Raw genomic sequence first — 131,632 nt, 5'->3', positions numbered from 1 at the left:
TTTTGTCAGCATTCAGGAGAAAATCAATAGACAGCTGACATAGCTCATAAGAATAACATCAAGTTAGCCTCATTCCTGTTTTGTTTTGTTTTGTTTGTTTTTTTAGATACAAATGGAGAACTCTACAGATATATAATTGTCTTGGTTTCATCATGATTTCAGTGTTTGACAAGATTTCTGATTCAATTTTGTGATTAAGATGGTGACAGCATTGCTGTAGAAATGGGAGCTTGCTGTGAGCTGATTTGGTAAACTCAGAATGTTAATCCTGAGAACTTTACTATGGGAGAAAAAGAATATGCGTGTATATATATTATAGAACCATAATAAAGTAAACAAATTTATCACACAACTAAAGAAAGAGAAAATTACTAAGCCCCTCTTCTTCAAGGGTATCCTGAATTTTATCTTTACTTATTTTTCTTAATTTTTTCAGATGGGCATTTTCTTCAACCTGATTAACTTTCCATGTTTTTGAGCCTTGTAAAGATTGTGTCATATTCTGTATTAGCAGGGCTGGTATTCAGCCACTGCACACTGATATAGCCATAGTTAATGCTAAATACTGAAATATTTCCATTGGGTTGGTAAATAGTAATTCCAAAAAGTAGTAAAACTGGTTACTCATATAAGTTCTGGTACATATTGTTTACCTCAAACGACACATGACACCCTGTGATGCGTTTATTGTTTAAGCTCTGAGGACAAAAGCTGGAGGGCTTAACTATAGATTTACTATTATTTCAGGTTTGAGAAATCTTTGGTTTTGTAAGCTCCGGTCCTGCTCAAGGGGATACTGGGAGAGACTGGTAGACATAGGTGTTTGGGGACATGGTCTCTTCTGTAGTGAAGTTCTGTTTTCTCTGGCATCTTGTTCTGTGGTGGAGGGTGGCCTGCCTTGTGCATTGAGGAGGTGAGAGGAGAAGGACTCCACCAGGACTCTGTTTAATACCCAGTAGAGCGTGCTCTCTAGCAAGTGACAGCACAACCCCCGCTGTGTTCTCCTCCCTCTGCCTCTGGCGCTTCTCCGGATGGGAGTATCACATTTGTGTGTCCTCTCTGCCTCCACCTCCACCTCCAACTCCAAGTCTACCTTTCCCCTCACTTGCCTGGGCAGACCAGGCTGCTTGGGACTCGAGAATAATTTGAGAAGTGAAGTCATTGTTTGACAACTTGATGCAAAAGGAAGGTGATGGATCTAAGGCTGTAGGGTTTAACAATGGTGTGGTCATGTTAGAGGTTTGGATTTGAAATATGTCAGGGTAACTGAAGAAGTAGCTTCTGCAGATGAATAGGCAGCGAAGTTCCCAGATCCCTTTAAGAAAGTAACTAAGGAGAAATACTATCTGCCTCAACAGATGTAAGTGCCCTGTTCTAGAAAAAAAAAAAAAAAATGCCACAAAGGTACTTTGTTAGTAAATAGGGGGAGCAAGAACCGGGATTTAAGGCAGGAGGTGTGGGAGTGGTGGTGGTAGGTTAACGCTACTGTTTTGTGCAAGTGCAGTCCGGCTTATGACAGGACAGCCCTTCTCTATAAAGCTGGTAACATCTGAGCCTTGAAAAGATAAACACCAGTTGCCAGTCTTTTGATGTTGTACATCAAGAAGGCCTGGACAAGGAGAACCCTTTTCTGGAGTGGTTCTATCAATGCTTTGTCCCTGAAATCAGGAAGTACCTTCCCAGCAAGGGACTGCCCTTTAAAGTTCTTTCGATATTGCTCTAAGTCCGTGTTCTTAGTCACCTAGAATTCCGTGAGTTCAACACTGAAGGTGTCAGAGTGGTCTGCTTGCCCCCAAGTCTCTTCAGCCTCCAAGTCAGGGAGTCCTCTAAGGCTCATTACACATGGTCCTCGAAAAAGGGTTGTCAACACTGTGGACGAGAACCTGGCAGAACGTGAACGTCTGGAAGGATCACGCTATTGAAGATGCCGCCGTTGCAGGAAAGCGTGAAAGCCGTCAAGCCCGAAACAAGTCCCAGATAAAGAAAACTGTCCAGATGTTGCACTGGGCTTCACAGGACTTTTGACAGAGCCCATTAAGGAAATCTTGCAAGATTGTGGATATGACAAAATACTAATTAAAAGGGTGAGTGTGGCCTGGCCCGGTGTGGCTCAGTGGTTGAGAATTGACTTATGGACTGTGAGGTCATTGTTTGATTCCTGGTCAAGGCACATGCCCGGTTGCCGGCTCAATCCCCAGTAGGGGGTGTGTGAAGGGAGTGATTCTCATCACTGATGCTTCTGTCTTTCCCTTCTCTTTCTGAAATCAATTAAAAATATACATATATTTTAAAAGTGAGTGGGTGAGTGTGTGTGTGTGTGTGTGTGTGTGTGTGTGTGTGGTATGTGAAGGCTTTCAAGATGAGATTCTTGTAGAAATTGAAGAGCTGATAGACACCACTCCAGAGGAATCAACAGGAGATGACAGTGGAGATGAGTGCCTCCAGTCCAGGTCATAAGGAAGAAGGCAGAAGGAGCAGTGCCAGAAAACAAATTGACATTAGACTATTTGGCAGAAGGGTTCTAATTATTCAAGACTACTTGGACTTCTCTTATGACATGCACCCTTCTATGATACAGACTCAGAAATTAAAGCAAACAGAAAAAGGATTGGTACCGTATAGAAACATTTTTAGAGAAATGGAAAAGCAAAAAAAAGGCAAATTATGACATATGTCTGTAAAGGTATACTGAGTGCGCCTGCCTCTCCTGCCTTCCCTTCACCTCCTACACCCCTTCCCCCTCTGCAGCCCTGAGACGGCAAGACCAAGCTCCTCGGCCTACTCAGTGTGAAGACCAGGAGGATGAAGACCTGTTGTGATCCACTTCCACTGAACGAATAGTAAATGACCATCATGCTGTCCAGTCCATAAACTTACAGTTTTGTGTGTGTGTGTGTCTTTGTGTGACAATCTAATAACTGTGGTAAGAACTATATGAGATATTTTTATGACATCATTGTGTAGAACACCATGTACAGTGTGTTTATGGAAGTGGATAGACTATCCTTATATCAGCGTAAGTGACATTCAATATAAAATTGATAATGCATTAGTTTTCTGTTTTATAAGTTGCTTTTAAAGAATTACATTACTGTACAGTATGCCTCTCTTCTAATTGGAGATAGTGCGTATCAGCCTACCATCACAGGTAAGTGGTTTTTTAAAAAGTAACTGTTTTCAATACCATATTATGGATATGACTATTACTGTATACCATAAAAATTTCATAACCATTCATTAGTGTATACGCTAGGCTACTGTGAAGTAGTCCTGTTGATTACAGTAGGCTACCATAAAGCATCATATTGCTGTTGCTTCATTATCAGTGCATGAATTATTACATGCTTGTAATAAATATTAATTTGTTTTTTACATTATCTTTTCATTTTTAATGTCTAGTGTTAGTAATAAGTGTAACATGTACAATGTTTCATATCTTACAAGACTATTGATGTAGGCACTGACAATCTTGTAAACAGATGATGTAAACACAGTACAGTAAATATAGTACAGTATAAGTGTATTTTCTCCTATGACTTTCATAATTCTTTTTGTAGCTTATTTTATTGTAAGGATACAGTATATAATGCATATAACATACAAAATATATCTTATTCAACTGTTTATGTATTGTTAAGGCTTCCAGTCAACAACAGGTTAAGTAAGTCTATGCGGAATCAAAAGTTAGATGTAAATTTGGGACTGTGGAGGGGTTAGGCGCCTCTAACCTCCATGTTGTTCAGGGTCAATTGGATAAACAATGCTGCTCTCTACCTCCAAGTGCATGTTTATGGATACAAGAGTTTCTCTACAATCTACCTAGGAGCAGAATGGCTAGACTGTGGATTATATTTATATTCCATTTTAAAAGATAATGCCACATTTTCCACTCGGAGCGATTATAATATAATATTTTTACATAACTACAAGTTGTATAAAAGGGTTACCTGTGCTCCATATCATGGCCAACACTTAGGAGTAAGACTTTTTATTTCTGTCAGTTCTTCGGATGTAAAATAGCATTTCATTGTGGTCTTAATTTGCTTTTCCCTGATTATTAATGAAGTTGAACATCTGTTTATGTTAACCATTTGTGTTTCCTCCTCTGTAAAAAAACCTGTTTATAACTTGGCTATTTTTTTTTTCTGTTTGGTTATCTTTCCATATTCATTCATGGGGCATTCTTTATGTATTAAGGATGCTAATTGTATTAGTTATCTCTTGCTTGTAACATAGCTGGTGACTCTGGCTGTTTCTCAGGATGTTGTAGTTAGGATGTTGGTCAAGATCACAACCATATCAAGGCTCTGACTGTGGCTCTAGAGTTCCAAGATCATTTTCGTGATTGTGGGCAGGCCTCAGTTTCTTCCAAGTGAAGATCTTCATATGAATGCCCACAGCATGGCCTCTCACTCCCCCCAGTGAATGATCCAAGAGAAGAAACTCAAGACAGAAGCTGCCGCCTTTTCATAAGAGGAGACACACCATGACCTGCTCTATGCCATTGGTGGTGCAGACCAACCCCGGGTAATGTGGGACAGCACAAGGCTGTGAGCACCATCTTGGAGGTTGTCTGCCATACTAATGTTTTGTCACTTTTATGTGTTGTTAATATCATCTCTGTTCTTTTAATTTATGATAATTGTTTAATGATTAGTTCATTTTAATGTAGATTGATCAATTTTTTGTATTTAATGTTTTTTGGGGTCTAATTTAAGAAATTCTTGATTTAAAGTAAAAAAATCTTTATTATTTTTAAAAATATATCTTTATTGATTTCAGAGAGGAAGGGAGAGGGGGAGAGAGAAACATCAGTGATGAGAGAGAATTATTGATAGGCAGGCTCCTGCATGCCCCCTCCTGGGGATGGAGCCCACAACCCCAGCATATGCCCTTGACCAGAATTGAAACTGGGACCTATTCACTGAGCCAAACCGACTAGTGCCTCTATTGTTTTAATGTGAAGGTCATTCTTTGTATAGAGAACAGAGCAGACTAGAAGACAACCAAGGTATATAAAGAGAGAGTGTACAGTAATGTTCCCAAAGTGTGCTTTGGTGGAACATAAGCATCCTTAAATATGTCACTAGATGATGCTCCAAGAAAGGGCTCCAAACCGGAATCCTTGCTCCTAACCGGAAAAATTCCTTCCCAAGTGAATTTGGGAGACCTTACATTCTTAACTCTGTTCCCCTTTTGCAGAGTTGTGGTATATATTAATAATTAAAATTGGGAAATTCTGCAACAGAAAAAAGCAAACCAGCAATAAGAGCAAACAATTAAACTTACAATTTTCAAACAAGTTTCAAACAATTTTCAAACAACTTTTAATAGAACATCTATTGACATCTAATAGATACAGTTTGAGAAATGCTGATGTACAATAGGGAGACATTTTACAACAAAATCACAAAATCTTAGTTCTAGAAGGATCTTAGGTGGTCATCTTATTTTTTGGACAGAAGCACAACTTAGCCATAATGAAAGAAGGGAACATGCTTTTTTCAAGCATGACCTCTTCCTAATTTCACAGATTTGTTTTTTATTTATGTACTAGAGGCCCAGCATGCAATATTGCATGGCCCCACCCACCTGCCTACTGCCCCACCACGCTCACAGCGCATGCCCACCTGCCTGCCTGCCAGTCTTGCTGCGATCGGAGCCTGTGGCCGCGGGAGAGGGCCCGAGAGGTGCTTCATGCACCTCATGGTGACCAGTCGTTTGGTTGTGACGCCTCTTAGCCTTTTATTATTATTATTTGTTTGGTAAAACATTCCATATTTAACATTTTTCCTTTTAGAGTCACCCTAAGTGCTTCTTCCAGTAGTGTGTTACTTCTTTCTTTTCATTATGACACTTTGTTTTCTCAGGAAGGAACCTGGAGTCAATGCAGTAATTAAATGACTTAGAATGTTTTTTTCTTTGTCTTAGGTGTACAGTGTAGTGATTATATGGTTATGTAATTTACAGAGTGATTCCCCTGATAAATTTAGTACCCACCTGACACCATACATAGTTAGTACAATATTATTGACTATATTCCCTATGCTGTATTTACACCCCATGACCATTTTGTGATTTCTTACTCCCTTCACCTTTTTTACCCATCCTCCCAGCCTATCCTAACTGACAATCCTCAGTTTATTCACTGTGCCTGAGTCTGTTTCTGTTTTGTACACTTATTTTGTTTTTTAGATTCCACATATAAGTGAAATTATGGGGTATTTAACTTTGACTCATTTTCAGTTCTCATAAATCCATCCATGTTGTTTCAAATTATAGAATTCCATTTTTTTTTAAATATATAGCTGAGTAATATTCCATTTTATATATGTACCACATCTTTATCTGTTTGTCTAGGCTCTTGGGTTGTTTCCATGTCTTGGCTGTTGTAAATAATGTTGCAGTGAACGTAGGCATGCATATATCTCTTCAAATTAGTGTTTTGGATTTCTTCAGATATATTCCCAGAAGGGGAATTGCTGGGTCATATGACAATTCTATTTTTTTTTTTTTTAATCAATCTTTATTGTTCATATTATTACACAGGTTCCTCATTTCTTCCCCCCTCCACCAGGTTCCCACCCTACCCTCTGCCCCCTCATCCTCATCCATTGGTGCACAGTTTATGTTCAGTCTCTTCCTCCCTCCCTTTCCCCGATAGTAAATCCCTTTTCAGATAGCAAATCTGTTACTTAGCATTTTCTCATATCAATAATACCTCCACATGCCCAATGATACACTTCACACAAAAGACATTTCCTAATAGGACAACCAGCCTCATCCAGGCCCCACCCAAGGCACTCACAGATCAACACCCCAGGACTATACTAACTCAACACATCCAGATATAAGCCTTCATCACTTGATTCAGCAGACCCTCAAGTTCCCGCAAAAGTTTCCAGCCATGTCTGAGAGACAGCCGTGGGGCAGGGGCAGGTGAGGAGCGAGCTGTTTTGGGCCAGGCTGCTCCGGGCCTGGCCTCTGTTGCTCTGGTTTGTTCCACAACCAGCTGCTCCGTGTCTGGTCACTGCCGCTCCTGACCCAGTTGCTCTGGACTTGGCTGTTGCTGCTACAGGCCTGGCCACACCCGACTCGGCTGCTCTGGGCCCAATTGCTCCGGGCCCGGCCGCTCCGGGCCTGGCTGCTCCCAGCCTGACAGCCGCTTCTCCAGGCCTGGCCGCACCAGACCCGGCTGATTCGGGCCTGGCCGCTCCCAGCCTGGCAGCTGCTGCTCTGGGCCTGGCCGCTCCCAGCCTGGCAGCCGCTGCTCCAAGCCTGGCTGCACCTAGCCTGGCAGCCGCTGCTCCGGGCCTGGCTGCACCAGACCCGGCTGCTCCGGGCCTGGCCGCTCCCAGCCTGGCAGCCGCTGCTCCAAGCCTGGCCGCTCCCAGCCTGGCAGCCACTGCTCCGGACCTGGCCACACCAGACCCGGCTGTTCCGGGCCTGGCCGCTCCCAGCCTGGCAGTTGCTGCTCCGGGTCTGGTCACTGCCATTCCCGACCTAGTTGCTCTGGACTTGGCTGTTGCTGCTACAGACCTGGCCACACCCGACCCGGCTGCTCTGGGCCCGGTTGCTCCGGGCCCGGCCGCTCCGGGCCTGGCTGCTCCCAGCCTGTCAGCCGCTGCTCCGGGCCTGGCCGCACCAGACCCGGCTGTTCCGGGCCTGGCCGCTCCCAGCCTGGCAGTCGCTGCTCCGGGTCTGTTCACTGCCGCTCCTGACCTAGTTGCTCTGGACCTGACTGTTGTTGCTACAGGCCTGGCCACACCTGACCCAGCTGCTCTGGGCCCGGTTGCTCCGGGCCCGGCCGCTCCGGGCCTGGCTGCTCCCAGCCTGTCAGCCGCTGCTCCGGGCCTGGCTGCTCCCAGCCTGGCAGCCGCTGCTCCGAGCCTGGCCACTCCCAGCCTGGCAGCCACTGTTCCGGGCCTGGCCGCACCAGACCCGGCTGCTCCAGGCCTGGCCGCTCCCAGCCTGGCAGTTGCTGCTCCGGGTCTGGTCACTGCCACTCCCGACCTAGTTGCTCTGGACTTGGCTGTTGCTGCTACAGACCTGGCCACACCCGACCCGGCTGCTCTGGGCCCAGTTGCTCCGGGCCCGGCCGCTCCAGGCCTGGCTGTTCCCAGCCTGTCAGCCGCTTCTCCTGGCCTGGCCGCACCAGACCCGGCTGCTCCGGGCCTGGCCGCTCCCAGCCTGGCAGCCGCTGCTCCGAGCCTGGCCAATCCCAGCCTGGCAGCCAATGCTCTGGGCCTGGCCGCACCAGACCCGGCTGCTCCGGGCCTGGCCGCTCCCAGCCTGGCAGTCGCTGCTCCGGGTCTGGTCACTGCCACTCCCGACCTAGTTGCTCTGGACTTGGCTGTTGCTGCTACAGGCCTGGCCACACCCGACCCGGCTGCTCTGGGCCCGGTTGCTCCGGGCCCGGCCGCTCCGGGCCTGGCTGCTCCCAGCCTGTCAGCCGCTGCTCCTGGCCTGGCCGCACCAGCCCCGGCTGCTCCGGGCCTGGCCGCTCCCAGCCTGGCAGCCGCTGCTCCTAGCCTGGCTGCTCCCAGCCTGGCAGCCACTGCTCCGGGCCTGGCCGCACCAGACTCGGCTGCTCCGGGCCTGGCCGCTCCCAGCCTGGCCGTCGCTGCTCCGGGCCTGGCCGCACCAGACCCGGCTGCTCTGGGCCCAGTTGCCCCAGGCCCGGCTGCTCCGAGCCTGGCCGCACCTGGGCTGGATGCTTTGGGCTTGGCTTCTGCTGTTCTGGGCCTGGCTGCTCCCAACCTGGCTGCTCTGGGCCCGGCTTCTTCGGGCCCGGCCACTCCGGGTCTGGGTGTTCCTGGACTGGCCACCCTGGGCTTGGCCGCCTCTGCCTCAAGCCTGGCTGCCCCTGCCCCAGGTCTGGCTGCTCCAGTGCTGGCCGTTGATGCTCTGGTTCTGGCCGTTGATGCTCTGGTTCTGGCCGCTGCTGCTCCGGGTCCGGCTGCCACTGCCTTGTGCCTGGCCACTCTAGGTCTGGTCGCCGCTGTTCCAACATTCTGTCCCTTTTTCTTTCTTTCTTACTTTCTTTTTTTTTTTTTTTTTAAACGCATTTATGTTGCAATGTTGGCTGGTGAGTTGAGTTCTGACTTAGTCTTTGATTTTTCAAGATATTCTTTGCATTCTTTCTTAAGTAATTTTACTATCATTTGCTCTCACTTGATTTCTTCACATTGAGAACTTCTATGGTTTCTTCCTCCCCGTCCTGGAATCTCAGCAGGTTGGCCTGTGGCACCCCTTTGTTCTCCGCGGGCTCCTGCGCTGCTTCAGCCTGTCGCCGGGGTTGGCGCCGCCCAGGAAGCATCCCCCGGCCTTGGCTCTGTTGCCTGCGCTCAGCGGTGGAGGGCTCAGAGGCACGCCCCCCCCTGGGGGCCCCGTCGCCCGGCTCCTTGCTGGCACCCGGCTGGCCTGTGTCCAGCGGGGGCTCCTGCTCCTCCTCACGATCCTCCAGTCTGGAGCTTTGTTTCTCTCTCCCGCTAGGGGAGTCCAGGATCAGAGTCAACAGACTGTCCTCTGCGCTCATTGTGCTCGACTCCGGGGGCTCGGCCTTTCGCCGCGCTCCCAGGACTCCACCTCACAGCCCCGTCTCCCACTGCCCAGCCTGGGTCCCCAGGGACTGGCCCAGACTGGGAGTTCGGGGCGGTCTGGTCTGAGGCTCAGCGCCGCCGGAGGCTTTGTTTCTTCCGGCTAGGGTAATCCAGCATCAGAGTCTACATTCAGTCCTCTGCGCACAAAGCGCAACTCCGGGGGACCCCGCCTTTCGCGCCGTCCCCGGGATTTCGCCTCACAGCCCCATCTCCCCGTGCCCGGGCCTGGGTCCCCAGGGACTGGCCCAGACCGGGAGTTCGGGGCGGTCCGGTCTGAGGCTCAGCGCTGCTGGAGGCTTTGTTCCTTCCGGCTAGGGTAATCCAGCATCAGAGTCTACATTCAGTCCTCTGCGCACAAAGCGCGCGACTCCGGGGGGGCCCCCGCCTTTCGTTTTTCCCCTGGGATTCAGCCTCCCAGCCCCGTCTCCCCCTGCCGGAGCCTGGGTCCCCAGAATCTGGCCCATAATGGGGCTCAGCGCTGCCGGTTCGGGGGTTCATCCCAGGCTGGGGGTTTCATTTCCTTCCTGCTAGGGAACGCCAGGCAGCATCCAGCCCTCTCCTCCTCTCCGGCTGCGACCTCTCGGTGCGCGCGTACGTGCGAGCGTGCAGCATGTCTCCGTACCTTAGGCTCTTTTTTCAGCTCCTCTGACTTTCCCTCTGGCTTTCTCCCACCTTCCTATTGTAGAGTTTTCAGTCAGTCGACCACCTGTAGGTCTGGGCAATGTCCACTCTACATTTTAGTTGTATTCCATTGAAATTGTTGTGAGCTACTGCGGTTAGGTGTCTACCCGAGCAGCCATCTTGGATCCTCCGACAATTCTATTTTTAATTTTGAGGGGAACATCCACACTTTTTCATAGTGGGAACGGCTGTACTAACAGTGCATGAGGGTTCCCTTTTCTCCATATCCTCGCCAACACTTCCTTTGTTGTTTTATTGACCATTGCCATTTTGACAGGTGTGAGGCAATGATATATCATTGTGGTTTTAATTTATATTTTTCTGATTAGTGACATTGAGCATGTTTTTATATGTCTGTTGGCCATCTATATGTCTTCTTTGGAGAAATGTCTATTCAAGTCTTCTGCCCATTGTTTAAATTGGATTGTTTGCATTTTGGTATTGAGTTATATGAGTCCTTTAAAAAATTTGGATATTAATCCCTTATGGGATGTATCATTTATAAATGTGTTCTCCCATTCTGTAGGTTGTCTTTTCATTTTGTTGATGGCTCCCTTTGCTGTGCAAAAACTTTTTAGTTTGACATAGTCCCATTTGTTTATTTTTTCTTTTGTTTCCTTGCCTGATGAGATATATCAGAGAAAAATATTACTAAGAGCAATGTCAGAGAGTTTGTCGCCTGTTTTCTTCTAGAAGTTTTATGGTTTCAGGTCTTACATTTAATTTTTCAATTCATTTTGGGTTTATTCTTATATATGGTAGAAGGTGCTCTAGTTTCATTTTTCTGCATGTATCTGTTTAATTTTTACAGCACCTTTTTTGAATAGACTGTCTTTACCCCATTGTACAATAAATTCTTGCCTCCTTAGTCATAGACTAATCGACCTTATAGGTGTAGCTTTATTTTTGACCATATTCTATTCCATTGGTCTGTGTCTGTTTTAATGCCAATGCCATGCTATTTTGATTATGACCTTATGATATAGTTTAATATCACGTACATGATTTCTCCAGCTTTGATATTTTTTCTCAAGATTGCTGTGGCTATTTTTTTTTTTTTTTTTGTAGTTCTATTTTAAATTTATTTGTTCTATTTCTATGAAAAATGCCATTGGTATTTTGATAGTGATTGCAGTAGTCTTAAAATACTAACTTTTTCTATCATGAGCATAGTATATGCTTTCATTTATTTGTAATTTCTTCAGTGTATTGTACTAAGCTTTAATCTCCTTGATTAAATTTATTCCTAGATGTTTTTTAAAATGCAATTGTAAATGGGATTTTTCTCTTAATTTTTCTCGTTCTGACTATTTTTGTGTATAAAAATGAAAACAATTTTAGGATATTAATTTTGATCCTACTTCGCTGAATTCATTTATCAGTTCTAATAATTTTCTGATTTAACCTTTAGAGTAGTCTATAATATTATGTCAGCTACAAATAATAACAGTTTTCTTCCTTCCAATTTAGATGCCTTTTATTCTTTTTGTCTGATTGCTGTGTCTAGGACCTTTAGTACTATGTTGAATAAGCGTGTTAAAAGTGAGCATATCTGTCGTGCTTCAACTCACACTTTTAGTCTGAGTTGAGTATGATATTAGCTGTGGGTTTGTTATTTATGTGGTTCATTATGTTGAGGTATGTCCCCTCTATTCCCACTGAGCTGAGAGTTTTTATCATAAATGGGTGCTGGATTTTGTCAGATGCCTTTTTCCCTTTATTAATATGATATAATTTTTACCCTTTGATTTGTTTATTTGGTATATCACATTAATTGCTTTGTGGATATTGTACCAAGCATGCATCACATGGTGTTATGATCTTTTTAATGTATTTCTGGATCCAGTTTGCTAATATTTTATTGAGAATTTTTGCATCTATGTTCATTAGGGTTATTGACCTATAATTCTTTGTCTTTGTAATGTTTTTGCCTGGTTTTGGAATCAGGGTAATGCTGGCCTTGTAAAATAAGCTCGGGAGCCTTCCCTCCTCTTGAATTTTTTGTGATAGTTTGAGGATAGATGTTAATTCTTCTTCAAGTGTTTGGTAAAATTCACCCGTGAAGTCATCCAGTGCAGGACTTTTGTTTGTTGGGAGTTTTTTTTGTTTTTGTTTTAATTACTGATTTGGTTTGGTTGGTAGTGATTGGTCTGTTCAGATTTTTGTTTCTTCTTGATTCATTCTTGGAAGATTGTATGTTTCATCCAGATTGCCCAATTGGTTGGCATATAGTTCATAGTATTTTTTTTAAATAATCCTTTGTACTTCTTTGGTGTCAGTTGTCACTTCTCTTTCATGTCTTATTTATTTGTCTCCCCTTGCCAAAGTTCAGCTTTTTATTTCATGTGTTACAAGAGAGGTTTAGTCAAAAAGACCAAAGCATTTGTCATCACCAGACTCCCCAGATTCTTTCTTTGCTTCCGCTTTCTTCTCCTCAGCTGGGGCGGCAGTGGTAGAGGGGCAGGATCTCTAGCCCACACACCTGCTGGGGCAGGCCCGCCAGGCCTTACATTGCAGATGAAGCTCCCGATGTTGACATTGGCCAGAGCCTCTGTAAACAAGCCTGGCCAGAAAGGTTCAAATTTACACCAGCTGCTTTTAAGGAGGCCATTGATCATATCCTCTGTGACTGTTATCTCATCGTCATGCAGGATGAGGGCTGAGTAGATGCAGGCGAGCTCAGACAGAAGACACAGTTTGGGCGAGGGCTGGGCAAGTGCTTCCAGGCATGGTGCTCATTGCGGGACGAGGTGAGGGTCTCACATGGGCTTAACCTCCACCGGAGGACTGAACATCTTATTGGCAGCTGGGGAAAGCTCTCTCTTTTTTTGCTTGGTGAGTCTAGTCAAAAGTTTACCAATTTCAAGTTTATGTTTTCAAAGAACCAGCTCTCGGTTTCATTAATCTTTTGTGTTGTTGTTTTTTTAGACTCTATTTTGTTTATTTTCACTCTGATTTTTATTATTTCCTTTCTTCTACTCACTTTGGGCTTTGTTATTCTTTTTCTAGTTCCTGTAGGTGTAGCATTAGATTATTTGAGATTGTTTTTGTTTCTAGAGGTAGGCTATAATGCCATGAATTTCTTTCTTAGGACTGCTTTTGCTGTGTCCCATAGATTTTGGGTCATTGTATTTTCATTTTTAAAAATATATATATTTTATTGATTTTTTACAGAGAGGAAGGGAGAGAGATAGAGAGCTAGAAACGTCGATGAGAGAGAAACATCAACCAGCTGCCTCCTGCACAACCCCCACCGGAGATGTGCCCACAACCAACGCACATGCCCCTGACCGGAATCAAACCTGGGACCTTTCAGTCTGCAGACCGACGCTCTACCGCTGAGCCAAACCGGTTTTGGCTGTATTTTCATTTTTATCTGTCTCAAGATATCTTTTGATTTCTTCCTTGGTCTCATTGTTAACACATTCATTGTTTAATAGCATGTTATTTAGACTCCATGTGTTTGTGTGTTTTTTCAGTTTTCTTAATTTCTAGTTTCATACCATTGTGATTGGAGAAGATGCTTGATATGATTTCAATTTTCTTAAACTTATTGAGACTTGTTTGGTGGCCTAACATGTGGTCTATCTCAGAAAATATTCCATGTGCACTTGAAAAGAATGTATATTTTGCTGCTTTATTGTGAAATGCTCTAAAATATCATCGGTTCTGTGTCATTTAAGGGTGCTATTTCCTTGTTGATTTTCTGTCTGGAAGACCATCCGTTGATATCAATGGTATATTAAAGTCCCTACTATGAATATATTACTGTTGATCTCTCCCTTTATGTCCACTGATGCTTTTAAGAAATATATCTTATTGATTTTCTTTATATAGAGGAAGGGAGAGGATAGAGAGTTAGAAACATTGATCAGCTGCCTCCTGCACACTCCCTACTGGGGATGTGCCTGCAACCAAGGTACATGCCCTTGATCAGAATTGAACCTGGGACCCTTCAGTCCACAGGCTGACACTCTATCCACTGAGCCAAACCAGTTAGGGCTGCACCTTGTTTTCTTAATCATTCAGATACTCTGTGTCTTTTGATTGGAGCATTTAGTCTATTTACATTTAAAGTGATACATATATAGTTATTGCCATTTTTATTGTTTATGTTTATATCCCTTTTCTCCTTTTTTCTTAAGTCCCTTTAACATTTCTTGTAATACTGGTTTGGTGGTGATGAAATCCTTTAGCTTTTTCTTGTCTTGGATGCTCTTTAGCACTCATTCATTTTTAAATAAGAGCCTTACTCTGTAGAATAGTCTTGATTATAGGTTCTTTTTATCACTTGGAATATTTCATGCCAATCCCTCTGGCCTACAAAGTTAATGTTGAAAAATCAGCTGACAGTCTTATGGGAGTTCCCTTGTAAGCAACTGGCTTTCATTTACTGCTTTTAAGGTTTTCTCTTTATCTTTAACCTTTGGCATTTTAATTATGACGTGTCTTGGTGTGGGCCTCTTTGAGTTCATCTTGTTTGGAACTCTCAACAGTTCCTGAACTTTTGTCTGCTTCCTTTGCCAGGTTAGGGCAGTTTTCAGTTATTGTTTCTTCAAATACTGTTTCTTCTCAGACCCTTGCTTTGTCTCTTCTCCAACATTGTTACACTGAATGTTGTATCATCGGTCTCTTAAACTATCCTCATTTCTAAAGTTCTTTTAGCTGTTTTTAATGGGTGTTTTCTGCTACATTGCCTTCTATTTAGATGCTATTTGATGCTCAGCTTCATCTAATGTGCTGTTGATGCCTTCTTGTGTATTCATGTTATTGTATTCTTTGTTTCTGAGCATTTTTGTAATTACGGTAGTGTTTGCACTCTGTATCTGATAGACTTCTTGACTCCATTTAATTTAGTCCTTTTTTCTGGAGATTTCTTCTATTTCATTTGGGAAACGTTTGTCTCTCCACTTTGGTTTTATCTCTGTGTTTGTTTCTCTGTATTAGGTAGATCTGCTACGTTTCCCAGGCTTGGCAGGATGGCCTTATGTAGAAGGTGCCCTGTGGGGACCCAGTGCACAGTCTCACCGATCACCTGATCCAGATGCTCCAGGCATGCCCTTCCTGTGGGTTGTGTGTGCCCTCCTGTTGTAGTTGAGCCTTGATTGCTATTAGCACTTTAGTATATGGGATTAACCCTCAGGCTGACTGACTGTGAGGATTGACCACAGAATATGAGATGCTGTCTAGAATCTGACCCCAATGAGTGGGATTTACCCCAGTGGGGTCTTGTGCCTGCCAACACCTCTCTTTGGGTGTGCCACTTATGGAGCTAATCAGGTGGTGGCCTGTTTTGCTCTGAAGCTGGCCACTGGGTGTGTTGGTTCTGGGGCCTCTTGGGAGGGGCTGGTGCAGGTCAATGTCAGATGCTGCCTTTGACCAGCTACCTGTTGGGAGCTACAAGGTGATCTGCAGTTGGTAGCTGCCTGTCCTGGGCCTGGATGTTCATGGGAGGGGCCACACTGCACTGAGCCTGGTGTCACCTGGGCAGGTCAGCAAAAGGCCCAAGGCGCCCTGATACCCACCTCTGCCTGCCAGCTGCCCATAAGGCTCAGCTGCTGACAGACCCTTGGGCAGAATGTGAGTTGGGCGAGGCAGAGTCTCAGGGAGTTGTCAGGGTGGAGCTAATGGAGTTCACTAGGCTAATACAGAATCAGTTTTAGTTGTGTGGGAGGGGGGGCGGGGTGGGGGGGGACGCGCGCATGCATGGGGGGAGGATAGTTGGGCTCAGAGGGTTCAGCACAGAGACAATGGTGGCTGTCCCTCCAGCTCTCTCACTCTGGAGCAGGCGTCTTCAAACTTTTTAAAGTGGGGGCCAGATCACGGTCCCTCAGAGAGCTGGAGGGCCGGACTATATGAACTACTAATTCCTACTGTAACACCTCGGCTGCGCTCACTGCCCAAAAAACCTGGCGGGCCGGATCAGACTCCTCTGTGGGCCGCATGTGGCCTGCGGGCCGTAGTTTGAAGACGCCTGCTCTGGAGCCACAGTTTAATTTCTCCCTCTAAGTATCTGGCATTCCAGGCTCCCACCCCAAGCTTGATCAGAGGCTTGTTTTTTAAAGATAGACTGCAACTGGTGGAGGAGGGCATAGAGGCAAAAATGAGGGACATCTGGAATACTCTCAACAACAACAACAAAGATAACTTGGAGAAAAGTTGGATATAAAACTCTTGTGTATGGTCTCAAAATTATTTAGGAGATCAGAAGAAAAACCAAATTGGCGTCTGACAGTTGGTGGCAGAGTGATTACTTTTATTTTGTAATCTTGTGTTTTATTTTGTAATCTTGTATTCCAAATTTTCTACAATAGAAAAACTTCAGAGGGATACTGATCAACTATAATAGAAAGTATACCCTTTGGGAAGTAAAGAATCTAGAAAACTTATACTAATCAGAGGAAAAATAACAGTCAACTGTTTTTGAAACACTTGTGATGGCATGAAATACACTAGCTTCTGGGTGCTCACTCTGTGCCCGGCGCTGTGCGGCACACGGGGGTGGTGAGGCGAGCTTGCAAGCACCACAGCTTGATTTTCAATCCGTGTCTTCTGCTCTGTATCACTGGTCACTGTCTCCCAAGCCAGAAACCTCCCATTGTCCACGTCAGACCATTGTTTTTGTTTTGTTTACTGTCAGAACCTAGTGGCTCCGGAGGAGGGTGACCCAGCAAGGTGAGGAGATAAAGTTATTGTACTATGATGGTGGCTTAATAGTAAAGATTCTGGAGACAGTTTCACAAAAAAGATATATTTTCATAGGGCTATTTACATTTTTTCATAGTTAATGAATATCATACAACTGATACTGTCTGCAATGTTTCATGCTTTTAAATTCTTTTCTATTTACACTTTCCTGACATGGAATTAAAACTAAAGTGGTTAAATACCTCAGTAATAGAATGCAACCAGTCAACGTAGCTAGTGTCTTCTCTCAAATTTGCTGATCAACATTAGCAATAGTTACCTTAATAATAAATTATCTTTCATTTAAAAATCAGTAGTAATTTTAAACAACTCATAAATAAGTGTGCTCTGTGCAATTTACATGTTTAATATCCTGTGGATACTAAAAGCCTGTATGTTGTCAGATTTGCACGTTATTACTTCTTCAAATGATGTTTTTCCAAAGAAGAAACTGGAGAAGCCTGAAGCAGTATCTGAACGTTCTCTGGAAAGTCATCAAAGCTCTGCTTGCTTTACAGGAGGAGGCTCCAGTTTACGTGAGAGGGCAGTTAAAATCTGGTTGAATTTCTCATATCTCTCTGCCTGGTTGACTTGCGCACCTTTGCTGCCCCAGAGCAATCGCATTTGAAATTCAGTCGTGATTATTTCACTCATTTCTTCATCTGGTTGAAAACCTAATATAAACAAAACAAAACAAAACAATTTTTTTTTCCAGTTCTGCCTAAACCAGTGTAGAAAACAGATGGAAAACTCGCTCATTTAAAGTAGGATCAAAATGAACTTCATCTCTCAGAACTTTTAAACAATCCCCCCAGGTAAAGCACAGGATCTGCTGTCTGTAAGGGGGACCTGAGCACCGGTAGAGAAAGGGTAACAGTGAGCTCACTCAGCTACGGCAGAGGAACATTCACGTGCACAAGCCACGGTGGGTTGTGCTGTGAGAGGGAGTGGTCCGAGTACCTGGTGGGCTTTTACAACTTCATCGATGTATCATGTACATGTCATGATTCACCCATTTTACCCGCACCACCATCACCACTAGTTATAGAACACTTCCGTCACCCTAGAAAGTTTCCCTGTGTTCCAGTGCAGTCAGTCCCCATTCCTACCTCAGACACACACCCCGCCCCCCCAAATCAGCATTTTGTTGCTATTGTTTTGCCTTTTCTAGAAATTTAATACAGACTTATATAACATGGACTTTTGTGTCTGGCTTCTTTCGCTGGCATGGTGTTTCTGAGATTATTCTATGTTGTTGTGTTATCACTAACGCATTCCTTTTTATCGTCGTATTCAGTTACATGGACATGTGACATTTTGTTTATCCGTCCACCAGCGGGTGGGCATTTGGGTTGTCTCCTGTTCTGAGTATTATGAATAATGTTATGAACATTTATGTATATGTTTTTGTGTGGATATGTGCTTTTCATTTCTCTGAGAGTGGAAACACTAGGGCATATGGTAAATATATGTTTACTTTTAAGAAACTCAAACTCTTTTCCAAAATGGCTCCACCATTTTATATTCTCATCAGTAATACGAAGATTCTATTTTCTCCACAGGCTGCCAACCTTTAGTATTGTCATTCTTGCCATTCATTATCATCTCTGGTGTGTCTATTCAAATCTTGTTTGTCTTCTCATTGAGTTCTAAGAATTCCTAATATATTCTAGATATAAGTCCTTTATAGATATAGAGAGGAGCAAAAATGAGTTTACAGTTGTGAGTATACAAAACAGTTTATTCTTGTATTTATTATTATTTTTCACATACACAACTATAAACCTCCTTTGGTCCCGTCCTGTATGTTTGTCAAATATTCTTTTCTAATCTGTGCAGTGCTGTTTCACTTTGTTACTAGTGTCTTTAAAGAGCAAAATTTAAAATTTTGATTTATCAGTGTTTTCTGTTATGGTTCATGCTTTTTGTATCCTAAAAAAATCTTTGCCTAACCTAAGGTCACAATGAATTTCTCCTGTGTTTTTTTTGTTTTTTTTAAATATATACTTTAAAAAATATTTTTAAATTGAGTTTAGAGAGGAAGGGAGAAGGAGAAAGAGATAGAAACATTAATGATGAGAGAAAATCATTGACTGGCTGCCTCCTGCACATCCCTAGTGGTGACAGCCTGCAATCTGGGCATGTGCCCTGACAGAGAACCGAATCATCATCCCCTTGGTTCGTAAGTCCACACTCAACCACTGAGACACACTGCCAAGACTCCCGTGGTTTCTTATAGGAGCTTTCCAGTTACTTTTACTTTACTCATATTTTGGTTCTATGATCATTTTTTAATTAATTATTATGTATGGGATGAGGTAAAGATTTTTTTTTTGCATATAATAATCAATAGTTCCAGCACCATTTGCGGAAAGACTATATTTTATCCAATGAATTACTCGACACTTTTGTCAAAAATCAAATGGCAGGCTGGCTGGGTGGCTCGGTGGGTTGGAGCATCACTTGGTGCACCAGGAAAGGGTGTGGGTTCGTTCTCCAGTCAGGGCACACGCCAGGCTAGATTCCCAGTCAGGCATGTGCGGGAAGCAACTGATAGTTGTTTCACTCTCACAGCCGTGTTTCTTTCTCTAAAAAGTCAATAAACACAACCCTAGCTGGTTTGGCTCAGGACTAAAGAGCGTTTGCCTGAGGACTAAAGGGTCCTGGGTTCGATTCCAGACAAGGGCACATGCCTGGGTTGTGGGTTTGACCCCCAGTGGGGGTGTGCAGGAGGCAGTTGATCAATGATTCTCATCATTGATGTATCATCTCTCTCTCTTCTCCCTTCCTCTCTGAAATTAATAAAAATATATATTTTTAAAAATCAATAAAGACATCCTTGGGCAAGGATAAATTTTAAAAAAATCAATTGACTAAAAAAAGATTGAAAAAAAGACAGTTGACAACTATGTGTGTAAGCCTATTTTTCAACTCTCCTCTTCTCTAAAAGAGAACTATCTGGTCTACTTAAGGCCACGGACGCTCAGTCAACTCTTAGAAAGGGGAAATCTCTAGCCAAAGAGTCACACAAGCATGTGGTTCTCATCCTTATTTTTCTTTTGAGAGAGAGAAACTTTGATGCAAGCAAAATATTGATTGGCTACTTCCTGCATGTCCCGACCTGGGATCAAGCCCGAAACCTGGGCATGTGCCCTGACAAGAATCAAACCAGGGACGTTTTGGTGGACGGGAGGACACCAAATCAACAGCCACACTGGCCAGGGCCCTCATCCTCCATTATTGCTGGAGTGCTGTGCTCTGTCGTTCAACATATTCCCACCATCTAGGTCAGAGGATCTTGGTGGGTGAGAGGATAATAGATAAATTTCAGTCCATCTTTCCCTGTGATGCCAGAATATCTTTGACAGATAACCAACCAGAGGCCAGATGACAACTTCATTCATTCAGTTAATATGCTTTGAGCCCCTACCCTGGGCTGGGTGCCAGGGATATGACGGTGAGCAAATATCTACCCTTAGGGAGTTCACAGTCAGGCCCAGCAATGGGAACTTGCTCTGTAAACCTGTAGCAGGATCAACCGAGAAATACTATCTGATACCTTTGAAGTAATTTGCTATAGAACAACTTAAAGCACACTTTTGGCTTAGGCACCATCCAATGTAATACATTTATTGGCTTTATATAAGCAGGCACTGTACTATCTGGTGAATTATGTGCTTTTATTATTTAAGTTCTACACTGCTAACCTTGGAGAACATTCTGAGGAAAAAAATGAAACAGGTATATAATGCTTACACCTCTATCAGGCACAATGCAAACTATTTAGCCCTAATCTCTGATTCTGCGGCAACAGCATTGTTTTACTGTTAAATAATAAGCCTCTGTCACCCCACTAAGTTCTTAACCTTGTGGATCAAACTGTTGGCTCTTGAAGAAATTAAAAAATTAGGGAGGATGAGAAAAGAGTCGACCCTGATAACTGCCTCAATCAAGTCCTTGTTTTTGCATTTGCTTCCTAAATGGTCTTTTTGCCTAAAAGCCTTCAGCCCTTCCCCCCTCTCTCCCCCTCCCCCCCCTAGAGGCCAGATCTGAGGCACCAATGTGACCACGTGATGGCACCTCCCACCTTTCCCTCCCACTTCCTTCTTCAGCCTGGTTGGCCATTCCTGAAGACACACTTTACACTAACCCACACCCACGTCCTTGTGTTTTGTACTTTCCCCCAAGCTCTCCTAGGGCCTGTGCTTGTGTTGGACCCTTCCATGCTAAGAGCAGGGAGCTCCGTTCCCAGCGTGACTGGGAAGAAATAGGCACGCAGATAAGTGAAGTCAAATAAAACTCTGACTCCTTAGGTTGGCCCGTCATGTGTTCTAATGGTAATTATTAGAGGTAGGAGAGCTGCCCAATGCTTTCTTGACCTTTTCTCTCTCTATTCTATGCCAATGACTCAACAGAATACATACAAAGAAGAGAGACGCAGGGCCCTTAAGTCAGGAATTCAGAGGAAGTAATGACCAGTCATGGAGGAAACAGAATTCCCATGTCTCAATCTTTCCTACTTGGCCTTTTCTAATTGAGAACATCCGTGCTCTTTTATTCCTTCATTCCAATGACTATTCCGAGTGGACAGCAGCTTATGAAGAGCAGCCAGCTTTTACCTTCCAGGATCCTCTCGGCATTCACTCGGTAACTATGTGCAGCCTCTGCCATGCAGCGGGCTGTTGTCAAATGGTTCATCATAATCTCACAGCCTTCGTCAGTCTTTTCCCACGTGTCAGTTCCTTCAAAAATGACAGCCTGTCGTTCCATTAAAGTCACAAGAGGCATCAGCAGGGGGACTGATATATTGTTTGGGAGGACACACGTGGACTCTGAAAAACAAGGGGAACATTTTTGTCCAGATCATTTCTTTCTCCCAAAGTTAAGATGGTGAGGTAGGAGAATCCTAGTCCCACCTCCCCCCTGGACACATTAAATCTGCAGCTAAATATGGAACAACTGCCTCTGGAAAAAGGAACTCCTACAAATCAGGCCAATGAGAGAGGCCCACGTGGAAGCATGGAGGAGAGGCTGGGACACAGTCTCATCATAAACCCCAGGCCCCGTACAGCGACCCGCAGTCGGGAGGGAACTCACAACCCAGAGCTGCTCCCTGAGGAGCCAGGGGCTTGAACCCCACATTGGGCTCCCCGACTTCTGAGACCTGTGCTGAGAGTCAAGTCTTCAAAAGTTCTAGCTTTAAAAACCAATGGAGCTCAAGTTCATGAGACCTACAAGACTATAATCTGAGAAATAGCTCTTAGAGAGCTCACATGCTCTGAGTCACCTGCCCTGTGCTCAGCGAGAGGGCTGTCATGTAATTTAGCGGACAGGCACCATCTTCATACTCTGCCTCATTCTAGCCAGTGGGTGCCTCTATTTTTAAAATACTAGGCTCCTCCTGTTTTTTCTCTTTCTTTTAATCTTCACCCAAGGATTTTTTTTATTGATTTGAGAAGACAGCTATTGATTGTCTCCCTTACATACCCCGACACCCTGGGTATGTACCCTGTCCAGGAATTGAACCCACCACCTCTTGGTGTATGAGATGATGCTCCGACCAACTGAGCCACATTGGCCAGGGCTTTTCTTCTCTTTTTTCTGTGGGAGCCATCTATAAGCTCCTCCGCAGTTTGCTCGGCTCACTGGTCTCTTTCAGAAAGGAGCCCACATCCTTGTCTGGCACCCGATGTTCACGGCTGCTGCCAGGGGCCACCTCCACAGTGCCAGGCGCTGGTGGCCAGTGGGACTTGTGCCCAGGGTGTCACAGGACTAACCAATGGAGAAAGAGTTCTTAAACAGCCACTGCCCCAGAGCACAGCAAGAGGCACAGCTCTGTGGCCTCAGAGCTTAGATCATAACTGAGAGGCAGGTTTCTAATTAAAGACACGTCCGAGGGTTGATTGTAATCCTTTGCAGAGACCTCAAGGGGGAGTGGGGGGGCACTACTTGGTGCTCTCCCAGAGGAGAGCTTTTACATGGAGCTGGTGCCCTGGTTTTTGCAGCCGCACCCAAGGGCTTCGCCCTGGTCACGTGACTCAGAGAAAGTTGTTTTCTTGGGTCCCATTGGATCATAATAATTGGAGAGGGAGTGCTGGGCAGGCTCCCCCTTCCCTGCCCAGAGAAGACTAGAAAACAGGCCCGTCTTTCTGTGAAAGAGGCCAGTTTGCTTGTCCTGGAGCTTCCCTCTGAGGGGTAGGTTCCGGGGATGGCACATGTCTAGGAGGTGTTCTCCGGGAACACAGGCTGGTGAGTAATACCTTTGCACTCTTTGGTATGTCCATACGACCCAAAGCAAACCACAGATTCAATGCAATCATTATAAAATTCCTATTTTTCACAGCAATAGAACAACCAATCCTAAATTTTGTATAGAACCAGAAAAGGCACCAAAAAGCCAAAGCAATCTTCAGAAAGAACAAAGGGGGAAGCATCATGCTCCCTGATTTTAAACTACATTACAAAACGACAGTAAGGAAAACAGTATGGTACTGGCATAAAAAAAGAAAAAACCCCACCACAGACACAGAGAGAATGGAATAGAAAGAGAAAGCAGAAATAAACTCACACACAGATGCTCAAGGAGCCAATATTCATACAATGGGGAAAGGACAGTCTTCAATAAATGGTTCTGGGAAAACTGGACAGCCACATGCCAAAGAATGAAACTCGACCACTATCTCACTCCATACAGAAATTAATTCAAAATGGGCTAAAGACTACAGGTAAGACCTAAGACCATAAAACTCTTAGAAGAATACACAGGTGGTAAGCTCCTTGACATTGGGCTTGGTGATGTGTTTTTGAACCTGACACCAAAAGCAAAGGCAACAAAAGCAAAACTAAACAAGTGAGACGACATCAAACTAAAAATTCTGCTCAGCAAAGGAGACCAACAAAGAGAAAAGTCAGCCTACAGAATGAGAGGAAATATCTGCAAATCCTATATCTGATAAGGGATAAATATCCAAAATACTATATAAAGGACTTTCAGAACTCAATAGCAAAAAAGACAAAAAACAAAAACACCAATCTGATTTAAAAAGTAGGCAGAGGACCTGACTGAATTTTTTTTTTTTTTTTTAAGATACAGCTGATCAAGGGATACACACTGGGAACGAATGCTCTCCTCCATTCAGGACAACATGGATCCTGCAGGCCACTCCGAGCTCAGAGCATGCCCTGCTCAGTGCTTTGACCAAACCAGAGCAGACACAACCTGTGGTCCTATCGGAGCCACTGGGGCAGCTCAGCCGACCCTGCGCTCACCTCGGCCCTCGTGCAGAGCTTTGCTGAACGGCTTCAGCTGCTTCTCGTAGAGGATGGCGGTTTGGGTGTGCTGGCGCCGTAGGGCCGTCCACGTTTCTTCCAGCCTCGTAATCTGAAAAGAAGACAGATGTTGCTATTTTGTAAAAGGTCCTTCTTTAAAATGACTTTAAAAGTTTTTTAAATATGTTTTTATTGATTTTAGAGAGGCGGGGAGGGGGAGAGAAACATCGATCCGCTGCCTCCTGCACACCCCCTATGGGGATTGTGCCCGTAACCCGGGCATGTGCCCTGACTGGGAAGCAAACCAGCAACCCTCTGGTGCACAGGATTATACTCAACCAACTGAGCTACACCGGCCAGGGCTAACGTGACCTTCTTGCTTAAATTTTTAGAATAGATGATAGATGCACATGTTAAAAAAGTCAAAGCAGTTGGAAGGAGTGTACAGAGAAAAGTCAATCCCCCACCCTTGTCTTTGTCTGCATTGCTCTGAAGGCAGGGACTAGTCCTCTCATCAGTTTCTTGTATGTGTATGTATGTCTGTGTGAACACACACACTCCACTTGCAAATAAATAAATGCACGTCATACGACACGTTTTTTGTTCCTTATTTGGAAACCTCTCCTATAAGTACATAAAAAACAGCATAGAACCGCCTTATTTTTTCTTCAGCTTCTGTATTATGTCCCACTTGCAGGATACACTACATTTTAACCAGCCTCCAGTTTTCAATGACAAAATTCCCTCGTGAAGATTTTGCAAACGTGCACACGTGTGGCAACAGGTGGAGGAGAAACATCCAGAAGCGGAACCCCCGGGCCAAGGAGCGCCTGCACTGTAAAGGCGGGTAGAGCTGCCAGCGGGCTCCCCCGGAGGCCGCACCGCAGGGACGCTGTCGGGATGCGGGGCCGGCAGTCCCACGGGACTCTTTTTTTAAAAAAAAATATATTTTATTGATTTTGTACAGAGAGGAAGGGAGAGAGATAGAGAGTTAGAAACATCGATGAGAGAGTCATCGATCAGCTGCCTCTTGCACACCCCCTACTGGGGATGTGCCCGCAACCAAGGTACATGCCCTTGACCGGAATCGAACCCGGGTCCCTTCAGTCCCCAAGCCGACGCTCTATCCATTGAGCCAAACTGGTTTTGGCTCCACGGGACTCTTAAGTTGTCACGTCTGAGACACGGGGGACTGCCCAGGCCGCGTGCTGCCACGTCTCATTCCTTCACACCAACATGGGCTCCTGACCCTGGCTCCCCTCAGACAGACGGTCCCCCACGCACGGTGACACCGCAGGCCTCAGTGTCTGCAGTTTCTACATGAAGCCAAGCGGGGAGGAAGCGCGCTAAGATCTAGGGAACCAGCGCCAGCTCAGGCAGCTGAGGAATTCCATCTAGTCCTCGCAATAATACCCTGTGAAGCAGGTATTTAGGCCTCAGGTTACAGATAGAAACCAGCAGCGATGAGGGCGTGCTTGCTTGAGGTAGCACAGCTGGTCAGGGACAGAGCGGAGCTGCATTTCACGCGCCTGTGTGTTCCAAGGGCGAGGGGAGCAGGGACCACACCGGCGGACTTTCTGGGAAGGAAAGGATGTGGGCCGGTCTTCCTCCGGCCACCCACCACGCTGCCCTCTCCCCCACGTCCCTGCGCTTCCTCAGCCTCCAGCTTCTCCTTTCTGAAAGAGCCCTCTGCCCGAGGCTCTCCGGGGATGAGACGCCGGAGAGGAAGCGGCCGGGGGGCTCTAGTGCGGCAGCGGGTTTGGCTGGCGAGACACAGACGTGATGTGATTCCTCTGGGGTTTCCGCTGGGTCTGCCACTTCCCTCCCCAAACAGGCTGCCTCACGGGGCCCTGAGCTCCTGGGGAGAAGTCCCTGACCGCAGAGTTTGATGCCAGGGGCGGCAGCCAGGGAATGCCACAACGCACCCTTTTTACCCCTCTCCGGGGGAGCTCTGGGCTGGGGGGCTACTCACACAGCCCAGCTCGTGGGCCAGGCTCTCCAAGTTGTATACAGGTTCGGATAAAGAGGAAATAAATCTCATGCCAACCGAATGAAAAATCAGAACTCCCGATGCTGCGGAGGCCAGTGTATCATGAAAATACGGCCGGGCCTGCCTAGTCCCAGCATCAGCCCTACCCAGTCCCAGGGCATCTAAAGTAAGGTGACCAGACGTCCCGCTTTTGGCGGGACAGTCCCGCCAAAAGCAGGATGTCTGGTCACCTTAACCTAAAGATGTCTGTATACTTTTTGTTACATTCTAACTGGGGCTGACACCCCCTCCCCGATGTTCCTGACGAAAGAACCAAGTTGTTAGACTTCTTGTTTCTAAGGTGACCTTGCTTTCAAGTGGGAAATCGTGTTCCTAACAAGCCCCCACAGGGCACGTGTCCGTAGCTGCCCTCCCAGGGGTGACACTGGGTGTGAGGGCCCGGGGGGTCCAGGGCAATCGGGCTCTGAACAGCCACGCTGGAGGGCGAGTGGTTTGGGGTTCCTGTTTGCAGACGGGGCTCACAGGGCTGAGGGCCGGGAGCACAGCCGGGAGGCGGGACCACAGGACCGTGCTCCTCTGTGTGGGCCGCCCGATTTCAAACACACGTTTTCCGTTTGGACACTCATCCTAAAAACAGCCCGTCAAAGCAGATACATTCAAAGCGCCCGATTTCAGAGCCTCTAACTAGGGGGCTATCTGGCAGATGATCCAGAAATCTGGAGTTTTTAGTAAGAGAGGCGAGGCTGTTTTAGGCAACCTGAGGAACATTCTAGGACAGTGGTCGGCAAACTGCGGCTCAAGAGCCACATGCGGCTCTTTGGCCCCTTGAGTGTGGCTCTTCCACAAAACACCATGGGTCTACTTTGAAGAGGTGGTGTTAGAAGAAGTTTACATTTAAAAAAATTTGGCTCTCAAAAGAAATTTCAATCGTTGTACTCTTGATACTTGGCTCTGTTGACTAATGAGTTTGCTGACCACTGTTCTGGAAGACAAAGCACTCTAGGGATTCTCGGATGTAAGCTCCCCACAGGGCTGTTTTCCGTCGTTGTCCCAAATGGCCCGCACGCGTGGTGACTCAGGGGGACGCAGTCCTTCCCCGGCACACCTGCGCCCGACACCGCATCCAGGCTGGTTCTTCAGGGACCTGATCTTGAGGGTGACTCTTCTTATTGTGCATCAAAGAGAAAGGATGGGCTCTCGGCCATTACCCATTGTTTTTAAAAACAGCCAAAATGCTTAGGACCCTATTCTTGGTTGGCCCCCGATCAAAGCAGCTTTCATTGCGAAGCCACTTACCTCTTGAGACTGGCTGACGCCCTGTGGGATGTGCTGAGTGTGGGCTCGCGAACAGAAAGCACACACAGGCCCGGGGCTTCGGAGCGAGGGGAGACGTACCTGCGGCATCTCCAGGGCTTTCATGATGGCCGAGAACGCGTAGAGGTCCCCCATGGAGTCCTTCAGCTCCACCGCCACCTGGATGACCCGATTGAGGGTGGCCGCTCGGTCCTCCAGAGTGCCCGTGCAGCCCAGGACGTCCACGGCGATGCCGATGGCCATGGTGCTGTGTCTGCGGGAAAGGAGGTCGGTGGTGAGCCCCAGGGTCAACAGGACGAGGAGGAAATGAAGCCAAACCAGCTAGGAAACAGATTGACTTCACACCAGGTGCTGTTCATGCTGCTGAGGTGAGCCGGTGGCTCAGAGAGTTTGGCTATGATTTCCCCGGAGGCCACCTCACAGGCTGGCTGCGGTGGGACCGCACAGGCCTCAGAGAGGTCACTATGCAGAGGCCAGAGGCCAGGACCTGGCCTTGTTCAGGCTGGATCTAGGGCGTGAAGAGGGACCTCCTCAGGCGAAATGCACAGGCTCCTTGGATTTACCTTCCACCATGAGAGACCCAAGGAGACACCAGGTCCCCCCAACACATGAGGGACTCCCCACTTAGGGAAGCCCCGGGCCATCTCCACTGAGCCCCCATGTGGGAAATGGAAAGAACAGAAAAAGGAGAGAATATGCTTGATCCAGGACAATGACAAAGGTGTCAGAACAAAGGAAGGAATGAGGAGCTAAGAATAGTGTCTGCAGTTCTGGTCAAGAGGCCAGAATGTGAGTGGGGATGTGGAGGAAGACAGAACAGCGGACTGGCAAGATGTCCCCGTTAGGTCAGGCTCTGAGAAAATGGAAATCTTGTTTGTATCTTCCAACAATGCAACTCTATAGGTTGACCTTACAGACCCAGGACAGGAAGCAGCGTGATTTTTCTCTACATGACAATGGGGCTCACAGAGAGTCTCCATGGGGCTGCTGAGGGGTCACACAGAGTCTCTGTAGGCAGATGAGGGGTCACAGAGTCTCCATGGGCTGCTGAGGGGTCACACAGAGTCTCCTATTGGTGGCAGGCAGCACAGACTGAAGTCCCTTTCCTTCCCTCTGAAAATCAGGGTTGTGGAGTTGACTGCACAAGGCCAGAATGGCCGCCATCACATTTCCTCCAGGCTGATACCAGTGCTGGAGGTGAAGCCCCAATCCATAGCATGGTTACTAAGATACACATGTTTGAAAGTCCGGGGCCACCTTGTCCTGGGAGCTCCCAGCTGAGGATGCCACTCCAAGGTCATGCTGCTGTCTTGTGCCCACAGGTGTGGGGCCCTCTCTCTTTCCTTGGGCATGATTCACCTCGTGCCTAGCATTACTAGTTTCCCTTGCTGGCCAAAGTCCCATCTAGGAAAACATCTTAGAAGATTTATTTGAGCCCAACTGGTGTCAACAGCTGGGAATCGAAATTTCAATGGATTGAGAACATGCTCCAGAGAATGGACAGTTTTGCAGCTTATTGTATACGTTAGACTCAGAGGAGGAGGTGTAAGAGTGTCACATGAAATCCACCGGTGGTAGATTAGGGCGGCAGGAGAACGCAAAGCTGGGCTATCACCGGGATGAGATATTGTAAAAAGCAAGACTGGGAGGCACATGCTTCTCTCCCATGGGTGGGTGTGAGGCAGCTGACATTTACAGCACAGAGAGATGGTATGTGGGCAGCGAGATAGCAATGTGTCTCCTGCTCTGGTGCCTCCGAGGGGTCAGGAAAAGAAAATTACTCTGACATTTCAAAGGTTTGTTATCTTAGATGCACAGTGATAAAGGCTTCCAAGGTAACCGCTGACCTTTGTCAAGGAAGCTACAGGCTTAGGATGTGACTACCCACTCTGACCCGCTTTTAGTTGGGAATGTTTATGGTCAGACCATCCTGTGTGGCTCCTTTAGGTCTCTGGGTGTGTAAGGCCGCCACTGAGCTCATCCTCCTCCCCACTCGTTTTCGTCCACATGCTCATGTTTGTTATATAAGTAACGAGCCCTGCCCTAGCCAGTTTGGCTCGGTGGATAGAGTGCTGGCCAGCGGACTGGAAAGTCCCAGGTTTGATTCCGGTCAAAGGCATGTTCCTCGGTTTGTAGTCTCGGTCCTGGGCACCCCGTGCAGGAGGCCACACAATTGATGTGTCTTTCTCACATCCATGTTTCTCTCTCTCTCTTTCCCCCTCCTTTCCACGCTCTCTAAAAATCAATGGAAAAATATCCCTGAGTGAGGATTAACAAAAAATAAAAATAAATAAAAAGTAAGTAATGAACTCTGCCGTCTCTGTGTTTGTACATACTCAGGGTGGGGCACAAGTAGGCATGCAGTTGTGAGTATGTGAAACCGAGTTTTGGCTGTGTCATATATTAATTATTATATTATTTTCCATAGAACAACTGGAAACCTCCTTTTGCCCACCCTATAGGCACGTGTGCTGCTTGCTCGCAGTGTGGCCTAAGGTGTTATCTAACTGCTCCGTGCCTCGATTTCTTCATCTGTAAAATGGGGACAAGAGCAATTGTGAGAAATAGAGACTATTTGTAGGTATAAAAATAATCCAAGCATGTGGCACTGGTAGGCACCAGGCAAACAGTACTTGTTCCTATGATGATCTCTATGGTACATCTTTCCCTCTGTGTCTTGGTCCATTTTTGCCTGTCTCTTTTGCTTTATTTATCTCCCTCCTGGTTTCTTGTCTTTCTTAATTAATGGATCCTAACATAGAATTAAAGCCTATTTTTATCATCTGTTGTTTATTGAAGAGTGTTGTTACCATTTGCAAAAAGTTAAGGTGGAGCCAAACATCTTAGATGTTTCTTTTAACAAATAGTCAACTAATGTTTCATGTTGCATTTAGTCTATTTTTTATTCAGTGTTCTCCCCCCCCCCCAATGCTTTAATAGCCCTTTAATAAAAGACATATTTTCTACTTCTTTGAGACCTGGCATTACACCAATGGTTAACTGGCTAACTCTATCCCTTTCCATTCATTCAACCAGCATTTGCCTAAAGCCCCCTTTTCCTGCGGGCACCACTCTGGGAAAGACACCCGCCTGGAGCATCTGCTCCGGGGCCACAGGGGCTGGCAGCAGGGGCACTGACTGCTATCGAGTGGTGTGCCCCCGCGGGAGGCCTGGAATGGGCAAGTGGTAAATTAAGAAATAAAGAGTGGATTCGTATTGGATTCTGAAATGCAGGAAGATGATGTAATTTGGCCTTCCAGGGCCACTATACCTTCGACCTTTATTTAAACACATTGTAATGAAGAAACCGGCTCCCCAGACCCACAGGCTAGCCTGGGCAGGAAACAAGCAGGAAGTGAGAGCAGAGGCCACTAGCAACCAGGAGAAAGAGGAAATGGATGCAGACGGGAGTGGAAGTCTGAAAATAGCCAAAGGAGAAGCCCCATGCCTGCCGACCTCGGCCAGGGCCCCACGTCCAACACACCTGATGAGACCGATCAAAGGAGGCCGGGGGCGTGGGGAGTTTTCAGACTGAAAAAATGTGCCATGTGAGAAAGGGGGAAGTTGGTGGCACCGCTCAGTTCTGTTGAAGCCGTGACCACTGAGCCCAGACGACAACAGAGAAGTTAGTGGCCCTGAGACGCCAGGCCCTGGACGTGGGGAGGGAAGAGGACACGGGGAGAGGGAGGCTGGAATCTGGAAAAATCTGATCAGAGAAGCAAAAAAATTCAGAAGCCAGACCTACAATTGTCCAAAGGCAGTGGTTGGCAAACTGCATGCAGCTCTTGAGCCACATGCGGCTCTTTGGCCCCTTGCGTGTGGCTCTTCCACAAAATACCAAGGCCTGGCCGCGTCTATTTTGAAGAAGTGGCATTAGAATAAGTTTAAGTTTAAAAAATGTGGCTCTCCAAAGAAATTTCAACCGTTGTACTGTTGATATTTGGCTCTGTTGACTAATGAGTTTGCCGACCACTGCCCAAAGGCATTCGACAACAAGGATGCCTGAACAAAGTCAGCGTTTCTGGCTCCTGCCTCTCAGAAGCCTCTCATTCGGGTTCTGGCGTCTACGGTGGATGCTTCTGCGGCTGTGAAGCCACAACAGCGGCATGGAGCCTCCTTGTCTGCTGTGCAGCAGGCACCCCTGAAGGCAGTGGTGGGGACCCCCGGCCACCGGAAGGCGGTGCTTCCTTTCTCGGGCTGACATCCTCGGGCCACACTGCCCACTGGCCACGTGTGGCTACGGACACATAGAACACTGAGCAGCGGAATAAAGCGTCCTGTCCCTCCACACGTGGCTGCCACACGGAGACAAGAAGGTCAGCCGTCACAGAAGAGCCTGGGCCGGGGCTGCTGGCCTCAGGGCCTGGCTGACCATGACAACCCACACGTGTGCCGTGCCAATGGGAAATGGGTTGGAAAAACAGAAAGTTTAACAGGGTAGTCTTGCCCAAATCAACTGTCGTTTTGTGTGTCAGGAAGACCAACTTCTACGCGAATACGATAATCAAGGCTAGTGCTTCTTTTCTTAAAAACATGCCTTGCTATTTCTGTCTTTCTAATTTCTAAACATCCGACGTCCATGTGTGTGGGTTTACAGGGACAGCCAGGGCCCTGGCTCTTCATGAGGAGAAGACAGTGATTCTTCAAGGTCCGGAGGGGAGAGGGTCCGTGTGCCCTCGCCCTCTGACCTCTGACCTCTGCTCCCCCATCTGTCCACCCGTCAAAGAAAACGTTCAGACTCTGGTCTTCCCAGCCTTTCCCCAAACTCCCACTGAATTCTGAAAGCAATCTGGAACCGACGGGAGCGTGTTCTTTGCTCCCTGACTTCCTCTTCGTACGTCTCCAGGAATTCTCTGGCTGAGCCTCTGGGGAAAGTTGGCCCGGGCCACCCCTCCCCCTGACAGAAGTGGCTCAGGCATCAGTGCTGGGCCCCTCTCTGCTCTGGAGAGAGACAGGAGGACGGAGAGGGCCAGGAGTGCAGGGGACAGCGCTGCTCACCTCTCGATGATGTCCAGACGCAGCTGGTGGCCGTACGGCAAGGTGATGAGCTCCAGCCCTGAGCTCACGCCCATGTTCTTCCGCATCTCCTCCGAGACTTCGAGAATCCTAGCGACCTGCAGAGAACACAGTTGAAATACACGGCATCAGGAAACGGGCTTGCTGCGAACACACGGAGTTCGTGTGTGAACGGAAATACACTGAGCTGGACAGGGGGGATGTGCTGAACTTGTCGCAGTTCTATTTGAGCAACAGCCTCTGAAAAGTCAGTTTTAAATGTAATATTTGGGGATTTTAAAACACAAACTGGAATATAAAACCTGGGATGAAAGAACCAAAATTGTTCTGCCACTTTGGTGTTTCTGGCCTGCGGGAGCACAGAGCCGCTCCTCCGGCTTTTGTGTGAGGCAGGCTGGTCCTGCTGCGATGCTCAGCTGCAGACAGCACCGCGGGCTGCAGCGGATCCCACGTGGGAAAGCGGAATTGCGTCCCAGCGGCCCTCTCCGCATGCCTGGCCATTCGTGTTCTCACTTAAGGGCAGGCTGGCTGCTATTACCCCTCATTACGCCTCTCCGGGCTCCGTCAATGCATCACACGTCTGGAAACCATTAGACAAGCATGCAGAGATCGGAAACCCGGGGCCTCCCCCAGAGGGCTTTTCCTCCAAGAAAATCTGTGTGTTTGTCCCAGCCAGCAGCCCCCATCTCAGGCCCAGTGTGCAATCACACTCATCAGAACCAGGCATCGGCTGGCCCACTGTAGTTACTACATGTTACCTCGAAAGGTTGTGATGGAGCCAGTGCCTCTCTAAAATGGAGACAGCGATGCAGCGGCACCCTGACGCGAACAGCGGTCTCATCACGCCTGGACGCACGGCCAGCGCGGGGCCATTCCTCCCTCGCTCTGTGGAGCTGTCCTCCAGCGCAATGATCCTGGGCCCATGAACAGCCCAGATGCCTTCGCAATAGGCTCGAAAGCACATCTGGAAGTTTGGCTGTTATGATTAACCCTGACCCTTAACCTCTGTGGTTGAGCAGGGATCCGCGGTCAGCCTTGGGAAACCAGCCTGTGGGAACCGGCTGTCCAGCAGTGGGCCCCAGAATAGGATGCAGGATTCGTACCCTGCTCCCCGAGCCTCAGTTTCCCCTTCTCTAACAGAACCCTAAGGTCACCTTTCTCACGGACTTTTGCAAAGGCTCCACTGAGCTGAAACCCCCAAAGAACTGTTTGAAAATACAGGGTGTGAGTCATCGGCCACGTAGGAGGGGGACAGATTCTGGCTTGGTCTCCGGAAAGAGATTTACACCCTGACCACGGCAAGGCGGCCCAGATGTGCACGCCAGCCACCTGTGGTCACACACACTCCGCTTGCTTATTTAGACAGCTGCCGGTCGGAGGCTCCAAACCCAGCACATCTGTGGAGCGGCCTCCAATCCACGTGCTCTGTGGAGCGAGATTCAGGGGCTGGTCCTGGATCCGGTTTTGTTCTGGAAGCACCAGCATCCGGGGCGATCCCTGCTCTGACAGGGAAGGCTCTGGTCTGTTTTCCTTCCACGTAAACCTTCAAATCCCTGGTCACCTTCCCGGGATTGGATCAGAAAATGCCTCTACTCACTTGCCTGGTGGCTGAGCTATGGGACAAGGGGTCCTGGTGCTCATGGTGCAGAGCCTGGGTCAGAGGCCCTGGGAAACACCAGGGCCACGCAGATACAGGCACAGGCACAGGCACAGGCACAGACACAGACAGGCACAGGCACAGGCACAGACACAGGCACAGGCACAGGCACAGACACAGACACAGACAGGCACAGACACAGGCACAGGCACAGGCACAGGCACAGACAGGCACAGGCACAGGCACAGGCACAGGCACAGACACAGACGAGGGAGCAACAATCTTTACTATGAGCTGGACCCGGCAGGGCGCCATCAGAGCCCCACGATAAGGTGTTCAAGCCCCCTGGTTCTCTGAACGCCGCCTGCTCCTCCTGCTCCCGCTCCTCCTGCTCCGGCTGCGGGAGCTGCTGCAGGACCCAGGGCGCCTGCGGGGCATGCCCGGCCCTCCTCCCAGCCGCCTGGGGCCATCGGAGCTGCAGGGAGAGCACCGGCTCCGCTCGCCGTCAGAGGAATACCGACGGGCACTGTGTCCTCGCAGGCCTGTCGCCCTCACTTCGCTGCAGAGTGCTTGGAAGATAGCAGCCTGGCGAGGAGAGACTTCAAAACACGGAAGACCTGCCAGGACTCCCCCACCCCCACGACCTTCACTGCCCACAGAGTGCGTGTTCCCTGCCACGGTGTCTGACGTCGGAGTTTCTGCACGCGTGTGTCGTCTGCCGCCTGGAAGACGCTATTTGTATTCTTCATCCGGCCAACTCCTATTCAGCCTTCAAAACTCATCTCAGACATCCACCTGGCCCCCTCGCTGCCCCAGGCTCAGGACCCGGCCTCAGGGGCCCCACAGCTCCTGTGCCTTCCCCTGCAGAGCACTTCCCGCCTGCACTGTGGTCTGAATTCCTGTATCCCAGTCCCTCCCGCTCTCCCACCGTGACCTATCAGTTCAAGAGAGGCACTCTATCAGTCTGAACACGGAATACTACTCAGCACTTACTTGGCCTCATCCTGGCCAGGCATGGTATGGAGGGTAGTTGGTTTTATTCTCCTCCTTTTATCGGTGGGGAGAGAAAGATCAGGAGAGGGAAAGAGGCAAGATCACATTCAGACAGCTCATCCCCCCACGCACACACACACACACACACACACACGACAGCTCTTAACCACTGTCCCTCACTTCCAGCCACTGCGAAGACAAGTGGGTGGGAGAATGGCTCTGGGTGAGTGAGGTCAGGGCAGTCAGTTCCCATCTGCAGGTGTGTGTGTGTGTGTGTGTGTGGGGGGGGGGGGGTGTCTCAGTGGACGCCCACCCCAATCCCGGGAGTGGGGTGCAACATTGCTGGGCAGGCCGCCTTGGGGTGCTCAGGACCGCCTACTGTCCCGATGGCCTTTGTGGGTGTCAGCCTGGGCTGTGTGCACTGGCGGGGACCAGCCCTCGGGGCTCAGTGCTGCCCAGCACGCTGAGCTTCGGGGTGGCCTGTCTGGCTGCCGCTGCGCTCGGGCTGGGTGGGAACAGCCCGTGTTTATTTCCCTCGGAGTCACTGAGTGTGCCTGCTTTGTTGGCAGAGCCCTGGCCGGTGGTTCCAGGAAGAGGATAAGGAAATGACGTGGGCTCAGGAGGGAGGAAGGAAGACTAACCGGCTCGCCCTTGGGGAGCGTCGGGCAGGCTCCTGCTCCCGTCTTGGCCATGGCGGCTCGGCCTTCCAGGGGGGACTGAAGGCAGACGGGGGACTGGGGCCTCCCGGGATGAAATGCAGAGAGAAGCGGGACAAGAAAGAGGGTGGCTGCATGCTCCTTCTGCTGCAAACAGACACAAGGTCTAGTTTCATGGCCGCCAACGTGGGAGAAGGTTCTAGACCCTTCTGCACCAATGCTCAGCGTCTCACCTCCCACGTTCCCACCGAGGCCGGCTCGAGGCCACAAGGAAGAGGGTTCACTTCCTCCGGGGAACTAGGCAGTTACGTGAACCCAGACCTGCCTCTTCGAGGAGCCTGCTTTTCCGAGAACCTGGGCCGGTTCACGCCCGGCTCTGTGCGGGTGACGTCCTGCGGCAGGCACTCCAAGCCTCTTACTGTCCAAACAGGTTCAGCTGGCTTTACAGTGAGGACCCGGCCCGGTGATTATCCGGCCATTTGTGAGCACTGCCCAGGGCCACTCGGCCAACCACGTGAGCTGCCCGAGCAGCCCCTCCTGGCTGTCCGCTCAGGCCCCCCCCCCCCCGACATGTGTACACACACACACACACACACACACACACACACACGTACATATGCGCGCGCACACACACCACACACGCACACACACACCACGCACACATACACCCCCCCACGTACACACACACACACACACACACAGGTACATACGTGCGAGCGCACACACACGCGCACGCACACACACACCACACACATACACCCCCCCCACACACACGTACGCACACACACCACACACACCACACACACACACACACACACCACACACATACACCCCCCCACACACACACGTACGCGCACACACACACACACACACACACACACACACACACACCTCTCCCAGGCCTGGCATGAGGTCAGCTGAGTGATCCCTCAGCCCTGTTTTCAGGAAGGCGTTTGTTACCCTGGCATAGCCAGGCGGGAGGCTGCCTGCTGACCACGTGAGCCCTCAATCCATTAGGAGCTCCTTGAGGGAGGGGTGCTCAGAGACCACTTCCTGCCGTGATTTACGGCCTTAATAAAAGGAAATTTATTTTGGGAAGGCCAGTTCCTAAATAAGCCCTGACCTTTGAAGCTCATTGATTTCACGGAGCCTCAAACGAGATTGCAGATGCAAAGACCTGTCCCTTCCCCGAGGAGCAGGCTGGGCCGCCCGGCCGGAGACACCTGCTTTCTAGAAATCTCTCCCCGAGGGAGGAGCCTGCCCTGGGCCAGTTCCGAACAAAGGACGCCCAGAATAAAAGACACGCTCCCTTTAAGAAACGAGGGCGACGTAAACATACAGGTCTGCGGTCACAGGGGAGGGCAGGCACAGGGTGCTGGAGGGAGGGAGACTCGGGGTTTGGAGCCGTGTGTCCGGGCGGTGCCATTTTTGTGGTGAGCGACCAGACCTGCACGCCAGTATCTCCGTGTCTCCGCTTGCAGAGTGAATGTTAGCAAGGAGAGCCCCAGGAAACGGGATTCTGGGTGATTTTCATCTTTCTTCTTACTCTGCATTTTTATCATTTTTTTCCTGAATTTAGCAAGCATTACTTATTTTAAAAAATCAAGGTAACTTTAAAATGTTGATTACCCCAATAACCATTTAGTAACAATAAATATATAATGTGAATAAAAATAACCAAGCTCTGCTCCTGCAGAAACTACACTTTCATCCCCGTCCTCTTTCCTTCGCGCTTGGCTTTCCCAGCTCGGGCAGACGTGAGGCCGGGGAGGATTCTGCGATCAGCCCCAGCTGGGGGGTGCTGCAGGAGCCCAGACACCAGCGGGGCTGGGGGGGGGGGCTGGGGACGAAGGCGGGCGCCGGGCAGCAGCTGCCATCCCTGTGTCCCAGGTGAGGTTTATGAGCTTCCTGCCTGGGCAAAGGTGATCGTGGCCGGTGGCTCCCACCCCTAAAATAAACCCCCACACTGCTGTGATCTTCGGACTTCTCCTATGAACAAAGCCCTTCCACTCTGCAGGGGTGGGGAATGTCTGGCCCTCCAGCCCTATAAAGCCTGAGAAATCATTGGGTCTGGCCCTGCCAGGGCCTTAGGGGTGAGCTCATTAAATATCTGACCCAACAGAGCAGAACTAATATTTAGGTTGATGATTGTGTACGGCCCTCGAATGATGTTATGAATATCCAAATGGCCCTCGGCCGGACAAAGGTTCCCCGCCCCTGAGCCAAAGGGTGAGGCGGAGTGAGGCGCGGACAGATGCTCCTTTCCAGATGCTCGTCCGCCAGAGCAAACCCCGCCCGCCCGGGGCCCTACCTTGCAGTCCACGCTCAGCATGTGCCGGGCGATGACCTTGGGGTCGTTGCTGGTGAACAGCTCCTTGGCTCGCTTCAGCATCGCGGTTTCCAGGGGCTTGTTCTCGGGCGGGAGGAGCTTGGACACGAAGTCGTTGGGCCTGAAGGAGGAGGCGGTCTCCAGGAGGGGCATCGTGAACTCAGCCTCCTGCCCCCGGCCCATCTGCTCCGCTGCTGCTGCTGCCGCCGGGGGCGCCCCCGGCCCGGCCCTGTCACTGTCATCAAGAATCAGGTAGTTGGTGCCAGAATTCCGGGAGCCCGGTGCCCCATTCTGCTTGGCCTTCAGCAGCTCCACGTAGCTGTCCTGGGCGCCGAGGGCCGGCCTGGCTGCCCGGTCACAGCCCGAGGCCACCGTGGCGGGGCTCAGTTCGCAGTAGTTGGCCTCGGCGTGCAGCCAGGGGGACGGAGACGGGGGAGCCTTGAGGAGGGGCGCCTTGTAGGGCTTGGGGGGCGGCTTGGGGCACAGCTGGCTGTCCGAGCCCCGCAGCGCCTCCCCGGGCCTGGCGTCCGAGGGGACCCTCCGCGCCACCGCCGGGCTCAGCGTGGGCTCGCTGCCCGTCCGGAACACCGGGGAGCTGGGGCAGGGGCTCGTGTCCGCGCCCGAGGACCGCGGGGGCGTCTTACAGCCTGTGGAGGGTGAGACGGGGTCAGAAGAAGCTCAGCTCACGTGGGGAGCACACACAACAGAGCAAGCTAGAGTGACGGCGTCCCAGCTCTCCCTTCGTGCCCTACCTAGGCCATGAGTTTTCATCCCCTGAAGGTGACTGTGTGTGACCACCCATGCCCAGCCTGGAGACGGCTGGGACATCCTGAGGGCAAAGCTGGCCGGACCCCACAGTTCCGGGGGAGTTGGAGTCCCAGGGGCTGCCTGCTGGCAGCTGGGCGGTCACAGAAAGTCAGGGCAGTCAGAGCAGGGAAACACACGGGCTCCGCGGGGAGTGATCTGATCGTGCCCTCAGACACCCACGCCTTCAGCCGCCTGGCACACACACACAGGTCTCTGCTCCCTCTCAGCCAGGGCGGGCCCAGCGGGAGAGCTAGAGGCCCACTGGGAAGGAGGAGAAAGACGGTGCAACGCCCCCCATCGAAATGGTTTAAGGAGCATTAGGAAAATCACCGTGTGGTCCCAAGGACGGTCAGGCATAAAAAGAATGAAAGAGCCCTAAGCGGTTTGGCTCAGTGGACAGAGCGTCGGCCTGAGGACTGACGGGTCCCAGTCAGGGGCATGCACCTTGGTTGCAGGCACATCCCCAGTAGGAGGTGTGCAGGAGGCAGCTGAGTTGGTATTTCTCTCATTCATGTTTTTAACTCTCTATCCTTCTCCCTTCCTCTCTGTAAAAAAAAAACAACCCACAATAAAATATATAGTATTTAAAAATAAATAGCCGAAACCGGTTTGGCTCAGTGGCTAGAGCGTCGGCCTGCAGACTGAAAGGTCCCAGGTTGGATTCCGGTCAAGGGCATTGTACTCTGGTTGCGGGCACATCCCCAGTAGGGGGTGTGCAGGAGGCAGCTGGTCGATGATTCTTTCTCATCGATGTTTCTAACTCTCTATCCCTCTGTCTTTCTCTCTGTAAAAAAATCAATAAAATACATTTAAAATAAATAAATAAAAAGAAGGAAAGACGATCCCATGGCTACTGATATAATTGCTGACTCGGTTTCCCCACATCCCACACCTTCACACTCTTCTGGCGGTGAAAGGAGAACCGAGAGGAGGAGGGGTTGCTAGACAGCTGCTCCACCACAAGCCCGGGACCAGCCCCCCACCCGGTCCTGGGAGTGGACCACGCAGGCGCACTAGTCATGAAAACCCATGTTCTCGCGTGGGCTCGGAATCAGAAAACCTGAGTTCAAATGCTGGCTTATCCGCTCACCTGATCCGTGCCTCTGGGCAAGGCACTTAACCTCTGTGCCTCAGTTTCCTCAGCCTCGGAAAGGGAATAACGGTGCTCGCCTTGTTAAGAGGCTCAGAAGCTAGTGCTTAAAGCACCCAGCTCAGTGATTCCCATCCGGATCGAGTCCTACAAACCTCTGCAGGCAGAGCCCCAGGTCTTCCCCAAAGGAGGTGACCAGATGGAGCAGAAAAACAGCCTGAACGAAATCAGGGGAACACTGTCTCCCCCCCCCCCAACCCCCGCTCCCCCCAACATCCCCAGGGACCTACCAATCGGCAGGTAGCTCTCCGACTGGTGGGCTTTGAGGGATAAGGCTCTTCTGTCCTGCATGTGGTCCAGGCAGGCGGGCTGACTGCCGCTCTTCTCTTTATTTCTGGAGCGAAAGACAAGCCGGCAGAAACCTATCATTAAGTCATGAGCCTTTAAGCAACACGGCAGAGCGATTGCTCAGCACACAAGTGCCTCCGCATACCCCAACAGGCCCGGAATGTCTGCGGGTGAGACTGCTGATGGGGCGATTATGACAGGACGGTGCCGGGGGCTCCATCCCGCAGCCCCACCACCTGGTCAGGCCACAGCCCGGCCGGCCGGCCGGGAGGCCTCCTCTGGGCCTTCCCAATCAGCGGATCAGAGCAGGGGAAGCGTTTCAGAAGATTCTCAGGAAAACCTGATAAGCTGAAACGTGCACTTTTTACAGAGTCTAATCCAAGGAGGAACGACTTACTGGCCTGCCACTCTCCCACAAGGTTAACAGTGTCACGGTTTCCACTTCAGTGTAAACCTCAGGTTCCCCCAAACACTCCCCAGGCCCACCTGGGGGCCGGCACAGCCCCCTCCCTCGGGCGGGCGGGGCGGGGGGCGGCAGCTGGGAGGCGCAGGCCCGCAGGGGCGAGGGGGGACCGAACTGCCACACGGCCAGCTAGTGTGCCCCAGGCCTTTGCCAGTTCAGGTGGCAATGTCTCCAGCACCAAGGAACAGAATCTCCTCTCTGCTAGAAGAGAAAGCACTGTACAAGTTGTAATGACCTTTCTTCGGCCCTCCTACAAGCTTATGTTACAGAAATCACAACGTTTTTCCTACCTTTTTCAAGCACCAAAGGAAAAAAAACAAAACAAAAAAAACCCGATTTTTTTTTTTAAAAAAACCACCACCTCCAAATTCCCAGCAACAGAGAAATTCCAGCAACCCCTCAGAGATAAGGCAGGGCAGAGGGCAAATTCCACAAGGCAATGGCTTCTGAAAAGTGATCCTTAAGCAGTGATCACCGGGACAGCCAGGCTCCGCTGGCCACACACCAAGCTGGAATGCAACCTGGCTGGGCACACACCTTCGCCCAGGTGGCGGCCGGCCAGCCAACCCTCGGGCCGGAGTCAGGGACACGCAGGGGGGTGGGGAGGGGGGCGGGACGCCGGTCATTACTGACGTCGAGCCTACCCGCCCCCACGGCTAGACACTCCTGTGCCCGCCGCCTGTGCCCAGCGGGGACCAGGCTTCGGGGCTCTGCTCTCCGAGGGTGAGCAAAGGAGGCGCTCTGCTGGGCCTGCCTCCTTCATGCGGGGACTCTCCCATTCCTTCTTCCATCTCTGGTCTTATTTCAAAGCCCCGTCTCTGAAGGCAGACCAGGGCCTCTCCTCCCTGAGCCAGACTCAGTGGGGCTTCTGTGTGTCCACAGCCACCCTCCGGCCCTGTCATGGCGTTGACTCCCTGCTCTTCAGCTGAAGAATTCCCAGGAGAAACAAGAAAAAAGTACCTACCACTTGAACATCTTAAGGGATCTCGAATCTGGTCTTATTACCGTGGGCAGGAGAATTTCTAAATACCTTAGGGCAGTGGTTGGCAGGCTCATTAGTCAACAGAGCCAAATATCAACAGTACAACGATGGAAATTTCTTTTGAGAGCCACATTTTTTAAAAACTTAAACTTCTTCTAATGCCACTTCTTCAAAATAGACTCGCCCAGGCCATGGTATTTTGTGGAAGAGCCACACTCAAGGGGCCAAAGAGCCGCAGTTTGCCGTCCACGGCCTTAGATAAAAGTTCTTCCTCCCTGCCCTGGCCGGATGGCTGCTCTGTTGGTTGGAGCATCATCCTGTACACCAGAATGGTTGCCGGTTCAATTCCCAGTCAGGGCACATACTTAGGTTGCGGGTTTGATCCCTGTCAGGGTGTATATCGGAGGCAACCGATTGATGTTTCTCTCCCTCTCTCTCTCTCCCTTCCTATCTCTCTAAAATCAATAATAAAAAAAAAGCAACACATAGTATTGGGTGATAATTAAAAAAAAAAAAAATTCTCCCTCCCTTCCTGCAACTGTCTTCAGTCTTGCATTCTACTTCCCTCCAGAAATAATCATTATGGTTAACACACACTTAGCACTTATGTGCTGTTCTAAGCACTCTGCACCCTGAAACCATTTAACCCCCACAAGCCCTATCTTCCCAGAGCAGGCGAGCAGCTTGCCCAGGGCTCGCCAGGTGGGAGGCGGGGCACAGCCAGATGCTGACTGACATCTACGAGAGCTTCCTCGCAGCACAGCTGTACTTTGTGTTTCTCAGAATCCTGTATTTTCCTTCTGAATTCCTGAATTCGGGATATTTCTGTCTATGACATTTCCCCCCCCCCCGGCCCATCTGATGAATATCTTTCCAGGGAGGGTGAGCTCCCCGTCGTCTGCCTCGCTAAGCCCGGACACGGCCCCGCCCCCCGGAGGCCCTGACCCACCTGAGCAGGTTTCCTCTGGGCAGGCCGGGCTCTCGGGCCTGCACGCTGGCCGTGGCGAGGCTCAGCCTCTGGGCCACGTCCGGCCGCCCCTCCAGGAGGCTGCCGTCGCGGGCCGGGCGGGGGGCGGCGCCGTAGCGCTCCTCCAGGCAGCGCAGGGGCACCGTCCGGTTGACGGGCTGGAAGATGACGGCCCCGCTCTGCGGGGAGATGGGCCGGCGGCTGCCCACGTAGCAGCGCACCAGGCCGGGTACGGAGTCGAAGCTCTCCGCCTCGAACCGGTACTGCACGCGGCTGTAGGCCTCGCTGAGCCGGAGGACCGTCCGCTGGATCTTGAAGTGCTGAGCGAGGTTCTTCCACTGGCAGGTCAGGACGAAGTTCCCGGGGCTGGACAGGGAGTCTCGGACCAGGAAGTCGCCATCTCGCTGCACCAGGTTTTCTGACACCTTTGGGGACAAATCCGCGAGTGAGGAGCTTTCAGGAAAGCAAGGCAAGCTTACATTCCCTTTAAGACCTGTATTTCTCCCCGCTTCTCTGGGCCGACAGAAGACAATGCCATGTTGTCTCTACTCCCTCCGTTGGCTCTTGACGTTTCAAACGTCTGATTCTTAGAGGACCCAGTCATTCGTGCTGGCCACCCCCGTAGGTGCCAAGTCCTGCTGAAGGCACCGGGTTCACAGCAGTGAAGTAAGCAGCCTGGAGTCGCCACGGCACGGGCCTTCTATTCTGAGTGGAGAGCTTCTTTTCAGCGAGGAGGGCATGGTGTGTCAGATGTCATAAAGTGGAGGAAAAAGTACACCAGGAGGTAGGTGCCTGGGAGGGGATGGGGGATTGCTGTCACAAAGTGGCGCAGGATCAGTTCCCAGTTGAGTTGGTGCCAAAGGTAAATGGCGTGGCTGCTGAGGAAGGGGGCTTGGCCAGGAGAGGTTTTAAGGAGGAGGGAGGAGGAGCCAGCTGGTCTGAAGGCCAGGGCGCATTTGGTTGGATGCGAAGGCAGTGCTGCAGGCGGGGCTCAGCGGGAGCAGAGGGTGGGCAGGGTGCTCGGAGGAAGAAAGGATGGGGCTAGAGCAAAGGGTCTGCGAAATGGGCAGGCAGGGCTGGGCGTGGACAGGGCCCTGGCCAGACGGAGGCCCTGGAACAAAGTCGGGAGGAATATACGTCTGCATCCACAATAGATGCAAAGCACAAGTACAATGGAACACGGTATCCGATTTAAAAATCGCCGACGTTTATAGAAAAAGGAGAATGTACACTGTGGAGCAGGGTGATCTGATAGGCAGCAGGCCCAGGTTTGCGTTCTGGCTCCACTGTGCGACTCTGGGCAAGTTACCTATCTCTCTGTGGCTCCGTTATGGGACCTGAAGAGCAGGGATCATGTGACTACAGAGCAGCAGACAAAATGGAAAGGAGCGTTAGCCGTAACTCTCATTATTATTGTTACAGGGTTCAGGGATGCAAGCTGGGATGATGTAGAGCTGAAAATTCACACTCATGGCACGTGGAAACCAATTTTATGGTCGAGAGAGGGAGAAGCATGGCAGGGACAGTCATAGGTTTTATAAACTTTGATAATTTTCCCAGGCCATTCCAACACTGGATCAGTTAGCTTAGAACAGTATGCCGCCATGGTTACTTTGAGTCATCTTTGCCTTAAAAATATTTTTGTCACCCCACCCCCCAAAAAAAATTTCCACTTCTTGGAATTGAGCCTGAGGAAATAATTATAGCTGTGAACATAGACGTGATCTTACAGGATGCTGGTCAGCATGCCCAATAGATAATGGTGCGTGTGTACAATGAAAATGCACACAACGTAGGTTGGTATAGGAGAATACTTGACAGTTAGAGGAAATTCTAACTGTACCATTTTAAGTGGAGAAAGTGGGCTTCCAAAATGGATATGGGGTGTGATGTCATCCTTGATTTAGAAAAGTCTGGGAGGATTTTTATCAAACGTTCACAGTGGTTATCTCCAGGAGGGAGAATTAGGGGTGAGGGGGCAATTTCTTCCTTTTTATCTCCCTGCATTTTCTACAATCAAATTTAAACTTTAAAAAAAGAGAGAAAAAGTTAGACTAAGGATTATTTCATTCATAAAGCTGAAAAATATGCTTCATTAAAAAAATAACTATGACATGATGCCCTTCCCCTCACCCCCGCCCACTCCTTTCCTGTCATATTGTCTTGGGTAAATGATTGGTGGGTCAGGTTGTAATAAAAGCCCAAGGAAAATTCTGGACCTTGGTACTGTGCTTATTTTATTTTCCACTTTCTATATTATTAAACAAACAAAGCCTCATTATTTATGGCTACCGCTCAAACAGCCATCGCAAAGTACACTCCAGGCCATGAATCTGTAATCACTGACCTGACCCCCTCCCCCCAATCCCTGGGCCAGGGGGCCGGGCAGTGCATGGGGGGGGAAGGGAGCATTGTTGCTCTGCGCCCGCCGCTGCCTCAGTGATATCCCTCTTTATTGGAACGTAAGCCGCTGCCTCAGAAAGGAAGCAGGCTGCAGAGGGCGTGAGGCTGCAGGCAGCCAGCCAACAGTTCAATCATCAGAACCACAGCCCGGCCTTGCTTCTCAGGTACCACCCTGCGGTGGCCGCCTCCTGCCGGCCCCGTGTTTGCAGACCACAGAGCACCTGCCTTTTCCGCATCCACTTGCTGGGCGTGGGGAAGTGTACTTTGGTTTTCTGACTTTCGCTTTTCCCAAGGTGTCCTTAGTTAAGACACTGCGGGGCATTTTCTGGTATTTGTTTTTGGCTAAACAGGGGCTCCCTCCTACATGGCCTCGGTGCAGGACCCTGTAGGGTCCTGGGTTTGCGTGCTGCGTGAGCACAGCCGGGCTGTGCTGGCAGGGAGGAGGCAGGTACCTGTCGGGGGATGCGGCCGTGGTACCAGGCGTGGCTGCGCAGGTCCTCGCTGCTCAGCAGCAGCTCCTCCTCCAGCTCCTTCTTCAGCCTCTCGGGGGTTCTGTCCATGACGTGCCTCTCCTTGGAGAACTGCAACACAGAGTCCACACTGACCTCCCGCCCTGCCCACGCCCGCCGGGCCAGCTGGCGACGGCTGCCCGCCTTACGGCTGGCTGCTCTGCCGATCAGACCCGTGTATGCCCAGAGCCCTGTCCAGGTAGGGGAGCCTGGATAATGATTACAATTAGCTGCGACCTTTCGTTTCTCTGGCTGTTGAGTGTGCAGTATAACGTCCACCTGCCCATGGGGACTGTGATCGGAAAGACGGCCACGCTGTGCCTTTATCAGTCCACTCAGGTGGCAGTTAAAAACGTGGGCAGCTGGGCAGGGGCACCAGAGGGAGATGCGCGGGCCTGAGGCACGCCGAGGCTGCAGAGCGCTTCCTCAGTGCTGTCCTGGGGACCGAAGCCGGGAGGGACAGCCGAACCCAGCTGGCTGGTGGTGGCAGCTCTGGATTCGCTGCTACCGGCAAATCCGGGCCAGGAATGGAGTCAGCCTTGGAGACTTTCAGAGCAATTTTACATTTCTTGAATCTGATAATAGAAGTCTACGCTTACATTTTGTGTGCCTTTTTAATTTCATTTCCTAATATTTTATTTTTAAGTCAGATTGGAAGCTGAAACGTTAAACCAAAACAGCGACAACTGGTCCTTCACCTCAGATGGTCTGAGTCTCTGCCGGGTGGGCAGCACTGGCTTCCAGTTTAATTTAGAAACCACGCCCACTGACGACCTGTGACCTGCACTTGGACACCTGCCCGGTTCCCAGCAAAACCAGGCTCAGCGACGGCTGGCTGGAGGTCATGGGAGCAGGAAAAGGCTGTGTCCTTGTGTTTTCCCAAGTCCCCCTGCTTGGCCTCAAAAGCCCTAAGGAACTAGCAAGCTATCCTTATCACCCTGCTCTGTCCCCGAGCGGGGACAGGGCCCCACATGCCTCTCCACCAGAGAAAATGAAAACAGACAGGATTTCCCAGCTGGATTCTTATCCTGGTCTTTCTGAGCATGCGAGCCCATGGAGGCACTGGCCTCAGAATGACTCAGGGGCCATTTTCAAGGTGGGGCTCTGGCTTACTAATTGTTTACTTCTCCCTCCTCCTCTTCCCCACCATTGTTCTTCCAGTGCAGGCATGGGAGGGTTTGATAAGCTGAATCCATGTCAGAGAGGCTGCTGTCGGCTGCCCGATGCCCGCAGGAGTCAGCAGTGCTGTGGGACACGGTCTGCTCGGACCACGGCTCACGCACAGGTGCTCCTGAAGACAGCTCGCTGGGAAGACTTGAGGGTAGAATGTAGACTGTCCACTGGGCCACATTCACTGTTAGTTTAGTGTCTGTCTCGCTCCCACTGGATTGTAACACAAGAGCAGGGACCCAAGTGTCTTCTTCCCAGCTCCCCCCAAGCAATGCCTGAATGTATTAGGCACTCTGTCCTCCCTGAATGAATACATATGCCAAGATGAGGCACCTCTATGACTTTGCTTAGTTATGAAGGTCCTCCTCTTCTCTCTCCTATTCTGGCTGGGCATGTTGGCACAGAGCTAACGGATGACGCCTTCAATCTCCCTCTCTCACAGGGAGATGTGATGCCTCAGCTTTGGCCAAGTAAAGGTCCACTGCGGTGCTGGTGGGACATCGTAGCCGAGCCGCCATGGCGGGAGCTACACCACCATCCTAAACGGTAAAGAGGAAGCCACACCCTGGGGGAGCACAACACATAGGCCAGGCGGGCCCTCATCCTGCGGGGTCAATATCCCAGCTCCGGACTGCCGCCTCCGGGTCTTCCTGGTGATCGCTTGTCTTGTTTAAGCCTGTTATTTTGGGTGTTCCTGTCACTGGCAGCTGAACTAAATCCCAAGGCTACTGTGACCCTGGCCCCTATTTAGCCACCCTGACGGTCTGTGTGCCCAGCCTAAATCCCTCGGGCTGCATCCTTGGACAGAGCTCTGAGACATGTAGAGATCAGCAGAGCCTATCCTCCATGTAACGCTCAGGTGAAAGTGTGCTCTCTATATTTCTCCGTCTTCTCCTTCCTCTCTGACAGCCAACAACCAGATTGCTTCTCACTGTCCCACCCACTCTTTCTTTTCCAGCATCTCTCATAAACCTTAAGGGTGTCTTGTTTGTTTGTTTTTGTTGTTGTGAATCCTCACACGGGGATATTTTTCCTCTTTATCTTTAGAGACAGTAGAAGGGAGGGGGAGAGACAGAGAGAAACATCGACGTGAGAGAGACATAATGATTGGTTGCCTCCCACACGTGCCCAACCAGGGCTGCGGATCAGCCTGCAACCAAGGTACAGGCCCTTGACTAGAACCAAACCCAGGATCGTTCAGTCTGCAGGTCAATGCTCTATCCACTGAGCCAAACTGGCTAGGGCCATAAGTTTTTTTTTGTTTGTTTTTTTGTTTTTAGCATTTTATGTGCAGTAATCTTTCACTCCAGTTTTTGAGATAATACTGTTTTATACTTGCTACCAAAAATATAAAGTCAACTATCTTATTACTTCTATCCTAACTCCTCAGAGGAAAATCGACAATTATTGTTCTCTTCCTGTAGACTCTGTAGACGGGCTACTATAGGAAAGTATACAGAGAGGAGAGAAATAGAGACCAGTAAGACTGACCTTCCTAAATAATTCAGGAGGGAAGACCAGACTTCAAAAAACATGCCCTTGCCCAGCCAGCGAAGCTCAGTGGTTGAGTGTTGACCTATGTACCAGGAGGTCACAGCTCCATTCCCAGTGCCTGGGCTGCAGGCTTGAACCCCAGTGGGGGTGTGCAGGAGGCAGTCAATCAATAGTTCTCTCTCATCATTGATGTTTCTATCTTTCTCTCCCTCTCTGAAATCAATAAAAAATATTAATATATATATCCTTAATCTCTTACATAAATTATGAAAACTTAGGAGGTTACACAATTGCTCAAGTTGTATTTGAAAGAGAAGGGAGGGGAAGACACCAGGAGAGGAAGAGGAGGAGTGGGAGAGGAGAGAGTTGGGAGGAGGGAGACACAGGAACAATTGCAAAGAGTTCTTCATTCCCAGCCAGTGGGGCTGGCTTACCGCATTAAACAGCTGGTGGCTGCTGGGTGCTTCTGCCTCAGCGGTGATGTGGGCACTTAAGAAGGCAATTCAAAAGTCACCCACGGGTGGTCATGCTCCTCATTAAACAGTGGTTTAATGCGGTTCCTTTGGGGATGGATGCCTGCTAGAACTTTCACTCACTGTTTTAATCACATATAGGAATGCAACTTTTATTGTTTTCCCAGTGCCTATGTTTTATGAGGCCTTGACCTTGCCAGCTATGGTTTTGCTGCTATAGATAAGTACTTTGATGGGCTGTCAATCCCATGGTTGGTGAAGGGTGACCATCCACCGTATTAGAAAATTGACAAAATGTACCCACTTGTCTCTTTGAGAGCACCGTAATTGGTATTTGTGCTCCCTGGGGACCAGGAATGAGATTCTTGCTTCATGGAACGGGTCATACATTTGATCGAATTCTGTTGGTTTTCCCCAAATACCCAAATTTTTGCTATTAGCGACCCTTCCACTTACTGGCTGCCCTCTGGGAGGAATCTGAGTTTCTCCCAGAGATGCAACCCTTTCAGCCATGGCCTAGACTAGTTTGAGATCTTCTGGACCATGAAGTAAATTCTAGCAATTAGAAGTAACACAATAGCTACTTTGCCTTCGGCAATGGTTTTATTCACCTGTGTGATCATCCGTGTCCTCTGAGATTCTGATTCTACTCATGCCAAAGGCTCCTCCCGCCCCCCTCAGGCTACCTTCTGAGGCGAGGGGAGGAGAGCCGTTTTCACTGATGTAATATTCACATGCATTATTATTTTATGCGTAGCCCAGAATTAAGCAGGAGAAGCGACAGAATAAGAGGCAGGACCCAACACTCCAACAGCTTCCAATCTTGGGAAAACGAAGAGGACACAAGCACATCATGCACACCCGGTCCGGGTCCCAAAGCCTTTCCTCCCAGCTCACACTTCCCCACTCCTTCACGTTGCTTTCTGGATCCAATGGGCCTCAGAGACTGGCTGGACCCAAATAATTCTCCATTCCTCTGTGGGCATGGGATGTCGGCACGGAGCATTGGCACAGGGCAGTGGGCATCTGGGACAGGGGGCACCGTGATACCCAGAGCAAGTTTAATACAGCTGTGCTCCCTCAAAAATTTACACCGTGCCAAAACCGGTTTGGCTCAGTGTGTAGAGCGTAGGCCTGCGGACTGAAGGGTCCCAGGTTTGATTCCCATCAAGGGCATGTACCTTGGTTGCAGGTACATCCCCAGAAGGGGGCATGCAAGAGGCAGCTGATCAATGTTTCTAACTCTCTAACCCTCTCTCTTCCTCTCTGTAAAAAAATCAATAATATATATATATATATATATATATATATATATATATATATATATATATATATATTTTTTTTTTTTTTTTTTTTTAAGCCGAAACCAGTTTGGCTCAGTGGTAGAGCGTCAGTCTGTGGACTGAAAGATCCCAGGTTCAGTTCCGGTCAGGGGCATGTGCATTGGTTGCGGGCACATCCCCGGTAGGGGGTGTGCAAGAGGCAGCTGGTCCATGTTTCTCTCTCATCGACGTTTCTAGCTCTCTATCCCTCTCTCCTCTTCTCTGTAAAAAATCAATAAAATATATTTAAAAAAAATATATATATATACACACACACACACACACACTTAAAATTTACACCGAATGGACACGCAAACTCACTGGCCCTTTGGAGTTGATATTCTTCAACTACCAGACTGAGAGAGACAGCAAGACAATTCATGAAGAATCAAACTTTCACCCACATGCGCTACATGCTACTAATGACCACATTATAGTAACAACTTTTCTCCAAACTCAAATTCTCTATTTGCCCCCAAATGTGACCATCATTCCAAGAAGGTGGGTCTCATCGCTTGTTTCAGAGTTTCTGTGGTGAGGGGAGCAGGTCACAGTGAGGGAGGGTGGGGACAGGGCGTGTGTGCTGCCCCAGCTCGGGCTGCACCCTACACAGCAGCTGAGGCACAGCCTCCGGAGGAAGGGAAGCTGCTGGGCTTTGGATCAAGAACGCTCTGCCCACAGGTCTTGCCAGGTTCATTTGGGGACCAAATCCGCCCACAGCCACCATGAGAGAGAGAGGCAGGCAGGACCCACATCTCCTACTCCAGGGCTTGCCTGCCTTTGAGCCACCAGAAATGTGGGAGTGGCCCTTTTGGGGTGGGTGTAAGAAAAGGTCTATGTTTATTAATTAAGTCGCAAGCATACCTTGAGCAGGAAAGAAAAAAGAAAGGGACGGGGGTTGGGGGTGGGGAAAGAGGGCAAGAGGGAACTGTTCCATGGTTCCCCTCTCGCATGGCTCCCAGTAGCTCTGGGCTGACGAGGAAGGGAAGGTGGTAACTAGGGTAAAGGTGGAGGAGGCCACGCTGTCACATCCAGTTAGAGGTTAGTTAGGAAATTCGTGCGTTGCTATCACTGTTGCTTTTCATGGCAATCGGAGTCTAGCTACACCTTTCCCGTGGCCACATTGCAATGACCCTGTGCTGTCACAGCCATCGCCGTTCATGTTTAAGAGCGTGGGCTGTGCCACGGAGGGCCTGGGGGCCTGCGGACAGATGAGCTCTCCTCTCTGTGAAGCCTCAGGCCGCTGGTCTGCAAAACAGGCAAAATCCTCCCTGCTGAGATGTTACCACAGGTGAAACGGGTCCATACTGAGGACATGAGGGCACACCTGGCATGCAGCCCGCCCTGTTAACTGCTGTTACAGGCTTGTGTCAGATGCTGCTCATCTGGCCACACACACACACACACACACAAACAGCTCATGTTCCGGGCGTTCGGTCCGATGTGTGGAGGCACGGGGGGCCCTGCTGGAGGGGAGCAGTGCAGGAGAGCAGCCTGGCACTTGTCTGGGTGCCCGCTGGCTGGCGTGCAGAGGTCTCCTCCCCCCTCCCCAGGACCTTGCCGCCGCCGGCCCCAGTTCTCTGGTTCAGCGACAAGGCCGGGACGGGTCCTAGCCTGCCAGCGTCCGCCGGCTCCAAAGATCACGCTTATCTCTCTGGATCTGGAACGAACGTCTCTGCAGCCCCGTGTGGCCCCCAGCAAGTCTGGCCTTGACGGGCAGGAAGAGCCTGAGCCCAGGAAATGGTTGGGAAACACATGCTAGGGGCTCGGAGCCAGCTCCGGGAACGTGCTGGGAACTTCGATGCACACAGACAGCCACGTTTCAGCAGTCCTCCTCCTCAGAGGAGCAGGGAGAGCTGCTCTAGCCTGGGAGGAAGGGGCTGCGTGACATTAGCGCCGGCATTTCCCATCAGGCACAACAATGGGACCGGATTCATGGGAGGAGGGAGGGGGGGGGGTGCACGGAGCATCTGTGGGAAAGCCCAGAGGAGGCTGCGCACACTCATTTGCATGTTGGAGACAGTGGAGGGGATTAGAAAAAGATGGCATCTGCATTATAATTAATATTGATTTTATTCTGTCCCTCTAGGAAGAAAAGCTCCCAGTTCCCACAGAATTTTAAATCGAGCACATCACCAGCAAAGACCCAGTCCCCAGCCTGGGAGTTGGGAATGGGGGTAAGAGGCAGGCAGAAAGAGAAAGGCGTGGGGGGGGGGCAATCAGGACGAAGCAATTAGCCAGCCATCGGGCCTCCAGCCGGGATGACAGCTCTGGTCCCTACCCTCATGGCGAGTGAGCGAGTCTGGGAAGACCACACACAGAGGAACGGCTCAGCCATCCCTGAGCTGGGAAGCACACTGCCTGGATCTCATCCCTGCCTCCCGCTCTGCAGCCTGAGCAGCTCACTCACGTCTTTGCCATTTTGCTTTCTCTTGTGTCAGAAGAGAAAAGACACAGCTATACCTCAGCAACCCGAGGGCCCAAATAAAGGCTTGGAAATGTAAATGACCCAAATCTGGGGGAACGGGGGCGCGAGGGGAGAAGAGGATGAGGAATCAGGGTGAGCCCTTGAGGATGACCCTTGAGAACAGGAAGGGCATTTGGCGCAAGTGAGGTCAGAGGAGCTGGGCTGGGCTGGATGGAGGTTCTGGTTGCGGGGAGAGGGTTGTGGCACAGAAGGACGGCAGTGTGTGTGCACACGCGCACATGTGCATGTGGTGTATACATATCACTCCTCCTCCCACAGGAGAGCTCCACACTTTCTCCAAGCCTGTGGTTCAGACGCCATCTTCTTGGTGATTACTGGCTGACCTGGGTGAGGGCCCCTGACCCACGCTGTTCTGGGATCCAGAGTTCTCGCTGGGATTTTTCTCGGTGGAGCAGAGTAACAAAGACACTCCGCCCTCTCTGCTGACAATGTCACGAGACCTGAACTCTGCAGGTTGCTCCACCTCTTGTTCCCTGCCAGAATGTGCTGAGAGCATGAAGTCAGTACGCCGAGAGGAGGAAGAAACCGCACATGGCTGAGCCCCAGGGGATGACATCAGCCGGTACCTTCCCCTCGTGGCCTCAGCTGGTCCGCGCTGGACTCCTGTCACCTGTGACCAAAGACGTCCCGATCCAGGAAGGCAGGGACCAGACAGAGGAGCCTGAACCTGCGGGCTGGGGGGTAGACGTTCACACTCTGGAGAGAGAACCGGAAAGCCCTGCCTGGTTCCTGGGTGATCACTGACGCCGTAAGTTACATAAATGTCTAATCACGACGTGGCACCCCTGCAGCTAGCAGAATATTGCCTGTCAACTGTAACCGACAAGCAATTTTTTTTTTTGAAGAAAAAAAAATCTCTGTGCGGGAAGGCAGCAGGTACAAAAACAGATGCTTTCAGACGGATCAATCTCACCGCAGTGAGCGGGAGGGACCGGCTGGCAGTGGGGCTGCCGACACAAGGCGAGTTCGGAGTCTCCTGCAAGGTGCTGCCGCTGAGGTCTCCATCGCCAGACCTCTGGGTTGGCGTCCAGGTACGAATATTTACCAGAATCCACTTCAGAGCTTGGATGTCAGTGTGGAACTCACCTTCTCTGCCAAGCTCGTTCCTCCCTCGTCTACTTTCCCTGAACCTCTGTCGTAGCCCTCACCCCATTTCTGGTCCTCAACCAGCCACCTGCAATGCTCAGAGTTAGCCTGCTCTCCCCCTCCCCGCCCCCCGGCTCAGACACTCACGGGGTGCCCCAACTATGCTGACAGGAGGCCCAGAGTCCCCTCCAGCACTCCTGCAAACAAGTGAAAGGTCTTTGTATGCCTAGTCCCCACTCCCCCAGGCCTGGTGCATGGGGGACACAAGCCCCCAGCCTGCCATATCCTCCCAGATCCCCGAGCTTTGAACACATTTCTCAGAGCCCAGAGAGCTGAACCCCTGTCCTTGCCATATACTGACATCTCATATGGGAATTCAGGCCTGAATTCGAGAGGAGGACCAGCCAGGAGAGGGCCATGGACCCCCAGAAATAACTGGTAAGGGAGACGAGCAAGGTTCTGTCATTATGCAGTGGTGTCCACGAGTCAGCAGATTTGAGTCACTTACATTTTCAAGCCTTTATTTGGGCCCACGGGTGGCTGAGGTGTAGGGAAATATTGGTTATGTACTGAAGGGCTCGCAGCCACCCACAAATAAAACCCAAAACCTTCATAAGGCTTCTCTCTCTGGCCCTGAGCTCCAGTCCTAATTAATGCACACCGACACGGACCCCGACGGCAGGGGCCTCGCACTGCTCCCTGAGCACACCGTTCCTGTGTCCCTCCTTCACGCCGCCGTCGCCTGGCCCAGCAGACAGAGTGACACACCTGCTGAGGTGTCAACTGTGCAGCCTGGCTGGGGCCCAGGCTGGGGAGCGGCGAGAGAGCAGCGGGGAGGGCGAGGCAGGCAGGGGCCTCAAAGACCACAATAAATTAGTTGGATTTAATCTAAGAGGGCAGGGAACCCACCAACAGACTCTACACAGTGGGCGATGCGTCTGCTGCCACAAGCTCTTTGGGGACAAAGGCCATGTGTTTGGCTCCCAGGGTGAGCTCAGCGCCTAGCACCCAGCAGGTGCCCAGCAAACACTTGCTGACCAGAACCGAGCTTGCCTTCCCCGCCCACGCGGCAGCTTCCTTGTCAGTGGGTGGGAAGGAGGCTGGTCAAGAACAGGTGGCCTTGGTTAACTTTCTAGTCTCCTCTTGTTTCTTTATGCACCGAGGGACAGCAGGACCTGCATCCCGGGACTCCTGACCTAACGCGCAGAAAGCACCTGGCACCCAGTAGGCTCTTGTCTGGAACAAAGTGGAATTTGAACCCCCTTACAAAGATGACGCCCAGCCACAAAACATGCTTCACTATTTTTTTTTTTAATATTATAAAATCTATTCAAAGGTGTTAGAGATCTCTGGCCTTTGATCACTTAGTTTTAATGGAATAAAACTAGAAGTTGGAACAATCAGTTTCTACGTAGGCATAAATCTGTGTATTATGTTCATTTCAGTTCTTCGAGTTTTGAGTAGCACTAAATGGTCCATCTGTCAGGGTGACCCTGACCACCTGTAAGGAGGCACTTTCCCTGGGCGGCAAGCACTTTGCATGCATTTGTCTCATATTAACCAGCACACGTGGTTACAGTTAGCTCCAGCTGACTCCCACGCCCTCAGCACATGGGCGACAGAGTCGCAGTGTGAGAGCGCAAGAAAGTTTCATGTCTTTCACAGGCTCAGAGGCCTAGTATGGGGATTAGGCGTCCTTCAGGGACTTGGAGGCTTAGTCAATAAGTTTTTACTTTTAATTCTTAAAAAAAAATTTTTTTCAATTAAAGTTGGCATTTGATATTATTTTATACTAGAGGCCCAGTGCATGAATTCATGCACAAGTGGGATTCCCTTGGCCTGACTGGCAATTGGGGCCTATCGGGCTGTCTTGCCCAGTCCTGATTGGGGCCAATCAGGGCCAGTTGGCCAGGGGGAGGGACTGTAGGAGGTTGGCTGGCCAGGGAGGTTGGCTAAGGGGGTGCACTAACCACCAGGGGGAAGCTCCTGTGTTGAGCGTCTGCCCCCTGGTGGTCAGTGTGTCATAATAGCGACCGGTCTATCGGTCAAGTGGTCAACCAGTCGTAAGGGTCACTGAGGCTTTTATATAGAGAGATTAGTTTTGTGTGTATAGCATAATGGCTTAACAATCACATACTTTACAAAGTATTGTCGCCAATATTTCTAGTACCCACCTGGCGCCATACATAGTTATTACAATATCACTGACTATATTCCCTATGCTGTACTTTATATCCCCATGACTATTTTATAACTACCAATTTGTGCTTCTTAATCCCTTCACCTTTTTTCATCTAGCCCCCACGGTAACATTTTTTGTTGAATTAAAAAAATTATTTTCTAGTCTTTCACTCTATGATCAAGGTGGGCAACGAACTGCCTTGAAATAAAAAAGGAGGAAGGGACTGTGTGCATGAAAAGAGGAGAAGAGAGAATGTAAAGGGAGGGAGGGAGGGAAGGAGCTTCTGGGCTATGTTATCCTAGTTAGGGGCGCTTGTTCCCAACACCCAGAATGCCATGGGCTCTTGAACAAAGCCTCTTTCTTCTGCCCTGGACCAGCTTATCAACGGAGGGAGAGGTCAGCAGCAGTCCAGACTTCTCATCACATCAAACCAAACAACCCCACAGGCCACGTGTTTCTAGAAATCTCATCCGGCACTTAGGATCACAAACGAAGTCATGTCTGCCCAGCGTTCTGGATCATCATGTAAAACTGCTCTAATGTCAGAGGCAAGCCCCTGCCCCTGAGGAGGTGTGCTGTGAGCAGCCAGCAGGTGGCCCAGAATCCAGAAAAACAGACTCACCTCACCCCACTGCACTCTGGTGGGACCTGCCCTGACAGGAAGCCTACGTCATCGCAGTTCCTAATAAGCGTTGTAAACAGAGGGAAAAAGCACACTTTCGATAACCATTCCACTAAGTGCTCTGATGCTTTGCTACGGTTGCCTCGTCTGGGATCCTCTTGCAAGTAAATCCACCTAAGAATGAGATTCTTTGGAGATTCAGCTTTGAAGCCTTGCTTTGTGTTGAATCCCAAGCAGTGGGCCAGGGTACAGACAAATTCCAAAGTATATCAGGGCTTTGAGAGCACCAATTGGTTTGTTGTTGTTGTTGTTGTTGTTGTTTTGTTTTCCATTGAAAAGTTGCAAAAATTGAACCCCCAGAATGAATAAAACTCGGTGACTTCTGCCACTCTTTACCCTGCCCACAGGCTGAAAAATGAAAGTCCAGTTCTCCCCAAGTTTCAAGTTCAGCAACTTTAGTACAAACCCTCGCGGGTTCTAATTTAAGGTCACATGGAAGGAAAGAGGATGGCACTTATGGCGATCCTAAATCTTGAAAAGAAACTATCATATATTGAGGTCTGTGTCACCTTTTTACTGACACTCTCGGGCTGTATGGCTTACCCAAAATATTTTTTATAATCCAAGGATAAATGAAGAAAGGTTTGACTTTCCTAATCCAACTTACCCCACTGGGGTGCCAGGCTAGATAAATAGCCAAAGTGATGAAAGCCAAAGTCTTCATTTAAATAAACAAGTAACTTTGTAAGTAAAAGTCCAAAGAGAAAAAAAAAAATGGTAAATCCCAATTTCCCCTCTCCTATTTGGTAGACACCAGAGCGGACGGTGGCAAGAGCAGCTGGGCATGTCATCCTGGCTCAGCCTTGCGGTGGTCACCGTGGCCGGCCACTGGTCTAGGCCCTGCACGTGCCACTACATTTAAGGGGGCGCCCTTCATGCACGGCCTTTAAAATTTTGTTTATTGATTAAAATAGTGTCTTAAGGAAAGGGTGCCGTATTCCAATTCGCACAGAGACACTCTGTGCCAGTAGGGAGGGGACCCACGGGTGTCCCCGGGGCCTCTGCCTTTTGGGTGTGGGCTCCTGACAAACGGGACTGCTGGTCCCGCCTGGGTCCCTTGCCTTGAACCTGCTCCTTTCAAGCCTTCCACTAAAGCTCAGCGCAGCGGCCTTTGCAGGCAGTTTCCTAACTCAGACGTACACCACCTTGTTGGCCAAAGTTCTGCCGAAATAATCAGGAGGCCAGTTTTAATCAAGAGCCTTACAGGCGCTGGAACACTGTGCCTCTGATTAAGCTCAAGGCCTTCCCAAGAGCCTGCTGTGGCCCAGCCTCGGGGGCCAGATCGGAGGGGAGGTGCCGCGTGGGAGAGAGGCTCCCGGGCCTGACAGGGTGACCGCCTCTGAGACAAGACATCTGGGAAGAAAGTACAGTAGAGACCGGCAAGCAGCTCCGCCGAAGTCCTCGGTGTTCTCCCCCTTATCTGGGGCAGTGAGGGGGTCTGTTCCCGAGGGAGAGAAATGAAGCAGCAGCAGAGAAATTTCCTAACATCACACTAAGGTTTAGGTTTCTGATGCTAATGTTTAAGGGCCCTGATGATATAAATTTCGATTTTTCCAAATCCTAGAAAGAATCTCATCTTTAGCAAAGATCTGCAGATGGGTCTTGATGCCATTTGCCACATTTTAATTAAATCCGTGCAATTTATAACTTTCACACGAGATTCGCGCTCCAGTGCCATTAAAAACTGATTTGCCATTTGCTGCTAAATCAAGATGTTTTGTTTTCCTGCTATATGTGCTTTTTCTTTTCCTAGACGAGTGATGACACAGGGGCCATCAGACCCTGCACAGATGGGGAAATGCCACTGAAACCCCAAGAGAGCCCCAAAGTGAGAAATTTCATTTTGTTCATCATCAAACCTTATCAAAGGCTTATCCAAAGAGGTTCAGAGGCCACGAATGGGAAAGATGGAGAAGATATCTACGGATCATCTTGCTTATCGAGGTTCTGAGAAATTCCCATTAAAATTCAGCTCTCCATGTGTGTAAATGAAAAAGACTCATTTAATTTTAATTTGTGCAGATTGAAGCCTGAAAGCAGCGCACCCCGCTAGGCAGGCAGCAGGGAGCCGATCCTCCATGCGAACCTAATTATATCAGAACCGCTCTGATGGGGACCCATGGCTGCCTTTGATGTTCAATTCCTGTTGCCTTTTATCCCCAGCCATTCTCCGGGCAAGGTTGCTCCATACCTTCCCATCCTTCAGGATCATAAAGCGATGGCTTTTGAAGCTCGGTTTTATTCTGATGGAACACCAAGGGACTGCAAATTATTTCTCACTGAAGGAGGCAGGTTTCGGTTTGAAAACTGCTGGAGGAATTCTAAGTTTGACACAAGGCAGCGCAACCAACACCTAAATGGCGTCTTCCCTTCAAAAGGTTTCCCGAGAGTGGGAGATCCTGCTCCTTGCACTCCTTACACCCGAGCTCCCCCCTCACCTGCCCCAGGGGGTTTGCCCATCGTGTTCCTTACCCTCCTGACGAGGCATTATTTACCCCTGGGCTCGCTCAGGGCTTGGCTCCAAGGGGGTCTCACCTTTCGCTGGAAACAGATAAAGTGAAACACGATGACATGTCCAATAGGCCATTTGTTAACATCGTGCTGTGCGGAAAGCTGTGGCCGGTACCTTCTCCTCTAGATCAAATTTAGATGATGACTTCCTGGAGCAGCCCCCAGAGGAGCAGACATCCGAATCAGCCCCACGAGGCCAGCCTGTGCTCCAATTCCTCCCAGCGAGATGCCGAATGCACCACACTCCAGATGAAGGCCGAAGACCACTGGTTCCACTTAAAGGTTTATTGGGCGGGTGAAACAAAGAGCTAAGTACAAGTGAAAGCTAAGTACAAGTCCGATCTATGAAAGCCCCTTCTGAACCACTCTGCTCCCTTTAACCATGTCCTCAAGTGACTTCCGATAACACCTCTCTCTTACCAGGTTGGCACACAGGCTTATTGAGACAATGCAAGTGAAATATTAATCACTGGGCCTGTCGGTAAGATTCCATTCGAAATAGTCGTGCTTTGTTAACATCTGTGGAGAGTGGAAAAACAGATTTGAAGATAGGGGGCTAAAGACCAGCTGACCAACACTCAGAATGCAAGGAGATCCAAACTAGAAATCTTTTCCACTGGTAATGCTACCTGGTTAGTTCAACAACTTCATTCAAAGGATGAGTGATTTGATACATTAGCTAGTCACCAAAACAGATGCCCTATGAGCTCTTCAATAAGAATATCAGAAAATCAAAATCAACTTAGTTCACCCTTTTCCTAATTCCCCTCAAATGCCTGAGGCAATACTCAATAAACACAATGCATGCCATTGAAAGACAGGAGATGAAGTAGGAGAATTGGAAGAAATTGGATTTTCTTGGAAGAATTTGGATTTCTTCAAAACACACAGAGGAAAATCCAAAGAATCAGGGAGCCCTCTAGCATGGTGTGTGGGATAAACAACTTTCCAAATTCTTTCTGGCCAAAACAGTACCATGACTAGCAACTGGCTCAGAAATCTGCTTTGGATAGATTGCATCATCTGTCAGGGCTAAGTGCATAGTAGGTTAACAGGAAAAAAAAGAAAAGAAAAAAAAGAAAGAAAAAGAAAAAGATTCATCATAAGATAGGTTTTGGCCAAGCATCAACTCCACCACTTCCAATATATAGCTCACATGTCACCTTAAAGGTATATTTCCTCCAGAGGAGTTCAAAACTTTTGCACCTCATTTAACAAAGCTTTTTTTTTTTTTTTTTTTTTTTTTAAACCACAAACACTGTGCTAGATGTCATGGGCAGAAACTCAGGAATAGCTACTGGACTTGGAGGGACGAGACACCCAACATAATGTAACTCATACCTCATGGATCCGTACATTGCCCCTGAAATTAAATAGGTAGCAAGAATATTTATATCTCACAGGAGAAAATATGACCAAGCCCCTGAATTTTCATACTCTGTTCAAACATATTGAGCAAGGGATAGACTGATACCAGAATCCAAGTCTCCCAAAGTAATTGGGACTGTTTAGGCTGCACAGAAAAGACTTAAGTGGACCGTGAGGTGTTGAAATGTCTGAAGGCTTGGGCTGTTATTGTCCCAAGATGACAGGTCAAATATTCTTGGTTCAAATCCCTAGAGAACGAATCCAGAATTCATCCTGTCTTATTTCAAAATGCCCACTCATACCAACTAATCTGACATACTGGAAATAAACATGGTCACAACAGACAAGGGAACACATGCATCTGAAGGGCTGTTATGTCCTTTTACCTGAAGAATAAGGTGGACATGGCAGGGGCATTGCTTTTGACTCAATACAAGGAGGGACCTTCTAGCAATCAGAGCTGTTCAAATGTGAGAATGTATTGCCATAAGGACATAGTACCTCTCCATCCCTAGAAATGTCAAGTAGAAAAATAATGAAATGACTTCCTATGAAGACTTAGGAGAGGATGGCCAGTTAGGTAGCTACTAAAGAATTCCAAGCAAGAGAAGGTGAGGCCTTAATTAGTACAGCACTAGTGGTAGAGAGAGGAAGGAAGTGGCAGATAAGGGAAATGTTTAGGAATAAAATCATGAAGAGTTAGTGACTGAGTAGAGATGGATGGTGAATAGGCTGAAGAAGAGGCATGCGGCTCCTAGAAGATGACTGAGCCACCAACTCCCAGTACAGAAGCATGAGAGGGAAGCAGGTTTGTGGAAGAAGACATAGAGCCTGGGATTCTTGTGGGCCATCTGGGTGGAGTGGCTATTCCGGCTACGGGATCCAGGTGCCATGGGAAGAGCTGGATAGGAGACACAGCTTGAGAAGTCTCTGTATAGAGGGCGTATCTTCTCTCAACAGTCACCTATGAGATGCGAATAGAGGGTTTAGGAGAAGAGGGCTAGAGGTTGCTGGCTTTAAGAGGTAGTCTAGAAAGAGAAACTAAACAGGCATCTTAGTCTGTTCGGGCTGCTATAACTGACCGGATGGCTTAAGCCACAAACACTTATTTCTCCTAGTTCTGGAGGCTGAGTCATTTAAGATCAATGCTCTGGTGGATTTAGTCTTAGGTGGGAGCCTGCTTCCAGGTTCACAGATCACCCTCCTCATGTTGTGTCCTTACAAAGCAGAAGGAAGGAGAGAGCTCTCTGAGGTTTCTTTAATTAGGGCCTTAATCTCAGTCATATGACTCTACCCTCAGGACCCAATCACTTACCTCCCAAAGAGCTCGCCTCCTAGTACCATCACCTTGGAGGCTATTCACATGCATTTGGGGGGAACACAACATATGAATTTGGGGGAAAGCAAACATTCAGTCCATACAGCAGGGTAGGACTGATCAGGAGAGATTCAGGAGAACAAGTGGAATGTGGTGTCTTAGAGGTTGAGAGCAGACTTTCAGGAAGGAATGGCCAATAACTGTGAAGTGCAAGAGAGACTTCCAATAAAATCAGCATTGAACAGCATCCGCTGGACTTGGCAAGGTTGCTGGTGGGGTAAAAGGGGCTGAGGGGCCAATGGGAAATGAGTAAGCAGAGGCTGTGTTAACCAGCTTTGAGAGGAGGCAGGCAGGGACCAGGAAGGCAGACATAGAACGAGGATTATTTTTAGAAAGGGAAAGACTGGCACATGTTTATAAGCTAAGAGGACAGTGTTGGTCGAGAAGGACAGACTGATGATCGCTGAGGAGAGGGTGGTCACGGGCACAGACGGCAGGCCCTGCCTTGGTGAGGGAGAGGGACTCTTCACCCTCGGAGGCTGGAGGAAGGAAGCGGAGGGCATGGATATGAACACAGCTGTAGCTTGTGGGGGCGGGAGTGGGGATGGAAAAAAATAGCATGCCTGATGGTCTTCGCTGGTGCTGTGAAGTAAGGAAGAATCTTATGAGGTTGAAGAAGATAGGGCTTAAAGAGAAGATGAAGGGAGGGAGGGAGGAGTGGGCAGAGCAAGAACAAACAGAGCTGGTGGGAGGTTTCATGAACATGGGCACGAGTGAGGGAGATGCTGTTTATTCATTTGACACAACGGGACCCATCCCCAAATCCTCGCCCCACGTCCCATCCGAACTGTTCTCTGCCCCACACACCGCCTGCACCATCTGCTCCTGCACCGCCTCTCTGGGCCCATCTCCTTCCCCTCCTCAACTTCAGCCAATTTCTCTCTTCCTCATGTCTCCTCTACCTCCTGTTCTTTCCGTTGCTGTTCAGAGTTACCTCCTCCAGGATCTTCCCTGGCCCAGGACCGCGTTAAGCACCTCTGCCCGGGGTCTCACCATAGGCCGTGTGTTCTTTGCTTTGCACCTACCGCGTACCTGGGAGATAGCTGCCTGCATGGCCGCCTCCACCAAACCCAGAACCTCCTCAGGGCAGGGCCTCTCACTCTGTCTCCCCAGCACTCAGCAGGCCCTCAATACACACGCTGGGCGAGGGGCGACGGCGGGAAATGAGCAGGTGAATTCTGGGTGGGAGGCTGGCTGCCTGGTCCCTCCGGCCCCCTCTTACTAAGAATCTAGGATTCTAGCTTGTTGGCTCTTGATGCATCACTGCTTTTGTAAAAACACACACAGCCCTGGCTGGTTTAGCTCAGTGGATAAAGCGTCGGCCTGCAGACTGATGGGTCCCAGGTTGGATTTCGGCCAAGGGCAAGTGCCTGGGTTGTGGGCTTAATCCCCAGTGAGAGGCGTGCAGGAGGCAGCCGATCAATAGTTCTCTCTCATCATTGATGTTTCTATCTCTCCCTCTCTCTTCCTCTCTGAAATCAATAAAAATATTAAAAAACAACAACACATTGTTAGAGTGGACATAGGGGAGAGTTGTTCTCCATACAAACGAGAAGACTAATCATAACTCTTTCATTAGCCGGAAAAATAAGCTGTGACGTTCTCATGGTCAGAGCCAGATTCCTCAGCAGCTCCCGGGGCTGCGGACGGACATGAGGACAGAGATGCCTCAGTGACATCCAATCCCATGAGCCCCTCCTCACTCCTCCTCCCCTCCAGGCCGGCCTGAGTCTCCTCTGCTATCCTGGGGACATCCAAAATACACGCCAGCCCGAAGGCCCCCGAGCTGTCCTTGGCAGCACCTTAAACACAGAGCCGGCGGAGGCCCCCGGGGTGCCGCGGCTTCTCACAGGGCGGGCGGAGCAGGAGGAGCCCTGTGGCCCGAGCGCCAGCTCTCCAGCGTCCTCTCCCGCGTCTGGCACAGGTCCACTCCTCCGGAGTCCTGGAGGTGCTGAACCCGCGAACAGACTTTTCCCAGGATCCCAGGCTCCTCTCTGCTTCCCACCCACATCCCTCCAACAAAAACAAAGGCCTCGGCCAGGCTCCAAGCTGCAGGGTCTGTGGGGAGGGGGCCCTGGGACACAGCCCCTGTCCTTCCTGATGCTGAAACCAGATCCCGGAAGCTCCCAGAGGCCAATAGCATGCATGCAGGTCTCTTTAAAAAGGCCGGGCCGGGCTTTTGTTGGGAGGGCAGGAAAGATAACCGAGTAACTAGCAGCCACCACCAGGAAGGGCCGAGTCCCTTGGAAAGACGATTCCCCTGTAGCTTTTTCCACCTTGCACAGCTCACGCTGATGGTGCATCAGCCCCACTGACAAAGGCACCTTAGGCCACTTCCTACCCGGAGATGTGTCACTAGTGTTGAACCCAGGGAGAAGAAGTGGGACCTTTGCTCCCCAACATGCACCCCACCAGTCAGTTTCTAATAAAAAAACAAGTTCCAGGCACCTAACTCTCTAGGGATGGGCAGATGGGACACCCAGGTATTCAGAGAGGCTCCAGATATTTTTTTTTCAGGGGCAAGGAAAATGGTTTCAAGTGAAACAAAATAAAACAACAGGAACAGGGCGATTTAAGCTCTTCCCACGATACAGCACTTCTTGGCCACCAAGGGCAGTGAAATCTGCGTGTAGGAAAGTAGAAGCTTAAATCCACAGCCTCCTCACCATGCCTTCTCGTTGCCAAGAGCTCTGCCTACGGACTTAACGACCAGTTAGCCGAGACGTGCTGATCCACTTATCCACAGACACCATGCTCGAACTTCCTGCTCCTTCAGAAACGTGGCTATTCTGCCCCGGGAAGGTGATTTGTGTCTCTGAGGTTCCCGTGAAGTTTCCCGACACAACCGCACCAACCTTCGGCAGGAGGAGCCAACGATAAGGCAGCAGATTTCAGCCCCTTTTCCCTGCCCCTACCAAGAAAAACCAGAGACACGAGGGAGCAGAGAAGTGGAGTGTGTTCCCGTTGCCAGCTCGGAAATGTCACACACTGAGCTTCTCCCCAGATTCCTGCGGCAGCCCACCGGGTGGCCCTCCCACTGCCCCACAAACCCCGGGACCCCAGAGCTTCCCTGAGGTCTCGCCTGAAAACCAAGATCCACGCTATCCTTTCCCAACTGAACTGCAAACGAAAGTATTAATATATCACCGTGTTTCTCTGGGTTACCATGGTATCATAGGAAGAACACTGGGCTTGAGGCCAGAAAACCTGATTTCTATTCCAGGCTCCCCAGTAAATGACTCTGGTCAGGTAGTTCTTCTGAGCCTCAGTTTCTCCTCTGTGGAAAGGGGTAAACTGTTGCCCTGCCCAGTCCAGAGAACTGGTTTTCACACTCCAGAGAGACAACTTGTATGAAGGAACTCAGACACTGGGAAGCCTTTTGCAAACACACAATTTCTAGGAACCCTGACTCTAGCCCTTACCCTAACGACATCCTAATGAATGCACAATATCCTAATTAATGCACGATATTCCAATTAATGCACGGTAAGTCCTTCGAAGGCAGGAACCAGTTGTCACTCACTCGTCATTTATCTCCCCCTTCAGCAGAGTGCTCACGTGTGGGTGGGGCCACTGCATTTGACATTCAGGGAATTGTGGGACTCGACTGTGCTTCCCTAATGCTATGGATCAGGAGTATCTTCATTTCAAACTCTTCCCCACTGGGCATAAACAGAATATCTTTTCCTTTCCTCACCCAGGTCCGGGGGTCCTTCTGTGCAATGACTGCCACTGCAAATCTGCCTGTGATGCTAACGTCACCCCCTCAAAGTGGCTGCAGTATCTCATCTCTGACTCCACTCCTCGAGGGCCAGCCACGACTAGGTACCCTTTCTCCTGGCCCCCCATTTAATTCCTTTCCAGGGCCTTTGTATACATGCCCACATGAGGCCCCTAAATATATTCTAAATTTTGCAAAATTTCAGCTACAAAGATCCTATTCCCTGGTCTTCTATGTAGCGAAGGAGCTTTTATATTTTTGGTTTTCTTCCCATACAACAAACACTATTAATAACATTCTACTTTCTCCAGAGATGATATAGATTAGAGCAAATGGAAAGTTGCCATGGCTACCGTGGTGTAATTTTGGGTATGAGAAATTCATGCCGGTCAAGAACGGGAGCTTTATTTCCACTTTGCTATCAGGCAATCAATCCCAATTTAATTTGGAAACTAATTGCAGTGGAAACTAATTAAGAGCGGCAAGACCCCAAACCCCTAATTACAGGGGAAGTCAATAACGTGAGGCAGCATTCTCGCCGGGGCGATGCTGGCTGGAGGAAGGGTCTGGGCACAGGTGGACTTCCTTCCCCACGCAACTCTCTAAGCAAAACAAGACAGCAAACACCTCTGAAGGACCAGTGGGAAACCCTACACTGGGTTTGAAGGCTTCAGATTCTGGCGAGGGAGCAGGTCAGGCTCCCTCCGAGGGCTATGAAGATGCAACAAACTGGGGCAGGGATAAAAAGCCCGGGTGGAAGGAGGCATTTCGATCAGAGAGGCCGTGGTGGGGAGGCTGGTCCGGACTAACCCCATAGGTGACTGCGTCTCTATCAGGCCTTGGAGGGCACACAGCCGAGGGGCAGGGGGACCCAAAGAGAATCTCATCACTCAGACCCAGATATTTATGGGCTGTTTCCTCACATACCAGATGCTGAGTCACCCTTTTCTGAATTAGCAGCAGTTGGCTTGTGAAAGGCCTTCTATTGGAGTAAAAGCCTACTGCCAATCCCTGAAGTGCACGCGTCCCTCGGGGACCTCCCGGTCTATGTTTGACAGCTTTAAAGCGCTGCAAATGGCATGACTTCATCTGCCCCAGGCCAGAACGATCCATATTTAGGTCAGAAACCACATGGTCCTCACATCACCCCCCCTCCCCCAGGCTCCCGGGTAGAAAGGGGCTCTTACATCAGGGAGAGAGCACTTCTAACCAGCGATTGATTACTCACCCGCCTCCAAATTCCACGACAAAGGGACAGAGATGAACTTTGCTGCCTGGTTGAAAGCGACTCTGACCACAGAAGCCCGCCCTCCGCTCACTGAGGGTACTTTTTTCTCCAAAGGCCCCTGCTACAGGGTCTTTCTCCCTTTTACACATTTTCCTGATTTTTTAGAAAACCTTTTTGAGAAGAAAGAGGCAGAAGCTGGTAACTCTGTTGCCGCTTTTTCAACAGCACCGATTGCAGCGGCCCCTCGGAGAGGGGCTCCGCTCAGGGTGGAGGAATTCCTTGAGCGCTCCCGGGCTCTGTGTCCCAGGGAGAAAGGAGGCCAGGCACCCCGGGCACAGGACTTTCCCAGGACAGACAAACCCCAAACCAGGGGGAGCCTACATTCAACCTAATTCTCAGTGTTGTCATAAGCGGGCAGCACAGACACACAGGCCTCGTCTTGAATTAGTCAAATGAGGTTCGTTGAACTATTTTCACCGAAATAGCATATTGACATATTACGCAAAACCTTTGGCACCGCTCTTGTAGCCAAGGTTAAAAACGGGAGCAGTGAGAGAAAAAAGGCATCTCTGAATACAGAAATGTCCTGAAACCTGGTTGTGATACGAAAGGAGATCCTTGGCAGTTTCTCCACAGGATATGTGTTATTGACATAATGGACCCGCAGGTTAAGCGGAGAGAGGGGCTCAGCCACCTCACATTTATGGTGGGGAGGGGGGGGGAGAGAAACAAAGAGAAAGAAGAAAAATAGCTTGGTCTCATCGAGCTACTTTGGTATACAATTCCAAGGAGCCGGCAAGTGTCCTGAAACACAGAGCTTCCTCCCGAAACTCAGATCAGGAGCCCACTCTGCCTCCAGGGGAGACGTACCCCGGGGGCTTAAGAAGATCCATCAGTCAAAGAAAGTGCCTCTGTTTCAACAGCCAGACAGCCAGACCGGCTGCAAACTTCCTCTCGTGCCCTTCGGAAAACTGATGCTCTGAAGACCCCCCAACAGTTTCCGATGGACCTTATCTCAAAGCCACACCTACCTTGACTCCAAGGAAAGACTTGCGGTGATAGAAGCAGCACAGAGCTGCCGAGAGGGCGTGGAAAGCACTGCATTCCTTAGGCATCTCTGTCCTCGGTCCCTGGACCACACGCTTTCTTTCGGGTTAAAAGAAAGGGGGCTCGGGCATCCGAGCCGGTCCGCTCAGCAGCAGCTGTGCTGCGCCCGCCCGCCGTCCGTCCAGTGGCCGGGGGAGTGAGCCAGCTCCTTCTCGCAGGCCGGGCTGGGACTTTTCCCCTCTGCTGAAGCCAATACGATCCAGCCTGCCATGCACCCGGTGCCAGAAATTCTCATGTGACCAGACTTGCTCTCTGATGAAATTCTAACCTCTCTCAGAAGAGGCTTCGGGCTCTAGCTGTCCGCTCCATGTGGAGACCCGGCAGAAATCATCACCCCCCTCGGCAGCCTTTCCTTCAGGGCCGAGGGCACCAGGCCAGCTGCTCCGAGGGGCTCTGTCTGCTTGCTTGTCACCCCAGCACCCCAGGGTTCAGGAAGCACACGCCACACCTCCTTGAGATGGGACAGAGGCTCCTTTGAGGAGAGGACCTCGAGGTGGCCAGGGTGTGACTTGCCCCTGGAAGCAATCTCAGAAGTCCTAGGAACCCCGGGCAGGATCCTGGTCCCCACTCTGCCAGTCCATCCCCGAACTGTTTGTTTTTAATTAGGATGCTCCTGGCGGCCAGCTTGCAGCTGATACTGTTGGCACAGCCCTCACTACTGTCAGAGCAACAGTGCCTTTTGGTGTTTAATTAGCAAGTCTGTCGGCAAACATCCTGAGCGCCCCTTGCCCTCCCCTCCTGGCCGGGCAGGCTCCTGGGAGAATGTAGACTCTTCTGACCCAACTGTCTGTCTCCTTCCCTTTCTTCCCTTTAATGCTTTTGATTGCCCACTCCCGGATCCAGCACAGGAGGCTCACATCCAACCCGGCCAAGCTTGTTTCTTTCTTTTCCCCCATGAAGAGCCTCCTAACGCCTTTCGGGGAAAGTAATTGCTTTTCTCATTACATCCCACTAAGAGCGGATGCTCCATGATTCTGGTGTTTTTGTTTTTTTAAAATCTAACCCAGGTTTCTGCCTGTAGCTCTTCCTCTCCTACTGCGCCAAATATTAACTTTCTGTGGCTCTGGCCTCCCCCAAATGGAATGTGTCCTGAAGCTTTCTGAAACTTCGCACAGGCAGAAACTTGCAACAGGGAAGAAACAGAGCCCATTCAGTTCCGAAGGGGACGCGAGGGCGGTGTGAGCACACCGACGGGCCCGTGGCCGAGAGGAGGCCTCGGCCTTTGGACCCGGTCAGGTTTGCCTGTTCAGCCAGGGAACCGTTTGTTTAAGGCCTGTGAGCAGCTCCCACGCTGCCTGAGTGCCGGGGAGAGGGCCAGGGCAGAGTCTCTCCACGTCCTCCATGAGGACGGACCTGCAGAGGCTCTGGTGCCACAGGAGCAACCAGGGGCTGACTCCCGTCCTGCTCTCTCCTTCCCCCTCCTCCATGGCTCTGGAGGCCAGACGTGCAGCCCTGGGAACTCCTGGGTCTGGGGGAGCCCCCCTGAGGACCTGGAAACATGCACCAGAGGAGTGGAGCTCACGGTTGGTGTGTGTTTAGCTGGAGGGGCCCTTGAAGATGGTCCAGTAGGCGGGTCACTACCATTCTCCAAGGTCCTGTACTGCACCTGCAGAGGCATTTCTCTGCCCCCGTTTCTATTACTTGGGCTTCAATAGGGTCCAAAGGGTAAGTCCACATGGGCAGCCAGGGCCCGTGACCCCAGCAGTAGGGCCAACAGCCACCAGGTAAGGGGCCCAGTGTTCACTTGCTACTCCCCTTTCCCTCAGGCTAAGAAAGTCCCCAAACGGCTAAAAAAAAACAAAACAAAAAACAACATAGCTCCTTCAACCCTGCACAGAAATTCCGAGAGGTTAGTTAGCCAAAGCCTTTGGATTCCAAGGCCTTTGAATGCCAATACCCTACCCGCAGAAGGCATGAACGCAGTGCATTCCTGCAAGGAAATACGCAAATAACTCAGCCATGTAAATCACACAGCGTCACGCAGTCAAGTGCTCCAGAGCTGCGGTAAAAGCCAAACAAAGGCTGCTCAGGCGGGGGCAGGCCCGCAGCCGGTCACCTGAGGCAGTCCCTGTTTATTCTAAGAAATGTCTCCAAAACTGGTTCCGTCAGGATTAAAGGATGGGCTAATATCCTTAGGTATTTCCTACCGCACTTTTCTTTAAAAAAATGACAATATTTTATTGATTTTTTTTTTACAGAGAGTAAGTGAGAGGGATAGAGAGTTGGAAGCATAGATGAAAAACATCAATCAGCTGCCTCCTGCACACCCCCTACTGCGATGTGCCTGCAATCAAGGTACATGACCTTGACCAGAATTGAACCTGGGACCCTTCAGTCCACAGGCCAACACTCTTATCCACTGAGCCAAACCGGTTAGGGCGCCTACACACTTTTTATTTCTGTGTTCCACACCAAAAATCTTTTTGATGCAAGGGTCACAGATTTTAATCAATTTTCTCCTCAAATGGCAGAGGAGAGACTAAAATAACCTGTTCGTTGTTGCAACTAAAAACGGTAATTGCATGAATTCACTGACTTGTTAAGCTTTTAAACGTCTCCCATCCACACCGATCAATTCCCCCACTTACATCCCACAGTGATTATTCTATTCTTGTTACAAAGACACAGAGCACCAGAACTGCCTGTCACTCAGCAGAGAGCAGACAAGGCACCAGGGAATCCAGCCTGTGACTGCAGAACCTGGCGGGTGATCACATGGAAGCAAAAATAAGATTTTTTTTTTTAAACGGCTTCTAAGTGAACCTGCCCCACAGCCCCGTGGAAAGGCTGAGATGTGCCACACTGGGGCAGGGTGACTCTGATTTCCAACATGTGATTGAGGACCAGTCAAATCTGGATTCAGGGTTTTCTAAACACCATGCCCTTCTGTGGGCAGAGTACAGGGTCGCTGACGCAACGCCAGGGATGGAGGGACAGAGGCCGCCGCATGGAGCTGCGGGGAAGGGCTGTGCTCTCCAGCGCATCCCACCCCCACTACCACACCCGGATCTGCGAGGGGGCATTCCTCTGCACCAGGGGAAACACCTGTGAAAACAGCCAGGGCGCCCTAGCCAGGTGGACCCCTGGAGGAAATCCCTGTACCTCAGGTCACATGCTGCCCACCCAGCTGGGAAGAGGGCTAAAGCAGGCGGGAGGGAGGCGGCCCCCGCACAAGCATAGCCTTCAATGTCATTGTTCCCTTGGGCAGCCCCGATACGAACCTGCACTACTTGGTAACCATGGAAACAGGAGCTGCCTGCCAGCCATATTCACAGACACTGTGCATGCTTCCTTTCCGCCGCAGCCCTGGGGCTAAGGGGCTGGAGGCGGGTACAGAATCCGTTTCCCAAAGTGCCACAGCCCCCGTGAGGTAGCTGCTCCCTGAGATGGCATGGGGAGAGAGATCTGTGCGGAGGGAGAAGGATGTGCCTGCCAGGGATCTGCCTTTCCATTTCGGGGCAACAAGGAACGTGAGACTGCCCCAAACCCTCACTCCCACCCCCTCTCCCAAAGCTCGCCCGGAACCACAGCCTTCAGCCTCCCGTGCAGTGAGGTGCTCAGGCCACGTCAAGCAGCCCAAGGACAGAGCATGCTGAGACCAGAGGGCACTGGTGCAAGGCTGCCCATCCTGGCTGGTCCCTGCCCACAGGGACTCACTCAGAATGTCAGTGACCACCAGTCATGGTTCAAACAGCCCAACCTCCTGTGGCAACCAAGAGACTTCGCCTGTCCAGAAACATCCCTCTCTCCTGGCTTTTTGTCTTCCTTCAACCCCAGGGACTGGGCTCTGGGGGAACAGAGACGGCGTTAACGAGACAGGGAGTAAGGCCCGTGCTCCGAATCCCGTTTCCCCTGCTGTCTGTCCTAGGAAGCAGGGAAGGAAGATTAATGTGGACGGCCCGATCCTAAATCACCGAGGATGCCCTCTGCAGGCGCAGCGAGAACCTAGAAAGCTGTGGGCCAGAGAAGGGGCAGCCCCCGGCCTGTCTGTGAGACCTGCGCACAGTAAACCTGGAGGCGGTGGTGAGGGAGGAGCTCCTCCTAGCAGAGCACACACCCTCCCATCACAAGCAGCAGGGCTGGGCGGCCGAGGCGGAGGCCATGCGAGCGAGCCAGGAGGCGCGCTGGGGAAGAGGTCACCTCCTCAGGCCGGGCTCAGTCAGAGATGGCTCTCCATGTTTCTCTATATGCAAGTGTGACTGATTGCCTGCTCCAAAAAGGAATGCAAACTAGACTCGGAGGGAAGAGGGCAGGAAAGGCAGGCCCAGCTCTCTGGCCACTTTGTGTGTGGCTGTGGGCAGGACGTCGGCTTGCGCTGGTGCAGCGAAGGATGTGCTTATGAGTGTGTGCTGTTCACATCCTGGCCCGACAGTCCCCGGGTTCCTCAAGGGGATGGATGAGAGGGCAGGCTGCTAAATGGCTTCTGTCGGGAAATGGTATTGATCTGCCTAGCACATAAACAAGAAGATGAAGGCCAGTACGCACAACACAGATTTCTCTCCGCTGGGCCTTTGTCCTCCCACAAATTCCTGTCCCTTTTATTGGCAACTAAAATTGTATAACGAATCATATGAAGCAAAACTAGGTGAGCACCCAGGCCCGACTACTTTCTTGCACTATCACATACAATTTCACCTCATCTGTCCCCCTCCCCCATCACCATCTCCTGGTATCCTATTGTCGTAATTAGCTGGTTAATATTGATCATAGGAAGAGAGCAAAGGGGAGACCAGACATTATGAGCATGGTCACCTGGGCAGCCTCACCAGGAAGCTTCAGCTCCACGCTCCCCCAGGAACCACGGTCCGTTCCCTGCAGGTCACTGGGGGAAGGGATCCAAGAAAGGGGGAGATGGTGCGTGTGCAGTGAAGTCTGGGTGGCTCAGGGGAGGTGTAGCCTGGGGAACAATGGATTGGCTGGGGGGGGGGGGGGACGGACCCCATCAGAAGTGCATGAAATCTTGAAGAGTTAATTGGTCAGTTTAAAGACGCTCCTGGTTAAAATCCCCAAAGAGTTCCTCCCCTCTAGTTCTCTCTTGCTTCATCCATCCCCTGCACTCGCCCACGTGCTCGCGTGTTCTCTCTCCATAGCCACGTGGCCGTCAGCAGCCGCTCGGTCCATGGCTGTGTCGTCCACACGCGATGGACTGCATCTGGGGACGCGCGCTAAGCCAGGCAGCTGCGTTGACTGGGCTTTACCATGGAGCAGAAACTCTGAGCGGTGGCCTTCATTCTGGCCCTGCTGCAGACAAGATTGGACTTCTTCCCTGGAGAGACAGACAGAGAGGGGGCCTTGGACGGGAACCCCCTTTACGTCATCAGTAAAGCTTTCCGAGAAACCCCGTCATCTCGAGGGGCCTCAAGAAATTTTCCTCACGGCATCTCAAGACCTCCACTTCCACCGACAACAGTATCACCCCAGAAATCCTATATCACACAAGCTTTATTTTCTGTCTCTGGCATTAAGCTGAAATGAAAAGAATGTGCACGGGGCATAATTCCAGCCTTTCAAACAGTAGTCAGCCTCTCTGGCGGTCCCAGCCTTCTTGGGTAGTCTGTGGAAAGCGTGGACCCTCCTCCCAGAACAAAAGGCACAGGCTGTGATGTTTTTAATTTCAGGGGTCCCTGCGTCCCCAGCAGCCCACCCGGGGGAGTCTCACCCACACAAGATGATCCCCCACCCGCCTCCCCAGGCCGGAGGCCCGTGCTCCCCGAAGACGGCAGCAGTCACAGAAACCTCTCTGCCTTTCGGCCGGCGGCCCCCCGGGCAGCCTCACCCTTCCCGTGTGGCAGGCCCCCGAGAGCCAACATTTACCCAGAGAGCTTTCCCCTTAGTGTCTTACTTAGTTCTCACACCGGGAGACGTGTATTGTCAGCTCCATTGTGCGCTGGAGATCAAACAGTCCTCAGAGTTAATGATTAAAACCACCATGAACCAGGATGGCTGGCTCTATGGGGTGTGATCACGGGAGCATGGATTCCACCCGGTTGCCTGGAGGAGCTTATCTTGTGCAAACCCAAAGGCAGAACTGTGGCTCCTGCAACCACCTTCTCCCCGCACCACAGTGACGGATATTCTCGGCAGCACAGACAGCAGGTCCCGTCAGAAACATCCCCGTTCATTGCTGATGGAGATGGCGGGGACAGAGGGCTGCTGGGGCCAGAATGGGAGAGTCAGGACACAGCAGAGCCTCCAGTACAGGTGTCTCACACAGAGACACCAACAGGCCCATTTCTCCGCAGGAAAAGGCAGAGGCTGTGCTGATGGGAAGGGCCATACTGATTACCAGCCGGCTTCTTCACTTCCTCAGGCAGTCAGCTGCCACACCAAGGCCACCTACAGAAGTGACATCAGATGGTCAACACCCCTGGTGCCCAAGGTGCAGACAATGAGTTCTTTTTGTTGGTGGTGCAAAGGGCAGAACAATGCCTCGCCCTCCAGGTTCTTGCCCCAGGACTAGAGATTCCCCACATAAGTCTATCCCATCACCTGACTCCTTCACACGTCACTGGCCCACATTACTGACACCAACCATCTCTAGAATGAGAGCTGTGCCTGGGATAGAGTGGGAGGGGAGGGTGGGGGAAGAAAGAGTTACCAGGGAGAGCAGCCTCTGGCCCCCCCCCCCCCCATCCCTACAAGTTCCCTGTAACAAGGTGGATCTGGCCATTAAGCTGGGAGGCAAAGGGGATTCAGCACATATATTAACCAGAAGGGAGAGAAACTAGAGGAAGATGAGTACAGGACTTAAAAGGATACATATCTATACCTATATCTATATCTGTCTCTCTGCAAAGCCTAGCACTTATATGCCAACATTTTACATGTGTACCCTTCGTAGACAGAAACAATTAGAAGATATAATCTAATATACTTCTGATCCTGAAAAGTCAGGGGGGAATTACTTAAATAGCAGATATGGTTATCACACTTAAAAGCTTTACCACACGGCATGAGTGTTCATGCCATGAACGCCTGTAATGGGTGTGCGAGCCAATCAGAACACTCAACGCTGAATGGTGCAGGAGTAGATATATGACCCGGATTAGACCTATCAGACTCCTTTCTAGTGATATGTCAAGCCAGAGTAGAGGGAAAGATCCCTTTTCCCGGTGGACTATAGCTTTACGGTTATAATCTGCCTCTGGCTGTTGTGGCTCCGTTGGTTGGGCACTGTTCTGTGCACAGAAAGGTTGAAGGTTTGATTCCCAGTCAGGGCACAAGCCTGGGCTGTGGGCTCCATCCCGGGTGTGTGTGTGTGTGTGTGTGTGTGTGTGTGTGTAGGAGACAATGGATGGATGTTGTTCTCACATAGACGTTTCTCTCTTTCTCCATCTCCCTTCCTCTCTCTCCAAAGATCAATTTAAAAAATCTTTTAATAAAAGGTTATAGGCCAGAGCAGCCTACAGGCATGTGTTCCCATGACGTGTAGAAGCTGATGTGAGATAATGCAGTCAACGTGCTGAGAGGAGCAGAGCAGGGACTGAGGATACGGAGATGTTTTCCTTCCCCAGAACAGTCATCGGCCCAGGCCGCTCCACCCTGCCCTTCCCAGTCATAAATCTGCTCGTTCACATCACCCGTTTGAGAGTTTACAGGTTCCCTTTATCAGGGTGAGGTTAGGTAAAACTTGGAATCAAGATACAATAATACATTTTGTGTTGGCATGTACCAGAGTTCACATGTACTAGTATAAGATGTGACCCCCTATACCTAAAAAACGCTAAAAAAAAAAAAAAAAAAAAAAAAAAAGACACAACATAAACCGATGTTACATGAAAACATGGGTAATAAACACCCATTAATAATAGGGTTGTGCATTCATGGTTCAGTGACGGGCGGAAACCTACAGCGTTCACAGCCTACTCCAGGGACATTACATTAAAGAACTGCAGTGTCTTGAGTTTCCAAGGATAAAGCAGGCATGGATTTGCCTCTAGGACAGGGAGAGGGACTCATGGAGCTGGAATGTTCTGTGCAGGACGATAGGTGTGTGTGTGTGTCTCCCACGCCCAGTACCCCTCCCAGGCTCCTTCGGCGGCAGCACCGTCGTAAGGTCCCCGGAGATGATCCGAAGGCTAATCTGTTTTGTGGAAAAGCAGAAACCTGTTTCTGAGGTGCAGGCCGGACACTCCCTCACTAAGGCCAGGGGGACTTCCCCAGGTACATGGATAATCTGGAAGAGCAACGCTCATGACTTGTTTCCAGGTCAGGGAAAGGGAATTTGCGTCACCCCCAAATTACGTTTACATCTCCCCAAATTTGCTCCTTGCGTGGTCTTCAGTGGCACACGGCCTGGAACCCTGATCGTCTGCCTCGTAGAGCTTCTTTCCCCCACTGTAATTGCTCCGTTTACCCCCGTGAGGAACCCTCGCTCCGGTCCTGCCTCCCAGGGCCCCGCTGCTGAAATACTCACTGCAGTGAGCTCTGTCCTTGTCTGTTAGCCTCGGGACCCAGTCTTCCTCATCGTCACTGCGCCAACGCCCAGGTCAGGGCCTGGGCAGGAGAGGGGCCAGTGAACGTGTGGGGGTAGCACAGAGATTCTCAACACACACGTGGGAGCAGTTTGCAGAAAAGTGTGTTTGCATATTTCTAGGCAAAGGGTTCTTATCCATCACGTTCACCGAAGGACAGGGACCTCCCCTCTCCAACAGGGAAGAACCACAGCGGTGTGAGGCATGACCTGCTGTACGAGGGTCAGGTCCTCCAGGGGCGAACCAGCCTTGCTGTCCCCTCAGAAGTACCTCACTCCCTCAACTGTAAACCACCTGGGCTCCCAAATGGGAGGGGGCTCCCAGAACACAGTGATTTACCGTATTTTTCGGACCATAAGACGCTCCGGACCATAAGACGCACCAGTTTTTAGAGAAGGGAAATGAAGAAAAAAAGATTCTGAAACAAATAGTGTCCTAAAATATTTTATGTGCATTAAAACCCAACATCACAGTCATAAACACATGTAATCAACCCTGTAACGTAAACAGCAGCATTTAGAACCATTTTAGAGCTGGGCAAGCACACAGAGACCACACAGAGCCGGGCAAGTAAAAAACCTTTTTTTTTAAAGTATATGTGTAGGCTATATTTGGACCATAAGACGCAGGGACTTTCCCCCCCCCCACTTCTGGGGGGGAAAAAGTGCGTCTTATGGTCCGAAAAATACGGGTATTTTAAATCCTCACCTGAAGATATGTTGGTGTGTTTGTTTGTTTGTTGTTTTGTTTTTAATATATTTTATTGATTTTTTTACAGAGAGGAAGGGAGAGGGATAGAGAGAAACATCGACCAGCTGCTTCCTGCACACCCCCTACCGGGGATGTGCCCGCAACCAAGGTACATGCCCTTGACCGGAATCGAACCTGGGACCCTTCAGTCTGCAGGCCGACGCTCTATCCACTGAGCCAAACCAGCTAGGGCTGTTGATGTCTTTTTGTTTGTTTGTTTTTTAATTGAGAGAGAGAGAGAAACCTCGATAGCCTGCCTCCCACATGTGTGGCCCTGTTCTGCAAAGATTCTTTCCAGTCAGACCACCAGAAGACAGAGGAAGGAGACTGGGCCACCATGGACTCAGCTGGACCATTCAGACACTTCGCAAAACACCCACCTGGGCCTGGGAAAAAACAAGCATCTCCTGGGAGACTGGTGGCCACAGGAAACCGTCCACCAGCCCCATCATTTCCTCTGCACAAAAAGCTCCTGTGAGAGTGTGAATGGGGGCTTTATGTGGCCAGTTCCCGTCCACAGGCTAATAAATATGTGAAATGGCCTCTGTGACCAGGTTCCGGCAGCCTGGACACTGAGGTCATCGGAGAAACGTTTAGATGCCGTCTGGAGAGAGCTGGGACTCCGAGGAAATGGCCTCGAAGGGCCAAGCGGCATGTTTTCATTCCCAGGGTCTGACACGTCCTTATCTCCATGGACATAAAGGGCGCATGGAGCGCCGCCAGCCAGCGAAGCCACGCTGGGAGCATGAATGGGCAAATGCGGCGGCAATTCATAAACGCTGAAGGGCCAGCAGAGTGCTCTTTTCCAGCCTGCCACCAGCACATGTATCCCTCCGCTGCCTTTCCCACCCCAGCGGGGCAGCGTGGCCACAGCCCACGTCGTGGCCTCGCCACGCTTTGGGCTTCCTCCGTTTTCAGATAAAGCAGTGAGAGCGGAGCAGCAATGCTTCTGGCCCAGCTCCGGACGGCACGCAGGGAGCAATGACGTGATCGTGCGGAAGAGCATTCACGGAGGCTTCACGAGCCACTCAGTCGGAGAGCGCAGGCCCACAGCCGAGAACGCTCGTCTCTAGGCGAGGCTCTCAAGTTCTTATTTTTATTTAAAAATGTAGTGTGTCTTCTCTATTAATAACCAGTATCTCTAGATGTAAATGCACTAGTTGAGCAAGCTGGTTTTAAACACACACACACACACACACACACACACAAATCCACAATTTAGCTAGAGGAAAAAGCACGGACTCAGACAGCAGGACACACTGATTCTTGGTTGTGTTTCTGCAGCTGACAGCTCCGAGCAGCAGGAGGCCCTCCGGGGGGGCGCTGCTCAGAGTGGGCCTTTCAGGGAGTCTGTGAGGTCAAAACTATTTTTTAAAATATATTTTTTATTGATTTCAGAGAGGAAGGGAGAGGGAGAGAGAGACAGAGATGCTCATGATGAGAATCATCCATCAGCTGCCTCTTGCACGCCCCCTATTGGGGATCGAGCCCACAACCCCGGGCATGTGCCCTGACCAGGGGATCCGAACAGCAGCCTTTCGGTGCTCTGGACAATGCCCAACCAACCGGGCCACACCGGCCAGGGGGACCACCATATATGTATATTTTTATATTAAAAAAATAGAAAATATATTTCATTTGAGAAGGCCTTGGTGAAGCAGTAAGAATCACTCGCGTTATCACATCTCGGCCTCTGAGTCCCTGACTCTCTGACGGTCTGTGTGACGAGGCGGGAAGCACATGCACGCCCGCGTCCCGCACGCCCAGGCACGCGGGCCCTGAGGGAAGACAGCTGAGCGGCTGCACGCTGAGCTGAGCCGGCTGCTTGTCCACGAACACCATCTTACTTCAAAGAACGTCCGACAAACGGTGGTTTTTCAGACGTGGGCTTTGATTTGACAGACAGTTTCTTAAAAAATGAACCAAGTGAGCCTGCCACTTTAAGGAAAACAACTGACAGTCTGTGTTGCCAATGATAAAACTCGAGCTTTCAACGGAAAATTAAATTCTGGGAGACTTGTGTTCACCACCATTGAGTCTGACAGCTTCCCAACACTTGAATGACTTTTCCTGATGAGTGGTAATATCAGCAAATGTGAGTTTTGTGTATTGTAGAGTGACATATGTTAGCTTTGGAAAGATCTGGATAACTCAGTAAACCAATATTTCTCAAATGACTAAGACACAATGGTACGGAATCACACTTGTGTAAACGTCCTATTCAAATGGCCAGAGGGACCAATGGATTTTTAAGGAAATAGAGTAAGAAAAAAAAGTTCATTGATATGGTTTCAGAGTCCACATTAACTTTATAAAACTACAACTTTTTGGCATAACATCAGAGAAGGTATGTCACAACTCATCTGAAAAGACTTAAAATATTCCTCCCTGGGGCTGAGAGGATGGATGAAATGGGTAAAGGGGGTGGAAAGGTATAAATTTCCATTATAAAATGAGAAATCAGCATGGTGACTATCCTATATAATTAGAAAGGAATATGCTAATTATCTGTTATGCCCCGAGGCGTAATGACCTGATCACGAATCTGCAGGAGGTTGGGGCAGCAAACTCCCAGTGGTACAGGAGGGTCAGGGCAGCAAGCTATGGGGGGGGGGGGGAGCTACAGGAGGGCCGCAGTGACCCACTGATGCACAGATTCGTGCGCAGGGCTACTAGTAGGTAATATTACCGTGTTGCCTATTTGAAAGTAGCTTAGAGAGTGGAGCTTGAAAGTTCTTGTCACAAGAAAGAAATTGTAACTGTGTGATGACAAATGTTAACTGGACTGATTGCAGTGATCATTTTGCAGTACATACAATTATCATTACATTGTACCCTAAAACGAATAGATTGTCATGTCAATTGTATCTGAATACAAAAAATGCTCCTCCCCTCTTGAGCTACATATCTGTGTAAGGCCAGATTTTCTTCAGACTTCAAATAAAACAACACAACACAGCGGACTGAAAGCTGACACCACTATGAGAATCAAGCTGCATACCTTTAGACCAAAGCACTAAAGAGCTTTGCAAAAATTGCCATTCTTCTCACTAGATTCTGTCTTGGAAAATTATTATTTTTCAGAAAAACAGGTTATTTGTATTCACATACTGGGTGGTTATTATTTTAAGATGAATTAAATAAACATTAAAACTCCTACATTTTAAGTTCTGATACAAGGAACCAAGAGCTAAGACTCACCTAACAAAAGCTCTTTGAGGCCGTTCATAATTTTTAAGAGTGAAAAGGGATCTTGAGAGCAAAAAGTCTGGAACTTTTGCTTTAATGCATCTGAGCAACTTGTTTTACATCTTTTTGATTGAGCCATAGTTCTTAGCATCTTATCTATGGAGCAGAATAAAGGAAGATTTTATTTCTGTAAGTAACTATCATAAAAGTACTGTTGCTTATTAGAGAAAATTTGGAAACTGAGAGAAATGTGAAAAACAACTCCGTAGTTTCCAGGAAGTTCGTTTTGACCTATTACCCAGCACTCGGTAGTCATCCCACTGCAGATTTCTATCTCACAGAAATTCCCACACAAACGCACACCAGCATCTCCGCGGAAGGCCACGCCCTCTTTCCAGGACCAGGCTTCACTCCTCTTTGCTTCCACCCCACAACCAGTCCATCAGCAGATCCCGGCGTCTCTGCCTTCACATTCCATACCCAGAGCCCCTTTCTTCAGCAACGCTCTGCTGTCACCAGCCCAAACCAGCGTCATCTCTCACGTAGAGCCACAAGGCCTCCCTGCGATCTCCAGGCTCCTAGCTTTGCGCCTGCCCAGCAGTCTACCGGCAACATGAGGCCGAAGCGATCCAGTGAGGCTCCCCATCTCCCTCCGGGAGAGGCAGTGTCCTTACTCAGACACACAAGCCCCTGCCATCGGCCTCGCCCGCTCCACGGCTCTCTTACATCAGCTCCCACCACTCCTGCTGGAGCTCCCCGGCCCCAGCCCCTCTGGCCTCAGAGTGGTCCTCAGGAAAGAGGTGAACTCTAGCCGAATGGCCTTGCCCTTGCTATGTCCTCTTCTCGTATGACATCACATTTGACTTGCCCCTCCACTCAAAAGTCGCTGTTTCTTTTAAAATTGGTGCTCCCGTACGCCAACATTTCGTAGTTTCTTTCCCTGATGGAGGTTTCCTGCTTGGCCCTCATCACTGCCTGACGTGGTTTACACGATCGTCTTCCTTGTCTTCTCACTCTTCTGCCCCAGAATAAAGCTCCGCAGAGGAAGGGACATTGTCCTGCTCACTGCTGTCCCCAGCCCCCAGAACAGTGACCAGCAGGTGGCAGACACTCAATAAATAACTGCTAAATGACTGTGACACATAAATATGCCTACACAAGAAAACTTTGCAAAGAGCCCATATGTCAGTAGTTAAGTCTGATTGTATCTTGTACAGTAGAATACTGGACAGCCATTCAAGAGATACAGGTAGACCCATTTACTTATCATGAATGAAGCCGATGAAAAATAAAAGAAGCTGCAAAGCAATATGTAGTTAGATATTACTTTTTGCATCAATCAACACAACTGTTTTTCCACGCATCCTTCCTGATCTCATAACAGTGTGACAGTCTCAGATCTCCCAAGAATGCCTGAAACTTCCTCTCCGCATTCAAGACATGTGAGTGCCTACTGTTCCCGTCGGATCCTCCTGCTGCTCTGTGCTGCGCCCGTCAGCCTGGGCACGCACTGTCCCACACGCGTGGGGTCTTCCCGCGAATCTCTAACATGCTGATACCCGTCTCTGCCTCCCCTAGTATCAACTTACTTCCTGCCCAGCTACCATGTTTAGTTGTCAAATCACAATTTACATATAATTTTTCAGAGGAAATATCTTGGTTACCACAGGTAAAACTTCAGATCAATGCCAACTCCCCTACAAAATCTACATATAGTATCCTAGTGTCTTTAAGCTTTTTGTCTAAGAATGTTAGACAATTCTAATAATATGTTGAACATTTTAATGTCTTATACGAAGTCAATTAAAATTATTTTCCATTTTATACACTTTAAACACAGCCCTTAGTTCTGAGGTTGTAAATATAATGTTATGGTATACTATTACATTTAGTATTAAAAGCTCCCAGAATAGTTAGAAACTGAATAAATGCTGCACTGTTGTGACATGCAATGACCACTAGAGGGCAGAGCTTAACAGCAAATGCTTTCAATGCTTAAAAAGCCTGGAGGTTGAAGAATTACTGTGGTACCTTTAACAAGACGGTACCTTTGTTTTCATAGCACGTTTGTTTTCATTGCAGCGTTATTATTATTATTTTTACATACATTTTTATTGACTTCAGAGAGGAAGGGTAAGGAAGAGAGTGATAGAAACATCAATGATGAGAGAGACTATTGATCAGCTGCCTCCTGCATGCCCCACACTGCAACCTGGGCATGTGCCCTGACAGGGAATTGAACCATGACCTCCTGGTTCATAGATCAATGCTCAAACACTGACCCACACCAGCTGGGCTGCAGTCAAGATGTGAAAACAGTCCACGTGTGAATCAGTAGAGGAGTGGATAAAAAAGCTGTGGTACATTTATAGCTCAACTGTTAAAAAAGAAAAAAATTTTACCCCGAGAGATAGCCTGAGTGGACATGGAGAGCAGTATGCTAAGTGAGACAAGCCAGAGAAAGACAAATACCATATGATTTTGCTTATATGTAGAAATGAATGAATAAAATAAATGAACAAGCAAAACAGAAACGAATTATAGATACATAGACTGACAGCTGTCAGAGGGCAGGGGGTTGGAGGCTGGGTGAAAAGGTGAAGGGATTAAGCAAGAAACCAGACGCCCCAGACAACAGTACGGTGACAGCCAGAGGGAAAGGGGGTTGGGAGGAGGTGGAAGAGGGCAGAGGAGGGATAAAAGGTGGTGGAAAGAGACTGGACTTTGGGCGGTGAGTGCACGATGCTGGTGCAGATGACGTGTTAGAGAGGTGTAGAGTTGAAACCTGTGTGGTTTTATTAACGGATGTTACCCCAGTAAGTGTCTCTGCCTAAATGTGTAAGTATTTAAGGTAACAACGGTGACCTCACAGATCTTATCTGATACCAGGTTGGCCAAAGAAGGTGGACTGAGGTTAGGTGTGGGGACGTTCTTGCTGTCATGAAATAAAATCATTGAAGAATTTCTGGAAAACTTTCAGAGATACAAGTGTTATTTCTCTGGGAAGCCTAAAGGTCTCTGGAAGAACCAAATTTCCTCGTCTCTCCATTTAATGCCCTTCGCTTGCATCTGGGTATAGGTAGACAGTGGTCAGCCAGTCAGTTACTGAGCCCAGGGTGGGGCAAAAGTAGGTTTACCGTTGTGAGTACGTGAAACACAGTTTTTTCTTTTATTATTATTAATTTCTGCCTTATTTTTCATACAAATCAACGTACTTTTGCCCCATCCGTACTTATTAGGAGGACAAGAAAAGGTCCATGCACTCAGAACTCATTTTAATGAGAAGTTTAATTTTTTAAATATATTTTATTGATTTTCTACAGAGAGGAAGGGACAGGGATAGAGAACTAGAAACATCCATCAGCTGCCTCCTGCACACCCCCTACTGGGGAAGTGCCTGCAACCAATGTACATGCCCTTGACTGGAATCGAACCTGGGACCCTTCAGTCCGCAGGCCGGTGCTCTATCCACTGAGTCAAACCGGTTTTGGCTTGAAGTTTTTTAAGTAAACAAATAGAAGTTGGGACAAGTACTGTGAGGACAATATGCAGAGTAAGGAGACGAGGCAGGCTGCTGCCAGCAGAGGCGTCAGGGAAGGCAGGCCAGCCCTGGAGAGAACGAGGGTGACGTGACTGAGCTCAGGCTCAGTGAGTACTAGCCACATGCCAGACACACGGGGGCCAACACCTTAATGTGTATTAACTCATTTAATTCCGACATCCTCCCAGTCCCTGCTAAGAAAACTGAGATGCAGGGAATTTCAGAAACTTACTCCAAGTCACAAGGAAATGGTTAAGATGGGGCTTGGCATCTACTGGAGTCCTAGCAATGCTGTGACAAATCACCACGAGCTTGGCGGCTTTAACACAGAAATATATTCTCCCATGGTTCTGGAGGTTGGGAGTCCAAAAGCAAGGTGTTGCCTGGCTCTCCCGGAGGACTCCCGGGCTTTGCTCCCCTGGCTTGTGGGATGGCTGGCAGTCCTCGGTGCTGTGCGTGCATCAGCCCCATCATGCCTCCATTGTCACACGGCATCTCCCGTGTGTCTGTCCACAGTCCTCTCTTCTATTAAGGACACCAGTCATTCGATGTGGGCCCACCCTAATCCAGCATGAATGACCTCATCTTAATTTGATCATATCTGCAAAGACCTTATTTCCAAATAAGGCCACAGTCACGGGTCCTGGGGAGTTAGGACTTCAACATTATCTTTTGGGGGAGACATAACCCACAATAGTATCTTAGCACCCGCTTGAAACGACTCTGCTACTCTACCTCCGAAGGACCTGCTAAGCCAGGGGAAAGGCAGAGACCCGGGGGCAGCAGGGAACGCGGCGAGGAGGAGCCTGGGGACTAAGGTGGAGGCAGGACATGAGGCCAGAAGTAGACAGGCCACGGGGGAGGGCTTTGAAGAGTGATTATCAAGCTGAGTCTGATCAGAGCCAGAGCCTCAATTCTTGCCTGCGTGTTAGTGTTCTAGTCTCTGCACCACCTCTCAGAAGAGTCTTCTTTCCGCCCAGGACACCGGCTGCAGCACAGAAAACGAACGTGAAGCTGGCCTCCTTCCATTCCCAGGCTCCTTCGAGCACCTCCGGGGGACAGCTCCGGGGTCTGACCTTGATTGAAGCCACCCGTTTGAATCAGGATGCCCCAGGCCCGAGCAGGCAGCATTCAAGCACCTGCACCGGGAGGGGATGCAGAGGCTGGGCGCGGTGGGCCCAGCAGAGAGGCTGCGCGGAGAGGCAGGTCTTCAGGAGACATTGAGATGCGTCCACACAGGGTGGCGCTGCAACAGCACGGAGTCTAGTCGTGTGAGATCACACAGCCTGCGTGAGGGCTCCCTGCTGGGTACCGGGCAACGTGAGGGTGATGGCGGCGATGCAAGGCTGCATCATGGGAGTGTCCGCGTGAAAAGATGGAGTTGTTGTTGAAAGCCTACCTACTACTACTTCTATTATCCCCCAAAGTTCTCCGTTCCCTACTGCACTCCACCTCTCCCTTACCTATTTGGGAGGAAAAACTGGGATAATGTATGTGTGTACAGTCTAGAGCAGGGGTCAGCAAACCCTTCCTACAAAGGGCCAGAGAGTAAATATTTTAGGCTTTGCCACCCATTCTGTTGCAACTACTCAACTCTATGATCTTTTGACTTTTTTACAAAACCATTTAAAAATACAAAATGTTGCCAAACCAGTTTGGCTCAATGGATAGAGCATCAGCCTGCTGACTGAGGGGTCCCAGGTTCGGTTCCGGTCAGGGGCATGTGCCTTGGTTGTGGGCACATCCCCAGTAGGGGGTGTGCAAGAGACAGCTGATCTATGTTTCTCTCTCATCGATGTTTCTAACTATCCCTCTCCCTTCCTCTCTGTAAAAAAATCAATAAAATGTATTTTTTTAAAAATTCAAAATCTAGTTTTGCCTGGTAGGCCCATACAGTAACAGGTGGCAGGCCAGATTTGGTCTTGGGCTGTCGTTTGCTAAGCCCCACCCCCCACGCCCCTCAGTCTCATAAATTAATTCTATGTCACTGCGGTACTGGAAATTCTCTTTCCCCTGAAACTGGCTTCTGGTGAGATGCCAGGCACTCGTGTGTGATCGCTGGAATTGCCCCTCTGCCTCACCCCCCGCATTTAAATCCCAACAGGAACTGTCAGCTCACCTCATAAAACAGCTCTTAATTCTATGTCTGAGAGGCTCCTGCCCCGGCTTCCCATTCCCGCCGCCACTGCCTCAGGTTGGGCTCTTGGTAACACTGTCCTCCCGCACACGGGACTCCCTGAACGACGGCTGACACGTGGGACGTGCTCAGATCTCTGCTGAACGAGCCCCTGCGGTCAAACACCCCCAGCTCGGCGCTTCCGCTGTCTGGTCAGCAGTCGGAAAGGCCCATCTGAGAATCAGAAACTTCCCCTTCTGGGGGGGCCACACTTAAGGGCTAAAATATAAGGTTTTAACTTGTTTTTAAAAGTCAAGCTCACTGAGGTGTAATTCACATACAAGTCTATTAGCTTTGAAACAACCACATTTAAAGTATTTCTATGAACCCCAAAAGTTCCCCATTCCCTTTTGCACTCGACCTCTCCCCTTACCTTTTTATTTTTTAAAGAATAGTTTACTGATTTTGAGAGAAAGGAAGGGAGAAGAGAAAAACATTAGTGAGAGATGGGTTGCCATCCTGCACGCCCCCTATAGGGGCCTGTGCCCTGACCAGGAATTGAACCAGCAGGATGATGCTCAACCAACTGTGCACACCAGCCAGGGCATCCCCGTGCCCTTTTAAAACCACTCTCTGTTCCCTTTCACTGTCCGTTTTTACATGTATCCTACAGGCCAGACCCTTTTGTAGCGGAGTGGAATGCCATTGTATGGGTCACTACAGTTCATCCTTTCACCAGTTAAAGGCCATTTGAGCTGTTTCCAGTTTTTTTTCCATTACAAAAAACATGGTAAACACTCACATACAGGTTTTCGTGATAAGGTTTTATTTTTCATAAATGGCCATCTTTTCATGGACTGTGCGATAAGATGCCATTGAATGAGGGACTCATTCAGCAAATGTCCTCCATCCCTCTCCTTGTCTTCCCACCCTGCCTCAGCAGTTTTAGAAAATTGTAGTAACATCAAACCTCCCAGAAATATCAGCAGAGAATGTTTCTGGGTGGAGTGGGAGGAGGAGGCTGTTCGTGCCTCTGAAGGCCGGCCCCGGAGCCAGCCAGGGCTGTTTCGCATTCAGGCGGAGTCTGACCCCCGGGTGCCCCAGGGGCCGGTGCTGGCTCCCGGGAGGGATGTGCACACTGAGGCACAGCCTGCGGGGCCAGCCAACGGGCCATTATCGGCCTCACAGAACTCGCTAAAATCTCACGGCATGCACAGCTCGCCATTGTTTTTGTAAATCCCTTTCATGACTGCGCTAGCCGGCTAATGCGGAGCAGACTGGCCTGTTGGGAGAAAAGACTCTCCTCAAAGACAGCTATTTACCGTGACCGTGGCTGCGCCATCTTGAGCACAAAGGGGGAGCTGAAGTCATGCCCGCCCCCCCACAGGACTCCCACAACCAGGGCACTTATTCTTGGCGCTGGAATTCGCATAGTAATTACTCCTCTTTAATCTGCTGGGTGACCTCATGCAGCCCCAGCGGCTGCAGGAAACATAGGCCTGGCGAGAGCTGGGCCTCGGGCAGTCCATCCAGGAGACCCTCTTGGAAAGAGCCTTTGCCAAGTGTTAACCCCATGCAGCCCGGTTTCTGATCGGTGTCAGGCCGCCCACACCCACTCCGGGGGAAGGAGTATGGAAAGGTGCTAGTCACACTCAGGATATCGGCTCCAGTCCTGTCGCTTCTCGGAAACGGCAAATCGTTTTTATAAAAGCACACGCGCGGTTCCAGCGAGAGCCCACCAAGGCAGACCGAAGAGGCAGGGCTCCATTCGCGAGGAAGCCAGCCAGGCACAAAAGGCTGCGCTCCCTCTCGCACCTGCTGAGGGCAGCCGCCTGGAGAGCAGGCCTCTGTCCACAGCCTGGCCACCAAAATGGGCTGCCTAGGCCCTGGCTAGTTTGGAAAAAAAAAAAATAGTCACTCCAGTTTCCTTTATAATAAACATTTCTTCTGAAAGGACAATCCTCCAGCTCTGCCCTAGTTAATCCCCTCCACCCCAAGACATACACTTTTATTTATTTATTTATTTATTTATTTATTTATTTTAAATATATTTTATTGATTTTTTACAGAGAGGAAGGGAGAGATATAGAGAGCTAGAAACGTTGATGAGAGAGAAACATCGACCAGCTGCCTCTTGCACACCCCCTACTGGGGATGTGCCCGCAACCAAGGTACATGCCCTTGACCGGAATCGAACCTGGGACCTTTCAGTTCGCAGACCAGGGGTCCTCAAACTTTTTAAAGTGGGGGCCAGATCACGGTCCCTCAGAGAGCTGGAGGGCCGGACTATATGAACTACTAATTCCTACTGTAACACCTCGGCTGCACTCACTGCCCAAAAAACCTGGCGGGCCGGATCAGACTCCTCTGCGGGCCGCATGTGGCCCGCGGGCCGTAGTTTGAAGACGCCTGCTGCAGACCGACGCTCTACCACTGAGCCAAACCGGTTTCGGCAAGACATACACTTTTAAACATCCCAGAAAGCAGACACTTTATTAAAATGACTGTAAGTCTCGTGTATAAAGAAGCTACAAGGAATTGGAATCTTTGGCCTGAGAGGGAGATAGGTGTCAAGGGGGAGGGGAGAGGAAATAAGATAAAAATGTATAAAAGTAAGTGTGGGGTGGAGTAGGAGGGCGGTTCCTGAGGCTTAGGATGACAGTAAAAATGAAAGTAGCTTTCCCGGGTTTAAGAAGGGCTTACAAAAGTAAAGGTAACTGGAGGAAGTGGTAGGGGCCAATCTCCAGTCTTTGGAGGTCACATGATGGGTGGGCAACTGCCCGTTCGATGCTTGGTCTTCATGCCTGAGACTCCACATGGAATGCCACCCTCGTTCTCCCGATAGGGCGATTTTGTGACCAAGAGCGGCAGGTTCGTAAAGACCCCCTTCCCACTGGCTGGAAACCCGCCCCTCCAGCCTGTCACAGGCAGAGGGGATCCGCGCTATGTTGCCCAGCCCTGGTTGCCGGTTGCCGGGAAGATGGAACCACGGAGAGAAGCGGGTGGGCCTAGGTCTCCTGCTGTCGGAACACGGAGTGGGCCACGCGCCCCTCCATGGAGTCTCCTCCGGAATGGAACGCTGCCTGGGAGGCTGGCACACTGACTGAGCCATTACCGTTTACTCACAGTCAGGACAATAATTTCATCAAACTCTGATGGGGGTAAAAATGTGGCAAAAACCAAATGGGGAGCAATAAACAGGGAAAGAACCCAGAAGGTGAACGGAGCTACACAGTTTTGCCTAGAGCTATTTCCCCATTAAAAAAAAAAAAAGCAAGCTAGTTTTATCTAGGGAAAGGTATGCTAGGTACGCAGAGGAAAATTCCAGAGCTGCAAACCACCGGCCAGTCACTCACAGCTAAAGAGCAGGAGGAAGGGAGCCGCTGTGGAGGTTTCTGTTGTTGTTGTTCTCTCTCTCTCTCTCCTTTTTTTTTTTTTTAACCTGGAAGGAGTGGCTTCAGATTCAGCCGAAGAGAATCAATTACTATGTTACAGAGAGGGACCTCGTGTTTGTAAAGACAGTTAAAATCAGACTTGCAGAACGATCTGTTTTGAGTTACTGTGAGGGGGAAAAAAATGTGGGAGAGGAGAGGAAAAAAAGGAAAAGGTAGAAAAGGTAGAAAAAGGGAAACAAAACTCGCCCCTCTGATGGCCAGAATTAAGGAGAGAGCAATAGTGGGGAGTGAGATTCCTAAATCGCCAGCTCCCATGGACCTGCTCCAAGGTCTTATCACCTCGGACCTGGAATTCAGAGCGTGGGGGGGAGTTTGATGCTGCCTGGGTGGGCGAGGGGGGGGGATGCGCCAGAAGGAGAGGTGGAGACACCCCTACACAGCCCGCTCCCCAGCCTCACACCCCCCTCCATTCACAGGGAGCCACCGGTAGCCTAGCAACCAGGCCTTCCCGCTGCTGCACTGTGTGTGCGGGCAGAGTGCGGGCAGTGCCAGCAGGGCCCAGAGTGCAAGCGGGACAGAAACGGATTTTGGATTCGTTCTCTACCCAGCGTTCTCCTGCCACAGCCGGCAGCCCCGTCATCCTACTCGCCACACGTCTGCGTCCACGTCTCCTCTCCCCGACCCCAGGAGGCAAGGCGGCCCCGATTGCTCTCCTACGTCTGGGCACCGGGCAAACCTTGTGGAGTCAGCTAGCAAGTCTCCAGTGGGGAGAGGAGAGGCATCTGAAGACGCAGAGAGAACCTGGGGCCGGAGCTCTGACCGATTGAGCATTGCTGTCTGTCCGCCACACCTGGGTGCTTCCACGCACACCGTTCTGAGGTCACACGAGTCCCTAATACGTTGGCATCTGGACTCTTGTCCATTAGGCTGATAAATCTGACCGTGCCCAGTGGCTCCCACAGGGTGTAACGTGTTTTTCCTAGAATCCCTGCTTCTCTCCAGGCCCGAGAGGCAGGGCGTGCACAGGCGGGTGTAGGAGACAAGCAGCTCCCAGTCAGGAAGGGCCCCTGGATCCCACCTATCACAGCTCCCCCACCTCCTCCATCACCTTCGGCCCCTCCGGTCTCTGGGCACCAGCTAGCACGCCCGCTCGGCGAGGCTGAAGGGGGCACTGCGCCTGGGAAAGGGTCGGGTGGGCTGAGGGCCCAAGGAGACCGACCCAGGGAGCCACTTGGACCTGGGACGTCCTCTCAGCGCTCCGGTGCCCACAGAAGCCGGCGGGGATATGCTACGTCCACCCAACGAATAAACCTCAAGCCACCCTCCAAACCAAGGGCAAAGTCAGAAAGCAATAACCTGTGATTGTCCAGGAGGGACGGAGAGACCTCATTAATGCAACCAGATTCAGACACGGTGAGGAGTGAAGAGCAACCTTCAGAACACCTCAGCGAGTCCTTGAAAAGGAGAGCCCCCTGGAGCCACCAAGAGCCATTCCCTCGAGTCTCAGGCTGGGGAGGCAGGAGGAAGCTACCGGCAACCCCAGTGCCTCCTCAGTCAACTAGACTCGAGCCATAAAGACCGACATTCACGGGTCGGACGCAAGAGCTTAGATAACACTAAAACAGGTCACACCGAAAGTCTCCATTTCGTTTTAGAATTCATCACTGGATTATCTTAAAAGGTTGGGACTTTTGTAAAGGAAAGGGCTGAGTTATCAGAGTAAGGGGAGGGGGGTGCTTGCTGAGCACGGCCTGCGTGAGCCTGCGGTGGAGACGGCCAATTTCTGAAACACGGCAGTGGGGGGGTCGTAAGGGCTGCTGCGATGCCCACGCTGCATAATGTGGGGCAATTTGGGCTGCGGCCAAGTCAAATCTCAGCCTGTGAGCAGGGTCCACTCACGCTTAGCAGAGCACAACCTGCAGGAGAGCATGAGGGAGGCATCCGGGAGGGAGGGAGACCCCCTCTGGCAGAGCCCCGGCCGGATTCCGACCTGGTGGCCCTGCAGGTTCAGGATCACACAATTGCTCCCGGGACATTAGTTCAGACACAGACCCATCCCAGCACACTTCATGATGATTGCCTCACGTGACCAAGTGGTTCTACTACAGTCCCCCCACCCCCCCACTCCTTACTGTTCGTCCATCCTCTGGTCTAAGGAACAACACGCCAACAGCCTGGGGCAGGCACGGGCCCACGGAAAGGCAGCCGGCGGAGAACTCCCACGTGGGATGCTGCTGCTCTTGGAACAATGAGGGCGGCTGTGGCTGCTCAGAGGCAAGCTCCTTCAATCCTAACTCCGGCCATGATTTCTCCTGAAAATTAATCTCTCTCCTTGTGCTCTCTGTGCCAGGTTTCCACAAGCTTCCTTAGGTTCTCTCTTCCATAAGCTTCTATTTTGCTTAACGCAGATGAAATGGGGTGCTGTGCTCATAACCAACCATTTTCCACAGCTGCTAATTTCTTTTAAGAAACTGTTTTCCTCCTTCACATTATAATTAAAAAATATTATAAGAAAAAAATTAATCGTGATGTCATAAATAAAGAAACTAGGTGTGACAAGCCAGGGTTCTCTTTTCTGTAGTAGGTGCCAGATTTAATTACAGCTTCCAAAAATAAAACAAAGCAAACACACACACCCGAAAAATGGGATGAAGGGCAGAGGGAAGAAGTGAAAAGACCCCTTTCTTTCTGCTCAGAAGGAAAACACTGTTTAGAAGCATCTACTGTTTGAGTGTCGGCCCCGCGGGAAGGGAGGTGTGAGCAGAGCTCACGGTGCCAGACTCCCCGCTGACAGGGGCGGCGGGGGAGAGGGAAAGGACGGTGCAGAAAGCCTCAGGCACCGTCAGTCCTCGCCGAGGACAAACACGGTTCACAATTCCTCACCCGCCATCCCAAATCCAAAATTCCCTGAAAATTGGGACTTTAAAAATAATTCATTTGGCTGCCAAACAAACCTGACCTCATTTGGTGGCAAAACATGACCTGAACTACATAAAATCTTTTGTGGCCTATTTATCCCATTTAGGGTGAAATCCTTCCATTTCATCACTGCTGAAGTAATGAGTTTGGTGAAGGGGAGCTGACCCTAGGGCCCTTTGGGGTGGTGAAAAAAAAAACAACAAAACTATATATATATATATATATATATATATATATATATATATATATATATATATTACATTTCTTTAAAAATTCTGAATTTTAAAACACACTTGGCCCTAAGGGTTTCGGATAAGAAAAGAATGTAGATGCTACTGGGATGAGGTAAGACCCCTACAAAGTTTACTAAAGACCAAATACAGTCAATTATCTCCTGGTTGTTTCCATCTCATCAGCTTCCTACACAAGCCAGACAGTAGTGCTACTTGGCAATCCTGTGTTAAACATGGGAAATCCACTGCACAGGGCCCTGATTACATGTTAAATCCCAGTTTCCTACCTTCACATACTCCAGGGTTGAGTCCAGAAGTTGATGATCCCTGAAAAGAGAAAACAAAAATATGAGGACCACTGGGAACCATGCATTCCTGCACTGAGGGAAATGTACCCACAAGATCTCACCCACCTCATCCAAATGACAGAGATGGGCCCACCTCCCAGACAATGCTCAGGCAGGCAGAGCAGACACCGATTCCTGCCATGGTGTGTGCTGGGTGGGGTGGGGCACCATCATGACCTCCGTCTGGCAGCTCTGTGTATTCTGTCACATTCAGTCCAAACGTTGGACTCCTTCCATGTGGTGATTCTAGGTTCACTGGAGCATAATAATTAGCCTTCAAGTCTGAAGCAAAGAGCTTGGAGGAGGATGGGGTGGGAGTACAGCGGGGCTGGATGCCCAGGCGGCAGCAGCCTGAGCCGGCAGCTGTGTCACATCCACCTGACAGAAGAGGTTCTGGTAGGCAAGGCGGCTGCCCAAGGTCACCCAGCACCCAGCAATGAGAGAGAAAGGGGCTTGTGCCAATTCTGCTTCTAAACCATATTCATATTCTCTCTTCTCTCTCTCTCTCTCTCTCTCTCTCTCTCTCTCTCTCTCTCTCTCTCTCTCTCTCTCTCTCTCTCCTCCCCCCCCCCTCTTCTCCCTCCCTCTCCCTCTTTCTCTTTTTTACGGGTGACTTGATTGGCCACCCACTCCTGGTGTCAAGCTGAGCAATTCACCCTAATTTTCTTTGTTGTTCAATTATTTGTTTTCCTTCCCTACCTAATGTCTGCTTGTGTTTATCATAATAAAACTCTAGGGCTGACTAGACAATTAAAGTAAACACCAGTGATGGCACTGAGAGTGCTCTTACCACAGAAAGCGGAAGAGGATCTGACTCAGGCCAAGGGAGAGTTATGGCAAGGAGGCCCCTCCGCCAGGTTGTGCAGAGACAGCTGCTCCGGAGACCCAAACTTCGAAACAACTCAGCCCTGCGCAGCGCGATCATTTGGAAAGGACTTGACGGCTCTGAAGCCTGTACCACGAATCTTGTTAAGGAGGAGACTTAGCATTTCTACATCAAGAATGCATGCACCCGAAGTTAGGGGACACCCGACAAGCAGCCATCTGCAGGTCTGGCTGCATCCGGAGCTTCGGAGAGACTCCGGGAGCCGGCAGGTCTGCTCCCTAGAACAGCAGAGCAAAGCCACGGCTCAGACACACAGCCTGTCTGGGGGCTGGTGGCCATTCTGGGCCTGGCTTGACTACCCAGGTCAGGGCAGCTCACAGGGCGCACGGCAGAGGCAGGCTGGCACCGAGATGCTCTCTGTGGGCGGACAGCTTAGGTTCTGAAATGAGGCCCGTGGTAGAACCAAAGGACTAGAGGAGAACTTAAGCTCACAGGTCTGGGTGCACTCCCATCAGAGGGGTATACAGCACTTCCGGGGCCAGGCACTCACTGTGCCTGCAAGCTGGCGTTTTCCCCAAAGCTGCTGAGTCTGCCTGCTAGGCCCGGCCCCCGCCTCTCCGGCCGTACTCTGGGCATCCTGCAGATGTAAAAACCGCTGTGGAACCCCCTAGCCAATGACTGGAAACTTTGCTGGCGGAACCTGGGCCATGGTGCTCCCCTCTATGTTCTTGAACCCCTGGTTTTCTACTGAAGTAACTTTTAGGCTAATAGGCATTCAGCCGTATGCTATTGTAATTACGTGGGCCCAGTGGCCAGGCTCGTGCGTGCAGAAAGATGTCAGAACCACTGCAAGGCTATTTCTCATCTTCTTCAAGTTTCTATTAATACATATGTGTCCTGATCATGGATAAAAAGTACAGGATGTGTGCTGTTTAAATCAACGGTTCTCAAATGATTTTGGTCTCAGGATCTCTCTATGCACCAAGTTATTGAGGATCCCAAAGAGCTTCTGTACACGCGAATTATACCTACTGATTACTGGTCACAGAAATGAAAACTGAGACATTTTCAAATTTTTAATCAACTTGCATTTTAAAAGTAAACCCATTATATGTTTAAATAAGTAGCATTTTTATTAATAATGCATATGTTTTTCCTAACAGAAATTCAGTGATGAGAATAGTGACATTGTCTCACAGTTTTGCAAATCATTTTACTGTCTTGCTTAGCAGATGCCAGGTGAATTGGAGAAGGGAGGGGAGGCAGGGAGCGCATGGTGGAGGAGATAAATGTTCCAAAGTTCTCGTTTTCACTTGAAGCTTGAATTTTTTCATTGGCAGCTAACACTGTCAAATATTTTTTTTGAGCTTCATTTCACTCATTTTGGGGGAATATCTGCCAAATAGCAAGACCATACAGTCATGATTTGCAATTCTAACTTTCTTCTTTAGATGCTCAGATGTCCTTCTCTTGGGAAATTCTTTTTAGAATTGTGTCCAGGACCTGCTCTTCTCACAGATTTAGTTGGACACTCCTTCTGCCGACACATCTGAAAGCTGAAACATTCCTCTCTCCCTTTTTCTAGAGATGCACCTGAAAACTCTCTCAGTTCCCTCAGGGGAACCCTTCAAACTCTCCTGGGAAGGGAGTGGGATAATCCACTTGGAGCAGGTGCTGGGCCGGGGGGCTGAGGATCTGCAGGGTTCCCACTCAGAGACCTCAAAGCAGGCCTGTGCCCTTCCCACCACCCTACTCTCCCGCCCACAGACCCTGTGCCCGAGAGCCTGGGTGTTCTCCCAAATGTCCCTCCCCCCTTGGATGGACTCCCGGGTTCCTGTTTGATCCCCCATCACACACACTCTTGGCAGAAGAGAAGGAAACCAAAGGCGCTGCTCAAGGGTAAACTGAAGTCCCCTTTTGACCCTGCCCCCAAATGAACCCCGCTAAGGGAGCCCTGTTCTAAGAGCAGAGGGGAAGCCAGTGTTCTCAGGTTCTAGTGAGGCTCCCAGGGTCCTAGTGGGTCCTTCTCAGAGACCCAGGGGAGGGACTGTAAGGAGCGCAAACAGAACCCAGTGGGTGTGTTACAAATCCAAAAAATTTAAAAATAATTGCCTCGAACCAAACTAAAATGATATTTAAATGCAGAGTGCTGTGTCTCCTTCCTCAGCCTGCCCCGATCCCAGCTAACCAGGAAGACATGAGCTAGAAAACATAGCCATTGGCCCTGCAGCCCCGGACACCAATTTTAAATGGGACGGCCAATTACTCATGCAGGACTGTGCAGCAAACGCTCCTCCAACCACAGATTTATATTCTCCAACAGAGATCACTGGAAAACAAACAGAGGAACTTGGCAATATAAATAAAAAGTTTTTTGGTGTTTTTTTTTTACATCGTGTTTTTTTTAAATGAATCCCCACCCATGTGGATCCATGATGCTGTGTGCCTCTCTCTTTATAACTGCAGTCTGGCAGGCGTCCCCAGCACTCCCCCCCTAAGCCCCCAGGCAAGCCTGCGGCCCCTCACTGCACGGTCCACAAACTGCAGGGAAGCAGCAGGGTGAAAACAGACTCGCCTGTTATTTTGTCTTAAGTGTACTGAGTTTTAAGTAGCATCACTGTGTTTATTCCAGTGAAGTCACTCTTTCCACTACCCCACTTTCTTAAGTGCATACCGAGGGATGTCTAGTTGGGATATATTTATTATTTCAGCTTGTTTCTCATCTGTAACCAGGTTAATGATTTTTGCCCTCTTAAAAGGACACTTGATCTGTAGTGTTTGCTGCTTTGAGCAAAGTGGTTCTCTATCTTGAATACACAAGCAGAACTTCCCTAACAGGGATCGTTCCCAAGTGGTTGGAATACAGACAGGGAAAGAAGTACCCTATGTCTGTCTTAAGTTACACAAAGTTTTAAATGAATGAATGCTTAGTTCTTTAAATAGACTAGAATAAAGTAATGGCTAACAAAGTTGCCAAACAAATGATCTTTTAGATATACATAAAAAGGAATCGCTGGTAATAAAATGATTCCTTCACGTAATGGGGGGAAATGTGAGAAACTTGATGCAAACCTATAGGCCGAGGAGGACAGACGCTCCCCCTAAAATACACACACACGAGGAATTCACAGCGTTGGCACCTGTGGCATCGCGTTTGCATCCCAGGTCACTGCATAGTATTTGTTTACACACGGTCTCTCCCTCTATCGGGTGAGCTCCCCAAGAGTACTGGCCTGTCTACTTCATGCCCAGTATCTTCCATACTTCTCACAGGCATCCCGCCAACATCACCGAGCTCCTATAACATGCCACGCACCAGGCCAGACCCTGGAAGCACAGGGATCCAAGACAAAGGCCCTGTCCTCAGACAGATCTCAGGCAAGTGGGGAAGACAGAGCAAAAGACCCAAACAACTCAAGTGAGAGGGAGGGTGTCAGTGAGAGACAAATCCCAGGAAGAAGTCTATCTACAACATCTGCACCACGCTTTAGGGCCGCGCAGGGCTTGTCGCAGGGAAGAAGCTGTGGGGGAGGTGGTGATGAGAAATGCCCAGGCAATAAGAAACGCATGTGCAAACACATGGGGCCAGGAGACAATACGGTGCTTTTTGGGAACTGTAAGTGATCAGGATTCGGTGCCACCTTCGTCCAGGCCACCATCACCTGTCACCTGAACCCTGCAAGACCCTCCTAGCTCCACTGCAGCTCCGCCATCTCCACACAGCAGCCAGAGTGACCTTACTCATACAGGTCTCCCTCGCGCCCCCACCCTCCACTCAGAATCCTCTAACGGCTCCCATCCTCTCAGAACAAAACCCCAAAGTTCTCACAGCAGCTGTCGAGGCTCCAGCTGGCATGAGCCCAGTCAGCTCTCCAACCTCACTGTGAGAAGTAGATTTCTGAAGATGCCTCCTCCCAAGATTCCCATCAGTCAATCAAGCCCTAAGAATGCTTTGAGGGGATTTCGCAGATGTAATTAAAGTCCCAAATCAGTGGACATTAGATATGACAATTACCTGAGTGGACCTGACTTGAAGAGTGAGAGGGATCGGACATAAGGAGCCCTGTGGTTGGTGTGACGTGATGAGAGAGCCTGTGAAAGGCCCATGGCATGGAATGTGGAGTGGCCCCTGGCAGACAGCCAGGAAATGGGGACCTCAGTCCTGCAACCTTAGAAACTGAATTATGCCGACAAGCTGAATGATTGTGGGGAACAGATTCTTCCCCAGAGCATCTGAAATTAAAAGGGGTCATAATCATAGGAACAAAAGAGCATAGAGAGAGAATGCTATGAACATCTTGATGCCTAAATTTGAAAGCTTAGGAAAAACTAACAAATTCCTCAAAAACAAACAGAAAATCTGAATAGTCCTATGATCATTAAAAAATGGAATCAGTAGTTGAATAGCTTCCCACAGCCCTCTCTGGTTTTACTGTCTAGAACATTCTGCCAAATTTTGGAATTATTTGTTACTTGAAAATTATAAAAACTCTTCAAGAAACTTGAAAAAGATATTATAATCTTGATACAAAAAAACAAACAAGGTCAATAAGGGAAAGGAAATGTATAGGCTAGTCTCACACATGAACAGATAGGAAAAATCCTAAGCAAATATTGACAAACCAAATCCAAGAATCTATAAAGACACATCATAATCAAATTGGGAGTTGACTCAAAAATGCAGGGCCAGTTTAACATGAGAAATTCTACTAATATAATTTATCACATTAACACATTAAAGAAGAAAAATCATTTGGTCATTTGGGCATCTGATTGATAGGGAGAAAGACATTTAAAAAAAAATCATCTTTTCATGATCTTTGCAGGGAGAAAGTTAATTCTCCACAAACTAGATATAGAAAACACACACTCACTTCTATAACCTGACAAAGGGCATCTTTGTCAAAACCCCAAAACCACAGCAAGTATCATTCTTAATGGTAAAGTACCAGAATCATTACTATAATCAATCAATCAATCAATCAGTCAGTCAATTATTCAGAAACAAGATGGGTGTCCACTATTACTGCTTCTGTGCATCACTATCCTGGAGGTCCAAGCCAGTACAGTTAAATAAGCAAAAGAAATAAAAGGTGTAAAAACTGCAAAAGGGAGAATAAAACTGTCATGATTCACAACTAAAAACTGTCAACACAGAACACTCAAAGAATCTATACAGACCTTATAAGGAAGCAGACCAAGGTTCCTCGATATGAAGCACTGTGCAAACACTTCAGAGATTTAAAATTTACTGATGGGAGGGATGAGGGAGATCTTGCTTTGTGGGTGTCCACTCATCACAAGTGTATGCATTCCTAGAACACTTAGCGGAAATGTAAGCTGAAAAGGCAGGGTGTGTCTGACCAGTATGCCGTCTGTTTACCTGGAGTCGTGGGGCCAATGAGGAATAGACACTGCAGCCTCAGGTTTACCATTCTTAACTGACCCCTGCACCAGGGCATGTAACACCATCAGGAAAGGAGGACCCAACCACCAGGAGAAAGTTTCCCCTCCACCAGCAACCTTGTGGCTGCAGCCTTTTTACATGTAAATACGGCTTCCATCTAGTGCCTTCACCCTCCATCTTCCACCTTGAAGCTCCATCAACATCTCAAAATCTGAGCTGGGTATGGAGGGTTAAAGGTAGGAAGACATAATAACACGCTTTAAATCTGCTAAGAATTTGAGTCCAGAACCCTAACTCTAACCTTAACATTAACCTTAACTTCAACCCAACCCTAATTCTTTCCCAGACTTTAACCTAAATTCAAACCTTAGCCTTACCCCTGAGAAAAAAAGAAAAGAAAAGAATTTGAGTCCACTGGACAATAGTCCTTACTGGATCACATGTTCTTTTGGGTAAGATTAACACATGGGACAGTCCACCATTCTCACTTTTATTTTGTTCGATGATATCCTTGGTTCTAAGGCCTTACCCATCTCACCAGCCTCATCTTTTCTTGTCCCTTATACACCGACACACCCAAACTACTGGAATTCTTGAACCAAGAAGCCTGGAATCCCCATGTCTCCCCACTCATTCCCACCTTCTCTGACCACTCTTTCCCCTGCACCACCCCAACAACTCACAGAATTAATGAAATAACATCTCCTCAACACTTCTTTTCTATGCATTATAAAACTTTGTAACAACGAATGATAAGGTAGCATAGCATGTACACTCTTGCCTGTCTCCCTTCTTGGACCATGAGCTCCCTGAGCACAGGGACCGTATTTTCCTTTATCCTCCTTCGTAGCCCCAGGGCACAGGTGCTCCATAAATGTTGGCTTGAAGGAATGAATGAATAAATGTGTGTGTGTGTGTCCTCTGCACTCTGTAGGAGACCTAGACCCTGAGCTTTCCCTTCCACCACACACCATGGGTTCACTGAGGGAAGAAGAATGTGGTAGGGAGAGAGGGACCCAAGAGCGGAAGGTCCTTCTTGGACTGATGGGATTCCTCCTAAAGGAGAGAACTTGGCCGTGGGCTGTGACTGGACTGTGATGGCCTCAGGCAGAACACCCTTCGCAAAGGAACATGACTGTCCTGGGCGGCGTGGCTCCCTGGCGCCACGGAGACCAGATGTTTCCAAAGTGGCACTGACTGAGAGGCCCGCTGCTCCTGCTGGGAGTGAGCCTCTCTGGGCATATGCGAAATGCCAGGGAGGAGGCTAATCAGGGAGATAACCAGGACAGATAGCGTTTACCACAGGGCCATCTGCTTAGGGGAAGATGAAAAGAAAGAGACGCTTAAGACAGGGCTGGCCTGCTGAGTGGAGAGATGACCTCTCTCAGAAAAGTATAAGCCAGTGTGCGGTCAGATGTTCAGGTTCTTACAGATACTGACAATCACATTAAAGTCCCAATAAAGAGATACTTCTTGCTTTAGGTGGGGGCATATTATGCAGTTAGCCTTTGATAATTTAGAGAGAAAAAAAGGGGAAGTATAACTTTAAAAATAGAGAATTATAACACTGTTAGATGTACACATCCAATACATTTTGTTTCATCACCTTAATGAATGAGAAGAGATTCATTCTCTTACATCTCACCATGTATTTATTGACCTTTGTTAACGCAGGCTTTTTCACTAGTAGTTGGTAGGATTAAGGTTGGTGCTTATTTTATATTGTTCTCCCAGGTTTAACACAACATAAGAAGTTCCTTTTCACAAGTACGAAGAACCTTAGGGATAAGTCTGAATGATTAAACCCACAGAATGTTTTAGAGCAGAGGCGTGGTCTGGACAGAAACTCACTGTTCTACTGCAGAGGGGGAATTCATCTTCCATTTCTGGCGTCTAGAGCTAAAAACGTTTACCGGATGTGATCTGGGCAGCCGAGTGTGACCACTCCTCTCAGTCTCATTATTAAACTGCAATTAATGCTCCTAAAATCGCATTAGCCCTTTTGACAGCCACAGCATACGGCTGACTCACTCTGACGCTGGAGTGATCTCAATGCTGGAATTGGTTCACATGGGGCTATTGAGACAAACCCCATACCCTGACTTTGTGTTTGGACTCTGGAGAGTCTTTGCTTCTCCCTACAGTCTTTCCAGTTAGATTGGGCTGTTGTTTGAAAACGCCAAGATCATTTTTGGATCTCGTATCTGTCATATTTTGACATATTAGCTATTCCTCCAAGATTCATGTCATCACCAGTGTGATCTGTGTGTCAATATTACTGTCTAAACGAGTTTTTAAATGTGCTGGGATGGGGCTGAGGACACAGCCTACAGCATGCTTCATGCACTACCATCTAGCAGGAATCTTTCTCACCCCAAGGACCATGATTGGCATTTGCATACACACCTTCTCCACATTCCTCTGAATCTGCCATCAAAGTAACCCTAGGAAGGAGAGTTAATCTGGTAATGACTTGCTTCTGACAAAGCCTTGCTACTTCCTAACGCTGCTGCTTCCTTTAACAAGTTTTCAAAAGAAGTCATTGTCCTACAAGCCCATTCTCTCCCTTGAATTTGATGTAGAGATTAACTGTATCTTCCAAGTTCTTTTTCAGAAACTGAGACATCTCTCCCGTTTTTCCTGCAGCTCCTGGTTACAGCGCTCCTGTGATGGTCTCAGTCTCAGGCGCTCAGTCTTCTGCGGCCATAGGGCTTCATCTCACTTGGTGGCATTGGAGCCCCTTGTCAGGGCCTCATTCTCTTCCTTCACCTTTACTCTACCTTTTCCAACCACAGAAGTCATTTCTTTGACAACAACAACAACAACAACAAAAAGCAAGCCGAACAGAAGCTCAGCAAGTTGGTGTCTCTGTTTCTCTCACATTCCCCCTCTCTTTGGTTTTATTGTTCCAGACATAACGTCTGAAAGCCCTTTTTGTTATCCTTAGCATTTCTCACAACTCTCTGCCCGCTCTGCACTCTGGTTCTCTTACAGCCAGTGCCACCCTCTGATCCGGCGCCTGGGTCTGAGGCGAGGACAGCACAGAGGAAGTGCTGGCACAGAGAAGGCAGGCTGAGGGAAGGGTCAGCTAGAAAGTACAACCTGCATCACCTAGTCAAGGAGAACAAGTGACCTGCTACTTGAAAGGTGTTAAGGTCAGAGGTCAAGAAAACCAGACTTCTTGTTGGACTGGTGAAATGATACAAAGGGCTACCCTGTGAATGGGGAGGTTAGGTCAGTTAGGTCAGTGGCTAAGATAGAGAGAACAGGTGTTGGTGGGGTCAGATGGTTCAAAATGGGCACTCCGTTCTCCTAGGGCCATGAAGGCCTGTCTTTGAATATCCAGCACCTGGCACAACGCCTGGCACACAGGCAGGTGCAGCGTCCCTGTGAGTGAATCCATCGCACCATAGGGGGGATCCGTACAGGAGTCAGTCCAGGCTGGACAGAGTCCTTCACACACCTACTTCAACACAAGGAACCTGGGTGATCACATCTGTCTTCCTCTTTCAAACTGCGGCTTTGTCTTTCATTGTTTTGAACTGTTTCCCTTTCAGAGCCTCAGGCCATGAGATCTTCTGCGTCCTCTGCCTCCACCTGGGGAGTCTTCCTTCCTGCAGCTCAGAGCAGACTGCAGACCAGTGTGCATTTCCCTTCCTCGTTGCCAGACTGTTTACTCCAATAACTCCTGCTTCTTTCACTTCAACAGCCGATTCCTGCTTCTGTGAGTCACCTCGACCTCATTTGAAAATGCGGCAGGGTCCGATTAATGTATTCATGACGTGTGTTAGAAGAACGGCAATTAAACCAGCTCCTCGGGCAGGTTCCCCGATCGTGTTTAAACAGTGCCGTTTCCCTGTCCTACCTATGACTCTAGGGTGAGTCTCTAGGAACCCAAGCCTGACACAGGGAGGATGGGGCTGAGAAAACCTTGACGTGGTCACAGGTTAACCTGCGCTCAGCAGAATTCCAGTGACAGCACTGAGCTGAAAGCCGATGCTGAAATCTCAACTTGGCAGCAGTCCGTCCAACAGAACGGAGTCAGAACAAGAAAAGCCGTATCAAGGCCAGTATGTCTCTTGGCAGGCGCAGAGGGTCTGGCATCAGCGGATCAGGCTTCGGGCTGTCTAAGCCCAAACACAGCACTTTTGATAAAAGCAGATGCTTTGTTTGGCTGGTATCTCTCTGCCCTTCCTCCACTCCCACGGGCCCCATCCTCTCCGCCCCCAGCATTCCCCACCCCCTCCAAAAAAAAGCCTGTTTGTAAAGGTTTCTTCTCACTGATTCACAGGCAGAATAAAAGCGCTATGGTTTTGAGATAATGTCCTCCAGGCCTCCAAAAGGAAAGATTTCGCCCAGCCAAACAAATGTAGAAACATACACCTCAGTTCTGTCTTCCAGGGTAGGCACCCCCGCCTCCGGGTGGCTGCTCCCCAAAACCTTGGAAAAGCAGCCGTCAGCCCGCAGGCAAAAGCCTGAATGCCAACCTCGGCTGTCCATCCACCTCCGCTGTGCTCAGTGTCCTTAGGACACACTCGCCACGCTGCTGGCAGGCCACGGGGAGGGCAGCCCCGGGGATGTGTCTGCTTTAATTAAACCAAAACACTGTATTAAAAAAAAAATCATGTGTGTGAAAAAAAAAAAAGTGTTTTGTTTTATTACATGCTTACGGTCTTTTCATATTGAATTTTGTCTCTCATCTCAAAAAGAAAGGAAACAAAATCCTTCCTTTGAACAACAAAGCAGCTCCTGCCTCATTTCTCTGCTCCCCACCAGACCAAAGGCTCAGCCTCCCCCCCCCCCCCCCCCCCCCCCCCCCCGCCCCACTCCCTGGAAGAGGAGCCCAGGATTCCTGAGGGCTAGCCCTACAGTCCTTCCCTCCTGCTTTACAGTCTCTCCCGTGGTGATGGCACCCATTTCATTTCTACGCAGACCCCTCACGTTATAACGTTTACTCAGGCCTCTCGGAGCTCCAGGCTCTCACTACCGAGGGGTGGTGCACATCTCCACGTAGAGCTGCCTGCATGTCAAACAGAGGTCTCCTCTCTCTGCCACCTGCTATCTCTCCTCCCCCAAGAAAAAGCAGCCAACCAGCCCAATGAAGCCCTGCTCCCTCCCCAATCTTCCCCATCACAGTAAACAGCCCACCCCACACACTCAGCTGCCTGAGCCGCCCCACCATGTCCAGCCCTCAGTAAGTAGGCAGACTACCTGAGTCCCCCACCATCACCTCCTCCACCACCGCCCTGGAGCCACCACCACCTGCTCCCTGCACTTTTGGAATCACCTCCTGCCCTCCCTCCAGCCCCTCTTCCCCCATCAACCAATTCTCCACAGAGAGACCAATCTTCTAAAAACTAAATCGGATCAGACTATTCCCTTAGGTACACCCTTTCAATATTTCCCTTTGCCCCAGGGAGAAAACCTAAACTCCTTAGCAAGGTCAAGACCGGTGCTGTCTAATGTAATTTTAACTTTTCTGGTAGTCACTGAAAAGAAATAGATGAAATTAACTTAAATATTTTCTTTAACCTATTTCAAAATTATCACCTCACTACATAGAAACATAAAAAATGCCAATGAAGTATTTTGTATTTTCTTTTTATGTTAAATCTTTAAATGTTTCCTCCACCAGAGAGGCCTTCCCTGCCCCAAATCCAAGGGGCTCTCTGATGTCACCTTCCTCGGGCCCCCTCCTTTTGTAGATGTGTTTGTCTGTGTGCCCCTAACCTGGGCACTCCTTAAGGACAGGGCTCACAGCTATTTCACTCTCCACGGGAACTCGGTACCCAGCACAATGCCTGACACAAAATAAGCTCAATAAACATTCACAGAAGAATAAAAAGTGAAGACACTGACATTAAGAACAAGGACAAGCGAGCGAGGGCTGGGCCAGACCACTGAGAACAGGCTCTGTTTTGAGTCTTGGCACAATGGTGTGCTGGCCTTTCAGGGCAGAGCAAGGTGGTTATACCTGTAATCACGAGTGGTGGCCAAGACGCCCTGCTGTAGGGCAGCTTAGGGCAGACTGGATAGAGCATTCCTGCCAAACTCCGTCAACATGTGGGAAACTTCCTCCCCAGGAGGCCCCCTCCACACACACACACACACACACACACACACACACACACACCATTGAACGTGATCTCAGGTTACACTGGAGGATTAGGAGCTCCCAGCTCCAGCTTTCCAGGAGGAAGGAAGGATGAAAACCAACATCTGAGCCCTTCCTTCATGCCAGGTGCCTTCACATGGGATTGCACTTGACCTTAATGCTGTCCTTTGAGGATGTGGAGATCCAGAAACGTATAGTAGCTTATTATGCAAGGTCACAAGGTACCAGGTTTGGTGCAAGGTCACTGGCAGCTTTCTCTGATAGCCGTGGCCACCTCAGTGTCCCAACCAAGGCACCGAGGCCTCACGGTCAGATGTCACTCAGCAGAGTTGGGGCAGGAGAAGGATCAACTGCTGGTGACCAGGGGGGAGCGGAGAGCAGTGACCTGCTCCACCAAGACCTCAGAAAACTCGTGTGAAAGTCAGTGCTGACCTTCAGTGGAGCCTTTTTATATGTAGTGCAACACTTCTCAGACGGGGGGTATTTCACCCCCACTTTATACAATAGTTTAGAACATGCCCTAGTTCACACATCTACTAAGTGGAAAAGCAGGGACACGAACGGAGACCTCTGGGTTGCATGCATTGCGTTTTCTCCCTCTCCCCACAGCTGGAGTCATCTTATCTTTGGACACTATGTTTGCAGGTGAATCTGGACCACAGAGAGCCCAAGATTGGGTCAATTATAAAAGGTATATCAGACTTCTATAATTTGTAAATAACACTACAACACTTAAACCTAGAAGTCCACGAGTGCTGATCTTTGTTGAGGCCTCCAAGAAGAGCTTGAAATTCTGCAACCAATCCAACAGCCAGTCTCTCAGGGCAGACTGGGTGGTGACAGCACTACAGGGCTGTGGACAGCAGGGTGGCCTGAGGGCTTATCGGTCCTGTGGCTGCAGGCCCAAGCCCATGGCTGCGGTCTCCTTCCAATCAACAACAGCACCTCCAGCGTCTCCAGCTTCCATCCTTCTGACTAGTCTGGGATGGAGCCCAAACCCACATGTAATAAGAGCATAAATAATTTGTACCTACACAGCACCTTCTGCTTACAATACGTTTTATTAGGTAGTGAGGGAAGCAAAAAAACTCTTGTAGTTTCTGACTCTCAGAAGACTAAAAAGCCCAACCTTTCCCAAACAGCTCATAGGAGGTCTGAGAAATCATGGTTTAAAGCAGGTCTGTCTAAGGTGTGTGTTGGGGGTTGGAAGGTAGAACCCAGAAAAAACGTTGGGCATGACGACATTGTGTAATCTCTGTTTTCTTGGTTGTGGTTTGCAATCAGTTGTGTTTTGGTTGGTTTTTTGTTTTTTTTTAAATCCTTTCATTTTCCCCAGTAGAACAGCTGAGAATGCACAGACCCCAGCCTTTAGGCTCAAATCATCCCTGACAGGAGAGGGTTAGGACCATGGCGGGCAGCTGGAGGACATACAGGCATTCCCCATCTCCTGGGCTCCCTCCACCCTGGGGTGAGCCCGAAGCCCAGCAGGGGCCGAGCGCGCCCCTGACCCAGCTGCTCCTGCCTCAGCACACCTCGGGCACGGGCCTGGACATGCACATTCTTCAGAATTCACTCACCCACCCAAGACAGTTGCATTCAAACACCACGGGGCATTTCCAAATGTTAGTAAAACTCAACTTTGAAATTTTAAGAGTAAAAATTCAACACATGGACCGTTACTTCATAGATAGTCTTGGCTGTTAAGCCATTACCATTCTGCTAATTCATTTGATGACCTTCTATTAATCTATTAAATAGGCTTTTGTCAACTCTAAACCCAACTTTTCTTCTGTTCACGGAACGCTTCCCATTTGCAGAGAGCAGACATGCCCATGTACAAATAAAATGCAGGTGCTTGCATGTGGACCTTCACATTTAGATCCTTCTGATTAACTCTGACCCAAAAGACTGATTTATTTGCATGGAGCCTTCTGGGGGAACTTGCTTCGTTGAGGAGAAAGCAGTGGTGATAGAACTCGGTAGCTCTGAAGAGGAACAAATGAAATGATTTTCCGCATGACAGGGCTGACACAGCCCAGAGCGAGGCTTGCACATCCATGTTTAGAGAAGCGTTTGCACAGATCCCGTGCCTTACTCCTCTGCTTCGGCTTACTCCTTTGCTGACATGGTAGGTTACTTACTACCAGATTTTAACTCGGGATAATTCTGCAGACTTCCTGGCCCCTGTCGGTTAAAACACTTGTGACTAGTCAGTCAGCTCCATTCATGCAAATGAATGAAACATCACATTGTCCGGCCACATGCTCCCACAGCCCAAGGGGCAGAGGGAACCAGGCCCTCCGCAGCTGTTCCCAGGAATGTGTGCCTCCGCGTACCCGCAGGCGGGAAGGGACCCAGAACATCTCTGAGCCTTGATCCTCAGTTATCCCAGCCACAGGAACCGGTGCCCTCTCCGTCCAGGGGAGGTCCCCGATTCCAATAAAAATTCACCCTTGAAGATAAATGAATCAAAGGGATACCAGCGAACCACGCTAATGTCAAGAGGAAATCCTGTCTGCAGACCTGTCGGAGGAGCCTTGCTCCGCCGGCGAACAAAGGCTCCCTCTGTGACATCAAGCAGCAGGTTTAAGAGCGCCCTGGCTCCTCGCGTTGGCCACCTTTCAAAACCACAAGTACATCCAAGGGCGGCCAAGACAACAGCAAAGCCAAGAGATACAGTCTCCGCGTGAGGAGACCAGCTCCCCTCCCGGGCCTGCCTGCTGCCCGGCTCCTGGTGACAGGCTTCCTTCTCCCCAGGGGAGGCCGGAGCCCCGGGCGTCGCGATCATGATAAAATCTGCTGTGTCTCTCACGCAGAGTGAGGATGGTCAAGCAAGAGAATCTATGGATATGTGCTTTAAGACATTTTTAAACTATAAAGTGGGAGAGATAACAACTCACGCGAACATGACATGTTTATATTGCAGTTTGACAACACAAAGGTTTAGGTCAAAGGGGAAACTTCCTGTGCTTTGCTCGGGATCTCATGGGATGGAGAGTCAATTAACAGTCCATTATAATAAAAGTGACTTTTTGGTGGTTAATAAGGTAAGCATTCCTGTTGGGAAGAGAGCAAACTTGCATAGCCACATACATAGCAACATAAAAGACACGGGTGTTCAGAGTATTCACAGGCCAGGGGTGCAGCTAGGAGCGCTCCCGCTGCATGGAGGCGGACACACCTGAGGGGCGAGTCCGGGCTCCTCGTGACGGCCCCCTACCCTCACGGCAGCACCCAATGGGGCACAGAGGGAGGTGTTCACGTCTGCCATCCAGGCAAGTCATGAAACTAATGCCTTCATTCACTATGAAAAGAAGCAAGTAAGGCCAAAAAAGTTTACAGAAAACAAACCCTGTAAAACAGCAATATTCCCATTATAGGTAGACCTAACTAGTCTTCGGTCTCTGAAGACAGAGATCCAAAACTCTAACTTTGAAGCAGACGTGGCTCCCAGCTTCCCGGGCTGAGTGAGCTGGAGCAGCGGGTGGTGAGGGTCACAGCTCCTTCTCGGCTGTACGCGATGAGTTAGGACAGAAAAGCTGTCCCCGCTCCCGGCAGCTCCGGGTGGCACCTTAGGCAGACCCCTCTCCCTGGAACCCGGGTTCTCATTCCGTCTGCTTGTCTCCCATTTTTCACACGCACAAGCTTTGTTTCTATCACGACTTGGAAGGAATGGAGACAGCTTACAATCTTATTAGGATTACTTAAAGGGATTAAAAAAGAAGAAAATAAGGAACTTTAAACTCCTCAAAATCGGGATCACTTTTGAGGATGAAAAACAATGTGTGTTAGGTCATTAAAAATAACACTGAGACAGATGAGTGGGGAATAGGACTTTGTGATCCTTTGACACACAACCACACGCCTGTCCAGCATAATTGTAAAAGATAGGCATTCCTTGCTTCCTGTATTTGCCGTTAACAATGAGATATTTTAGCCGAAACCGGTTTGGCTCAGTGGTAGAGCGTCGGTCTGCGGACTGAAAGGTCCCAGGTTCGATTCCGGACAAGGACATGTACGTTGGTTGCGGGCACACCCCCGGTGGGGGGTGTGCAAGAGGCAGCTGGTCAATGTTTCTCTCTCATCGATGTTTCTAGCTCTCTATCTCTCTCCCTTCCTCTCTGTAAAAAATCAATAAAATATTAAAACACACACACACACACACACACACACACAAACACAAGATATTTTAAATTGAGGAAAAAAGATGTGACTTAAGAAGAACGCAGCCCTGAGTCATAAACAAACGCGCGCCAGCTGTGCTTGCTAGGTCTCCCACCACGCGGACTTCAAACTCAGGACCTGCGCCCAGTCCCCTGATTAGATCTTTTTACAGAGCTGGGACCTCCCGTCCAAGTCAGCTGTCCATTAAAAAGCTTTGAAGTCCTGGCAGGTTGACGACCTGGACCCTGGATGTTTACCAAGAACTTCCTCAGGAGCTGAAGGGGGGCTCCGTGACCGCCCCGGCCCCCGGCGTGTCCCTGCCAGGACCTTAGAACTTAAAGAAATGAGTTTGTGAGTTGTCTGCGTGTGCTAATTAGTAGATATCCAGCTCACTATAAAGTTTAAGTTAAAAGACAGAAAGTGGCCACAGGAAGCCGGGTAACAGTTTGCTCCGAGTCCACATTGTGGAGCCTGACATTTGTGCTTCTTTCGGGGTGACCAGACGTTACTTTCCTTTGCTGCCCGTAGCTCCACAAGAGGGAGGAAGGACGGCTCCCCCTCTGCACCCCACCTGTTACGTCCCAACGATGCGACATGAGCGATGCTGTGCACAGGCGGGGCCTCCGCGTTCACCTTCTCATCAGCAGGCTCTCTGAGCGGGGAGGTCGCCCACCTAGGTTTTATCGGAGCAAGACCAGGCCTTCTAATGGTTCTCCCTGGGGAGCCTTCTGGTCTGATGTGGGAAACATTTCAGAGCTCTCTGGTGTTTTCTACAGAGAATGCCTGGGCCTCTCCTTAATTTCTTCTTGTACTCCTGCAACACTAAAACGAATTCTACACTCTTGCCTGCCTGCCTCTCTCCCAGCATCTATACTGTTCTCTCCCAACTTGCTACCCTCCAGCCACAGGCCACACCAGCTTCGTTTAGGGTTTCTCAAATATCCTGAGCTTGTCCCCCTGATCCTTGCACTTGCTCTCCCTGTACCTGGGACAGCCAGCCACTGGTTCTCCACACTTTCTTCTCATCGTGCAGGCCTTAGCTTAAATATCACCTTCTCAGAGACCTGTCCCTATAAGACAGACACAGCCCCAATCTACCTCCAGCGTATTGCTCTATCTCCTCTGTAACACTCACTATTGTCTGCAATATACTGTTTACTTAGCTGTATTTATTACTGGGGTCTCTCACTAGACTATGGGCTCTGGGAGGAACCTGTTTCAGATGTCTCATAGCTATCCTGTTAGTTCACATATTTCTCCGCCGTGTAGAAGGGCAAGAGCAGATTACTGGAATATTTTGGCTGCTAGAATGTCTTCAATGTTGGACCAGCCCTTCAGTTAGATATCCAGAGGAGCTGGGCTGAGCTCTCCGGGTGAAGCACGGGTACTTATAAAACCAGAGTGCTGTGATTAATGTAGGTACTCAATGCAGAGAGACCGAACAAATCAATGAGCCAGGATCAAAGTGGCCTTCTTTGCTACAGGACAGGACAAAGGGAGACACACCAGGAAATATAAGAGAAGAGACCACTCCCTGTCTTTGCCCAGCAGCATCACAGAGTGCTTATCTTCCAACAGGAAAAGGAGTGCAGTTTCCAAATGAGCTCCTAACAAACAGAAACCGACCGCAGCCAGGCTCCTTACAAACCCAGAGAGAAGCCTTTACAATCATAAGGCTTATTTACCCACATCCTGGTGGGAAGGAGAAAAATTCTACCGTATTCTGCAGCTGACCCGATGATGCGTCCACAAAAAAATTTATTTCATCATATTACAGCTAAATACAAGGAGATACAGGTCCTAATTTATTGACATCCTGACATCTCTTTAGCACTGGATGGATGTAGTTTAGAATCTGATGTTATAATAAGAAAAAAACACACCAAATTTCTGCTTCTCTTTCAGAGACTCAATGATTTAGAAAGTTGCCTTTGAAAATACATTAATTATTAGATGATATTAAAAATGGTTCATTTGCCTGGCAGGTGTGGCTCAGTGGTTAAGCGCTGACATGTGAACCAGGTCACCATGCGATTTCCCGTCAGGGCACATGCCCCAGGTTGCTGGCTTAATCCCCAGTAGGGTGTGGGTAGGAGGCAGCCAATCAATGATTCTTATCATTGGTGTTTTCTCTCTCTCCCCCTCTCCCTCCCTCTCTGAAATCAATATAAATATATATATTTTTAAATTGGCTCATTTGGGGTGTTACAGTTTTTATGTATTATGTATTATGATTATGTACATATTTTAAAGTTAAGTCCTTATCTCTAAAAGACACATACCAAAATATCCACAGATAAAATAAAATGAAGTCTAAGATCTGTTTCAAAATATTGATAATACCAGAGGAAGGAAAGCGGGTGGGGAAACAGCAGAGCTAGCCATGAGTTGATAACTGTTGAAGCTGGGTGATGGGGCCCATGGAAGTTCATTCAACTACTTGCTCTCCTTTGTACCTGTTTGACATTTCCCCTCAGAAGATGACTTTTTGAAAAGCTATTTAAGACAAGTCATTTCCCCTCACGAAAGGTAAGACGTTACCTGGAGGTGAAGACGTCGCCCTTCCAGTCCGGCCGCGGGTGCTCCTGGATGATGTCCTGGCTCAGGGGTGGGTTGTGCCACGGGGATCTGGAATGGGGCAGGGTGCCCGCGTGACTGAAGCCGTCACAGGACCTGAGAGGAGGAGGCCCTTTCTTCTTCCGTGGCAGGGTGCCGTGTATGGACACGTCCTGATAGGCATCTGTGCGGTGATCGGCGAGAGGAGACTTGCTGCTCAGGAGGTCCATGGACGAGGCCAGGGGAAACTGGTGATTCACCGACATGTTTCTGGGAAGGCTCGCGAATTTCCCCGCAGCCATGCTTCTCTGCTCTGAAGGGAAATGAAAGGAGTGAAGGTTTGAATCTAAGATAATCCCAAGAACCGGCTTCCGACTGATGAGAGGAAATGGAAATATACCACGTTAACAAAAGAAAATGTCCAGGGCATTACCAAGACAAACACTGAATGGCACTACGAGCGAAATTTAATACAAACAGGAAGTTTACTCATGTCCTTTTTTGATATGACAGAGGAATTCTCCTGGGTTGGCAGCAGGTCGGCCCGTGGAAAAGGGCAAACACTTCAGAGGCTCTGGAGGCCCATGAGCTGTTTTATTATTTCAGGCGACTGAAGCTGATGGAAATGCATGACTAAACGAAAAGTTCATTGAGGAGGGACTCAAGGTTTCAGTACCAAGTGCATTACAGAAAATGCCGCAGATACGTCAGATAACCAGCTCACGTCTTCCCGCCACCCTGGCCCGGTGAGGACAGGCGGAGATTGTTGGAATTCCTCAGCTGCTGGGACTCCCGCAGTGCCAGACCAGCCCCTCACTTGTGCTACCCACAGCAGCGGGGCAATTTTCCTGTCAACGACCTGGTGCTTATAAATAAATCAATGTGCTCTAATTAACGAAGACAGGCCAGGGTCAGGGGTCAGGAGGTGGCTACTGCTCCCTACAGCAGTGGGCTCAGCTGCGGAGGGAAGCCCCTGAGTGGGGGCTCCATGTACACCGTCCCCCAAGGAGAGGGGTCAGGACCCGCCTGCCACTGGCAGGGTAAGCAATGAGCATGGGTGTCTGCATAATCAGGGAAGAGAAAAATAAAAATAAAAATAAAAAGGGAGGTATGGGAAGAAAAGGAAAATGATACCTGAGGTTATATGCAAAAGCAGCCCCGACAATTGTTCCCAGTTTTGACCACTAGTAAAAATGTTTTCCCTGAGAGAGTCAGCACCCCCAACGCCCCAAAACAAATGATGGTATTGGCCTAAGCCAAATTATATGACATTTTTAAAGCCAACGTTTGAGGAAAAGAAACACAGGCCTGAAGGAAAATTAGGGCCAGTCCCTAGAGTCCTAAGGATCCAGCCTGTCCCATCAGTCATGCCATCAGCCTGGTGTGGCCGAAGCAGCACGGCTAAGCCCGATGCCCGGGCCTCTGCGAGGCTGGTCAGCAGAGCCGCCCCTCGCTCTGCAGTCTCCTCTCGAACCCGGCAGCCCCAGCTCCGCACAGACAGCTCTCCCCACAGCTCCAAGCGATCATGGTCCCTTCACAGAACCTCTGCCGAGTCAGTTCCACAGAGGAATGGGGGTTTGGGACATGGCTGGACGACCACCAGGAACACAGCCCTCCAGAATCTCCCAGTGCAAGAGGTGAAGGGGCAGAACGTGCAAAGATTACAACTGACAACAAAAGCACAGGGTCCACAGCTTCTGTGTGCAACAGAGAGAGGCCTGTGAGTGCTGGGGGCTGTGGAAGGAGACCGCTCACTCAAATCACATCCTCCTAACCCGGGCCTCAGCTCTCTGCTAAACCTGGTAATTCTGGGGCCTGTCTGCTCCATGTCTAACTAGGACCACACAGGAGGCCTGGCTCATAGCGGGCGCAGAACAATAGACCGGTGCGGACCCTTCCCCTGGGGGCCCCGCCCGGGGCTGACTGGTGCCTGGCACACTGTCAGCACTTGCTCCACATTAATCATCATTATTAAAAAAGAAACCAAACTCCCTAGCCCTCCCTGCCCGACCACCAGTGACGTAAACTGACAAGGGTTCCCTCGCCCTGCACACAGACCCCACAGCTGTGCACGCTCACCTGTCGGAGCTATCAGCCCCTGCTTTCTCCGGACAGGCCTGCATCGTTTCAAAGAGCCTGCGGGGAGGCCTGTGCAGCCACAGAATCCCTGTGTGCGAAGGGCCACACGGCCGGCCAACTCTACTTCCAGGCTCGTGTGATGGGCGGGAGCTGCTCTGGCGCCAGTGCTTCTGGCAGCCTGTTTCCTCTCTGTCTACCACGACCTTCTAGATTTCAAGATTGAGCCAAAGTGTGCGAGAATGCCCCACACTCCGTTTATTCTTGGCGATAGAGGGATATTAACAGCTGCCCCTTCTACTTTCAATTCAGCAAACATGTCCGTGCCTATAAGATACTCAGAGAAACAGAGTCGTAAGCCCCAGACCCTGAGAGAGAATAATATAGGGACATCGACAGGGACTCATCAATAGGGGCCCTTAACATGCTGAAGGGAAGAACGGTTACTTTTTTTTAATTAAATTTATTGGGAGACATGGGTTAATAAAATTATAGACTTTTCATTTCTGTGATACATCACCTGTATATTCAATTATGTGTTTACCACCCCAAGTCAAATCTTCTTCCGTCACCCTCTATTTGACCTCCTTTACTCTTTACCATTCCCTCATCCATTGGTAACCACCATACTATTGTCTGTGACTATGAGTTTGTGTTTGTCCATTTGTTGCTTTCTGTTTTATTTTAAACACTTTTTCTTGATTTCAGAGAGGAAGGGAGAGGAAGAGAGATAAAAACATAAATGATGAGAGATAATCATTGATCAACTGCCTCCTGCATACACCCTACTGGGGATCAAGCCCCCAACCTGGGCGTGTGCCCTAATTTGGAATTGAACTGTGCCCTCCTGGTTCATAGGCCAAAGCTCAACCACTGAGCAACACTGGCTGGGCTGTTGCTATTTTACATCCCACATAGGAATGAAATCCTATGAAGACCAGTTAATTCTGATAAAAGGATTCACAGAGGATCTCAGAAAGGGCCTCTCTGAAGAGAAAGGGTTGTGAAAGGTGGAAGATTGCAAGCAAAAGCCTTCCAAGAAGACGCTGTAAGGGCAGATGCATAAAGGCAGGAAGGCCCCACAGGCTCAGGAAACTGCAAGTCACTGGTGGCACTGGAGCGGAGAGGACGAGAAGCATCTTCTGGAATGAGCACAGCTTGGGGGCAGAGTTTGATTCTCAAAGGCTTTGTCAAGGTGTCTGCACTTGACAGTAAGCTCTGGGGGGGAATCTGGAAGGGAAGGACAGATGCCAGCCAGTGGCTGGTAATTCTGAAGGAGGGGAGAGGAGGGAGGCAGAAGTCAGTCCAGCTGGTGGCAACAAGCCAGCACGGAACACAATGAAGAACTTGGCTGGGGCAGGGGCCAGGGGAAGGGAAAGGAGGGGCAGAGTGGAGAGCTGGGAGCTCAAGGCCTCTGGTTGAGGGGCCACTGCCCTGGAACGATGGTGCGATGCTGTCACACAACAGGGAAGAAGGGGCCCCCGCAGGAAGGTGGGTAACAAGCTCAGCACTGGAGCTGTTCTGTGTGAGGTCCCCGCAGGGCAGTTTGGTAGAGGGTAGATACTGGCATGTGCAGTTAGGAGCCAGGACAGGATGTAGATTTTTAAGGGTCATCAACATAAAGGGAATATTTAAACCAGGGAGAAGATCCCTTAGCTTGTTATTATCAGATGTGATAACAGATGTGAAAGCACCTCTTAAACTATCAGGAACCATACAATATCCATGAATTATATCCCTGCTCTCTCTCCCCGTGGCGGCTTCAAGCCTGTAAGGACCAAAGCAAGGAATGAGTCCTGAAAATGAACAGCGGTGGTCCTTTACTAGCTGCACATTAAGAAGCCTCCAGAAAGCTTTTAAAACCCCAACACCCTGAGGTGAACCAGACCAATGGAATCAGAACCTCAGTGGGTAAGACCCTGGCAGAGTCTGCCTCCATATTGGCCACTGTGGAGGCAGGGTGGACAGTCACTGGATGAGTGAGTCTCTGGGTACAGAGCAACTTATACCCAGATATTTTCACCTGGATGACAGAGGAGAACGACAATGAGGAAGTATGATTCAGTCAAAAGAAACGTTCATTCATTCTTCTATTTAACACTTATTTCTGCGGTGAGCACTGTGCCGGGTATGGGACAGCGTCAACGATCCTCATGAGGTTACTACTCTACGGAGGAAGCAATGGCCCCTGTTGGTGATCCCCAGTGCTACGGGGGCGCAAAAAGTGGGGACCCGGCTCTAGCGGCCCTGGGAAAACTTCCATGAGGGGCTGCTGACCTGAGGGTATAAAGCAGACCTGAGGTTAACAACTGGAAGGAGAAGGTCATTCAAGCTGAAGTTTCCTGAGAGTTCTCAGCTGCAGACAAATTGAAAAATCACAGGCCAAGCTCTCCTTTACAACTCCTGCCTCCAAATTGGAACTCTTCCCCATTAAAATACAGCCTTGTCCTGTGTCTAGTCACTTGGAAAGATTGTCTCAACTCTGGGCCCTGTGTCAAGTTTGAATCAGTCCAATGGTGGGGGAGGTGGGCCCAGCCGGGAAACAGCCTTGAAAATAAAACAAAGTGGAAAGTGGGACGGGAGGTGGAAGGGGAAGTATGGGTGGGAGGAGCTCATGTGCAACCTTCGGGTTGCTCTATTTCTTACTTGAGCTTTACTTACTTTTCATTTTTCCAGATTCCAGGACCCCAGGGGAAAATCCAAGGGATAGAAGTGCATGGTGTGTAGTTTGAATCTAGGTTCAAGGTTGAGTGCTTTCTGTTTTGACAGAGAAGCCACTTACCACATGTGATCGCTATGCAGAATCTCAGCGTGTTATATGTAGATGGGATCTCAGAACCAAGCCCCATCCTTGTTCCCGATAAGCAAATACATGTTCATTCATTCAAAATATTGTATATAATCTCTGGCGGTTTACAATGTACAATGCAGAGGATATAATAAACTAGACAAGAGCCTACTGTGATGGGGTGTCCAACCAAAACAGATAAGAAAACACACTAGGTCATATCCTAGTCACAAGGGCACTAAAGAACGCAAAAACAGTGAAATGATAGAACATACTGGCTGGGGATGGATAGCTATTTCAGATTAGGATAGTCTGGGAAGACCTCTCTGAAAAGGAAACAACGACATAAGACCTGGAGAGAGAGAGAGAGAGAGAGAGAGAGAAAAGGAACCAATGAAGAGCAGAGCAGAATGGCGTGGCAGGTGGAGGCTTCTGCACATGTGAAGGCTTGAGGCGGGAACACATGGTTGGAAGAGCACTGAGGAGACTAACTAGGTCAAGTCTCCAGCCTCTGGCTCCATGTTTTCTCCACTTGGAGATATTTCTGTCTTGATGTTTCTAGTCATTATGTGATTCTTATATACTATTTGATTTTTAAAAATCAAACATGGTCTGACTCAGAACCTAGGCTTGCTTTGGAGTCAGACACTCAAATCCCTACTCTGCCATTGACTTCCTAGCTGCATAGCCGGGGGCAAGCTACTCACCTTCTCTGAGTTTCTCATTTGTAAAATTGAATTAACAATAACTATTTCATGGGGTTGTTGTGAAAAGTAAAGGTAGTCATGTATGGAAAGCCCTGACATATAGCAAGCACTCGATACATAGCAGGTCTCCTCCAGGCAGGGCAGGGGCCATGTCTGTCTTGTTGTCATGGTATCTCTGGTACAATGAGAGTTCACAAATGAAGCCACCACTTCTGGGGAAGCCTGGGCAGGAAGGATGAGGAGGGAAATATTTTAACCTGAAGCAATAGATGTAAACACACCAAACCAAGCAGAACGTAGACAGACACACACACACAGGCACACCAAGCAAGCAAGTTTGCAGTCTTTAAAAGAAAAGCCCAGGGGAGACTTTGGCCACCAGACTTCACCTCTCTCCATTGTTCAAGCAAACAGACACAGTGTCCTGACACAGTCTGATGCTAGGTCTTGAAATACTTATAATGACAGTTCAGCCAGTGATGGGCCACATACATCACAGTGTTCCCATCCTATAAATAAACAGGTAATATCCAAATTGACCCTCACACCCTTGCATCACAATATGGCCGCCCACGTTGTCACAAGATGGCTACCCCCACATCATCACAAGATGGCCCACCCCACGTTGTCATGAAATGGCCGCCCCTACATTGTCACAAGGTGGTCAGCAGGGGAGGACAGTTGGGGGGGACCAGGCCTGCAGGGGAAGGCAGGTGGGGGTGATCTAGCCTGTAGGGGAAGGCAATTGGGGGGGGAGGGGACCAGGCCTGCAGGGGAGGGTAGTTAGGGGTGATTGGGCCTGCAGGGAAGGGCAGTTGGGGGTGACCATGCTTGCAGGGGAGAGTAGTGGGGGGGAGGGGAGGAAGCCAGGCCTGCAGAGGAGGGCAGTTGGGGGTAATCTGGCCAGCAGGGGAGCAGTTAGGTATCAATCAGACCAGCAGGGGAGTGGTTAGGGGCTATTAGGCAGCCAGGCAGGCGAGTGGTTAGGAGCCAGCAGTTCCAGATTGGAGAGGGTACAGGCTGGGCTGAGGGACACCCCCCGCCCCTCAATGCATGAATTTCATGAACCAGGCCTCTAGTAAGATTATAATGGAGCTAAAAAAAATCCCCATCGCCTAGTGATATAGTAGCCATCAGGCAACATGTTACTCACATGCTTATGTTGATCTGGTGTAAACAGGCCTACTGTTCTGCTAGTCATATAAAAGCATAGAACATACAATTATGTGCTATAGTTTTAAAGTGTACTCTTGCCAAAACTGGTTTGGCTCAGTGGTAGAGCGTCAGTCTGTGAACTGAAAGGTCCCAGGTTCGATTCCGGACAAGGGCATGTACATTGGTTGCGGGCACATCCCCAGTAGGGGGTGTGCAAGAGGCAGCTGGTCGATGTCTCTCACTCGTTGACATTTCTAGCTCTCTCTCTCTCTCTCCCTTCCTCTCTGTTAAAAAATCAATAAAATATATTTTTTAAAAATAAAATAAAAAATAAAAATAAAGTGTACTCTTTCCACCTATTAAAAACCTAAATTTGCTGTAAAACAGAATACCATGTTACACCAGCATAGCCTATACATCTTATGCTTACTCCGTCTCTTGATTACATCATCTTCTTGTGCACTTGGTTTAATCTTGTGTTGTTTTATAAATTTAGTGTTGCCTAAGTGTAAAGTGTAAGTCTACAGTTGTGTCAGTAATGTCCTAAGCCTTCACATCCTCTCACCAGTCACTCATTGGCTCGCCCAGAACAACTTCAGTCCTGCAAGTAAGGACAGGACCCTTACCATGAATGGTGGATCACTTTTATACTGTATTTTTACTGTACCTTTCTTATGTTAGATACATAAATACTTAACATTTTGTTACAACTGCCTATAGTATTCAGTACAGTAACATGCTGTATAGGTCCAGGAGCAATAGGCTATCCTATAGCCAAGGTGTAAAGTAGGCTATACTGTATAGGTTTGTGTAAGTGCATTATATGATGTTCCCACAATGATAAAATCACCTAACAATGCATTTCCCAGTACGCATCGCTGTCAAGTGGTGCATGACTATACAAAGGTCAAACACTCTATATCTTGATATGAAAATGAGACTCATGTGAATGTTCAAAGAGCTGAAATCTCAGTAGGGACATGAGCAAGCCTGACAAGCTCCCTATTTGGCTGTGCTTTGAAATACTTGTAAATAGCAGCCTGACTCACTTGCTTTACCACGATATGTCAAAGAAACTGATGATCACATGGAATCAAGGCAGAGATAAGCAGCTCACATTCTTGAATTTTCCTATTTTACTTGGATTTTTCTATTTTACTTCTAATATGAGATATTTCCAAGTCATACTCATAGATGGTCATCTGATATGGGCTTTAGGAATGTGTCTATATATACATGTATATAGCTCAGTGGTCGGCAAACTCATTAGTCAACAGAGCCAAATATCAACAGTACTACGATTGAAATTTCTTTTGAGAGCCAAATTTTTAAACTTAAAGTTCTTCTAACGCCACTTCTTCAAAATAGACTTGCCCAGGCCGTGGTATTTTGTGGAAGAGCCACACTCAAGGGGCCAAAGAGCCACATGTGACTTGTGAGTAGCAGTTTGCTGACCACGGATATAGTTAATTCTTACCTGAGAATATTTTTTCATTGCTTTTTCAGAAGAAGTGGAAGGGTTAGAGAGAGAAAAACATAGATGTGAGAGAGACACAACTGGTTGCCTCCTGCAGGTGCCCCCACAGGGGGCAGGGAGTGAAACCATAACCCAGATACATGCCCTTGGCTGGGAATCAAACCCAAGACCCTTTGGTGCGTGTCTATATATACACGTATTGTACATAGCTCAGAGAACCACTAAGCACACTGGCCAGGACCAGAATTGTGTATATTTTAAACTCTGGAAATGAAGCCGGCTTCCACCTTGGCAGAGAATTTACAATTTGAATATGTACTTTTATATCTTCTCTGCAGAGTCATACAGGAAGAGGAGATTGAACAACTGCACAGATAAAGCGGCTTATCCACCGAATGTGAAGTTTGAGTTTAGATATTAAGAGTGTGCCTTTATTTCTGAAGTAAACTCAATGAAGTCTAGCCAAATGATTGAAGTGTGAATAATTCTCCCCTGGGTTGTATTTCAAGCACCACGGCACAGGATTTACATGATAAGGTTGGGATTAGCGCTGGACAAGCAGTCCTCTACATGAACTGGGGGAGATCAAGATCTTGGTTAGTCATCCTGGAAATGCCAGGCTTAGCAGCAGTTGGGGGAAAGGTGGGGGGGGGGGTGCCGAGGGGGAGCCCTTGGCATGGCAAGTTATTTACTTTATGCGCCATATACCCCCTCACAACCGCGTGCTCTGTGGCCTCCCCTCGATTTATGGGGAGCCTCTCCCACTTCAGACCCCACTCTGTGAGCTCAGCCTCCAGCACGGAAAGCACCCCCCCCTCCGCCCCCCTTCCCCCCATTCCTCCCAGTCCTTGGCAACACGCAGGGAGATTATTCCCTCAAACTGACCTTCCCTCCGCCGCTGTATTTTCCTGGGGGAGATCTGCGTAGCCTTGGAAGATAAGAGTCAAGGTTTGAAGGAATCTCTGAATGCCTGGCTCATTCTCTCTCTCTCCTGACTTTAGGTTGAAGCAGACGCAAGCGCTGGTCTTCCCCCTTCGCACCTTGCTTCAGTCGAGTTAACACCAAAACCCAGACTTTTCCGCCTCCTCCGAGTCCCGGCCGCGACCCGCCGCGATCCCCGCGGAACAGGCGCCTCTCCAGCTGCCTCCCAGCTCCCTGGATCCCTCCCAGACGAGTGAGTGGCTACACCTGATCAAACTTTTAAAGTGCTGGCAGCCTAAGCCCCTAAGGAAAGATGGTTTGATAGCAACCTCCTTCCTGTAGCTCCCACCGTCCTTCCCTCCCTTCCCCACCTCCCCTCCCTTCCTCTCCCCCCCTCGCCTCTTCGACGCAGAGGGAGCAATACAACCAACTATTCATTCTTTCTCAACAAAGGAAGGGAGGGAGGGAGATGTCCACAGTTACACGGCAGGCTCCTTCGCTTTCTTTGCAAACTTTGCAATGAGAGATTAAGTTGAGTAACTCGCCTCCTCCAAGCCAGTGCTCCCAGCGGAGCCCCCGGGTCCCGCGTCCCCGGACCCGCGCCGGCCCCCGGGCAGAGGGACGGGACGGGGAGGGCGGCTGGCCGAGCAGCCTGGGAAGGCTTGGTCCCGGCGCCCGGGAAGATGCCCCAGAAGCGCCAGGAGCAGAGATGCTCGCCCGCCTCCCGCCGCGGCCACTGGGCGAATCCCAGCCGGTTCCGAGCCCCCCAGGGCGCGAGTCCGGTCCCCGCTCCGGCCACTCCGCACCCCGGACGCCAGCGCAGCTGGGGAGTCGGGGTGGGAATGGGGTGAGGTGGGAGCGCCGGCCGTTTTCCCTGCCGCCCAAACTTTCCCAACGCACGTCCCGCCCGTCCTCCTGGGAGGAACCAGGCACCCCCGGAGGCGCAGCGGACTCACCTCCCCGCGCCGCGCGGCGCCCGTGCCTCCCGCGGGGACTCAGACGCCGGGCCCCGCCGGCCCCGCGCCGCGGCCGCTCCCGGAGCTCATGGCCTGCGGGGCGCGCCCGCCGAGAAGCCTGCACCGCTCGCCCGTGTCCCTGCCCCGGCGCTGCGGCCCCGGCTCCTCCCGCCGCGGCAGCTGCAGGCGCCGCTCTGAGCCGGGCGCACGCGGGCCCTCAGCTGGCGATCTGAGGCTTCGCGGCCCCACCCTGCCGCACCGCCCGCGGAGCCTGGCCCCGGCGGAACCCCCTGCGACTTTCCCAGGCGGTGACCTCGCCTGGCACTTCTCTGCCGGGGGTTTTTAGAGTTTAGCCCTCCTGGTATTTCCCCCCAGAAGTCAGTCCTCAAGTGCAGAGAGATGGCTTCCTCACGGTACCCCTCTGGGTAGACAGCCCCGCCTAGCCCACTCCTCCCCCTGCCCCGCGTTATTTAATTACCCGGCAGATCGGCTTTGTTTGGCTGCAGACACCTGGCTGGCTCTCAGTGGAAAAGCCTTTGATGGGCTAAAGATCCAGGTAACCACAAATAACCAAGCCATCAGAGCAGGCAAATCCATCACACCCGCCTGGATATATTGAAAGCGAGGTGGGAGGTAAACGGGGTACTAGTTGGCTTGGTGGGGTGAAAAATTAGAGCCAACTGGAGGACTTCCATATCAGACACCAGCACCTATTATAAAGTATTTGAAATAGTAATTGGCAACAAGGATAAACTTACTCTCTGGCCAACAGAACAGAGAATTCACCCACTTCTAGGACTATATCCGAAGAAACTAGAAACACCAATCAGAAAGGATATATGCAACCCTATGTTCATAGCAGCACAATTCACCATAGCTAAAATTTGGAAACAGCCTAAGTGCCCGTCAGCAGATGAATGGATTAGAGAACAGTGGTACATCTACACAATGGAGTACTATGCTGCTGTAAAAAAGAAGAAATGTTTACCATTTGCAACAGCATGGGCAGTCCTGGAGAGCATTTAATTGCTATGGTAAGTGAAATAAGCCAGTCGGAGAAAGATAAATATCACATGATCTCACTCATTTGTGGGATATAATGGTCAACATAATTTGATGAACAAGAATAGATCCAGAGATAAATGGCAGGGTAGGGGGGTTAGAGAGCAACCAAAGGACTTGTTTACATGCATATTAGCATAACCAATGGACACAGACACTGGGGCAGTGGGGGCTTGCCCACGGTGAGAATGGCTAAGGGGGAGGGAGGGGCACTAAGCGGGGGGGGAAAAGGAGACATATGTAAAACATTAGACAATAAATAAAAATTTAAATTAAAAGTTTGCTTTTAAAAAAAAAAAGAGTTCAGAAACAGATCTACATTTTGTGTCCTTGACGTATGTCAAAGATGCTGTTGTGATGCACTGGGAAAGGATGGTCTATCTTTTCAGTGAATGATGCTGGATCAACTGGAACGCCCACATGAAGAGAAAAAAAAAAAAAAGGAGAAGCTTGACCCCTACCGCATACCATACCAAAAAAATCAATTCCACATGGATTTCAAATCTACATGTAAAAGATAAAACAATGAAACTATCAGAAGTAAATATAAAAAAATATATATATCCTCATGACCTTGAGGTAGGCAAAGATTTTTAAAGCACATTTAGTACTAACTATAGAGGAAAAAACAGATCATTGGACAGCATTTAGATTAAGAACTCCTTCCTGTTCATCTAGACACCATCAGTGAAAAGGCAAGCCACAGAGAAAAGATAATTGCAACATATCCAAAACCGAACTTGTATGCAGAACCTATAAAGAACACTTACAAATCAGCAAGAACAAGGCAGAAAACCCAATAGAAATTGCCAGAATATTTCAACAGGCATTTCTCCAGAGGAATAAGTCGGATTTCTTTAAAAAGCCAACAAACATATGAAAAAGTTCCCAATTATTAATCATCCCAGAATTGCACATTGGAGTTGCAATGTGATTTCACCCACCAGACTGGCTAAAATTTAGAGAACTTGCATAACACTTTAGAAACCTGCTTCGCATTATCTATTAATGCCAAATGAACAGGCAGCCTGTGACTTTATAGTAATAATCCCCTCCCTAGGTATACACCCAATAGAGATGTATGCACATATTCTCCAAAGACATGTTCAAAATGTTTATAGCATCTCTCTTTGTAACAGCCCAAAGGAAAGAACCCAGGTGTCCATCTACAGAAGAGAAATAAATTGTGTGGAATACTATATGGTAAGAAAAATGACATCTACACTCAACAAGATGCACAACTGTCACAAATATGATGTTGAGTGAAAGAAGCTGGACACAAATGGGTACATATCTATGATATTAAAGGTGAAAATAGTGGTTATCTTGAGGGTGATAGTGATGGAAAGGGAACCCTTGGGGATTCTAGGGCCTAGGATCTAGGTGCTGGTACTACAGTTGTACCTCAAAAATGTTGTGGCTGCCCTAACCAGTTTGGTTCAGTGGATAGAGCGTCAGCCTGTGGACTGAAGGGTCCCAGGTTCCATTCCAGTCAAGGACATGTACCTTGGTTGTGGGCACATCCTCAGTAGGGAGTGTGCAAGAGGCAGCTGATCAATGATTCCCTCTCATTGATGTTTCTAACTATGCCTTTCCCTTCCTCTCTGTAAAAATTAGTAAAAAATATTTTTAAAATATTATGGGCTTGGTTCCAGACCATCACAATAAAGTGAGTATCAAAAAAGTGAGCCATAACCTTTTTGCCTGTAGAAAGTCTTGCCTCCAATTTGTAAAAGCAAACAAAGAAACAAAAAATACCCACACATCGCTGAAACAATAAAGCGAAGTGCAATAAAACGAGGTCTGCCTGTATTCTATTTCTCGATCCAGGTGCTGGTTCCATAGAAGTGTCCTATTTTATAAAAATTAGCTGTCCCTCACTTTATAAAAACTTAATTGGTTTGCACTGCTCTGCATGTATGTTTTACTCTAATATTATAAAAAATTTCTAAATTGTGCCTTGTTGAGTATATTTTGTATCGTTTTCATCCCCTGAGAAAGGGCTGTTGGCAAGTCTGCAAGCTAAGTGCATTTTACTTAAGAATGAGTTTCTACATTTTCCTTGCAAGTATTTTTATAGCTTAGCTTTTATCTTCCCTAACTCATTAGAAGCACACACTTTTTATTTTTGTTGGATTTCCCCAAAGTGCTTAGTGCAGTGAATGTCAAACAGGCCAACTGGTACATTTATTTATAAATTGAATTGTCAGAAATGCATTTACTGACTTTTTACTACTCTGGGGTGTCACTGATAACCGTGGTAACACTTGCTTTGGTTGTTCTTGATTTTCAATATTCCCTGATGCACCTACTTCATGGTGGGTGCATCGTGGGGGAAGTAGCAATAAAGAAAGACCAGGAGACAACTCACACCCAGAGAAACCCTGGGCAGGTCACTGTTCCTCTCAATCCTTCTATTTCCTCATGCGTGAGTTGGTGAATAACTGAGAGGAGGCAAGAAATGATGGATGTGAAAGTGCCTAGCATAGGGTAGTTAGCATTAACTGTTACTGGAATTGATGACACATTTTATCATTTGTCTTTATGATACCCCTGTGAGATAAGAAGCATATTTATAAGGGAGGAAACAGACTCAGAAAGATTAAGTAACTTCAACCATAAATTCATTCAAGTATTCCTTGAATGTGTACTATGTGTCAAGACCCATAACTAGTGAGAAGCAGAGTCAGAATTTGAGTCAGGCATTTTTAACTTCGAAGTCAATGGCATTTTCACTCCATCACTACTTTCACATTTATTTCCCAAGTGCCTAGCACATAGTACATTAATAAGGAGTATTTTAATATAATCTTTGGATTAGGGAATATTAAGGACCAAAATAACCAGGTTGTTACCAAAGATTTACAACTTGCAATATAAATGCAATCATGTAACAGGAAAAAGCCCCCCTCTTAACTCTGTCTCCCACCTGACCGATCCCTTCCCACTGCTATTAACTGCTATTAATGTTGTGTATGCCTACCAGATTTTCCTATGTGTATGTGTGTTACTCCCCCATCCCTACACAAAAAGTAACATACTAGTCCTGTACCTGCAGTTCTACACTTTGCTCTTTCTTTCCACATATTGGAGATTTTCTCATATTAAATGCATGCTATTCCTTTGAAGAGATGTACTATAATTTATTCAATCAGTGTCCTATTGATGGATATTTATGTTTTTTTCAGTCTTTTCCTACTACAAATAATACTTGTACATATGTCATTGGTGTGTGCAAGTAAATCTATAAGATAAATTTCCGGAGACAAAATTGCTGTCAAAGGGTATATACTTTTGAAATTTTAGTACATAGTGCCAAATTGCCTTTGTTAGGGATTGTATCCATTTATGCTCCCCAGCAATATAAGAAAATGCCTATTTCCTCATAGCCTGGCCAGAATGTATTATGAAACTTTATTTTATTTTTTTGTCAACCTAATAAGTAAAAATGAATTTTAGTGCAATTTTAATTCACATTTCTCTTAGAAGTGTGGCAGCTCTTCCTTTCATGGTCAGTAGCCATTTGCTTTTCCTTTTTGTAGTTTGTACTTCCATTTTTCTATCCCTTTGTAGCTTTTTTATATCAATTTTCTAGGACTTCCTTTTATATTAGGAAGCTCAGCTCTTTGTAGTATGTGCTGCAAGTATTTTTTTCAGTGATAATATTGAAGAAAAGAAGTGAAAGATGCAAAGCACTGTTATTTTAGGGAAGTCATTCTGGAAGCCATGTAGAATGAAATAGAGAAGTGAGAGCCAAGACAAGACACTGATCAGAAGACTATGGCAATTGTCACATGACAGGGGCTTGACTGGCTGGTGACAGTGGGAATGGAGGAACTAAAACGACCAGGATATTACCAGGGACTAATTGGCATGAGTTAATAATTAGCAATGATAAAGATGACAATAACATAGCTAACAACAACAAGCCACATACTATGCTAAGTGCTTTATTAGCTTTAAGCCACGAGCTAGCTGGGACGCCTATGGCCCCCACTTCACAATGAGAAAAGTGAGGTTTAGCAGTTAAGGAATGTACTCAGATTCACACTAGATAAAGTGGCAGGACCAGGGCTAACCCCAGGTCTATCCGACCCCAGCGGCCTGGCAGGGTGAAGGCAATTGATCAAAGGTCTGCTGTCTACATGTCTGAGTCATGCCTGGCGATGACAGGGAGAGAAGCCAGGGAACAGCTGCCTCTGACTGGAGAGCACCAGGCTGTCCTTTAGGTGCATGGAGCTTTTTTCAAAGCCTTTCGTGTACATGATTACTCTTTCCACAGCGTCTCTGTGAGTTGAAGGAGGTGGTATAACCCCATTTTACGGATGAGAAGAACAAGGCACCATGAAATTGAATAGCCAGTCCCAGCTTTGAAGTCCTGTTCTCTGGGAAACCTTCCCTGAAACCCAGAGCAGGTCACATACTTCAGTTACATGTGCCTTACCGCCTCCTTTCTTTCCTGGCATTTGTCGCAGTTCTCAATTACACATTTATATCTGTTCTTTGCTTTTGATTTCTGTTGCTCTATAGACTCTAACTTCCGTATTTATTGAATGAATGAATGAATGAATGTATGAATGAACTCCAGGCTTTTAGACCCTTTGCCCTTTTATCTTTGCATTATATCCTAAAATTATTTATAGCACAGCCCACATCCATGGCATTATATTTATTTAGCTTACTATCAATAGAAGCCCCTATCTATAATAATAAAAGCATAATATGCTAATTAGGCTGGACAGAGGCAGTTAGGGGCAATGAGGCAGGCAAGTGAGTGGTTAGGGGCAATGAGGCAGGCAGGCAGGTGAGTGGTTAGGAGCCAGTGGTCCCAGAATGCAAGAGGGTGGCGGCTGGGCTGAGGGACCTCCCTCCCCCATGCACAAATTTTGTGCACTGGGCCTCTAGTAAGCTAAATAAATATAATGCCATGGATGTGTGCTGTGCTATAAATAATTTTAGGATTCAAATCTCTTCAAGCCAGCTTTCATATTAATGCTTAAATAGCAAAACCCTGGGCCATGTCCGCCAAAGGGACATATAAAAAGACAACATAATCAGTGATATGGAGTTGATGGCTTTGGGGCAGTGTAAGAGGCCTTGTCAGGGAGCACTCAACCTCATGTTAATCTCCTCCTGCCACAAAGTAATTTGTTGAGTCCCACCCGCTTATATCACTAGTTAACAGGCAAAATGGAAGGCATGGGGCAAAATGCACTTTAAGGAGGAGTAGCTTTTAAAATTCCAGGTTTGCCCAGACCTAAATGGTAACAAGCCAGTCAAAGCCCTGTCACATGACATTGCCATGGTTTCCTAGTCAGTGTCCTTGCCTTGGCTCTCACTTCTCTGTTTCATTATCCATGGCTTCCAGATGTTCAAGCTATAATCGATGAAGACCAAACAGAAAATCTGAACTTCAACAATTGTAGACAGAGAGACTGAGAATTCCCTGAAGTTAATATGTAATAAACCACTGATATAAAAAGCTGGCTGCTCTAATATGGACCGTAGCAGCAAACGTTACAGTATTTTTGAGAGCCTTACCCTCTGGTGCCTGTTCTGTGAAGAGCTAGCCATGGACTTGGTCATGGGAATCCCCAGTCTACCAAGCAGGGAAATCAACCCAACTTCCTAAACGTCTGTATGAGGGCTGTCATATCAGCTAGAGAAGTCATTGTAAGAGGGCTATAGCTGGATAGAACCTCAATAAACATTTACAGAAAGAAAAAAAGAAAGAGAGAGAGAGAGAGAGAGAGAGAGAGAGAGAGAGAAGGAGGGAGAGAGGGAGGGAGGGAGGGAGGGAGGGAGGGAGGGAGGGAGGGAGGGAGGGAGAAAGAAAGAAAGAAAGAAAGAAGGAAGGAAGGAAGGAAGGAAGGAAGGAAGGAAGGAAGGAAGGAAGGAAGGAAGGAAGGAAGAAAGAAAGAAAGAAAGAAAGAAAGAAAGAAAGAAAGAAAGAAAGAAAGAAAGAAAGAAAGAAAGGCAAGGCAGGAAGGAAGGAAGGAAGAAAAAGAGATGGGCTGAAACCGGTTTGGCTCGGTGGATAGAGCATCAGCCTGTGGACTGAAAGGTCCCGGGTTCGACTCCACTCAAGGACATGTACCTTGGTTGTGGGCACATCCCCAGTAGGAGGTGTGCAAGAGACAACTGATCGATGTTTCTAACTCTCTATCCCTCTCTCTTCCCCTCTGTAAAAAATCAATAACATATAATTAAAAATAAATAAATAAATAAATTAGGCTTGTGAAAAAAAGAAAATGAGATGGTGTTTTTGACAACACAGGCTCACTTTTGACACAAGGTGCACCTCAACCTGATGGTCTACCATTTCAGGGCTTGCTTTTATCACCAAACTCTGGTTCCCCATTACTTCCTTAATCTGATGACCAGATACTCATTATTCAACAATTGGAAGAAAATACTCCAAAACATCTCTGGATAGTTATGGGATTCCCTATTATTTTCATTTCCATGTGGACACAGTTCTTTTTATTTTGTTTCGTAAGCATGCATTATTTCATTATTAACAACATCGCTTAAAGAACAAATTCCTTGAGACCCTCCCATATGGAAAGCATCGCTAGCCTAAGGAGGCATGAAGGTGAGTCCATCCTCGGGAGCATACATCCTGGAGGAGAACACAGCATAGCTACAGAGCGAGAGAAGGGCTGGCTACAGCATAGGCCACCGTGCCAGGAAATGCAGAGAAGGGAGTGATTAAAAGTATTAGAACACAGACTATGGATGCTGCTGAAAATAAAGGAGAGGGAGGAGGGGTTTTTGTATTTTTTTTGGGGGGGGGCGGGGAATGGGAGGAGGAGAAGCTTTACCATGGAAATGAAGAGAGGAAATACAGGTATGTAAAACTAGCACCGGGCCACAGGCTGCCATTTGAGTTAGACCGGGAAAGCGTCCAGGCTGCCCAGAAGTGAGCCACCAGCACCACTGTTCTAGAGCAGAGGAAGAGGTCTGGGCAGCTGGAGGAATGAAGGGAACAGGAAGCCCACCAGCTCCCTTACATGGAGGAGCCAGGCGGACAAGAAAACCTCACTGGCTCGATGTACTCATTCAACCTTTGAGAGCAGACTGGCTTTACAGTCAAAGACAGAGATTTTTCAACCGGTGTGCCACCAAGAATTCTAAAAACATGCAATACCTGACTATTTAGTCTGGGGTGCTAACCTCTTTTCCCTTGGATTGTTACATTTTAAAAATATGGCAACAGCCAATACAATAGCTATCTGGTGTGAATGAATCAAAAATATACTTTTTTATTTTGTCAGACTGGCAAAAAAGAACTTATTTTTCGTGTGGTGCAGAATTTTAGTAATTAGCTTATGTGTCCTATGAGATGAAAAAGGTTAAAAATCAATGGTCTAAGACAGTGGTCGGCAAACTCATTAGTCAACAGAGCCAAATATCAACAGTAAAACGATTGAAATTTTTTTTGAGAGCCAAATTTTTTAAACTTAAACTTTATCTAATGCCACTTCTTCAAAATAGACTCACCCAGGCTGAAAGCTGATTTCTGCGCATGGGCCACGAAGTTTCAATTGCATTGTACAAGCACACCCACACGTGGTATTTTGTGGAAGAGCCACACTCAAGGGGCCACAGTTTGCCGACCACTGGTTTGCAAAGATGTAGGTAGGATTCACCCACCATCTTAGGATTCGCCTACCTTAAAATCTCCCTAACAATGTTTCACTTAAACCTCCATCATTAGCTGCTCCTTCCTTTGAGTGAGGCACTGATCCTTCTCTATAGGTCTTTTTTTTTTTTTCCTTCCTCAAAACAATGTTAATCCTTAATGAACAACTAAACAGAACACCAGCTCAGAATGCGCCCTTTGCCCAGCAACTGGACTTCCAGGAACCTTTCTGACGGAAACACTCACTCTCCTGTACACATGCTAAGATATTCGTGGAAGTACTGTTCACAGTTAAAAAACAAAAAAGAGGATTTATCCACAGAGACATGACTAAGTGAGAGATTAGAACATATGTACTATGGCACACACTGTGTAGCTAGAGAGAATAAGATACCGACCAAGGAAGGTATCTGTGAAGTATTAAGTGAGAAAAGCACGTTGCTCCATGAATGTAAAAAGCACAGCCATATATTTATGTGGGATGATGTGACCACAGGTACAAAAAAAAAAAAAAAAATGTCTGAGAATTTCCTCCCGTTAAACTGCTGGAGAGGTGGATGGACATGTGAGTAAGAGGGGACTTTGCTTTTCCTTCATGTTATTCTAAACTGCATTTCCCCCCAATGAGCACTGGTCGCTTTCATAATTAAAGATAATTTACATAGTATTTACTCTGAGCTTTATGTTTATTAACACCCTGAGCTCCTACCATAATCCTGTGAGACAGCGCGATTCTTGCCCTCTTTTATAGATGAGGACATGTCCCTGTCCAGGTCACACGGTGAAGGTAAACGTGTTGAGCTTTGGACCCAAACCACCTGGCTCAGACACGTGCCCTCTTAGTCACTAGGCGATAGTGCCTCAAGAAGGTCACATTAATGGGTAAACAGCCTGCTTCTG

At 49.1% G+C, this 131,632-nt stretch overlaps 1 protein-coding gene and 1 pseudogene across 8 annotated transcripts; both read right to left on the bottom strand.

Moving 5' to 3' along the window:
- Positions 1–12,608: 12,608 nt before the first annotated feature.
- LOC118723069 lies at positions 12,609–14,886 on the bottom strand (annotated as a pseudogene).
- Positions 14,887–17,017: 2,131 nt separating this feature from the next.
- On the bottom strand, positions 17,018–122,185 carry BCAR3 (BCAR3 adaptor protein, NSP family member). Of its 8 annotated transcripts, none has more exons than XM_036446489.2 (13): positions 122,026–122,185; positions 111,931–112,253; positions 92,818–92,857; positions 45,647–45,775; positions 42,774–43,216; positions 40,322–40,425; positions 38,117–38,781; positions 32,542–32,657; positions 27,625–27,796; positions 24,240–24,351; positions 23,880–23,890; positions 21,590–21,806; positions 17,018–17,644 (listed from the first exon to the last, which is right to left on the bottom strand). In XM_036446489.2, the coding sequence occupies exons 2-13, from the start codon at positions 112,245–112,247 to the stop codon at positions 17,466–17,468; spliced, it is 2,505 nt and encodes an 834-aa protein (XP_036302382.1). In that variant the 5' UTR covers positions 112,248–112,253; positions 122,026–122,185; the 3' UTR covers positions 17,018–17,465. The 8 variants fall into 8 exon arrangements, with proteins under 8 accessions (XP_036302382.1, XP_036302384.1, XP_045440283.1 ...); XM_036446491.2 differs by lacking the exon at positions 122,026–122,185 and adding an exon at positions 121,034–121,346; XM_036446493.1 differs by lacking the exons at positions 17,018–17,644; positions 122,026–122,185 and adding an exon at positions 18,162–18,652.
- Between the last annotated feature and the right edge of the window lie 9,447 nt (positions 122,186–131,632).

The sequence above is a fragment of the Pipistrellus kuhlii genome, unplaced genomic scaffold (genome assembly GCF_014108245.1).
Source record: "Pipistrellus kuhlii isolate mPipKuh1 unplaced genomic scaffold, mPipKuh1.p scaffold_m20_p_2, whole genome shotgun sequence".
In the NCBI taxonomy this organism is placed as follows: domain Eukaryota; kingdom Metazoa; phylum Chordata; class Mammalia; order Chiroptera; family Vespertilionidae; genus Pipistrellus; species Pipistrellus kuhlii.
This window is presented reverse-complemented; position numbering and strand designations above follow the sequence as displayed.

Coding starts and splice junctions, on each gene's coding strand:
- BCAR3 (XM_036446489.2), bottom strand. CDS start 112,247: ATGGCTGCGGGGAAATTCGCGAGCCTTCCCAGAAACATGTCGGTGAAT. Junction 45,776..92,817: donor CAACCCTGGAGTATGTGAAG/GTAGGAAACTGG, acceptor TCTGTGTTGCAG/TTCTCCAAGGAGAGGCACGT. Junction 17,645..21,589: donor TGCCGAGAGGATCCTGGAAG/GTAAAAGCTGGC, acceptor TGTTTATATTAG/GTTTTCAACCAGATGAAGAA.